The sequence below is a fragment of the Sylvia atricapilla genome, chromosome 1, assembly GCF_009819655.1.
Source record: "Sylvia atricapilla isolate bSylAtr1 chromosome 1, bSylAtr1.pri, whole genome shotgun sequence".
Taxonomy (NCBI): domain Eukaryota; kingdom Metazoa; phylum Chordata; class Aves; order Passeriformes; family Sylviidae; genus Sylvia; species Sylvia atricapilla.
Window position 1 is genome coordinate 127,864,809 of NC_089140.1, and position 134,778 is coordinate 127,999,586.

The 134,778-nt window shown below is 38.7% G+C and overlaps 4 protein-coding genes across 7 annotated transcripts; 2 read left to right on the top strand and 2 right to left on the bottom strand.

The window, feature by feature from the left end:
- Positions 1 to 1,162: 1,162 nt before the first annotated feature.
- NECAB1 (N-terminal EF-hand calcium binding protein 1) lies at positions 1,163 to 34,407 on the top strand (the record flags this gene model as incomplete). Its single annotated transcript, XM_066316005.1, is given in 14 exon segments — positions 1,163 to 1,202; positions 1,205 to 1,313; positions 9,236 to 9,261; positions 11,575 to 11,601; positions 11,604 to 11,674; positions 22,500 to 22,548; positions 22,551 to 22,586; positions 22,589 to 22,634; positions 24,385 to 24,497; positions 25,278 to 25,355; positions 29,439 to 29,491; positions 30,958 to 31,073; positions 33,091 to 33,168; positions 34,181 to 34,407. Coding segments are annotated over 14 exon segments (951 nt in total), but the record flags the coding sequence as incomplete, so codon positions are not given.
- A 3,876-nt stretch (positions 34,408 to 38,283) lies between these two features.
- Positions 38,284 to 48,573, bottom strand: C1H8orf88 (chromosome 1 C8orf88 homolog). The gene is made up of 6 exons (XM_066335777.1): positions 48,560 to 48,573; positions 46,353 to 46,444; positions 45,490 to 45,566; positions 43,772 to 43,856; positions 40,223 to 40,329; positions 38,284 to 38,547 (listed from the first exon to the last, which is right to left on the bottom strand). The coding sequence occupies exons 2-6, from the start codon at positions 46,438 to 46,440 to the stop codon at positions 38,509 to 38,511; spliced, it is 396 nt and encodes a 131-aa protein (XP_066191874.1). The 5' UTR covers positions 46,441 to 46,444; positions 48,560 to 48,573; the 3' UTR covers positions 38,284 to 38,508.
- A 12,087-nt stretch (positions 48,574 to 60,660) lies between these two features.
- PIP4P2 (phosphatidylinositol-4,5-bisphosphate 4-phosphatase 2) lies at positions 60,661 to 98,139 on the bottom strand. Of its 2 annotated transcripts, none has more exons than XM_066333225.1 (7): positions 98,037 to 98,139; positions 78,371 to 78,519; positions 76,926 to 77,032; positions 75,077 to 75,200; positions 69,403 to 69,455; positions 63,399 to 63,489; positions 60,661 to 62,255 (listed from the first exon to the last, which is right to left on the bottom strand). In XM_066333225.1, exons 1-7 carry the CDS (start codon positions 98,059 to 98,061, stop codon positions 62,112 to 62,114), a joined length of 693 nt encoding a protein of 230 aa, XP_066189322.1. In that variant the 5' UTR covers positions 98,062 to 98,139; the 3' UTR covers positions 60,661 to 62,111. The 2 variants fall into 2 exon arrangements, with proteins under 2 accessions (XP_066189322.1, XP_066189314.1); XM_066333217.1 differs by lacking the exon at positions 98,037 to 98,139 and adding an exon at positions 84,264 to 84,501.
- Positions 98,140 to 103,687: 5,548 nt separating this feature from the next.
- Positions 103,688 to 112,198, top strand: OTUD6B (OTU deubiquitinase 6B). 3 transcript variants are annotated; one of them, XM_066333237.1, is made up of 7 exons: positions 103,688 to 103,807; positions 106,247 to 106,434; positions 107,480 to 107,575; positions 108,945 to 109,257; positions 110,780 to 110,841; positions 111,426 to 111,532; positions 112,017 to 112,198. In XM_066333237.1, exons 1-7 carry the CDS (start codon positions 103,717 to 103,719, stop codon positions 112,099 to 112,101), a joined length of 942 nt encoding a protein of 313 aa, XP_066189334.1. In that variant the 5' UTR covers positions 103,688 to 103,716; the 3' UTR covers positions 112,102 to 112,198. The 3 variants fall into 3 exon arrangements, with proteins under 3 accessions (XP_066189334.1, XP_066189342.1, XP_066189350.1); XM_066333245.1 differs by having other exon boundaries at positions 106,247 to 106,401; XM_066333253.1 differs by having other exon boundaries at positions 103,691 to 103,770.
- The last annotated feature ends 22,580 nt before the right edge of the window (positions 112,199 to 134,778 follow it).

A 134,778-nucleotide genomic window follows, 5' to 3' on the forward strand; every position in this document is an offset into this window, starting at 1 on the left:
GATGTGGCCTTGGGGTGATAGCCAGGGACCACAAGCTCAGGCAATTTGAATTCCTTCTCTGCTATGCTGCAGCAATTTTTCAATGAAATATTCAAAGCATGGAAAATTTACACTGGCTTAACACTTTTGAGGGAACTAAATTAAGCAGGTGATAAACTCCATTATTACACAGGCCGAAATGTCAGTCTTGTTGAAGTGAGATTTAGATTATTAACTTTTTAAAAGATCCAATCCAAGCTTGCAACATGCTTGTCACAAAGCAGATAGGCCATGGAAGACTGCTGAAATGAGTAATTACCATTTCCAATGTGATAGCAGGGCAAATAAGAGAGGGTTTAACTTCCCAGTAATTCAGGTTGTGTTTGCCTGACTGACTAGGATCTCTGCACCATTTATTTGAATCAGTCAGGTGTTCTCTTCTTACAAAGTAAAAGAAGAGTCAATTAGTGCATAATCAGCATGGAAAACAGATGAGTAAGAATTAGTTACTGCCACATAAAGTTTCCAAGACATAGGTTGAATAGGCATTTATTATAACAGGGTGAATTTAAATGTACAATTTTGCTAGGCCCTAAAGTAAAGGTTATTCATTCAGGACAGATAATTGCTTTTACTGAAAATTTGCATTAGCTAAGGGTATTTCCTCTGTATGTAACTTGGACATATATTTGCAGTTTATGAATGTACTTACATGTGTACTATTTTTTCTTTCTATTTAAAATTACCTTACCTTTTATAACATTTGAAATAATAAATAAATACCACTAAAGACACAGTGTACAAATTGATTGCCTAATTTTTTTAACTTCCTTTTCCTTTGGATACAGCCAGAAACAAGTTCATAAGACAATCAATTAGGTAGTATCCATGTAAAGTGAAGTAGTAGTGTATCCATGCAAAAAGGAATTTATTTTCCATCTTTTAGTACTGCTGTGATATTTTACCTTTCTTGAAGGTAAGCTTTGATTAGGCCATACAATGAGCATTCCTGACATGTCGTTAGTACAAGGCTACAGCTTTAGGGGGGGTAGCAGTTAACCATGCTTCTCTACGTGCTGTTTCCAGTATTGTCATTACTTCAGAGTGCAGCTGAAAGCCAATTAGGCATTTGACTGCCACTAAGAGTCACTTCTATTTGTGCTTTCCAGGATCTCATTAAATCTTTGGGCAATCACACACCATTAAGTGGTATAAAGAAGCAGTTATAGAGGGTCCACACTCAGATGCCCTCACTCTGCCAGTGGGAGGAAAGGCTTTGCATTGATGCAGAAGGGATCAGGTCTATCATCATCTGGTTACAACCACATCTCCAGGTTCTTGTTTCTTAGCATGCTTTTCCTTCTACTGCATTGTTTCTTCTATTTAAAGGCTCTTAAAAAAACCCAACCAAACAAGTATAGGCAGGAAATCAAGAGCAGTGACTTAAGCTTCAATATAGAGTTGGTCCAGTGATTCTCCTCCCCTTTTTCACAATGGGTGAAGTGTTTTGCAGGTAACCCCAATAAAAAACACTCTAAGCATCTGGGCACATCTTAGGTTCTTTTTAAGTTATCAGGAGGCCAAGGTAAATCCCCACAGTTTCTTGAGTAGAAGCCAGATCCCCAGAGTGTGAGACCAACATGAGTGCATGTCTGTGAGCAGGGAAGGGGCAAGAGGAAGAGCTTATCTTCGTGTCCTGATTTGACATGACATCTATGTTATACATCCATAATGTCAGTTTGGACTGCTCAGTGCTTGTCCAACACTTTTTGAAATCTATTTGAAACCTTTTAGGAGGTTGTGAGGGTGAAGGAAACCCAGTGTGGTTTCTCACCCTCTCTTCTCCCCCAGTCTGAGCTCCAAGCTGCACAGTGCTCAGTGAGGCTCTGCAGGGCTGATGGCAGCAATGGGAAGGGTGTTGGAACAAATGCAAGTGCTGCAAAGACACCAGAAGACTTTGTGCTGACAAGGAGGGTGTGGAGGACATGGTCTGCAGGTTGTAGCAATTTTGGAAGTGAAGTAATTTTGGAGCAGCTAAGTGTACTGTTCAGAGTATTTGGTAAATCGTCTCCTACTTAATTTTAATGTCAACTCTGTCAGTTTCAGCAGAGCAGGAATCCTTGACATTAACGGTTTAGCAAGTAAGTCTTCACAAAAGTCACTGCAAATGTAACTGTTTTTACTCTCATCCTTTACCCTTCCCTCTCCCCACTCAAGACTTCCACAGAAATTGTTTTAGCATAATGGAATTCCCTGGGAAAAGGTGTCAGAGGATAATATTTGGCAAAGTTACAAACTGGGAGATACACAGAAGGTCTGAAGGGATTTAGTCTTCAGCAGTGCCAGAGAGATAGTGCAATAAATGCTTTGCTGATTACTGACTCACAGGAGCTGGGGAATCAGACTTATTTTTCTCTCTTGCTCATTGGTAAAATGAAGTCCTTAGTCAGGACCCTGGTTACAAGGTAGGAGGGAAGCTAGAACTGTTGAGGGCCTGGGGCACAGGCAACCTCCCAAAGGTAGGGAGGTCCCATTAACCCTCTGTGTGTGGCATAAGTTAAACTGTGCACAAGCCAGAGATGAGTTTAGTGAGGATCTGAGAGCCTTGGCCACCTGCAGCACTGAGCTTATGCTGGGCATTTGGGGAGTGTGTCATACTGCAGGCACAGCAGATGTAGGGATGGGATGTGGCACTATGGAGACACATCTACACTGGCATGCCTGTGTGTCAGCAGATGTCTAAGGCTCCCTCGTGGGCAGAGAGGTCACTGGCACCTAAGACATGGTACTGCTCATATGGGCTTCAGCTCAGTTGCTCAGGCATTAGGTATTTAAGATGCTCACACCTGAAAATCAGCCCAGGTGGAAAAGATAACATAAGAGGAGTAGTTGGGACACAGGTGGTGGGAGAAATGCTAGAGGATTTGAAGCAACACTAGATGCCTGTGTTATATCAAATTACTTCTGAGTCTCCTCTCAGCTGGTCTATTATACCCTCTCAACTCCATTAAATACACTGTGACTCCTTTGCCTGGCAGGAGAGGTTGGACAGCCAGTGCACATATGCACATCTACATTTAGGACTTAACCCCAAAATGAATAAACTTCCCCCTACCTCCCTAGGTCTTCATTAGCAGAGGCCTAGTTCCTCCCTTGGGTCAAGAGAAATGCTGAGATCATCTGCCCTAGCAGCAAACTCCAAAAGGTGACAATTGGATGTTGAGGATGGAAGAGGCTGTTAGCAATTCTTGCAGCTGTGGGAACCCATGAGCCTGGAGCTCAGTACTGTGCACTGAAGCTAAAATTAAATTCATTTTATATGGACCAGAAGGCTTCCTTCAAGGGTCTGCTTATAAACTACTAATGACAAGTCCTCAGTAGTTTAAGGGTATCTTTAAGTGTATAGTATCTTTGCCTCTCCTTTTGTTTTAGTTGGAAGGCATATTTCAGTCTCATGCTATTGCTGATCTTTTACAGTTCAATATAAGAGCACAGAAAGAAATAATTAGCTTCTAAGTAAAACATGGTAAATAAAAAAAATGTTAGGAACAATATGACATGCAGACAGGATCTTTAATTAGCTGAACTGCAGGTGAATAATTTTTTTAAGGACTTTTGAATGCAAGAGGAAAGAGGAAAATAATATATTGGGTTTGATCATATTTTAAAAGCTGGTTCTTTTAGATTAAATTAGAATTTCAGGCACATGGCGAAGCTGGCACCAGAAAGGTGTGTTTGCTAATATTTAGGACATGTGATTACATCTACTGGCTTTAACACAGATTTCTCAAGACCATAGCTATAGAAATCAGTTTGGAAATGTAACACAGAGACAAAGGCAAGATACCAGTCAGAGTGAGCTGATTTACATTTTAGGTTTCACAACTGATCAAAGCAAGTTCGCCAAGAATGATTTACAAAATTCTGATGTCAGCAGATCTACTGGTCAGACAAGACAAGCTGCAAATAGAATTTTGCTTGGAAATTTTCCATATGAGTGGTTATTTTTAATGGGAAATTCAGCTTTCTGCAGAAACAAATGGCAATCCCTCTCAGCAAAAAATCAAACAGTAATGACTATTTTCAGTTGCCTTTAACTAAATGGAGCTGACTTAAAGTGCTTCATCTCAGTTCTGCAGTAGATAACATTGGATTCCCTGCAGTAAGCTTGTTCCTTAATGGTAGGTGTAGTTTGGAGGCCTGGTCCCTTCCATAACCTGGCTTTCCCAGAGAACCACAAGAGTTTTAATACCACTGAAAAATCACCAAGAGAAGTTTAACAATTCCATCAGATAGCTCTGAAGATTCTTAGACGAGTCCCCCCAGGCCACAGAGATTGTAGGGATCCACGTGAAGGAGCAGATCCCAAAATTTCGGGGTCTACTGAGAGTCAAACATTCTCACAGCCATGGTCCTCCAGCCCAGGGCGGTGAGACCCCCTTGGTCCATCATCTGTGTTGAAGACAGAGGAAAAGAATGCATTAAACACCTCTGCCTTGTCCATGTCCCTGTTTGTGAGGTGTCCATCCTCATCCTGTAACAGGTGTACTTCTATGCTGCTTTTTTGCCATAATATATTTAAAATAACTTTTTATTTTCTCACACATATTGGACAGCTTCAACTCCTGTTGATCTTGGCTATATGAATTTTCAACTGGCAAGATGCATCTCTGTATTCTTCCAGGTCACCTGACCTTGCTTACACCGGCACACACCTCCTTTTCAAGAGAAGATGCCATGTTCCGCAAAGCTGACCTTCCTGCCTAAGCTTTCTGACATTTTGGAATTGCCTGCTCCTGTTGCTTTCCACGGAGTGTAAGAAACCAAAGTCAACATTTTATTATGCCTAAGCATAACTAATTTTATTTCAGGGTTTGGCGTATTTTTTAAAAAATCATTTTGTGACAAAATCAGAAATTGCAACATTATCCCCTCCTAATGGGGTTGAAAACTCTGAAATTTGCTCTCTGTGGCAAAAGATGGCACCATGATGCTTCATCTCATTTCCTCATTTAGGTGTGTGTCATTCAGAACTCTGCAAAAAAAATCAAAGCTCTGGCAACCCTTGTTACATGCTCCACACATTTTGGCATAGAGCACAAGTTTTAATAGCATTATTAAGACTCTTTTAGCAGCCCAAACGTTGTTATAGCTGGGATGATTAAGGTGACTTGTCAGCGACTGTAGTCAATCGCATGCCTGTGAATCATTGCTGAATGCAAAGGACTAGAGGGTTGTTTTTTCGGATGAGTTCATTCTTAGTCAGGAAAAAAAACCCTTTATTCTCTCCTCCAGTCATGCCACAAGCAAAGCAGTAAGTGATGATTCTGAACTTATCACTTAGCTGGAGCTAGGCAAAGTAGACAATTATTTAGTGAAGCAAAATGTGAGATAGCAAAAGAGCTGTGACCCCGCTGCCCATGTCGAGCCCAGCGAGCCAAGCTGGCTGCTGCCTTGGGAGCCCAGGGGTGCACAGTCCAGATGGATCTGGGGTTGAAGAGCAGCAGTGTCCTCGGGGCACCAGGAAAGTTTATCTCTCCAGAACAGAAGTTTTGTCCCATTTCTGCCTTCTCTCTCCCCCTCTCCATTTTCTGTAACCAGAGGCCTGAACATCTTGCAGCACTGCATCCTACTGGATAGCAGTTTTGCCTCCATTGGTAAAAAACTTTGAACAAACCTGAACAAAAGATGTTGCTCTTGCAAAGGACCTGTGAGGCAGAAAATCCTTAAAATGGAAGTGAGCACTTAAGATTCAATCCCTTTGCAACACACTCTCACTAGTATTAGAGCAGTTACTTCATTTTGCTGACTGAAGTGAGATGGTACACAGGTTTTCTTGTTGTAAGACCTTACAGCTTTTTGGCTGAGATTGTCTATTCTTGGATGTCTATTTATCTACCCTGCAGAGTTTAAGTAGCGCTCTAGTTCTTTTTACTCACAAATTATATACTTCTACATAACAATAGGCAATACTAGCTTCAAACTTTCATCCCCTAAAACCAAATTTAGCAAAAAGACAACAAATGGACTGAAAAGATAGTTAGTCTGAAATAACCAGTTAGCTTTGAAATATAGATAGACAGTTTTGAAAATAAGTCCTTCTGATATGTGAGAATGAAGAGAGAGCTGCAGAAAAAAGTGTTATCCTTCTACCAAGCTGTAATTCCTGCAATGATTTTCCTAGATTAAGTGTAGTTCAATTAAAGTCTTTTATACAGTATTGGATCTTTCAATAACAGTAATCTGGCTTTATATTTCAGACTCCATGCTCTATTGAGATATTGCCTCTTCTTGTGGTCCCGCGGAAATATGAGTAAATTCTTCTGCTGGTTCCTCTGCCTAGCAGCGTGCCTTTTGTAACCATAGAACCTCGTTGTGTCAGGTTCAATGGATGGATCCATGGAACCACAGCAGTGGATGAGTGGTGGAAATAGCTTTAACCTTCTCCTCCTCCCCTGGCTACTCCCAGCACAGAGCCAAGTGTAGTGGGCAGGACAAGAGCACAGCTGCTTTGTAATTCTACATTTGGACCACTTGTGCAGAGGTACTGTGAATACGCACTTTTGCCAAGTTTGTGCAAAGTGAATTTGCTAGTTTTTCTGTCACTGACCAATAGACATGATCAGGACTGCTCAGTGTAATAGTCCTTTAAAAACAACTCGTGTTTTTTAGCTAAAGAATATTTTAGACAGAGACAGGAAGAAGGACTGCATCTAGTAGTCAGAAAGCAAATTGGGAATTTTCATTCTGACAGATGTGAATGCATTTGGCCTCTCCCTGTGCTTTGGTTGCTTATCATGAGTGAGTCCATCCAGCAAATATTGTTAATAACCTGTTCAGTATTGCCAGATTATAGGTCTAAGCAGAAGCATCCTTGAAATGAGGAACAGGTGCTTGCTGTAAATCTAGTACTGAGTTACAGAACAACCTCTGGTGTGCACTCTTGCACCATTAACACTTGCCAAACTTCTTTAATTATTTCTGTAGCACCTTGCAGGGAGCTCAAAATTGTTTGTATGCAGCAAAGGAATTCCTAGGTTTGTTCACAACTGTTTCTGAAGCAGCACGTCATTATTTCCTAGAGAATGAAATAATCACTGACACAAAATTATAGCTTCCCTGCCTAGAACAGCATCCCCTTCAAACAGGATGCCAAGAACAATGAAGCCTCCAAGGGTATTTATAACAGAAGAAGTTCTGAGTAAGCTAGACAGAAATCCATGTTCTTTTTGTCTTTGCATTTTTTTGCGGGCTGCACAAAATATTTTGGATAATATTTTCTGGTTATTCAGGTGTCCAATTCCAAGTGAAAATTAATTCAGCACCTGAATACTTTTCCATTTTCACTGGTAGTCCATTTGCAGCTATGCCACTCCTGTCAGCAGTACAGACAACCTCTTGAAAACAAGGATGCTGAAAGCCTCTTAGCCACCCCCTATGTCACTAGCATGGTGCTGAGGATGTTGAAAAGAAGACGGACTAGAATGGATTTAAATATAAAATTTTAACAGACAGCATGAATTTGACTGGTTAACAATGTGAAAGGCTGTTTTAAACGTGATTATCAAGCTGTGCATTAAGAAATGCAGAAGTGTCTTTTGCATTAACTGATATGGGCAGGGAAAATGAAAGGGAAAGGAAATGAAGGGAAAGATGGAAAAAGAGCAGGATTATAACAGCAATCTCCTGTCATTTAACCACATCAATCCTGTCAAGGCTCTTTGACTCAGGCAATTTCCCAGCTTTCAGGGTTTCGGTTTGCATTTAAGAGGTGAACATCTGGGCTGTACAAATTGACCTCTGAATTGCAGAAGTGCTCTCCAGACACATTTGATCATAGATACTGTAGTCATCTGTGGTAAACAGCCTTAAGGAGTTGAAGACACTTTTCCCCACACATAGTTCGTTTACCTAAAAGTTGAATTTCAGAGCTCCAGCACCTGTTCTTATAGACTGAATTCCTTTATACCTGCCACCGAGGTCATTGGAGAAATCAGGTGCAAGTCTCATTTGCAGCCATCTAACTTGGCCTGAATCACCTTCAATTAACGAATGTTGTATGAAAATCTCATTTGCATTATCAATTAAAAGTGTTCTGAAGTTTTTATAGCCCTGAATATGCAAGTTTGTGATAATCCAGGATCCTGCAATTTCTATCAGTTTCTCTCCCTTGCAAAATAAAAGCCAGATGTATGGAAGTTAACAGTGGAGAAAGTGATTTTAAGATAGTACTGTGTCATCATTTTATTAAAAAGTCAATGAAAAAATTCCATTAAAAAGATAAGTGAGAAAATACTAAGTGCAATCAGCCATTCAATATTCACCCCTCAGAATGATTCAAAGGGGACATTCATGCTTTTAAGTTTCTTTAATAATCTATTTCTTTTCCTCCTTGGAAGAAAGGCAATATGCTAACTTCCAGTAATGAGCTGTAGGTCAAATGTTTTTTTCTTTTAACTATTAAGGCCTTGCTTATGAGAGAAAATATCACTTTAAAGTTGATCAAGATGAAATCTGCTTCAAGCAAACAGGTTTGAATTTCATAGAATATTTCCCTGCATTTATGCATTTATATAATGTTGGCATGGGAATATAGCAGTACGTGTATACTTTTCACATCACTAATTTTGCCAGTTAGTAGTGGTAAAATGGTCTTGCATGGCCAGGAAGCCTTAGGAGTTATGTGTCCTCACAGGCTGTGACTGGTTTTATCCTCCTTCTGTACTGTCTCTCCCATAGAACACTACTGCACAGCAAGAATTGCAGACAGGAGAAAGTTATTGGTTTTTTTCTTCTTTAGCATGGAAGGCCAACTCTCTGAGCCTTGCTGTCCAGCATGACATCCACAGAAGAAGAGTACAGGCAGAAAGGTGGAGAAAAAAAACCCCCAAACCTAATATTTCTGATGTTTAGATGGATTCCTGCCAGAACTGGGGCCAAATGTGTAAGGCCTGAGGAGAAGTGACTGCATCATGATGTACAGAGGCTGAACTTTAGAGTGAGTCTGCAGTGAGTAGGAAATGCCCGTGGGAACATGCTCAGGAACAGAGGCTGCACCTGCAGCCAGCTTCAGAAAGGCTGCAGCCTTCTGGCCTAAGGCAGCAGAAGAGCAAGAGCAGGCACTTGAATCTCCTGCTGCAGCCCAAGCATGGCTTCATCTCCCAGTCAGGCTAATATTTGAGTTGCACTGTTTACCAACACAACAAAAAAACCCCATTACTAACCTCACTAACCTTTTATATTCTTATCTTTCCAGCAATCTTGACACAGAAGAGCTCTGTGGTAAGTTCTTTTTTGGGAAAGAACATAATCTATGCCTGCAGCAGTCCTGTGCAAACAAACATGCCATGTGATTTTTCTTTCTGTTTAATCTTTGTAGCTCAAACAGAAAATAATTTCCACTCAGAGAACTCCTGGGAAAATGCAGATGTCTTATAATCTTTTCAGACTCTGTCCTCCCCCATGTGCAGAATTTACTTCTAAAGTACCTTTCCCTAATCCGTATTTCACATTCTCTGAGATTCAAGACCTGTTCTGAAATGAAGATAGATAGATAGATAGATAGATAGATAGATAGATAGATAGATAGATGATAAATGACTTGTATTTTATTTCCTTTAGTGTGAGATAATTTTTCTAGTTAGTTTATCATTTTAACGCCTGTCTATACCCCACTAAAGGAAAATTCTTTACTTTCCTCCTACTTGAGCCAGGGAGAAGAGTAAGTTTGACAAGTTCTATGATCCTTTGTCACAATAAAGCTCCTGCAAGGCCTCGATTTTGGCCCAATTACTCATTTCTGTACCTCATTCTGAGCTGTGAGTCATTTTCCCAACACCCTGTTTGCTCTCCAGCTTATCTTACAGCACCTGATTTAGGAGTGCTTCTTGCAACAGAAAACAATTTACAAATGCTTTCTCAGGTCCTCCCAAAAAATGTCAGAAAAAAAAATCCTACTTGTCAACACCAGCCAATTTCTGAGGGGAGATGGCAGCCTGAAAAGTTTTCCAATGGTCAATAATGTTAAACACCTTTAAAAGGTGAATAAATAAAAGTTGAATACCAGCTCATTTACTCACTCACAGGGTGACATGGCCAAGAATCCACTAAAAGACACCCCATCCTGTGGCTTATAAATACTTGACAAGAGGCTCATCTGAAGTGAACTGGGCTGTGACAACCGGTTGAGCATCTGGCCAAAACTGTGTAAACCTGGCTGAAGAAGAGAGGTGGTTTTGTTCCACAGGGGATTTACTGCATGGATGTTGCACTGGAGGCCTACAGGCTACAGGGGTGTCAGTCCAGCACTGACTCTGTCTACTGTCAGTTTTAATTAGGTACAGGCTGCTTCAAATGCCTTTCAAGTCTTTCAAATGTTGCCACTAGGATTTTTCTCATCCACGATTCTGGTACTGAGTTTATTCAACACATCTTTAACCTTGTGATTATACAGCCCTGTGTTGTATCAGTTCGCCTCAGAAATGAAGCTAAAAAACATCCAGGGTACTAATTCATAATGTGTTTCTATCCTAAATAATTTCATTCAACCTCTCAGCAATACCAGGTCATGTCACAGTGTTCCTGGTAACTTATATTTTCGTGATTCCACCGAGAAGCTCATGCTGACCTCTTAAAAGCCCCCAAAGGTTGTTATTTATTATTTCAAAAAGCTCCTACCTAATCTTGCTCGTCCTATCTACCATTTAGATGCTGATTTTTGTGCTCTTACAGGTGATCTCAAGTCTAAATGCTTTGTCTAACACAGTCTCTAATCTTTAATGTCATTTCAATTATTTATTTTCCAGACTTTTTCCTTCCTGAGCTTATTTCTATTGTATTTCACCACATCAACTAAATAGGAACTCTGGTCATGATTTCCCAGGTTAGCTTCCTCTTTTTGTTGTAATCCCTCTGATTTTACATCAGCTCTTTCTGCTAAAAAGCCCTTTGCTTTGAGAAGCTACACAAGGATATCCTGCAATCTATTATTTCCATGATTTTTATTAAAATGAATTTTGCGTGCATCGTATTTGTTGAAAATATCACAGCACCTGGGACTAGAAGCTTATCTGGCCAACTCATGGTGTCTTCATTTCTCAGAGAAACTATTGCTCTCAACCAGCCCTGCCTCACAACAGCCTCCACTTGGTATTATCTGCTCTAAGGGAATTATTCATATTTGTATCAATATAATCAAATTCACCACATACATATGAAAGCTCAATTTCTTGCTAGTAGCTACAAATTACTAGATGGAACACCAGTTTACAAAAAAATATGTAGATATTTTGAAAAGAAGTTTCTTTCAGCTGTCAAATTGATATTTAAATTCTCTGTAAATTTGGCAACTCATTTATTGAAAGAAAATGTTTTGAAATTCTGATTTAGGTATTTCAAGTATGCCAGGAATGTTTTTGCAGAGAAAAAATACAAAATTTAAAAATAAAATTATTGTTTTATTTTAGTTCCTTTCTATTTGTATTTAGATATTTAATAATGCCATAATAGAATTCAGACTTGATAAAGCTGATATTCAATGCAATACTGTTTTTTCAGGCCATTTGTAGGTGACATGGGATTTTTGTCTTCTTTCAGATTGTTTTTCAAAGCATTTAGGAGAATATGAAATTTTCTATCTGTCTTGGAAGACTTAAGACTTATAACCATACTGAAGGCAATGGACAAAACAAAGAAAGTAAGTAAAATTGTGAAATTTTCTTTACATTGTATATTTTGTTTGTTTGGAGTATTTCTGGTTGTGTTCTTGTCTGAATTTACTAATTCATATTTAAGTTCTTCCAAATATATGTGTTTGTAGGGAAATCCAATATTTAAAGGCTTGTCTAAATGTTTGTATACGAAATCTTTAAAGTCCTCTCTGCAAACTATTACGGTTTGGATATAGCCAAAATTCTCTTTGTGAATGGTCTGAAGAACGTTCTTTGCATTTTTGTACAAAGAGGATTCTATGTCCCCTGCCAAAGTAAGTACCAGCACCAACATTTGGAAATAGATCAGATTTGAAAAAATAACATGGTGGTTTGAGAGAAAGCTCCTGGCCAAGAAGAAAATTTGATTTCCATTTGAGGCATTTTGAACAAAAGCAGTGGTGACAGAGCCTGTCAAGAGGAGGTGTTAGGGCTGTTGCCCACCAGCACAGCACAACCAGGAGACCTTTGGAGAGAGAAGAGGTTTCTCAGGGGAAGAAATCAATTTCTCCACCTGGACATCTCACCTGGAACATGGCCATGCTGCTGGACATGCCAGGCAGCAGATCCACCTGGCACTCAGTTCACCATGGTTGTACCTGCTCCTGTGTTCACACCACATCCCAGCTGTGTGTCTGACCAAAAGGGCCAATACATTGGGTGATTCACTCCTCTTCCCTGGCTGAACAGTTAAATATCCTGTGCAAGGTGGAACAGCTCCTAAGGTGAGGGAGGCACAAACCAGGGAAGTGAACCCAGATCCTCCAAACCCAGCACAGGTCCACACCACACTAGTCATGAAAACCAGAATTCCAGCCAAAATTAATCAGTGAGATCCCGTGGGGTCAAAAAACCCTGAGGGTTTTTTTCAGTCAATCAGTGGAAAGATCAATGTGGAGAAAGTTGTGCTTCTTTAGCGAACCTGTTATCTTTGGTATTTGGGGGTTTGCAGGAGTAAAGTACTCATACATTTTACATAACCTGACAAAATAAAACCCCAAAAGTATAGCTAATTTATTTAGAGCTTGAGCCAGGAAGCTGAATATCTCTTCATTCATGCTGTGCATCTTCCACTCCTAATGAAGTGAATGGGTGCTGACTCACTGTCTTGTTGAACTGGATGTTAAAAAGCAAGATATTGGTTCATTTGAGCTATGCATGATTTTAAAAAAAACAGCCTGTGTATAAAATACTGCTGCTGAAGGGCAGGACACCATTTCATAACAACTGGAAGTAAATAAAAGACAGCATTAAAGAGTTACTTCAAAAGTTAATTACAAGGAGGAGTCCCAGCAGAGTAATGAGATTATAAAATATGTGTACTGTTCTGACTAGAAATATGGACAAGAAAATCTGCAATATTACTAAGTGTTTCATTTGTCTACTTGAAGAACCCATCTAAATAAACCCAAACCACAATTTTTTTGAATTTTATTTTCTTAACTGAAGATTCAAGCCTAAAGGGTTTTCTGTCTTTCAGGAATGCTTCAGCTGATTATTTGTTAGAGATGGCAGAAATAGACAAGGCTAACACTGGAAAAGCACTTTTAATTCCATTTAGTAGAAACAGCGTGTAAACACAGTCAAACAAAAAAGATGTTGTCAAATATTTTAAAACAGAGGTTTTTGCCAAGTATAAGCTCAGCCATTACAGCTTTGTATGCAAATTAAATTTCCCATTCCAAATTTGGATTGTTTTCAACGGGAACTCAGTTCTAAGGAAACAGATAAGTAATTTGACCTCATCACCTGATAAATCATTGGAGTGCAAATATTAAAATTTCTATCTTAAATAGTTCAAGTTTTACTTAAATCCATGGTCTAAACTTTGGAGTACAGCTATCTAAAATCAGAGCTGTAGGTGCAGCAAAAGTTAGTCAGTACATGGAGGTAATAAACGATGTTCATCACCAGTGGCACACAAGATGTGAGGCAGCTCATAGCTCCAGCTGACTCCCTGCTCATGCAAACAGGTGCTCAGGAGTCGTTGGTCTGGTTTTAAATGGCCCTCGTCATTCATCCCAGGGAATGGGATGGGTTTCCTCTCCTAGTGCAGCATAAAACTTTGTCACCATTTTGCCACTGCAGCCGCTGAATCCCTTGAAGAGTCGCTTAGTAGTAGCAGCATTTATTACTCTTCTAAGTGATGCTCTAGCTGGAAAATTCATATATGGAAAAGAAGTCTGGAATTGAAGACCTACACTGTGAGATCCAGCAGCACATGGGGTGTCTACAGTGGCTGACTCAGATCCCTCCTGCCAAACCAAACTAAACAGCATCTGGGAAGACAGGGAGTCCTTGGGAGTGCAGGAAACATTCATGCTCCATTGCTTGATGGCAAGGGGGCAAGCTAAAGCTGCAGAGAAATAGATTTCTCCAAGAACATATTTCAGCAGGGAAAACACTGAGTTGCATTTGCAAGCAATATAGTTCAATACAAATCTCATCGAACCAGAAGTTGGTAGGGAAGCTACAGTCTTTCTGCTCTGTTACTGTTTTCTGTGTTTTATCCTTACAGCAGGAAGGAAAAACACCTGAGGAGTTTTAGAGGGATTTGTGGCATTTGATATTTAATAATTTCTCTCCTTAGGATGGAGACACTGCATGAGTTGCTTATACTGGAGTGGTGAGGACAGGTTAATCTTTGGCATCCCTTGGTTTTCTTGCTCCTGCCAAGTTGGTATTTTTCAGAACAAAGTGCTATCTGGATACTCTGTTTATTGCATTTCTCCTTCATCCTATATACGGGAAGTTTTAAAAATTAGACATTCAGCAAAACTTTACAAATGCATTCTTTCGGCCTTTTTTCTGACATCTTTTAGAAAGCATATTTAGTTAAAACACTTAATCTTTTTTATTACCCACATGAACATAACACTTTTAGCAAGCCACATTTTTATTACATTCTCTAGCTTGCAGTCACGAATAAATAAGAAACATTTTTCAACCTACAGCTCTGAAAATGAAATGTCACTGACTAATGATGAAGATAGGTAAAACAGACTGTTTGATTAAGGTACTCGACATCTCAGTTCTATTGACTCGTGAATATTGAAAATCAGAAACTTACAGATTAAATAACATGTCTTCCCTAAGTTATCAAGCTGTAAGACTGTTTCTGTTTGTCAGCTATTTGGTGAGAACAAGTTTTGCTTTATCATTTTGGTTTCTGATATTGCTATAGTTTATTGCAAATGCAACCTTCTGCTGGTGATGAGCTATTTTGTACTCAATAACCCAGCAAAAGCTCATTTAATCACCAAAAATCTTATTTCCTTATGAAATTAAATTGACAATATAAAAGTATTCAGGGATTTAAACAGTTATCTAAAGATATTTTAGAAGATCTGGGATATTCAAGGATGTCCAAGATGTCTCCACAGGCCTGACAAATAGCACACAGGACCTCTAGGGGACCCAGGGGCAGGATGAGACCTCCTCCTGGGGCAGCAACTGGAAACCAGGTGGGTCTCTGAAGAACTCCAGTTTAGGAACTTTAGCAGCTCTGAGGTCTTTGAAAGTTCTTTTTTCCCCAGAGGAACTGTCTCTCAAAGGAAGAGCAGATGATGCTTACCCTGATCTGACAGTGTCTTTTATCAGTCATTGCACCCGTTTGAAGTTAACATTTTTTGTTATCTGAAGAGCACCCCCCTCTCTGCCTGACTCTTGCCTCCAATTTCAGTGTTGGTAGAAGTCTAACCACAGCAGGCTGGTGGCCAGGATGGGACACGTTCCCTGCTCCATGATTTCAGTGCCTTTCAGCTTGAGCCTCACCTACCAGTCTGTTGTGGAACTGACAATTGTCTTGACATAGGATATCAGCTCTTAACTTACTGGAGCAACAGCTGGAATTGAGACTGTTTGCCCTGTCACAAAGGCAAAGTGGTAAGGACTGGGAATCACTGGGACTGAAAGAATGTGGCAGAGCTGCTTCCTGAGGAGAGCAACAAAGGTGACCACGCAGTTGTTTCTTTTCCTTGCAAGTGCAGGATCTGTTTAGCACTCATGCCCAGTCAGGCTGTGACCTTCCTCAAAAGGGACTGAAGACCATCACAGCTGTTGTAAATGTGATCCAGTCTCCAGCAACAAAACACTTCATATCTGAGCTTCTACTTTGATTATATTGATTATACTTCTTAGAGAATGTATTTTAATTTCAAAAAGAAATACTGCTATAGATTCTATTAAAAAAACCCACTGAACCTGTTTTTTGCAGTTAACACTGCTAATAAAGGTGAAATTTTGATTCAGTGAGTAGGAGTGTAGCTTGATCTGATATAACTTTCTATCTCAAGTGCAGATCCAATGACTACAATGCAGTAGCAATTTCCTGCATAGACTTGGGCAGGACTTTTGAACAGCCAATGAAAAACATTTATTTTTTCCACAGATTCAAGCAAAAGGTACTTTGGCTACAGCAGTTAATGCACACTTTTTCAAAGTGATGACCTCTGAGTGCACACTACAATAAATACTGAGGTACAGTTCTTCTTCTGGAGACAAAAGCACAGCAGGTTGTCATGGAAAGGAATTGGCAGAAAGCACAGCAAAAGAGGGCTGGGGCACTACAATTTTTTGTCTTTTCAGACTCTGTAAGAGTCTGATTCTTTACTTTGGAAGGACTTTCTTCCTTCCTTTGCAAGTCTTTTATGAAAGACACCTAACAACCTATGTGTGATAGCAAAGGACAAGACTAGATGAACTAGCAAAATGCATCTGAGAAGTAGTTAGCAAAACTGGTTTATTTAAGACTGGTTCTCATGCAGCATTTATATATGCAAAACTTAAGCATTAATTTTAAGATGAAAACAATACAGTTCTTCAGGATGAAAACAAGACAATTCTTCAGTGGAGCTACAAAGTTCTCAAATTGCCTTCCAAGTATTTTTTGGGGGAAAAAAATCCTAACTTCTTTTTACATGTTGCTTGCAAAAACATAGAAGGAGGGTGTGGGGTGTGCAAGAGCAAGATGCTGGATCAACACAGCAAGTCTAATCATCTGCTTCTATGAAATCATTAATTTTTCTACTTTGCTAAAAAAAACCACAGCTAAGCAAGGTCAGTGCCGCCTTATTATTACTTGAAAATTTCTTGAATAGTCTAAAAATAGGAGCCAGTAAAGTAAAAGAGAAGATAATAGGAACTGAGAGAGTAACAGGGCTTGAAATTTAGGTACTGATGGTGTATTTATGGTAATTATGTAAATCACTGCAATCTTGAGAGTTGATAGCCATTATAAACAGAATACCTAGAATTTTTAAACTTGCATATTTGACTAATAGTAACAGTAGCATTTATATAAACTTTATCTCAAAACAAATTATCTGGGAAGAACATTAGATAAGCATTTGTTGACAGTGGTGTTCCACAACTAACCTTCTGTTTGAGCAAAAATGAAGTTTTAAATTGCTTTTTTGTTTTCACAAAAACTGTGTTAAATTGGCTGGCACTCATTTTTCCATGAGGTTAGAATATATTAATATTTTTCACAGAATCTAGTCTTGTTCTCTTTGAAATCACACTTTTTGCAAATGCACATTTTACAGAATTAATGCAATGAATAGCTGCTGCACAAGAATAACAGGTACTGCTCAGTTTATCCTGAGTATTAATTTTCATGCACTGACTTGGAAAACAGTTCATTTGTTCTTTTAGATTTACCACTCTTTTTTTTTTTATGGCAACCAAAATCATAGAATCATTAAGGTTTAGAATCATTCCAGTTGGAAAAAGTTCTTAAATTCATCAAGTCCAACCATTAAACTCCTGGCACTGGCAAATCCACCACAAAACCATGTTCCCAAGTTGCACGTCTATACAGCTTTTAAGTACCTCCAAGGATAACGACTCCACCACTTGCCTGAGAAGCCTGTTCCAGTCAGTAACTGAACTGACTGTCTCTCAGCTGAAGAGAAGAATGCTGGTGATAATGGTTAATATATCACCAGTTCCACCCTGCTGAAAGGCAAAGAGGACCCTATGAATAAATGCTGTTTTTACCTGGGTACATTATTAAATTATGTTTTGGAAATTTTATTTTTGTTTATTTTTGAGATTGTGACTGTTAGTGCAAGCCAAATCAAACTAAGATGAATTCAAAAAGTTGCAAGCAATTAATTCTGAGGAGTCATTCAAGGATATTCCAGAGGTTCATGCCTTTCCTCTTCTAGCTCCTTATCAGAGTAATGAAAACTCTTGGGAACTTCTTTGATCTTTTTTTGTAGAAGTTTTGTACCTATTGGGTCAGAAAGCCACAATGCTCAAATTTTTGCCAGTAGCAGAGAAGATGTGTTTAGTCAGAAATGAAGATAAAATGAAAACTCCCTTAATTTAATATTCATGCCTCTAAATAGAAACTACTTCACAGCAGGAAAATAAACATTTAACTAGTCATTCTTCTCTTGATACCTATCAAAACCACCAGTGGCTTTGATGTTTCCTGTGTATTGTTGCAAACTTCTCCCCTGGGTAATGGCTTTACACATTTCCCTGCTACCTGCTAATATCAAACACAGCCAAAACAGTTTTTTGGCTCTAAGCTATGTGGTACACCTAATAGTACTTAAATAGAAGATTTCATCCATGCATGGATTTTGTGCATACTATTATTGCAACAGGAGTGTATTACCCCTTCAGTAATCCCAGTACAGGAGAGTGATAGACTGCTCTGAGAGATGCTGTTACAAATGCCTGATGATATTCTCCCTAAGCAGCCATGGCTGCCTATTTTATCTCTTTGCTCTTAAGTCAGCACTGTAGATGGTTAGTAGAAATTGTCACTGTTCCAATTCCCTAGGTAGAATTTAAACACATAATTTATGCTAAATATTATACTTGGATAAACTTGTAAAACTTGTGCCATATTCAAAGTTGAATCAAATAATTTGGCACATCTTGACTTTGATCACTTTTACAGTGAGGATGCTATAAAGGGTACATGTGTGTGACATCAATACATTGTGCACCTCTCAACATGGTTTCTGGTGAAATAACGATTTTATTCTGATGGTGTTTTGATTTCTTCTTACTGTCTGAAGAATTAGATCTTAAAGATTTCTTTTTAGTGAAGTTATTCTGAATAATTTTATATCCTCAATTTGAAGTCATAACCCAGGGCATTGTCCCTCTAATTTGGGATTTAATTTGGGAATTTGGGCAGGAGACATTCTATGGTAAAGGGAAATTTAAATAGATTATTCCTTACTGAGTTCTACTCAATGGTAACTGCTTTTCAGTTGACTAGAGGGTATTTTCTATAAAGATAAGCATAAATACTTTTGTGAAATTATTTTTAATGTGACAGATAGATATGAAACACAGTAATATCTCAGTAAGAAGTGTCCCACTTATTCTCCATCTCAAGGAGCTTCTCTTCTGATAAATGGAGCAGCATGGTCAAGTGACCCAGCCGAGAGGGCTGAGGCTGGCACCAGAGGCTGAGAGGATCAAGAGTCGCTGAACTTTGGTAACCCTGAGATGAGGACTGCACCAGGAGATTCCTAAACCCTGCCTCCTCTGCTTTTATAAAAGGAGAACCTTCTGCACTTTTTCAGATAGCCTTTAGACACTTTTAAAGACCATGGTGACCTTTTCCACAGCAAAATCACTAATTATGTGCATTTTCAATTGCATTAAAGGAAATGCAAATCTTTGCTGCTCACAAAGGTCACAGTTGCCTCTTGATGAGGAAAATGTGGAAGATTACCCTCATTCATTCACACTCAGTAAAACTAACAAGCAGAACAATATGTTAACACAGACTCATTTCATCTGGATTGCCCAAACTGTGGTGCAATGTAATGTGTATGTTAATGAACAGTCACTTACAGCTAATGAAATTCAAGCAATGGGCCATTTTTCTAGTTTATGTACAGACACCATCCTTGGGTCCCATTACTGACTGGTGGCACGATGCACTGGCACTATAAATGCTGGGCATGCCAGTTAAGCTGGTGCTACCATAATATAAATTTAACAAATCGATACAAAAATGTTGTACCACTGTGCCTTTAGTAAAATACAGAATAAGCCACTCTTTGAAGGAAATAGAGTGGTGAAATGATACCAAAGCATGACTATTAATTTCTCAGTGCTGAGAGCTGGGCTTGAGGTTTAAATCAAATTGTAATGGACAATCTTTTTCCCTCCATGACTTAAATTACAATAATTTAGATCATTTATATATGCTGAATACCTTCTTCTATGACCTTTGAAGAACTTTAGAAAGATAAGTAGAAGTTATTTTTCACTGGGCAGGAGTTGGAGCTGCCCAGCTTTTGTAGAGCTCAGAATTTCTTGACTCAGCAATTCTTTCAAAAAAATAGTGAATACTTTGTAATTATTTGCTCAACAACATGCATTAAGAGAGTTAAGTAATTCCACATAGAATAGTTGTAATCACTAATAATTAGGTAAAATATGCATAAGAAAAGAGTCTTCGATAATTCTAGACTGCCATAGATTATATTGGCATCCTGCTTGCCTTTCCCATCTTTACAAAAATAACTCTGTAAATCTGATAAGGTAACTCTAATACATATCTAAAGATCACAAGGACCTTTTCCATAGGGAAGCCTCTAAATATAGAAATTGTGGGATAGGAATATAAAGGAAAAAAAGAGTAAAGCCCAGTGCAATGCAAAAAACTTGCCGCAGTTCTGATGAAAAATATCTTATTAACTTTCAGATGCAAGAAAGCTTTTCTAGGTAATTTTTTTCTGAAGGAGTTAGAAAGCAGTAGTCTCAGAGAGCAGCAAGTATTACACAGCTAATGTTTATGTGATAAAATAATCTATCTGTGAGAGCCCACTTGAACAGTTTGCAAAATGAAAAAATACTGATGTACATTTATGTTGTAATTCAGCATTCCTGTATCAGATTTACCATGAGTGTCAACAGGAAGCAATATGAAGATATCTGCAACATTTATGTGGTGGATGCCCAGAATTTTAAAACACAGTTCAAAAACTTACAAGAAATGGTCAGTTCTGGGCTGATTTTTTCACTTATTTCCAAGAGCAATGGCAAAAGCTGAAAAAAAAAAAAAAAGAAAATATACCCTAGATTTCTACTAAAGGGTTTTAATTATCTGTCCATGCTGCACAGATGATGTTCTTCTGACATGCCAGAGAATCAAAATTTTTGGACATTAAATGATCTGTCAGGTTCACTGAAGTTTTAAATCAATGCAATGGAGACAGTTTAGAAGAAGAATAAAATAACAGCTTTCCTATTGCACAAAAAGATTAATTAATCATAAAAGGTTGCCATAAACATAACTTATAGACTGGTGTGAGTCCCTCAGGTAGACAGACAATCTCTCATCAGGCTCTATTTTAAAATTGTATAAATGAAAAATTATTTGTTGGAAAGTGACTCACAGCTGATTAATCTAAAGCCAAAAGAAGTAAATGTAGAAGACCAGGAAGCTCCTGGGTACATAAGTAACTTCTGATGATTCATGGGGGGTTTAATGCCACCTCTGAGATTTCTGTGGCAGAAGTTTTCCAACAAGAACTACCTTAATAACATATATGATGAAAAGATTGCACTCATTTGAGAGCAGAAGGCTTTTAAAGTTATTATCTGACAATCTTTCATTTTACATTCAAATTTCTAAACATCTTGTATTTGTGTTCTGATTGAAAACACATATATGAAAAAATTCTAAGAGAAGTCTAAAAATCAGAAAGGCATTTCAGCTATAATTCACCTTGGAAAGAGTATGGAATGCCTTAAAAATACCCATATGCATTGCCAAAAATACTCAAATGGGTTCTCAGATAGTGTGGGAGGCAATGCCATTGAAGTGTCAGGTCTTCTTTAAGGCTTGGAGGTAGGGGACCATCATCTGTCTTCAGATGTGCTGACCAAAGAAATCTCTTGTTGAAGGCACCTCATATTTTATGAAACTGTTTTAGATGGAATTGTGCCCAAAGCTTTTCAAGATCAGCTGAGTGGGGAGCCAACAAATTCATTCAGAACTTAAGAGATGTAAAACTATTTTCCATCTCTGTTTCTGATGTGACCTCAACACAGTAAGCAGAGGCTCTAGGGGTCTATTCTATCCTCTCAGTTACATTTATTAATGAGAAAAAAAGAAAGAGGGTGTTTATTGTAAAGGTGACCCCCCTCACAATGCATTACTTACATATTACTGCAGAACTGCCAAAACACAGAACCACATAATGGACATGGTTGGAAGGAAGCACAGTGGGTTTTTGTAGATCTGAGCTTGCCAAAAATGTCAAATTTGACCGCAGCCATGGAAATATGATTTATTGGGCCAGGGAGACAACAGGCATAAAATTGACTTCTGAAATTATCTACACAAAAAAAGCATCCTAAACATGTGCTCTGTTCAGAGATTATTCCCACAATCTGAGAGAGGCCAGTGGGATTGAGAAACATCTCTTCACAAGAGTGGATCTGAATTGAAACTTTAAATTCAGTTCTGCAGCTGTCAATCTTATTCTGGCTTTTCCACACTTCATAAGTAATGTGGCACTGCCGTCAGCTTGAGTCAATGATGCAAAGAAAAGGGTCGTTTTGAGTAGAAACTGTGTTGTGCCACTGTGTACTTGGGCCTCCTTTTGAGTGGGAGCTGTGTCTACACCTGGAAATTCAGAGGTCTTTTTATCCATCCATAAAGGTTGGATAAAATTATTTTATCTATTTTGTTTATATGTATAAACATGGAAACATCCAACCTGCTCCCTTTCTGAATGAAGTCTGAACCTTCCCATGTTTATTTCTAACTTAGTAAGCAAAGTCGGACCTTTCTGGTTTGGTTTTTCTTCATGTGATTCTTAGGACTATCGGGAAGATTCCACTTTGGAGCAGTTTGTGACTGGCTTTCTTTTGAAGAGACACTGAGCCAGCTGCAATCCCTCCAGAGCTGTGGGAGTGTGCCATGGAAATCACAGAGGAGCAGAGCCGGCAGGAGAGGTGAGCAAACCCCTCTGCATCTGTGCAGAGAAGGGGCTGAGGAGCCAGGTCACCATGAACCTCCACCACCTCTTCACATTTCACCTGGAAACCTCATCGAGGGAGTAACAGGAGAAATAAGGATACTCTTTTTATTCCCTATAGGAACCCACTAATTGTAGTGTTGCAGAAATTGAATTCATATCATCTGATACAATTTAACACGTGGCCAGAGTGTTTTGAGCCCCGTATAAATGCATCAAACCTCTGAGGGTCCTGCCCATACAGATGGGCTTAAAATAATTAGTGAGACTGCTCTTCAGGTGTGTTTTGTGAAAGTAAAAGGTATAATAAATGAAAAATAACAAAACGTTACATTAACAAAAAAGAAAGCCGAGCACAGGCCTCCGAGGCCCCTGACACTCTGCTGAGATGCCCTAAAAATCCCTTGAGTTCCTTTGTGCTCTTATCTACCTAACACTGAGGATGGTTCCGCTGGCAAACTGCCAATAGAAAGAGGTACAAACTTTGACAAACAGCGACAACGTCCAACATGTGCTTCTTTTTTGGCACTGAGCCAATAATTGTCAGGACAGCAAAGAGGTTTCTGAGTCCTTTACATTATAAGAAATGCAAGGAGTGAGTCGTAAACATTTCCCTGTATGGAAACACCTGCTGCGGGTGTGGGGTGCATGCCAACACTGGTCCTGTGCTCGGCCGTCTGTCAGACAATCATTTTGGTACATGCCAGGTTGTGCTGACTTCTTTTTAAACCCCTCGACAGTTTAATATCAAAGGTAGAAGCCAAATCACAGCAATATAAAGAGCTCTGAAATCACTAAGATGACTGACTGTTTTGGGGGTTTTTTTTCAGCTTTATGAATTTTTTTCATGCACAATGATCTCCACGTTATAAGAAGAAATAGCCAGGCTACAGCTTGTCACAGCTTCTTCCTAAAATATATGGCCATATTTTTTGTTAATATCTAGCTCTAAACTCTCAGTCACCTCGGGAACCTTTAGCCATCCAAAGGTTTAGCTGAATTTAGTACAATGATCTCCGTGATGAGGGTTCGTAGAATCAAGGATCAAAATATTTTTGAAAAGTTACTTGGCTATATGGAATTTTTTCCTCAGTATGCTATTGTTAAGGACAATAATAGGGAAAGCAAAATACAAACTTGTATTTTGTGGAGACAAAAAAGATCTTAAGACCTTTCTGTTGGAGATGTCATTTTCTTTTTCTGTGAGAAATGTTTTCTTCTTGATTGTTTTGCTGTTGGGTTTGAGATCCCTGAAGCACAGGAGTCATACTCTGTGGTTTTGTGCCAGCATCTTGACTATAGGAATCCAGCAGGTTTTGAAAGTCAGAAGGTGCACTGAGCATGCACAGTGTCTGTGAATCTCTATTCACGCCAGTAACTCTGCAGTGATGCTACAAAATTCCTGTGAAGGAAGAAACTGTGAATGATTACTTAGATCAGGTCAGAACCACATCATGGACAGATACTGGCCTTGAGATTTGTCTTCCTCAAAGATGTAGGTTTACGCCAGTTTACCCCCTCCCCGCCCTTCTTTTTTTAACTTCTCTAATGACCTAATCAAAATTAATGAGTTATAGCAAAAATCCAGAAAATAATTCAGTGCTCTCAATAGGTTATTTCTTTTTATTTAATTCAAAAGGGGACATAGAAGCACATTTTTTGAGAACAGAGAGATAAGGGCTATGCCACATATTTTTCCTTAAAAAGTCTCCTGTGTTTCTGTGCAGGAAAAATCCAACAAAACAAGAAGTGCTCTCAGTTCAGTGGCCAGGAAAACACTTAGCTCAAAGGCTTCAGAGGAACATCAGCCTGTCATCAAATAACCCTTATTCTAGCAGAGGTATGGTATTGCACATTTTAAAGATATTTAAAACACACGCATGCACACATACACAGAAAAATATATACATATCTGCCTCTCAAGAATTTAATTTAGGCTAACTCAGATACTTTACTGACAGAACACAATCTATAGAAGGTATTAACTGGAAACTTAGGAAACTGAGGAAAATTAGTACACATCCATAGATCTGAAATTATAAAAGCTAAAAACTTAATTGTAGGTTAAATTGTGGGTTTTGGATTGATTCAACATTTTTTAGATAATCTTTATTGCCTGCAGATTATGAATGAAAAAAGGTGAAGGCTGTAACAACCAAGTGCTGTGCTGTGACTCACATCTCAGCTGAGGGAAATAAATAATAAACAGAAAGGGGAAACACCAACCTGAAAGAAAATAATATTTCATTTAAAATAATACAAAGAATAATCTGCAGCAGCATTTCTACTTTGGAAAATGATAGAGTACTCTGGTAAATGGGATTCTTTGGAAGCAGTGCCATTAAGCATGAGGCTGCAGTGACAATATCTCTGTGCTCAGTAGCATGTCCCAGAATCAAGGCATGAAGAAAATCATTCATAGAGTCAAACCATGCTTTACCAGCTGAAATAATGATTCCCTTCAGTTTCTCCTAAATGAATATTGAACTAGTTGCAGCACAACCTTTCAGAAGACAAATAAATTGCAGGGTAACATTTTTTTTAATAAAAAACAGGAATACACTATATATCATCAACTTAGTAACATTTTATAAAGGTTTATCATTTATCTTTTCCAAAGGTTGGACTGAGGAAGACAGCCAATGGGTGATCCAGATAAACAGACTCCAGAAGCTAATTGATAGACTAGAAAAGAAGGTGTGTGGGCTTTTTCACCTATTTCTTCTTTCATTTTCATAAAACAATCCTCAAAACGCAAATGTTTTCAATGCTCCAGCTGCAACATTACCTAAGAGAGCTAACAATCATTAAATTCCTCCATTTTTCTTCCACCTTCCTCTTTCCTTTTCATGACATTGTTTTTCCATGCTTACCTTTCCCCCTCTCATCACCATAGATTCCACTTTCAATAAAGATGTGAAAAACTGCATTATTCTGTGACTGGAAGATGTTAATGTATTTAGTTTTACTTGTTTGGGGGAACATGCTACAACCTTTTCCTTTTAGGATCTGATATTTTCCTCTTCCTCTTCAAAATTTTCCATGAAAGCTTGACAGAAAGTTTTGTCAAGAAAGTTTTTCCTATCAGAGAATACTCATTTACAGGGATTAAACCGCTTTTCTTGTTAGTACATTTCAAACAAAATCTGATGCAAATCCCTCTTGGGAGCCAGCTGCAGCAGCCACCAGAGCCCCAAAACCACCTCTGGTTCCCATACCAAAGCAGAGCCCTCCAAGAGTCTGACAAATGACCCATCTGATCCAACAATGCCTGTAAAATCCTGGGCCACATCAGCCAGTACAGAAACTGTTTATTCTTCTTGATTATTATTCAGACTTGATTGCTACCCTGGTGTTCAAAAGCAGTCTTATAATCTGTGTGTGATGACTTCTGTTTTTTTGGGGGAAGAGCAGCAGAGGAAAAAGTAAGGTTGTAAATTCCTGAGTTGTTTTCTGCATTAAATTTCCCTAATGAAGGACAGACAGACAATTTCAGATAGGCACTAGGGGAGTGGCTGAATTCAGTGGATTTTGAGAGTCAGGGTGTTTTTCCTCCTTGTCCACTGGAGGTGAGGTTTTGGGTTGAAGTGTTCTCAGACTCAGGAGTAGTTCCAGTCCCAGAGCAGCTGATGCTGTTCCTCTCCACAGGTCAGTGCTCACCAGCAGTCAGACTGTGCCTGTACTCCAAAGACATTGGCATGGGTCTCTTCACCAGCACCCACAAACAGGCAGCACTTACATGGACATGAAACAGCCTGATCTTGTTCTTTCTTTCTAGCCTATAGGGATATTCTTCCATGAATTTTGTCATCTAGTATTTGTGGTTAGACCCCTACCCCTCACCCAGGCCCTGGCTCAGACCTTGGGTATGGCACAAGAATGTCTCCTGTTACTCAGCCACTAGTCCAACTTGAGTTCACTAACAAGTTACATGCACAGAAAATAGTTAAGTAAGGGATTAAAAAAAAAGCCCAAATCAGTAAATGGTGGTGACTTGGCACAGGGCTCAGCAAGAGAAGTATATTCAACTTTCTCTGCCGTTCCTCCCTCCCAAATGAAAAACTGCCCCTAATTACTTTTCCCCTTTGGTTCCAGTTTGGTATTTCTGTTATCTCAGATTCATTACTGATTAGCTGCATATGGCCACCCCCAGTACTGCTGGCCTTGCTCCAAAAGGAGCCCAGTATTCCCTTGGGTCATCCTTGCAGTCTGACAGTCTCTCGCATCACTTCTCCTTAACCAGCTGTGAAATTCAGCCATTCCTTGTGGCACTGCCCATGACTTCTGTCAGCTTCTCACTCTGCTCCTTGCCATGCTCCACAGCTCCTCCTGGACTGTTCAGTCCAGTAAGCTCAGCCAAGGAATACCCGCAAGCCTCTATCCAACTGCTTCGCCCCAGAGGTCATTTCTACATGGGAAAGGCAATTACACAGCAGTTGCCACATTAATGACATTTTTGTAGCAACTTGATCTTTTTTTGAATAGATACAAATTGGATTTTGAAATGTCAAAGTCCACCATGAAAGGTAAGTCTGGCTTTACTCCCTGCTCTGCTTTGGAAACAGCAGCTCACTGCCCTACCACAGTTGCCACCTGACATGGACTGATGCCAGAAGAAAACATTTAAAAGAATGTTACTTAAAAAAAGGAAATAAACCTAGCATCCAGCAATAATGCAATGCAAATGTTACAGAAAGCAGCCAAACATTTTGTGGTAAATAAACTTACAACAAAGATGTTTTAAAATTATCAAATTTCCTACAGACAAATGGCAGAGAATCTCAGTCCAAAAAGGAGCTTGGTGCCAAAGGGAAACAGTGGCAGGGCATAGACGTCGCATAATTACCTCTTTGTCAACATAAAACTTGATTAATAAAGCATAGCAATTACATAAGTCTAATTTTTCCAGTAGACAACTTATCTATATCTACATTTGCCTAATTTTGCATTTGCTTGACTTTGTATCTCACATTAAATATCAGCTGCCTTTCAGCAGCTACTAAAAGCCCCCTTTCTTTGGACTTTGCCCGGAAACAGATTAGAAAGGATTGCACAATTGTGCTAAAAGGTCATTTCAGAAGCCACCACATCTCAGCAGAGCTGAGGTAGGATTGCAAAGGCATTTTAAAGCCCTGGCTCTGAGGCTGAAGCCTTTTTTATTTCCTTTTTTGTTTGTGTGGTACTGGGCTGGCAGGACCTCTGTTCTGCACAATGAGCTACTTCCATCAGGCTCAGGGCACCCAGTGCAGGAGCCCTCTTCCCACAGGGATGGGAAGTGTGCCAGTGCTCACACAGGCAGCTGTGCACTCCTACCCCATCTGTGCAGCCACGCTCTGCCTGATGACATAACATCACTGAAGAACTACCAGAGACTATTTTTAACTCCTAGATGGGGCTGGCACATTATGAGTCAGTGTTCCTCCTGGAAAGCTACCTGCTGAAGGGTTGATTTAGTGCCAAGTCTTCTGCTGTGTTCTGTCAAAGGGGAATTTGACCGTGAATAAGTCCTGAAATTTGTCTATTTTCACTTAAGTTCTACATTTATATATAATGACAAAGAAAACAATTATTATCTTGCTACATTTAGACAAGCTTTGTAGTACTTCCTTGAGTCATTCCTTTCGGCACTGTTTCCATATGTTTCCCGAGAAAAAAATGGCAGTGAAAGTGAACTTTCCCTTCAGAAATACACATTTTTCCCTCATTTTTTTATTTGAAGTGTCTGCACTGACAATAAAGCTGACTGTCTTTCTTTTTACACACATTTCATGACTTTAACTACACAGCAGTTTCTGAATGCTTCAGAATACTGCCTTGCTCTGCCACCTGCTGCTGGTGGAGATCCTCTGTTCATTTGAATTCTACCTGCACATCTCTTGTTGGCTTTTCAGTGAGTACAGCACCTGTGCTGGCAGAACAGCTGCTCTCACCCACACTGAGAGTGGAAAGAAATTTTTCTCTTTGTTGCATAAGAACTGTGTTCAGTGAGAAGCAGAGTGTGTTTTTGCTCCAGCTGCTTATTGCAAATTGATCTGCCTTTTTTTTTTTTTTTTTTTTTTTTTTTTTTTTTTTTTAATCAGGCATATGGACATTTTTCAGAATATCATAATGGCTCTGGGTTAGGTGGCACTGCATGTACCTGGCAAGTAAAGAATAATTTTGTGTGTGCTACTGGTTAGTGTTTGTGTGAATCACTGATTCCTGAAGCACCCATCCAGTTTGTGTACCAGGTATACTCACAGACATCTCTTTGCTGCTGCCCAGCCCAACCTCACAGCAAGGGCAGCAGTTCAGGAACCTGACTTGGACCATCATGCACATCTCTTTTACTGCTAGACAACAGCCCCTTGCAACCAACCACAGATCCCCTGTGGGGAAGCTTCTTCTGTGTAAAGTTTTATGATTGCACAATAGTAGCAGATAGTTAATTTTGAATTACAATTCTTGCTCATCTCCACAGTCCATGTGACAAGTGAAGAGGATGTCTGTCTCAGTTAAGTCCAACATACATTTGAGACCAAGCAGATTTATTAAAATGAAAAATCACCTGCCAAGCACTATAAATAAAACCTTACAAAACAGCGTGGGATGGACTTAACCACTGAGGCATGCAAGATCCTGTAAACACTTGTGTTTGCCTTAGAACTAATAAAGAAGGGATTTAACTTCTTGAGGTAGAACAGAATGTGTTGGAATAGTTTGTTAAAAATGTAAGAGTGGAATACAGCTGTTGTATTGACTCTTCTTACAATTTCTCTTTTCTTTTGAATTGCCTCAAACTACCTAAAACTTGAGCCACTTGAAGTGGAAGTTTTGGAAGAAAATTCAAGGTCTGTAAGTACTTTCCAAGATAATGATTCTGACATCTTCTTTTAAACACCAGGCATTGAGACCACACCAGGTCTCCTTTGGTAAAAAATAATCAAAAAAAATCTTTATCCTCATTTTTTCCAGTGATAAGAATTCATTTTAGTTAGCAGAATACACCGTGCAAAAAGTAACAGAACAAAACTTGGAATATAGGGGGTAAATTTTTATATTAATTTTTGCTATGTTTTCAAAAGATAGAACGAGCCAAAACCTTTACACACATAACAAGAAAAATGTGTCATTAATAAGATTTATCAAATTTGGCAGCAATGTTTATGGAGTGGTAGCTTCTCTGCTCCAAATGCTGCATGCAGTTTTTAACCGTTGTTGTACAGCCTCTCTTCCTCCCAAAACTGCCACAGGAAATCTTATGAGGAAAACCAAAAGAGTATCTTGTGCTTATCACAACCTACAAATCCAAAATTGGGACCAGAAAGAAACTTACTGTAAAACAAGTTTATGTCCCAAGATATATGTCCCATGATATACTAGCATGTCTAAATTCATGAACCTAACATTCATTCATTTGAACCTAACAAAATGCAAATCAAATACACATGAAAAAATAATTTAATCAGAGGAATTGCATTAGATTTTTTTTAGATGAGATTATGCAGTATTGCTACACAGACTGTTTATAACAGTATTCATAATGATATAACAGTATTCATAATCAAGGCAGAAACAAGTCAAAAAACTGTACAAGAAATTAAGTTGTACTCATTAAGAAGCCCATAGTGTTGCTTAAATATTCCATTAGTAAAGTTGACAAGCTTCAATAGATTATTCAATAAATAAAATACTTGAAAGAGCTAAATGATATTAATTGAGAATAAATAGGTCTTCTGCACTGCTGACTGTTTCCATAGTCCTGTTTATAAAGACTGTTTGTTTTCCTGCAGATTTATGCAAGGAAAACCCCTTCTCTATTGGTCACTTAACCCAGGTTATCTTAGGCATCTCACTCAGGTGAGGGTCAGGGCTCTAAAAGGTAAAAAACTATGAAAGCACTGTAACAAAAGTAACAATGCATCCAGTGCAGATTGTGCAGATGTGCTCTTATCCCAAACCTCACACCTGCTGGCATATAGATTCATCCAAGGAAATACATTGACACTATTACTGAACATCTCAAAGATCAACCTTTGCTTTGCCCTCTTCTGAAAACACACTCTGCACCAGAGTTAGCACAACTGTCTGAAGTGGGCACTCATGCCTAGACATAAAAGCCTTGATGCTTGAGCATTTCTACTTTTCTCCCCTCCAGATCACTAAAACAGAGACTGCAAACTTCAAGGGAACTTTTGTGAGTTTTCTTTTATGACTATGGTTTGTATTGTTTCATGTATTATTTCAAGACTTTTCTGAGTTTAAAGTACAAGGAATTCAGAGGAAGATGTGGCAGCAATATTGAAATGGTTTTGTATCAGCACATAATGATCATTCAGCATCAAATGTCTGTGATAGAAGAAAAAGTGGAGGAATTCTGTCTTGCCCTGAAGCAGTACCTGGAATCTGCTTCTGCTAAAGTGGCTGCTTGCAGTAAGTACAGTGTTATTGTCCTTGAGCTGAAGGAAGAAATGTAGCCTTTTTTCTTTAATAACTCAGATTATTTATGAAGAGACAACCTATGACACCTTTCTTGTTGGGTTATGTGTGTGGGTAAGACAGAGATTTTCAAAGACACCTACAACTAAAATGAGATGTCAGACTGTGAAGATTTTAGGTACTATCACAAAATGAAAGTACATCCCAAAGATGCTAAACAATCTTTTCAGGCTTGTTAGCCCTGCAGGTCATCAATTCATGACTTCTGCAAGCTCCTAGGCTGACATTCTTTATTGGAAAACTCATTTGCCTTCCTTCATTTGTGCTCACCTAGCACAGGAGCAGCTTATCAATTTGTTTGCCAGTCCTCTGCTTGGTAGCTTTCAGAATCTTCCTTTTAGGCTGTCATTGTAAAATTTTAATAATTTCATCATATTTCATAATAAAGAAATGGAAAAAATTAAAAGCAAAATTTTCAATGAAACTGTGTTTCTGCTTTGCTCCTTTTAGAATTAATAAAACATTAGAGCTGGGTTAATAATAAATTTTTTAGTGCTTACCACTGTACTTAATTTCTGAATTTAACATAGTGAAGAGATCTACCATCACACAGATACGTACCACAGACCATTATGAAAAAGATATTTTTGTAATGTGCACACAATACAGAATCTTCCTATGTATTCAAGGGCTTGAAAGACTGCCTATCACATCCCTCATTTATGAATCTTGTTGCTATGAGATTATCACATTTAGGATTGTGTCAGTAGTGTTCACATAGACCAGAAAAATTAAGCTGGAAGAAGAGTGATCTTTCTGCAGTGGTTCACTTTTTAAGGCATACTGATGAGGCAAATAAAATTCTCTTGTTGGCCAAGAGATGGAAAAAACCCTCAATGAGAAGTCCTCCTGGCCTGCTCTCAGAAATGAACATCCAGCAAAACCCTGTAGTGACTGCAGGCTTGCCAGGGAAGAGAGATTACATGACTTCAGAATGCAAGTTAAAAAATGGTGGCAGAAAGCTCCTTTCTTTCCCAAGTTTACAGGCATTTGGTGAGTCTCTAATGCCACCTAAAGGATGGATTTTGCTGTAGCTATAATTGACAGTGACTTGTTTTTCCAACAGCTTTTGATATTTATGCCATTTTACCATACACTTTCACATTCAGCAGGAGAAAACCAATAAATCATAAAACATTGCTGACTACATTATGAAGCATAATCTGAGACCAGTCTTCAAGCACATCATTAGTGAGATTAGCAATCTCACACTTGGACACAAGGAACGATCTGTGTATATACTTTCTGTGCTCTTTATCTAAACACTAATTTTAGTACCCAAGGGTGTAATTACCCTACTCATTATAGAGCTTTTATGCTCAGGATAATAAGCAGGATGATTTTGTGTAGAAGATCAACAGATATTCTGTGGGCCATTTTTCACTCTTGAGAAACTGGTATTTGAAAAACTTAAGAACAAGTAACTAGTAGGCAAAATATTATTTTAAAAGCATATCTGCAGCAGATATCAGCCTATCTGGCTTTATACTCCATTATTCATATACTTGATTTACTCCCTTTGCTTTCAAAGCACCTAAATTCTATGGCACTTCATTCACAACGCATCTCTCATACAAAAGGAAAACTTCTACTTATTAGATTATCTTCCCTGAACAGCTGTTTGATTGATTTTCTGTTTAGCATTTGTTTAGATAAATTACACTATTGGAGCAATATGAAAAATGAGTTTCATAAAAATATTAATTTATAAATATATAAGGGGTTTTATTTTTGAAAGCTCATATAATTTGTAGTATAGGATCACTATGATCATTCATTTGTTAAGTTTATTAATTGGGTTGGTTTTGGGTTGGCTTTCTTTTTTTGTTTCATGGGTTTTGTTTTTTTTTTTAATCGCTGCACTTTTTCCTACTCATAAGCAGTTAGGAATAAAATGTATATGTCCAAAAGCTTTGTTTCATTTGATTAAATTAGTTCTACTGTGAAATTTTTAGTATTTCCATACAGAAGCTCCCAAGTAATTTCCACTTCATTGTTTATGAGTTCTGGGAAAACAGTAATGCCTGGAATAGGTAAGTATCAGGACTTTGGTGGCTTTCTTTTTTGGTTTTTTTTTTGGTAATACATAAAGTTTTGAAGGTTAGAAATCAATTGTGTAGAAAGACTGGGTACAAATTACTTTAAATGCTACTAACTGATCTTTTGCTAAATATACCATAATTAATACTTCAGAACAATACTTTCATTGCTAAAGACTTGAATATACTGAAACACAAATAAAAATGCCAGAAAGAAAATGGTGATTATTCAAAAAAGAAAAGATCTGAAAGTGAGTACATAAAGATACCGCATTGGATGGATGTTAGTTCATCAGAGACAGAAAACCAGGAAGACAGCAATATCACCAGTTCCACAGTAAAGAACAAACAAAAAGACAATTATTGAAACAGATGTGCCAGCCCACTGCACACTTCAGCATGCAAGTACTTATGGGGAGCTCTCCCAAAACTTCCCAAAATCCACATCACAGGAGCCCACCCGACAGGCATTCAGAGTGTCTCTTTTAGGCTCAAAACAGAAATTATTAAACATTCTACCAGCTGAATTCTAACCTCCAGCAGCCAGATGACTCAGGAATCAAGTAGAGACAAAAGGATTGTCCTTATCTATATTTAGTTAAAACACTCAAATAAACCAACTCTATGATCCTAAATCTGTAGAGATAACCTGTTGTTAGGGAGATGGAGAAGTCTCTTGCAGCTTTGTGGCTTTCCTTTCAAACCCAGTTTTACTGAGTTTCCTACCACAAAGACTCAAGAACACTGGTAACACATGTCAACCCTGGACTGGGTCACAACCAAGAGATGAGCATCAGACTGACAGTGAGCTGCACAGAAGAAAACCTGTGTTTAATATAACATGCAGGCACTTCTGAGCATATCTGGTCTCCTCTCCCACTATCACTGCAAGTTTTGAAGCACAGAATCTCTGCACAGCATTAATTGTGAGATTTCTAATGCTCATTTTTAAAAAATTAAGCCTGTTTAAAAACCTGTTATATTTTTATTTTTTACAATTATTTAGCCACCTTAAAATGAATTACAGCAAGGTGTTCCAAAGAAGTAATGTGAATTTCTTGGTTACTTTTTTTTTTTTTCTATTGGTGTGTTCCATATGCAAGACCATTTCATAATATCATTATTATTTAGATCTTCTTTGGTAAAGTATAGAGGAGAAAAAAACTCCAAATATTTTTATTTTAACCACATAAATATAAAATGCATCAGCAAGGAGAAGACTCACATGGCTTTATTTTAGATAGTGTGAAGTTACAGTAACATACACTATTTAAGAAAATATCTAGAATAAACAATACTATGTATCAATGGTAAAATAGACCTAATTTAAGCTTTTCAAGGAAAAAAAATGCTTTCTGATTAAGACTTCAATTTATTCCTACTTACATTACCTGAAGGGAGCCTTAATTACTAATAATTGAAATTTACTAACACACTTGTACATGCTTCATGCTATGTTAAAAAAAAGCAAGGTGTTAAAGATTCCAAAGTACTATTTTTAATACAAACTAGTGAACATGTAACATCTTTCTCCTAGAAATAAGAGTTAAAAGACACAGCGCAGGTGCAGGATGAAGCAAAGAAAGCATCAATCCCATATTTACAGAGAGGAGAGTAATTTATTTTTTTATTTTAGGGAACACAAATCTATTACAATGAAGCTCTAATTTTCTATGTGTCTGATTACAGACTAAATTTAATATAATGAAACTCCACTTAGTAGAAAAATAAATGTAGTCCTGTACCCAGGGTTTGTCCTTAAAAGAAACCAGCCAAGACCTCTTCAGACTCCATGCATGAGCTTGATGTGCACACAAAATTATATGCCAGGGATTCCTGCAGAATCAGGAGACTGAAGTTAATGAACTTTATCTCTGTAAATCTTATATCTTAGTGGGATATTGCTGGATTTAAGACAAACTTGATTGTAGGGAACAGTGAAGACTTTTCCCAAAATTCTTTGTGTGCAAGAGACTGCACATGATCCAGCAGTGTTCCAGTGTAGTTTACTCACAGGTGAAGTGCAATTAACATAAATAAAATGTAAACATAATTTTTAAGTGCTAAATATGGAAGTGTCTGAAATTGGATTCCAAGTACTAATTAAAGCATTTACTCTGCCTGCTAAGAAGGATTTCAGTCTGCAGCACTCTGTCCTGGCAGACAGTTACCATAGAAACAGCATTTCTCACTGTGCACTCCTTGCTGGGGTTGGGAGGGGGAGGCAACGGGAATTAATGAATTCACAGTTCTTTGTACCATTTTATACATTACCTGTAATTTAGAAATCTGCACAATGCTTTGAACTCTGTTTCATGGAAGAGCCTCCCACAATGATCTATACAAATCATATTTCTGTTTGAAAGACAGAACATGATCTTCAAGTCAAAAATGATGGCTGCAATCCCACCAGTACACTTTACAAGAGTTTTAGACACCATGAAGAGATATCACGGTAAAATCAGAAGGAAAAACCCTAAACCTGTCTGCAATTAGAACACAGATAGCCTCTATTCTAAAAACAAATTTACCCTAGCTGAGAAACTTCCAAACTTCTTTTAAACATCTGGGTAGCTAAGAACTGAATCAACTGCAAATTGTAATCTGAATCTGATTCATTCAAAGTTTACAACTCATAAATCTTTACCAACTACCTAAAATTAGTAAGGATGCATTTATGCGGCCAAGAATGATTCAGGAAGACAAGTGTTCAGTAGTGTTTGATCCAGTACTATCCTAAAGAAAATTATTTAACCATCTGTTAAGAGGAACCACAAGCAATTATAACCATTCATTCAACTTCAGCCAATCTACCAGGATGGCGTGAATCACTCAGTTCACATTCAGTGAATGTCTCATTTTTATAGAAGATCTGGACTTGAGGACTCTAGAGAACCTTTGGGCAAAGAAAACAAGCTAAGGGGAAACCACTGAACACTTGTAACACTATAACCCATGAAATAAATAGTTAAATTGGCATTTTTGAAGGCTGCAATGCATTAATCCAATGATGTTTCAGAGATTAATAGGCTCATAGTCTGAATTCAGGTCGGTCTCTTGAATATTTTCTCATAAATTTTTATTCATGAATAATATTTTTCATTAAAATAGCAATAATGGAAGCATTTATGGATACACACATAAGAAATAAGGTCTGCTAATGAATTTGTGTAGTGTGAAACATACATAGCCTAGAACACACCTCTACTAAGGGCACTTGGCATCTTAGATACAATCTCAGTACCTTTCCTTCCTTCCCATCTCTCTCCATAAATCTTGTGGCTCCTCTCTGTATAAGGTTCCATTTCAAAAGGCCAAAGGCTAGAGATTGTGGAGAAGAAACACTAATTGGTTTCTCCCCAGCACTGCCTATAACCTGGTGGTTACAGAACTTTTTATGAGAATGACATTTTACAAATCCATCAGTTCTCTTACTTTTGAGGACAAAAAGCTATTAATTCCTAGAGTTGTGTAAAAACCCCATCAGATTTGAATAATGTCACCAGGAAAGCAAGTCATTAAAGCTAACACAACCACCCAGGGAACATAGCGCTTGTCTTGAAAACTGACACACGCAGCAGCACAGGACTGAGGATTTATTTGGTTTGCTCTCCGGGATCTGGGAACTTAATTATATGGAGCTGCACCTACGACATGTTAATGCTTCTTTGGATGTTACCAAAAGGAGATATAGTTCTTGTGATAAAGCTACCTTCCAACCACTTACACTCAGCTCTCCCAGTATTCTGAGTAGCCCTTCTCACCTGTATTAGCTGCATATATAAACAAAAGTTTCATTATATGTGTTATAGGTATTTTATTTAGAATTTTTACCAGAGGTGAAAAAAGAAATGCAATTTATGCTAACAAATAAATAAACTCTGCTCTCTTTCAGCATCATGGTGGGTCCTCAATAACAACTAGAAGCTGTGGTTCCAAGTAATGTTAATATAGTATTGTCTTTCATTACACTAACATTCATATTGCAGTGTAGAGGTGAATTTATGATGTGGTAATGTTTGTTATTATGAATGGGATCTTTTCCACTTTATCAATTCTAAAATCTGGAAAACTGTGCATTTATACCCTTTTCTTCTTGTGACTAGTTCAGTGAAACGATGCATTTTAAAATCTGAAATAAGACAACTATGATAAACTATTTATTTCTGTGACAGTCCAAACTGTCACAGAAAAGTATGTCTTGAACGTATGACTAAATATTCATGAAAAGTTTTATTACTGCATTAATAAACAACCATTATTTAATGCTGCTTTGGCCTCCTTTTACAAAAGAAAGAAGTATGAACCTGAACACACATTTTTACATGTCTGCAGAGGAGCTGTAAGTCATTAATGAATGGCAATTGCAGTAATGACATAGGGACAACTTTTTGTGTTAACACAAAACTCCCCCAGGATATTTTCCACCCACAAGAGACAAGGCAGCACTCTCTTCTCTTGACAGACTCTTAGCCATTACTCTCACAAGAGAAAACTTCTCTGCCCATCTGCCATCACTACAGATCCCCAGACTAAACACTGCACAACCTCCGTGTCCTGACCACTCAGAAAATATTTTCCTTGGATCTCTGGCAGTTCACTGCAAATCATTAGAGAAACTGCAGTTACAGCATTAATAGCCATAAACCTTGAGCTTGTTTGCAGGTTGGTTCTAGCAGGGGGCAGGACTACTGTATACCCTTGACCAACGAGCAGCACCTTCTCCATGGGGAGATTACCCTCTTCAAGCAGTGTGCAGCTTTGGTAGGGATGCACATGGAACACTGAGGAGGAAGTGGACACCCACTGAGCCAGCCAGGTCAGCTCAATCAACCTGGTCATCAGTGGGGTGACAGATGTTGCAGCCAGACTGCCCTCACATCCAGGGGTCTGGGGCCCTGGTTGATTGAATATGGGCCAGCAGTGCCATGGCAGGCATCTGAGATTTGACACAGTCAGTATATATTGTTCCATTTTTATTTCTGAGGAAGAGAGTTGGGAGCAAGCAAAATATCCCAGTCAAGTATTTATTTAGAATTTATGGTCAGGCAAAATATATGGCTACATAACACAAACAATTCAATGACAAAATTCTGCCACACCAATATGTAAAATTATTTATTTTCACTTTAATCACATTACCATTTCAGGCATTACAAATTAAAGGTTTTTCTCTTAAAGCATTCAGGCAATTACAGGAAGAAACAGGCATTTTCACACGTTTCACAGGGTCGTACTTCCATCTGCAGGCACCCAAGTACCTTCAAAAACCTGGAAGACCTACATCAAATGTAGCTCCCTCATGGATGGGCTTCAGATCTTCCAAACAACATGTCACTTCTTGCAGATGTCAATGAAAGGTTTGTTCTTTACCTGTAAGACAAACCAACCCTCAAATTACTTCAGTTATAACAGATTACTTCAAGTTTTCATTGCAGTCTGCTTATAACTCTTTTCTACCCCATAAACATTCCACAATTTGGATTTTTTTTTTAATTATGACAAACAGTTCTATTTTCATTAATCATAGAGACTTCATCTAAAATTTTCCTATTGTGTGCCAACACAGCAAAATCTGTTCAAATGCTGAGCTATGTATTGGTAGCCCTGGTCTCCATATCTCAAAAAAACCCCAGTGTCCTTTGGGACAAATGCAGTTCACAGTCCACCAATTGTAAAAACCGACTCTTGCTAGTACATGCAATTCTAGGAAGTTTTCTTCATTTGAAAATACAACTTTTACTCATAAATGGGCACATACTTCAGCAGCAGCCTCAAAACTTCAGAACTAGGAAAGTCTTAAGATAGGCATGAATTGTCTGAATACTCAGTTCAGCAGCAAACTGTTGAAAAGCACCTTCTCCAAAATACAAGCTCATTGACACTGTAGGATTGTCTGTTTGTCATTAGATATTTATTTGCAGGCCACCTTCTGCCACTTTTAAGCACCATTCATTTAATTTACACATGCATCTCGTCAATCCCTCTGGTTTCTATGCAGAAAAACAGATGACATGATCAGTCAACAGGCTGGAATTTTGGCTGAACTAGGTGATCTCACTGATTTCTGGAGGGATCCTCCTTTTTCCCAGGAATGTAAACATCTGAAAGCATGCAGATTATCAAAATTTGCCACTCTCCCAAACACAGGTGGTGAGAGAGGGGGGAAAGTTAGGAAATTAAAGAGCTGAGACTTCCAAATCTAAAAGCAGGTTTTCAAACAAATAAAGCTTTCATCTTGAGGGTAAATAGAAATACATAGAAAGTAAGATCAGGGAAAGCTGATTATGGTCATATATTAGTTAATTTTTTTTCAAAGGACAAAAATTTCAAAAGCTTAAAAATGCCTCCAAATGTGGACAACACAGTAATCATGTGGACATACTTTTCCATAATAGGAATCCTATTTCTAGCAGAACTACATCCTAATGGTCTCAAAATGAACCTAGCATGTAGCCTAATTTGATATGATGTTTACAGAGAAGATTTTCCCACAGTTGGGGTCTGGAATGTGATCCAGTACATGTTTTCTCCTCACCTATGAAGTATTTGATGATTAATTCATCACAAACATTAAGGTAGTACACATGGATATCCTTCACATTCATCACTCATTTCTAATAATTTCTCCCCAAAACCAAAGACCAAAGATTAAGATAATACAAAATGCATTGAGGTCATTAATGGTTTTGTAGTGGACACTGGTGCACGAACAACTCTAACACTAGATTAAGACTTTTACCAAGCTGGAAATTTATCAAGATTATTCTCTTTTATTTTGAAAATGTGGAAACATATCTGATCTTCTTTTCCTGAAAACAAATTAGAAACCCTTTCCCTTTATGTGGTACTAGCAAGGGTAAGATGTCAAATACCAACCAACCAGAGATGTTACATACAAAAGTTGTGCTGAACTGCACAGTCTGTCCTTGGAAGGTTTTACCAATTCAGCAGCCCAGTTTGAAGCAGAATTTTTCCTTTCAAATGGCTTATCAAAACCTCCATGGATGATTTTATAACTTCACTTACTACAAAAAAATGCACTTACTGGCTTTTCAAGTACAATTGGGTGATCAGGAAGAAACTCTGGTTTCTTCTGAGAGAGAGAAACATTCGAAAGCTTCAGAAGGAAATCTCTGCTGTATTGGATCCTTTCTGTGAATATGCAAAATCACTAAGTTCAACATTCTTGTTTAAGGGATTAAGATTGGGAATTTGAAAAAATTATTGGGTTACTTAAAGAATGGTAGAAATGCTACACATGGAATATAAAAATCAGTTTTAAAACAGAAGTAATTTAGGTATTATTTTGCACCAGGAAAATCTGAAGTAAATTACAGAGCATTGCACTTTAACTGTATCCAACTGACACAGTAAATCAACACAAAAGAAGAAAAAAGGTGAATTCAACCTTACACCAGACAGACCCACTGTATCTTGTTCTAATTAGCAGAAAAAACATAAACTGGTCTTGAAACCTAAAAGAAAATCTGTTTATAACTCACTCCAAAGTGGCACCAATTTCTAAGGGATAACAAAAACAGGGTGTCTCTTTTCTTAGAGCTAATAAGTTAAATGCCTTTCAACACCTAAAAGTGATTACCAGATCTGCTGCACGTAAAATGGCAAACAGATTAATAGTAGGGAAATACTTTTGAGGGGTTATGCTGAATCAACAAGAGTTAGAGCCTTTGCTCAGAACATGTAGGCTTCTCATTTGAGGCTATAGCACTATCTCTACTATGGCACAGCTTTGGATACAGTATGTCTAGCAATGTCTGTATTTAAGATGATATTTTCAAACAACAGCAGAAACAAGAGGAAAGGAATTAGGCAAAGGAACAAACTTCATCTCTGACCCTTGATGAAAAAGAAGTTTATTCCTTTAGGAATGATGGGCTTCCTGCAAGATTGTTACACTGTCACCTGATGAACAACAGGTTTTGTTTCTCAGATTGTAGGATGTTGAAAAGAGAGAAGCTGGTATCAAATATGACACAAATTTTTTCCTGCCTTTGAACACAAATGATGCAGTAACTGGTGAATCGAAGGGAGGGTGTATGGGCAACTTGGAAAAAAAAAACAGTTTAAAGAATATAAGCATACTTGAAAACTTATGGCTTCGTTTCCTCCCCTTGATTAAAAACCTATGAAGATGATGACTTTGTAAGGCCTTTGACACAGTCCCTACCACATCCTTCTCTCTAAATTGGAAAGATGTGGATTAGATCGGGGGACTGTTCACTGGATGAGGAACTGGTTGGACAGTTGCATCTGATCTCATGTTGGAAAAAGTCCAGAGGAGAGCCCCTAAGTTGATCACAGGGTTGGAACATCTCTCCTGTGAAGAGAGGCTTAAATAGTTGGGGATGTTCAGCATGGAGAAGAGAAGGCTCTTTGGGACACTCTGGGGCAGCCTTCCTGTACATAATGGGGGTCTCCAAGAAGGCCAGAGAGGGACTTTTCAGAGGCATGGCCTTAAGCGGAGGGACAGTAAGTTTAGGTTAGATATGAGAAAAAAATTCTTTACTGTGAGGATGGTGAGGCACTGTAAAAGGCTGCACAGAGAAGTTATGGATGTCCCATCTCTGGGAGCGTTCAACATCATATCGGGTGGGGCTTTGAGTAACATGGTCTACTGGCAGTTGTCCCTGCCCATGGCAGGGGGTTAGAACTTGACGATCTTTTAGTCCCCTAATACCCAAACCATCTTATGATCCAAAGAGTAGTGGTCATGTCTGGATGTAGATCAGTGAGTGATGACTAGGGTCCCTTAGGGTTTCATATTTGGACCAGCACAGCTGAGTATCTTCATCAGTGATAAACAGTGGGATCAACTGCATCCTCAGCAAATATGCAGGTAACACCAAGCTCAGTGGTGCAGTTGACACACCTGAAGGACAGGATACCATCAGAGAGACCTGGAAAAGCTGAAGAAGTGGGCCCATGGGAACCCCATCCTGCACTTAAGAGCTGCTGAGACAGATAATTGAAAGCACAGTACCACTGAAGAGATATCAAATGGAAATTACAGTCTGGAACTTAAAGTAGAGCTGAACATAAACAGAGTTCTAGAAGGAATTTTACTGTGCAAGGAAAAAAGAAGAAAACAAAAGACTTATTTTTAAGCAGAAGCTGAATAGTAGGATCTCTAAAGTTGTGTAACTCGGAAGGAAAATATTACAACAATCAGCAAACAAACAGAAGCCCTTTGAAAACAAGTGTGAGAAAAAGTTTGACAGTGTGGAGAATTGTAGAGTAGACTCAGGGAGGCATGACAGAGCAATTAACCACTGAAAACAGTCCAAAATACAAGAGACCAGGATCTGATGAGAAGCTGTTTAAGATCTTGTAGAACAAAACAATCTCTACCCACCACAAGCAGAATCAATGAGAAAGGATGAGAAAGACAACACCAAACAGACAGGACTTGATAAGTCTGTCATCTAACTAGATCCAAGAACCAGAACTATCTTCTGTTTATCAAGATCAAAAATAGAAGAAATGAACCTGAGCTTGAAAGGAAATACATGGAAGACTTACTTTCAAGTCAGTAACACACAACAGAACAGAACTCAGCTCAAGAACCTGAGACATGGTAACCTCAGACTGACAAAAATACAAAAGCTTCATTAAAACTTAAATGAATTCTTTCAGTTTTTGAGTGCTAAGAGCAAAATAACAAACCACATCTTCAGAGATGGCTTAAGGATTGGAGATTACAGATGGGTGCCTGATTACAGGCAGACGCAGACAAAAGAAACAAACTGTCTCAATAAACTGGTGACCTAACCTGGGTCACTGATGCAGTTTCTGTGACATGTTTAAGAATGAAGAATTAGGTAGGAAGCAGGGCAGAGAAGTACCATGAGAATGCATTTGAAATCTGATATTATCCCTTAAAAAAAAAAAAGGAGTAAAATTTTAACTTGGTTGAACTCCCAGTTCTCTATGAGTACAGTGGCAGGCAGTAGAGAGGGAAAAGCATAAGGAGCAAACCTTAAGGACAATACTGATAAAAAACCAAATCATCCAGGATTAATCATAAAAAAAGTTAATTCATATCTAGTCACCCAAATATTATTATTTCAGAACCACTGCAGTAAGGAAGGTTCCTGGAAGTTCCTTCCAGGACAAGGAAGCCAAAATGCGGAGTTCTTAACTTGATTACATTCAATAGACTGGATGCCACAACTAAGCCCTGCAACAGGCTAAAGGATGCAACTCAAATCTGTACTTCTACACACACAAGCAATCAACCCAGGATTTTGAGTGAAGGATTGTTTTTATGTTTGGAGTCTATTTTTTCAGCAGGTTGATTGTGGGTGTTTTGTTTGTTTGGTTTGGTTTGGTTGGGCTTTTTAAAGACAGTTATATGCAAGCAACTCTACCAGTGGAAGTTTTCCACCTCAGTTATGGTCAGATTTACACCTTCTTTAGAATGTTATGCGAAAAGCAGAAAAGGTTCATATTGCTCTCAAAATCATCAATGCACTGGCTGATCAGAAAAAATTAAAAGTGCAGCCCACATCACTTCATCACTTGTCCTCCATCCAGAAAATACAATCCTGATACAGCTCCCCAAGCAGTATTTTACCTTTTTTTGCTCCTGATTCATGTTGTTTTGGCTGACAGAGCATCACAGTTTGAGTTAAGATCTTCACTTCAGTCATTTCAGATGACTAAAATAGGAAGGAAGTTATAAAGCTTATCTCCTTTAGTCATATTAAAAGAAGGATACATGTTTCTTAGTTAAAAGTAACAGTTGTAGCACAGTTTAATTTGCACCTGTAGAATGTTACTGTTGATTACAAATAGTAAGGAAATAGTTCAATAAAACAATACAGATGACCATACTGGAGAGACCTTTTTTACACAGAATGTTACAGTGCCACTGCTAGTTTTTCAAAAGAACACATTTATCCTCTCCTTTTCTATTATCTCACCTGGAACACAGCCACAAGCTGCTACATTTGGGAATAATATAAACAGGAAGGACTTTCATTAAGACCCAAGGACGGACTTGGATTCTCTCACTTAGCAAAAAGGTTTGCTTCATAAGCATCAAGACCCAATATCCAGAGTATAATGCCACAGTTTCTTCCAGCTGCCAAAACCTTGAAGAAAGTGGTTTGGAAAGTTGGAAAAAAGTTTATCCTCAAGAGCTTGTCTTAGCTCTGAAAAGGCTCTACAGGCTTGAGGAACCTTAACATCACTTTGAGTCATACGGGAAGCGGGCAAGAACTGAAAACTGCTCATCAAGCAGGGGTTGATAGGGCACTATTCAGATGGTACTTGGGGTACCATGAAACAGTTCATGGTCAAAAGTATTAACAACTCTTTTCCATACACTATGTTAAAGAAGAAGTTTAAAAAAATATTAAAAGTACATCTATACTTATATCAAACAAATGCAATATGCAGCTACAGGTAGCTAAACACTGATGAAACTGAATATTACCACATTGATGACCAAAGGCTTATTTAAAAGGGAGTAGTTTGTTCTCCTCAGTAATTACTGCTCAAAGGACAAGTGTGTTAATTTCTCTATGGCAGATCAAAGATAGGCTCCCAGTACTTTGACATTTTTTTTTAGTTAAAGGCAGCTTACAGAAGCTTAATACAATAAAGAAAGACTACAAGACTACTAAATAATAAAATAATAAAAATTAATAAAATAATAAAGTAAAAATTAAGGAACAGGCATTTGTTCTAATAAAAAAAAATCCCATCTATCAACGCTCTGAAATAGCATTCAAATCAGAATCAACCCAAAGTCAAATTCAGGCTCTGAAACATGAAGCATTCCAATTGGAAAACTTCAAACTTCATTTTCCAGCAAACAGCTACAACCAATTTCAAGTCTGAAAAACATATCCATATCATATCCACAGGCAAGCACTTCTAGCAATAAAGCATAAAGTTTCATGATATTTGCTGTCTCAAATGAATTTGTGCATGTGCTAAAAACAAAAAAAATTCTCATTTTATTATTTACACAGAATAAGTGAAGACAGAACACATGCGCTCTAAGTTTTAAGGAGCTGACTTAAATTCAGTGAAAACTAAAGAAATGCCGCACAGATTTTCGTAAGAATCTTAAATTCCTAAGCTGCATTTTCCAGCTATTAGTGCATGCAAATATCAGGGAAAGGCATTGCTGAAACTCAAAATTCTTTTCAACAGTTCTGACACTGCTGGTTTAAAGCACTCAGAGTCAAGGACACTCCTAGCTGGAAATAGTTTTCATTTGCTTACATAACAGATCAGCTGACCTCCAATTTATAAATAATTATATATTTCCTCAACACTCACCCAGTTAACCTTACTCTGCAAACATACTTCAGTGCTGCTGGGTAATTCAGTCCGAATGTTTAATGCAATGGGTGATGCTGGAGAGCATAAAACATTAAGAAAAAATTATTTCAGTAGACTTCACAGTATTATTTTGTGATACTTGCCCCAAGAACACTCCTTGCTGCACACAGATTACATGGGCGATTATTCACAACTTAGAAGCTCTACATCACCACAGGACCTCTTTCCAGTTTCTTCCATAAATTTTATACAAAGTAAAAATTTATGATGTTGCTTATTTTCAGTCCACACCAGCGCAGCTGATGATTTTCTGACCACCAAAAATTTCTAACTTAATAATAACTGTAATATTGCAATATCTAGGCTTTAATCCATAGAGGTTTAAAATTTAAATCGAAATATTTACACCTGACATAAATACTGCATGTTTTTATTCTTAAAGTTTTTTGGGTTTTTTTTGTTTTGAATTTGTATGAAAGCTAGATAAGAAGAACACAGTGCAGAGTACTGTATTTGCAATAAAATAATCTGTTAAATTATGTGTATTTAATGTTTTCAATAGCAGGAGTCAGCTACCCCAAGAAACCCAAATCTAACAGAGAAGCCTGATCCAGCTTTCTGAAGCTACAATTCAGATGCCAAGCTAGAGCAGTACCAAAGAGCTCTGCATAATCTTAATACAGTTTTAATTCAGATTTTATCACAGAGATTATGTCCTAAGATCAACACACAGCAAAATATTTACTCACTGTAGTTTAACAAAATAATTTAAAGACAAAACACCTTACACATCCTTGTTACTTCCCTAAACATAACCCAAACTTTGATAAAGTGAAGTGCACCTTAGCCGTGCCACTCACCTTGTTTAGAAGACAGTTGATGCACAGGTCGTGCTGGCTGAAGGGATTTACCAATAAACTTTTTTGCTTCTGTAACATTTTGAAACATCGCACTTCAAAAAAGCAGCTGAAATCATTAGCATTCAGTTTCACACATGGGTGTTAAGCAAGAAGAGCAATCTACCTACTCCTTGTTAGTTGCATTTGACAAGGCAATATAATATCTGGGTAGGAAAAAGCAGAAAGGTCTGATGCATAAATTTTTTTAGGCGATTGAACATGCTGGATAAAAATTGCATGAAGACAGAATCAGACACTTCTCTCATTTTTCCTTCCAATTGAGCCACCCTAGCTTCCTCTCAAGATTCTTTCCTTCTGTGTCTATGTAAACATTTGGAGAAAGGAGATGGAGACACGACGGAAATAAGGAAGCCGTTATCATTTTAGTTCAATGGGTTTTTAATTAATTAGTATCAGTATACCCCTTATCAATCTGCTGTGTGCACAGGAGTGCCTTACATATCTATATAAACTTACAGGACTGGTTTTTAATAGCTACTTCAATTAAATTAATACAGTTTTTTATCTTACCACTTAGCTACTACAGAAGCATCAAAAACTGCTAAAGTGGTGCTGGGCTGAAAAACCTCACACTTTAAGTAAGCAATTAGTTGGAAAATGGTCATTTGTAGCATCTGTATCTTAATGTATCTCCTCATCACCATCTCTTTTGTCAACTGGGACATTTTATAATTTGAAGGCATTTCAGTGTTTTTTAGAGAAAAAGGATACCAGAAAGAACAACTGTCACAATAAAAATGATACTGATTTTTTTTTTCTCTAAGGAAGTTTACAAGACAAGGGAATAACTGTTATAGCAAAAAAAAAAAAAAAAAAAATCTAGAAATAATCATGACTGTAAGAGTTACAATTACATTATCCATTTCGAGCATGAAACAGGAAAAGAGAAGTTAGGCTATTACACCCAGTATCATACCCAACTTTAGCTGGTCTTTGTGCTATAGGAAGAAAACTAAAAATCATCTAGAATTTATTATATTATAATTTTTTGAACACTTCTAATATAATCAAATAATTTTCCAAAATATAAAGTTTGAGCCCACCCAGGTCTAGAAACCAACTGTTTGATGGTTACTGCCTGAATAAGAACAACTTAACTAAAGCTAGGAAAAAGAATTCTGGTTTGGTTTTCTAATTTTCCTAGCCTCTCATCTTAAAAAAGAAGACTTCAAAACTGTAGTCGAAAGCAGCAATGAAAATTCCTGCAGCTCAATTAACTAAGACTACAGATATGGAGGACATATTTCATTTTACCCAGATTAGGAATGCTTGTATAAATCACATTTATCTTAGATAGTGAACTTCCACAAAAAGCAATGCAGTAATAATACACATTTGCATCAGAATAGCGGGGAAAAAAAAAAAGAAAAAAAAACCAGCAAAAAACTTGCCCGGATGACAAATTATATGCACACATTTAAAAACCGTAAAACCTTAAGAGGCTGGCTAGCTTCTAGACTGCAGCACAGCTCTATTTTTTGTAGTGTTCTGACAATAAAGACAAGCTGTGTGGTGACAGCAAAGCAACACCTTTTGCTGCTCTTCCCTCACCCTCCCTCAGGAAGACTCTAGGAAAGATCTCAACAAGTTATCTAGCACAACCTCCTCAATTAATAGGGTGTTCTTTCTGTTCTTATATAACCTCCTCGATTAACAGGGTGTTCTTTCTGACCAGTGTCAAAGAAAGTGGAGAAAGATTCCTTTTAATAGCTGAAAAATAAACTGCTTCCATGAGAGACTACTGCAGTAGGGGCAGCATCCCAAGAATTCCCTCTTCCAAGGCTTCTCTGGGGTCATTCCCATGGGAATGCCCAGCCGAAGGGAAGCCTTCTGGCACCAGCAAACAGGCCTAGAAGCAGTTCTCCAGAACCTAGGAAATTTTTTTTAGTATCTTAACAAGGTGGACATTAACAGCAGCCATCTTCCAAGAGCCCATCTCGCGTGTTTGGAAGGCTCTTTCCTAAATGCATGAAGGGGATTTGACGCTATTTTCGTGAAAGATCCCCACGAGTAACCAGAAACCTACCGTCCAAGAAATGGCACCGCACTGCCATTTAACCCCACAGCCCCCAAGAAACAAAACCTCCCTCCGCCGCTCCCCGCCCAGCCGCCGTGCCCTCCTCCGGGCCGGGGGACGCCCAGCCCACCTCCAGCCGCCGGCAGCGCCGCGATGCCGCTGGCCGTGGGTCCGGCCGAGCCCCTCGGTCCCTCAGCGCGGCCGGGCGGGGCGGCTTCGCGCGGGGCCGGCCGCGTGCCGGGCGGGGCCGTTCAACGTCGGGCCGCGGGCCGGGCTCGGCCGGGGCTCCGCGGGGCTGCGCCGGCGCTGCCCGCCTCTGGCCGGCGCTGCCCGCCTTTGCCCGCCTCTGGCCGCCGCTTCCCGCCTCTGCCCGCCGCTGTCCGCCTTTGCCCGCCGCTGTCCGCAGCTTCCCGCCTCTGGCCGCCTCTGTCCGCCTCTGCCCGCCGCTGTCCGCCTTTGCCCGCCGCTGCCCGCCGCTTCCCGCCTCTGCCCGCCGCTGCCCGCCGCTGCCCGCCGCTGCCCGCCGCTGCCCGCCGCTGCCCGCCGCTGCCCGCACCCCCTTGGCATTCAGGGGAGCGGAGCACACCTGAGAGCTGCCCTACGAGGCCCTGCCAAGGAGCAGGAGAGGCGAGATGGGGTGCTGCTGCCCAGCTCCCTCTGGGGTTAGACCTGAGGAGACAGATGAACGTGGTGTCCTCCTCTGTGCCACAAAGGGAGTCAGGTTCTGTCAGGGCCTTACAGGGGAAACTGGGAGAAAAAAGTGACTTGAACACAACTAGGAGGCCTCTATACCTAACCTCATCCAGGAAAAGGGCAATTGGAGGCCTTGGAAAGCCGTCAGTGAATACTGCCCTCACCGATCTGCCCCTTGGCACCGGGCAGCGGGACCAGAGGACGGCCTCTGGCTTCTCAGTTACGGAAGTGACGGCATCCTGTATGGTTAGGAAATTCTGATTTTTCTCTCTTTTTTTTTTTTTTCTCTCACAACATGTAGTTGACAGTAACAATGAACTCACCCTGCTAACTCCCAGAGGAGCACACTAAAATTCCCTAATATTAGTTTGCTGGACTTCACCTGACTTAAGTATCTAATATTAATTAAAAGTCCTTAAGTTTTCACAGATTTTTTTTTAACACATATATTTCAATATCACCTACTAAGAACTCCAGAAGTTCAGAATAGGAAGGTAACACCAAGTACATAATCACATAAATAACAAGTAATTAATTATTAATATCCAATGTTAAGATTTATAGTCCTGGCTAGTTTGTAAAGACTGTTTTATTGTTTCCATCAAGCATATTGGCTCTGCTTTGCTGTAGTCTCTGAATTTTATTAGGCATTATTTATTTATTAGGTATTCGGAGATGAATACTGTCCCTGAAACAGTGGCTATTAGGTACAGATGTCATGCTCCCGTAATCTTCTCTCTTAACACATCATCTTCCAGTTGGTTTCCTGAACTGTTCACGCATGATGTGCTATCAGCCCTCTCTTTGCAGACACTGATGTAGCACATCTGCATCCTCACTAACCCATTTGCTGCTGTTTAAGGTCTGATTTAAAGTAATTTCTCCCAAGTGAATTAGTTTATACTCAGACATGTCCTGTTTCTTCTGACCCACCATCCATTCCCACAAGATTGTCATGTAAAACAGTTGTTCTCCTATTCTTATCAACCATTCCCTTAGCTACATAACAACTAATAATAAATTATTAATATGTAAGTGCCCATAAATATTAAATGTCTCTGGCTGTTACTCCACAACTGTTAGTGATGGGAAAGTCAATGGGGCAACTAAAGGAAAGGTATGGTTTTTCATGGGGCTGTTGTGCTTTTCGAACAAAGCACGTCAGGTGCTGCAAGCCAGATTTACACAGCATCTACTACCCTTCGTGGCATATTGAAATGGTATCACGTACAGACATAGAAGTACGTATTCTTGCAGTATTTTTGCATATTTAAATATGCTAAGAACGAACTAAACAGTAAAAAACCTTACACGTGTTTTTCACAGGGGCTGTAAACCGAGTTGCTGCTGGGTTGTAAGGCAAGGAGAAGGGGGAGGAACAGAAATGCAGGGAAAAAAAAAAAAAAAAAAAAAAAAAGTGCCAGGTATTTTGAAAGCTTGTTGCTTGTGGGCCTGCTGGAAAGATGGGAATATTGGACTGGTAATGGCTGTTTCGCCAGGCGCTGCCCATCCCAGCAGGAGTAGTTATCACCTCACAGGCTGCCGCCCTGAGTTGGCAATGCAGGCATAGCAGCCTAAGGAGCGCTGGACCGCAGCCACTGCACAGATCCCAGCAACCTGCTCTCCTGAGCAACTTCGCCTGTGCCTAGAGAGAATCGTGCTCCTGAGTGGGGGGAATGAGAACAGAGTGGAAAAAACATCAGCTTATCAGTTATCTCCCAGTTTGGCTGATGCTGGCAATTACGCTGCTGAAAATTTCTATTACATTTGGTTGCTTTTATGTTCTTACGTTAAATGATGGTAATCTAGTGCTCTCTCAAGTACCTGATATATGCAATAATTCTTTTGAAGGGCCAATGAGAGGTCTAGCCAAGAGACACTTATATATATAATAAGTAGTAATATTAATATATAAGTAATATTAATATATAGTATATTGCAAAATATAAATATTAAAGGTTTTTGTAGCTCTGTGAACAAAATGCTTATATGTAGGAAAAAAACCCAAATAAAACCGACTGTTTTTTCTATTTGGTGAACTAATCAAATAGAAAAATAATATACTGATTGTGCTCCTAAAGGCTACAGATTGCAGAAAGTGACACAGTCACTCTTGCTCCCTGTAGATACGGTTCAGAAAAGCAGAAAACATTTATTAAAGACAGTATCAATATTGCACGTGTAAAAACGAGCAATTGCACATCTAAATGAGCGTGTAATTGTAGTTGCACGTGATTTTAGGTTTGAAATGGATAGCACTTAACAGCAAAGTAATGGCTTTGTGCTGAAATGAAAGGACTCTTGGGCCAGCCTGAGGGCAGACTTGTAGTTGCAAGTTTAAAAAGCCATTTTCAGTGTTATTTGATACTCGGTTGTGCAGCCAAATTTAATTAGTCTATTTGCATATGCAATTGTGATTTATTTAGCAGTACTTTTTGGGGAGACTTTTTTTTTTTCTTAAAGCCACTTTCAGAGCAAAAAAACCAAAACCAAAACCAACCAAACCAACCCTCCCCTCAACCATTATTTCCAACGCTGTATGCTTTATGAAGTCAGTCCAAATTACAATCACCAAGAGACAAGAATGTGCATGTAAATATATGTGAAAAGCTGCAGAATGAACTTTACAAGTAATAATAGTTGTTAGAGCAGTATGTATTTATTGATGTCGAGACGCGTGGGGAATAATTTTACTAAAGACACGCATACTCTCCCAGGAACTTGCCCTCTTTCTTATTTTTTGAGGCCTTACATATGCATGACATTTTACAGACTTTTTTTATACATATTCATTTTCTGATTTTGCTTATCTTTGCTTGGTATTGTAGTTAGTCTATGCTCTTTTGAGCATGCTCAGTCCTTAGTGGTGGTGGTCTCCGAGCCGTGGTAGTGGTCTTTTTGATTAACCTCTTCACCTTTATCTCTCCCATGTGTGCTTTGGCCTTCTTGGCACATTTTTAAGGGAACATATTATCTTAGAGTCTGTGTTCTTTTTTTTATCTGCACTCTTAGCCCTGTTATTCTGTTATTTAGGCTAGTTCTTCTAGTTCATCTTCTGAGAATGCCAAAGGTTTCTTATACTTGTGGTGTTTAAATATGTGCAAAAGGGTAACAGATACAGTGTTTTTTGCTATATGGTATTTGCTATATGCCATTTTATATATTCTAAAATACTACTTGGAATACATTTTAACATACAGTATATGCTGTTTAATCTACTATAACGGATCAGTTGGGATTTCTCAAACCTGTGCCTCAATATGCATGCACACACAAAATGCTATGGTTGCACTTTTGTGCAACCAAACTAATGACTTGTCCTGTAGGGGCAGCCCAGAGAAAGAACATAAAAAGTCTTTTGCCCCCTGAGTGTTCCTGAAATCGAGCTACTTAATATATTGAGGCTCATCTTTGAATAGAGTTGATAATTCAGAGTATTAATAACGAGTATTAATCTTGTTCATTTTGACTACAGAAATAGTTGAATTAAAAGTAAAAGCTATTCCTGTATTTAGTGCTTACTTGCACCTATGAGTAACTACATGGATGTTTATGACCAGCACATAGTACTATATAAAATAATATATGAAATGTATTTTCTTCACATACAAAATCTCACAAGTCTGTCAACTGTCACAGTTCTCAAATTAAGATTCTGTATTTTCCTTCAAAAATAATTTTCTGGTAAGATTAATTGCAACAGATTCTCAATGTTTTTCTTTGAGTTTCTGATTCCTTTAAATGTGGAGAAAAAAAATCTAACAACATGGGTCAAAAGCAGTGTGTGAGTACCAAACAATCCCTAAATGACAGATAAAATTATTTTATAAATTTAAATTTATAAATTATAATTCCCTGTGAGGAATGACTGAGGGAGCTGGGGTTGTTTAGCCTGAAGAAAAGGAGATTGAGAGGTGACCTTATCACTCTCTACAACCTCCTGAAAGGTGGCTGTCAGGTGGAGGTTGGTCTCTTTCTCCAGGAAGCACTGACAGAATGAGAGGACACAGTCCTAAGCTGCACCAAGGGAAATACAGGTGGGATATTAGGAAAAAGTTTTTCACTGAAACAGTAATGAAGTACTGAAATGGTCTGCCCAGGGAGCTGGTGGAGTCACCACCCCTGGATGTGTTTAAAAAAGGACTGGATGTGGCACACAGTGCCATGGTTTAACTGAGGTGTTGGGGCATTGGTTGGACTTGATGATCTTGATGGTCTCTTCCAACCTAGTGATTCTGTGATTTCAGAAGAGGCCAAGGACAAACCTTAGTCTTGTCCTAAAACAGAGTTTGGAACATATACCCACTCTCTGCACAGAGATAATCTGGCTGCTGTGTGTGCTGTTGAAGACAGTGAAAATGTAGGAAAGAATAAAATTTTGTGCTTCACCTCACTGTGTGGAACTGTGATCTCTTGCCATGTGAACCTGCATGAGAGAACCAACATAGTGGATAGAAGCAATCTGAGAAATAGCAGTTATGAAGAGTGCAGAACTAAGTTCAGCAAGTTTTGTCTGTCTGCTTAGCATCTGCTTTTCCTCTGCCAGAAATAGCAGTTTCATAGAGTCAGAGAAGTAACTCCTGCCTGTGCAGGGACTCCTTGTGATAGAAACTAATTGCCAGAAGCAAGAGAGTTCTGGCAAGAGAACACTTGCACTGGAGTGCACTAAGGGAAAACGAGTGCATTGTGTGCCTTGGCTTGGCATTGCCTACTGCAGATCATCCTGCTAAAAGAAGCCAGAAACTGCACAGTTTATGCTCCAATGCACCCATCATTTACTTACTCTCAGCTATCCAAGCTTGCCACTTCATTGTGGCAGTGGAGCCATCACATTTTGGCTTTTTGGTCTCTTGGAACAGCAGGTTGTTCTGGCAAAGAAGGCGCTTTTTTCTTGCCCGAATGCTCTTGATCATTTATTGTGTGTCTCTTAAACATAAAAGCAGAGAAAAAGCAAAGGTCACCAAAAAACAAATGAAAAGAAGGAACAGCATCAAGTCACAAACAAAAGAATTGTTGCTGTCTTTAACCAAACATAGAAATAATTAGAAAAACCCAAGCACACAAACAAAAACACACACAAAAAAGCAAAAATAGTACCTAAAAATTCTATTTTGGAATGGAAGACCTATAACTACCCCAGGAATAAAAATTAATTTGATTTTCTGAATATAGAGTTTCTTTTTTACATATAAGAGCTGAAAAAATGTAATTCACTGCTTGTAAAATGAGCAGTTGCAGTCTTTGATATTTGTGAGAATAAGCACATATCATGGCCCCCTAACCAACAGAAACTAAAGGATTTTTAATTTCATCTTATTAAAAATATAAAAGAAACATAAAAAAAATCAGATCGAGTTCTAATTTTTGTGTAGGAAATAATGTTTGGTCTATGAGCATAAGCTTGCAGAGACATTTGGCCCCATAAGTCAGTGTATCTTTGTTTTAATTAAGTCTTACTTTCTAGGGCTTTAGAAGTATTACATTAATAACATACCTTGGTCAGAACAAATTTATACCAGTACATCATATCTATCTATTTTTTATTATTCTACCAAAGCTTATACTGGAAGTTTTTAAAAAATATATTTTTGTGGAGCTTTAATCTGGATTTAGTGTTTATCGTATGAGTGTAGTGAAAGAAATGTGCAAAAAATTTGTCACTTTATATAAACTGTATAAATGAAAAGATATTTTCCCTCCAAGTTTGTAAATATAAAAAACTATTTATAAACAAGTTAAAAATTTAAACACTTTTCATGCTTTTAACTGTCACTGCCAATCAAACCCAGCATTTATGAAAAAACTGTACTTTTCTGGAGTAATCTTTTTAATAACATTTTATTTGCCGTTCAATCAACAAATTTAACCCATTTTGAGATTTATTTAGTTTTTAATCCGAACATTTTAATTAAGCATAAAAGCACTTAGGAAGTTGAGATTTTGAGGGAGTCTTCTCAGCCATTTTTTAAAGAATGGCAGAGATTCCATAAATAATAACGGAATAGGAAACTTAGGGTTCAGTCAGCTCACATAAAAAATATCTCATTAAATCAACTCATGGAAGGCTTCAAGGCAAGATTAGGATCTGCTGTTACTTGAAAATTCCATTCAAGTTTTCCATCTCAGCCAGCCTGTGTGCTCACAAGTGTGAGACCAAAAGCAGTTAATCCTAGTAGGGAAGTAAATTAAATTTCACAAATACAAACATTGAACTGTAACATTTATCATTTGCTTCTTTCTCCATCTACTCTAAAAACAAACAAGTGAATAAATACATATTTTTTTCAATCCAATTGCATTGATTTTTTTAAACAAAATTGAAACAGAAGGTCTGCATAGTGGTTTTGTTCTGTATTCATGACATTAGCTTAAAACCACTACATGTAACAGGTTTTGTTTTCTGCTTTCTACTTGAAAACAAAGATGAAGAAAGAAAAATGGTTTATTCTCACTAATATTACTTTGGTAAGCTGGAAAAAAGCATTCTTGTTCAGCTTTCTGCTACAGATTTAATACCAGATCTATATAGTATCTCATTACTATGCCATTTCTACCTTTATAAAATATAGTATGTTTGTACATCAGGAGTCCTATTATCAATAATAGCTGCAACATTATGTTTTTCAAATTTGGAAAGAAAAGCACATTTTTGTGTCTTCTTTTCACTGATAACAGAAAAGGTGTTATTTGTTGCAAGCCTCCCAGTCCATGGAGACCATTCCCTCTGGTACTGGTGACAGGACATTTTAAACAAAACTGGATGTAGATTAGAAATGTGCATTAGAATGATTTTTCAGGAAACCTACAACCTCTGTCATGATCAGCAATATGCAAATGAGGCTACTTTAGTGTTTTTCTATTCCGAATAAAACTTGCGAATTTGGGGTCAATTTGGTTGTCCTGTTAGCACTGTATAGGACAGTTGCTTACAATGAGGAGTGTCCCATCAGCCTTTCTAGGGATCGTAAATACAGCTGACTGCAAACCAGCTTAGAAAAAGATTAATGTGTAACAATTATGAGAAATTTCTCTGTATGTGTGCATCTGGAGGAGAGACAGATCTTGGAGGAAAATCTGAGCCATTTGGTGGCAGGCTCTGATTTGCTTTTTGGAGTTGTTTTTTTTTAACTGTGCATGCATTTTTAACCTTTCCTCTTAGCTCTGTTAGCTCCCTAGTGTCCAGTTTAGACAATCTAAATATAGCATTAAATACAGCAGCTTTGTAAGTGACATTTACTCATTTATCATTTAAAAACCTACAAAAAAATAAGATTGCCCTTGTAGTTCTTGTTTCAGCCATCACAGGGCAGGGGTAGCTGGAATTTTATAGAGCTATGTGGTTTTATTTAAGCATAAACAGTTTCCCCCCATTCTCATTCCTGGCAAAACAGTACTATTTGAACTGAAACTACACAAAAACACACACGGCTTTTGGGATGGAAAATTTTGATCTAAAATATCAATATTTGACATTATAAGCATCAAAGCAAAATAAGAGACAATTAAAGCTCAGAGAATGGAAACATTAGGCAAGTTAAATACTCTTTTAAAGTACACTTTCTAGTTCATTATCCTGTCCATCAAAATAATAGTGTGCATTTATGTTAAAAGAAATGTACTGTTTTCTTACTCCTAAATAAGAAAGGTACACAAACTATAAATTAGCACTATAGACTTTCTGAACCCTTTTCCACACTGATTAGAGTGAGCTGAGTAATTTTTGATGGAGGTAAAAAACCTCAGAACCAGAGAATGCCAGTTTGCCAGACTCAGATTTCTCAAGGGAAACTCCTTGGGTGACTGCATTTTCAATGAAATACAGCCAGAAAACTCTTGTGAAAACCTGCATGCTGTCTGCTGGTTCAGCTGATGGCTGTTTGGGGTTCCTTGTCATACAGCCTGCTCAGGGCATAGGGCTCCAAGCTTGCAGAGCTTCTTGGGAGAAGTGTTACACCTTTCAAATTACTGTTGAAAAAAATTCTGTACTAAAGATTCATGTCTTCAAGGTACTCGATGTTTTATCTCTCTAATAAAGTTAGAAATTATGTTCAGTATGTTGTTAAAGCATTCCCTTAAGAGGCAAGAATTTGGTAAACTTCCTAAGTTTAATTTGAAAAACTGACAGATACAACACACTGTCATCAGCTACAGGTATCAGCTACAGATATAAAACTTAAAAATATGTGAAGAAAAATATCATAATCCCATTTACAAAATTAAAGAAGACCAAATCTACTCCAGTAACACTACACAGACAAATAATATAAAAATAAAATTCTCTACTTATTTCCTATCTAAGCAACTTTGCTATTTTTTAACAAATTGAAAACATGACAAGAAAGATATTACACATGAGTAAGAGACTTCAATAATGGACAATAAAAATTTAAAGATTATTTTTGAAATACTAAAAATTGACTCCTTCTGTGATGGTAATACGCTACATGCCTCTTGTTCCCTTCTCCAATTGTTTGGGGTGGTTTTAGACATTAGGCAAATCTAAGTAAGCTGGAACTATAACCATGTCATTACAAACTTATATAAATTCATGCAAAAGAGCTCCTATTAAATTTACTTTGAAATAAATTCTGCTCCTCCATTACATGACATGCTGTTATTGGATAAAATGCTAATATGCAACTGTCTTATGACCCTATGCATTTCATCCAGCTTTATCTTTTAGCCACTGCTTATAAGTGTTCCCTGACCCACTTGATAATCATTTTACTAAGTCATTGCAATGACATGCAGCTTAATTTCCAATCCATACTCATATTTTGTTCACAAGATTTAGCTGTGAACACTTCTTTCAAACTGTTAAAAAAGAACCACAAAATCCACTCTACAGGTCCAGATCCAAAGTGTGTTATGGCCATGTCCTTTTTTTGTTGGGTTATTTTTTTCCCCTCAAATCAGCCAACATGAACACCTACAAATGAATATTAAAGCAGAGGAAGTGATCCAGGGAAACCTCCCTGGTAGACTCCCTCAGATTCCACTGAAGTGTAACATGACAAGTTGCTAGTTAATCAAGCTAACAAGTAACTTTATTGTTCTAAAATAAAAACCCTTTTGTGGTTAAAGCTGCAAGAAACTGAGCCTAGATATTCTTTTCTTGTTGGCTCAAATATCCATAACAAAAATCTTGCAAATACCTTAAATCGGATTAAGTTCCTCTCTCCCCTTCCCTTCATGACCTCCATCCAGCCTTTTACTCTTTCACCTTCGTGCAGTGTGCTGCAGGTTGACAGTACCAATAAAATCATGGAAAGAAATCTGAATTAAGGAGGCACTTTCCAAGTTATTTTCCAGCAGGGTACTATCCTGCAGCAATGTGTGTACAGTGAAGTTGCTCATACTCCTCCAGTACAACTCTGCTGCTAAGTCCTGGGATAGGGATAATTGGAAGGCTGAGGAATGGGGACAAGTTAATCAGGCTACTGAGACAAATATGGTTTGTAACTCCCCTGTAAAGAGACAAACTTTTCATATGAAGGGGGTTTTAATACAATCAGAGTCCAGCTTTCAAATACTACGTTATTCAAAATATTAGGGTTGGAAGTATTTTCATTTTGAGTAATTTAGTTATACTCATTTCTCCAACACTGATCTATTACTTCACAGCAGATTTTTTGAAAGGGAATGTTCAGTCCCTGGCACTGTTAATCCAAATCACACAGGAAATTAAGTAGGAAAACACAGTAAATTAATATAATGCACTCAACTTGCTCTCAATTTCTAACAGCTGGAATTATAGGAGATAAACAGCATATTAACCTGAGAAAAGTATTAAGTATTTCCAAAAAGCTGGTATGCGTGGCTTGCCACATCTTCCCAGTTTGATAATCACTGTATTTGAATAATTTTACTGATGTGTTTTCTCAAGCTTGCTTAGAAAAACATTTCCAAGATATTTTAAGAGTGCATACCTCATTCAGTGTGGAATTTTTGCTGTTGGAAAAGGCAGTGAGATCGATCTAACAAGACAAATCATCTTGCTGCTACTCACCTACTTATTATTCAAGTCCTTAAAGCTAGTTACAAAGATTTTCTAGCACTTCATTTGAAGCTGCTGCCCTGGCATCCCCTCTGTTTATGAAGGCATACACTGAGAGACAACATCCATTTCTCAGCAATAACTACTAGTGGCTCCACAGCTGCTCCAGCATCTTCTCCAAATATTTCATGCTGAATTTCTTACCAGGCTGATTTGAAAGCTTAGCATCTTTCAACATGCTACTTGTGACAAAGATCTCCTGATAACCTAGTTTTCAGAATCACTACCCACTTTGCCTCATAAGACAACATATCAACATGTATGGTGGGTATAATAAACAAAATCAGTAAAAGACTTATTCAGCAGTACGTTTATAATTAAATACTTAAAACACAGTTTAAGATCTCAAGTGTTTCCTAGTCAATATTATGTCCTTTCATACACAGTTTGTATAAAAGCTCTGGCAGAAAGGAGTGGAAGGAGAGCAGGGAAGTAAAACTTCAAAGTACAGAAGTCCTTAATCATGAATTTGAGTAAGTCCTTCCCCCATGTAACACAAAAATAATACTTTGACTATTGAAAACCAACAAAAACAATGAGTGACTATATAACCTGAAAGTTGTTCTAGCGGTCTGTATGCACAGGACAGGATTTTTTTTAATTTTATTTTTAAGTTCAGAGAAGCTTATTGGATTGATCTGTAGCTCAGCACAGAACATCATGACTGTCTACAAACAAGCCCGTTTCACAAATGGCCACATCCATTTGAGTCCTATCAGATTCTACCATTAGATTTCTCAGCTGGTGAAAATATCACAATTCTTTTTGCTCTGCAGGGGTTGAAATGTAATGACATATTTCACAGAAATAACTACCATGTTTTACTTTGCAAAAGGAAGTAGCAGCAAATATTGTGCTAATACCCTGATCCAGACAAAACGAAGTTACTTTGTCCATGTACCATCCCATCTGCTGAAAAAGGCAGAGAAGAAAAAAGAGAAGCACAAGACAGGAAGTAAAGTACAGCGTAATGCAGGGAAGGGAAGTACAAATCCCTTTGATTCATTAAAATAACATTATACCCAACCTCCTCCCACTGCCACCCTCACTGAAGTTGCAAAATCAGTGGATGATTTTCTGTACAGCTCCAGCCTACTTTATTTCACAAGGTGGAACAAGGGCAGTATTTTGAAACACAAAGTACCAGGAAAGAGTATTCACAGGTCCAAATGCAAGTGAATACAGCAAATCCCAGCAGTTAAGGGATGCAAAAAGCACTAGGAAAAGAAAGGAGTATACTAGTCTATTAGTAAACCATTGACTCAAGAAAATAGAATCCCAACAGTGGTTTCATCCCTTGTTTACTTCCTCATTCTTCCTAAGATCAAGATAATTGCAACTTATTATTGCTCTCTTATATTCCTGAGGCTGCCATTTGGCAAAAATGCAAAGCTCACCTTTGGTGTGCTTTGTGGTGCCTGTATCATACTAGGAAATTCATCCACTTATGCATTTTTATTTACATATAAATAAAAAATACATTTAAGTTTGAATAATAATCTTTATTTCTTTATTAGTTTATTTGTAAAAGGTACATTGTAATCCTGAGCTACTGCTTTTATACATTTAGCATCATACAAAGACAGATCATTTACAGTTCGATCATTTACATTTATTGTGCTCCAAAATCCTTATCCGAATATCATTTTGACTTAGCAGGAACATAGATAATTTAAATTACATGTATCCCTGAAACATCCATATTAATTTACCCATCTGACCCCATTATCTAAATTTCTACAGTTGTCTAAATCACTCAGGACATTCCTTCTGAATTTAGCAAAAACTTGTTTAAAATTATAAAGATGGGCAGTGCAAGAACTGGTCCCTCAATCCTTTGTGAATACATCATTAGAAAAAACTTTCTGTTTCCGTATTCTCTTGGCAAGTCAGTGCTAAATTGACTAGATGTACTTTGATGGAATGGTCCAAGTAACAGTTTACTCATTTCCTTATTACAGCAGTTAATGAGAATTTACAGTGTCTCCCTTTGCAGTGACCAGTGTCATAACTCTCCCAAGCAGGGAAAATCTGATGTGATCAGAGGAACATACGAGGCAATCCATCACCGTCTTATTGCCATCTATGTGACACTGAAGTATGACAAACCAACCCATGAAATGCTTCCCTTAGACCCTGTCAAGGAACTTGTATGAATAACCAGAGTTAAGTTCCATAATCCGAGCATGGCTTTTAGGATTTGCCAGGTAAAAAAAACCCAAAACAAAACAAAACCCAAACAAACCAAAACCTCAGTCCCAGAATCCTTGAGGAGAAAGCATTTATCCTAACTGAAAGCCAATCCTGGATAAATGGAAATTTAATTGGACTACCAAAATAGCATCTCTCTACCTGAAAAACCTCCAAGCATACAGTGTTTACAAATGTGTCTCTAGCAACAGTGTCAGTCTTTTAAACACTCACAACTTTCATTTCCTGAATAAGGTCACTATGATCTTAGGCAAACAATGCAGTAAAGCAGTTCAAGCAAAATGCTTATTGCTTAGGTTTTAAAGCAAGCCACTTGAATATAATTTTAGTTAAAATGTTAAGTACAAATGTGAAGCTACTGTAGAAACACTTATAAACACTCTTGCTTTTGAATTCTTACTGATCATCTAGAAAAATGGCAGACGGATTTTAACATAACAAAGGAAATGTAAAACTTAATACTGTCTGTTGAAATAAAATTCAACACCTATAAAGACAGAGTTATGAACATGTAAACACAGCTTTAGTATTCAGAGCTAGGGAATCTAGCAGCAAAACAAACTATTTGCATATTATGTAGTGCAATGAACATTTGTTCTTAGAGACCCCCAGTCTTTAAACTACTTTGAACAGAATGGAATCCTTACAGGAAAGGTTTTAAAAGTGTCCAAGATGTAAGATCCAGAACTACTAGATGTTCATCTCTAACCTAACAAATTATCTACGCAAAACTGTGCTCTGGATAGCTGACTTTGATGGCTCCCCAGTAGCAGGCTCGGATGAGGCAGATTAAACCTAAGAGATAAGCAACAGCCCAAGAAACATATGTTGCGTGAAATTGCCGGGCGAAGTCTTGTGTACCAACCTAAAAAGAGAAAAAACCAGTAGTGTCAAATGTACAGCACTCTCTGTTCTTCAGGAAGAGAAAGTTATATTAAGGAGAAGCATTTCAGCACCTTTCCAACTCTGGGAAGGGAAAATCTGGTATCTTATTAGCTTAATTTTACATAACCATAGGATAATTGCACTTGAAAGGGAGATCAGGAGACCTCTAGTGCCAACTCCTCAATCAAAGTAGGGTCAACCCCAAGGTCAGACCAAGTTGTTCATGGTTTAAACCCAGCTAAGTCCCAAATGCCTCCAAGGATGGAGGCTACACAAGCCTGGAAAAATGGGAAAATGTTTTTACATAATTTTCCAATTCAGTAAGGTCAAAAAGAAGGAAAAGAAATTTGTCTCTCACTGTTTTTATTTCTGGCTTTGTTTCTATTAGGGAACCTGGAAAATCCTTCATAACTCATTTATGATCACACAATTATTCAAGTTAAAAGGCAAGTTAGAAGCATAATGAGAATTATATGTATGAATTCACTGGAGGTATTTCCTCTCATGAACTTTTCTGGGATTCCCAGGTAGAAAGTTTGCTCTAGTAACCCATACAAGATACTGGGTAAGCCAGATAGCTTTCCAAGTAACAGGGTAACAACAGAGTGAGCCTCTTCATCTGTAAATAACTTATGAACTGGTTTTACTCTTTACAGCTTGTACAAATTACAAAGACACATACTTATTTCTAGTGCATGGAATCCTATTCACCTCTGTTGCAGAGGAACTTATATTTCTGGCTATACAGCAACATGTATTTCTGGAAACCTGGAAGTCTTGAGAGCACTAGCAAGATCAAGATGTTCCAATATTTCTACAGTGAAGTGAACCATTTTTTATAAACCCGAAGTTTTTAGAGATGAAGAGTCAAATTTAACATCAGAAAAAAGATTATCAAAGTGCCAGAATACCTTTCATTAAAAAAAAAAAAAAAAATCTGGCTTATTCAGATGATTAAGTCCACAGTTTTAATAGAGATGACTAAATCCACACCAATTAGGAAGTTTTACTCAAATGCTGGGAAAAGAAGAGCTGGTCAACTAAGAGAACTACCTTTAACAGATACAACCCTGCAAATTTAGCTGCACACACAGTTGGAAATTTATTGGGGGACATCACTCACAGTTAATCCAATACCAATGAAGATGCATATCATTCCGATTGTGATATATGCACAGCAGCGCCTCCGTGGCAGCGCACTTCCCACAGATGAACTGTTAGGAAATAAATGGTATTGTAAATTAAAAACAAACAGAAAGCCCAAACTCAACCAACTAAATAACAACTACCACAGAAACCATACCCACCATCAACAGTAACTGGTCAGTCTCAATGTGGGGATGGAAAGAGAATGGCAATACACATACACCATCTTAAGTTTATAGAGTTGTAAGCGAAGTCTACAGTTATACTACAAAGTACAGAACAGAACCCACATTTTTATTTAAAAGGGAACTATTGGTGATTACCTAAAAATCTAGGTGCTTACAAGAAAGGGTATGGTGCCACACCCACAGCATGAGTGTGTTTACCTTCTGTACCCACAGCGCACCCCAGTAACTGTCTTGGATAGCCTTTGGATGGCAAAACTCAAGTTTGCTTTTCAGCTTCCATGCTGGTTGCAAGACACCCTTCAGACAGTACATCAGCATATGGCTTCAGTACTTCACTGCATCTAAGTAAACGAAAATAACTTCTACCACCCCTACATGTCATTAATAACAACCTTCACTATCCATTTCTTGGATACTCAATACAGTTCAGTGACTAAACTGCTCTGAAGATAAACACAAATCATTTTAGTCACAGACATGTAATTTTTTTCCATGTTCAACATCTCCAAATACTGATGGAGATACTTTAGGCCATTAAGTCAACCTCAAGAACATGACAAGTTCTTCTTACCTTGCAATTTCTTTCAGAGTTCTACCAAAATTTCTATGAGCTTCACAAATCACTTCTGACAACCAAGGTAAATAAATTCCCTGGAAGTTCTGTCACTCATCATCTAGACTACTAACTCCAGGACAGACAGTTCTGTCTCTACCTGCTGTGTCAAGCTATTACTTACGGTGCTTCACTCAAACAGAATATCAAATGCAAATAAAACGGTACATTATTGACCACAGGTTAAAAAATTATTGTAGAAGCTCAGCAAATACCTTTAGCAAATATATCCTGAGCCACACATTTGCAATCACATACAGCTTACTAATGAGGAAAATAGTTACATTATTTAAGTCCACTGAAACACAGTTAAAAGGACTAAAGAGGCAGAAGTGCTTTTATAAAACATGTATTATCTATCTTAGAGGTGTTTTGAAGCATCCTGAAGCATGCTATCATTAGTTAAGTATTTCATCCCATTCTGGGAGATCAAGACACCTTTGGAAATAGCGTGATGCTTTTCCTCATCTCATGATAGTTAACTTATTCAAGATAAATGCATAACAGAAAAAAAGCACTGCTAAACAACTGAAGTAGTACATGCATCATATGACTGACCAAATTTCTGGCTCCAGTTAATTAACCACATAGCAAGGGCTCATATGCTTAACATGTGACTAAAAATTTTTAAGTATTTGCCTTAGAAAGCCTTCAAATAGATTGCTTTAAGCAGCTTTACTTCAACATTATTTCTTTACAAGGAATTTCTGAAATGCTCCAAGAGGGAAAAAAAAAAAAAAAAAAACCACCACCAGAGTCCTCAAGTTAACACACAGAGCTTCATCTTTCAAGGCAAGAGTTGAATAAAGTGACTACTCATGAGCTGTTTTCAGAACAGCTGGAAAAGTCTCCAAACAGTATTGCTCATTAGCTTCCATGGGGAAATGACCTCCTTAGCAAAATCTCATGATACATAGTGAAATGGGACACTGGAGGGTGCCTGGGGTAGGATTAGGGTAAGAATTCCCTGTTGGGCAAATAATGGTATCTTACCGTCCCACACACAGCTCCACATGCTCCCTGAAAAGCCACTCTACAGCCATTCTAGAAAACGGATATGTTGTCCAATTCCAAGTTACATGAGTTAAAAATAATAAAACCAGACAATAGTTTTATAAAAGGGAAAAAGGGAAGAGACTGAGTTTGCCAAACTGACCTTAGGTTCCCTCCTTTGCAGGATTTTGTTGCTATGTACTCGAAGTTAATTCTATTACAGAGCTGGATACCATAAGATAAGCTGGTAAAAATGTCACATTCAATACACCTAAAACATACATGATATTTACTGTGCTGGGTATTGCACACGAAGTTTATTCTGGGAAAGAAACTTTCACTTTCAGAACTGACTTACAGTCTTGTTTTTGTAATCATAACATTGCAGGTGCTGTGTGTATTCTCCATCCATATTTCTCATGTGTCTTCTCCTATCCAGCACAAAAGGCTGGGGGAAAAACCACCAACTCAAACACCACAGGATGGAAATGTAAAGAATGTCTCAATTTAGCTGCCTCTTTCCACAGGAAGCAATGATTAATTCAATATATTAAAGTTTATACAGTCACATAACAGACCTAGGAGTCCCAACAAATCATAATTTTTCACCTCCCAACAGTGATACCGGCCACTGGCCTCCCCTAGATAGTGAGGCCTCCCTCTACCCACCCCAAACTACATCTAAAACCCTGACACTAACTTAGAATATAGGAAGTTGAAACTCTATCCCAAAAATCTACCAACTGTGACAACTTTGACAAGCACATCTGGCAATATTAAAAATGGGATCGAAAGATTTTTTTGTATCACAGAAGCAACCAATTAGTTCCATTGTGGGAATATGAGGGAAGAACTCTCTTACAGAGCTATCTAGAAAGCAGCAGTTCCTTCTTTCTGAGATGCTGCTGAGGAAGCAAAGGCACCTGCCAGAACTCTGGGCAGCAGCAGAAGATATAAAAAATGCCAAATCCAGTATTGCATCAGGGAGTAATTAGAAGAGGGGGAAACTGCCACATGGGACAAAGGCTATAAAGGAAGTAGCACAGGAAGGAATTCTGAGTCTCTTGTGCTCCAAATAATAGGAATTATGACCAGGATTTCAAACACACTTTTAAGAGGAAAATTAAAATGCCAGTATTCTGAAGGTGAATAGCACTGCTGAAATTAGCCTCCACAGTAGTGATGGGGTTCCAACATTTCTCTTCTTTCCTAGAAGTCCTTTATGGGGCAAAGGTGTTTTAAATTCATTAGGGTTCATAGTTTTGGCAGACCTTAAAAAGTAAGAGATACGTTCTACAGGAAAAAAGTAGATTTGACACTCTGAAATCATAACCTGTACCATTCAATTTTCTTTCTAGTAACTGAATTAATGAACTGAATTTTCCAGATGATTTAATATACATCTTGAGAAAGAGACCAGCAAGCAAAAAAACAGTTCCTGCTTCCTCATCATTAAACCAGAAAAATACCAGAAGCATTCCCTGAATCTCTCACTCTTAGAAAACAAGTGGATCAACATCTGGTATTTAAAAATACAGAACACTAAATCAGCAAAAAAAAAAAAAAGAAATCATTTTCCCTCATTCCCAGGTGTCACTATGAAATAAAACCATATCATGACAATTTCCTTATTAGCTACATTTATTTTCCCAATGCAAGTAAGTGCCTGTGTCAGGCAGAGCCACTACATATCGGTAACGTGTTCTGCAAACACTTTACCTATACTGACATGACAGATTTATAGTCCACTTCTAAAGAGACTTGGTCATTTACCAAATAAGATTTTATTCTCTACAGCATAATTAATTTCCTACATTTCCCAAGTTTTTTTGCAAGACAAAACAAGTGCGTCACAAAATAGTTGTACCATAATGGTAGCACATAGATGGGATTAAAACCAGGCAAGATCCTATTTCTCCCTACATTCAGATATGAGAGGCTCCTTTGTTTAGGTCCTATGAGGTATGATGGCTTTATTTCTCCCTGAACACTGTTTTATTATTAACTTGTTTGTGTAATAACTTCTGATCTCCCCTGCAGTTTTAGAAAGTATTCTTAATATAAAGATCTAGTATCCATCAACCAAATAAAGGTCACAAACAAACAACTTGCAGATTCACTGCACTATCAAAACATTTTAAACAAAATTATAAATCTGTAAGTGTCAGCGGATGTCTCCTTGAAAAAGTTACTGTTGCAGTGATTCAAGGCGCCCTTTGCCTTAGTCTACACTATTCTTTTTTCAGTGACAATCATCAACTGAATCAACAGAAGGAATGAACAGTTCTACTTCTAACTACTCAGCTACTAATGAAAGAAGTTTTGCATTAATAAGATGAAACCCTACATTCCCTTCTAACTATTTGGCTACGATGATCTCTGAACAAAGACCTGATAGAAAGCAGGTCACCACAGTTATTTATTCCATCATCATGACTCAAAGCTCTGTCTCACCTGTGCTGTGCCCTAAATCCATGTATCAGAAATGCTTATGCTGCTGGAAGTGCAGAACTCCCAACCATCGCATCTCAAATGCAGGAAAGCACCAAACAACTCCTTCAAAGCTAAATTACAATATTGCACAGTTTGCATCCTCATCCCAAGGACAGCCATGCCCACTTGTAAAAATTTGTTTTGCATTCTGCAATACAGTTGCCATGCAAGCTGTAATTATCACAAATTGCACTGCAGAGAGGCTCCCGCTTTCCTACATGCAGATAGCATGCTTTGCACTTTATGGAGGAAAACACTAGGAAAAATCTTGAGTTCAGCTGGAATTAAAAACAGAAGCAACATTAATCAATAGAAGTCAGACAAAAAGATCACATGCTGTGACTTTTGACTGTTGCTTGGAGTGCGATTTATTTTGCTCCTATTATTGTTAGGGTTGGGTCTTTTGTTCATTTGGGTTTTACTTTAAACTTAAACAACAAACAACACTGACCTAAGGAGAGTCAAGAGAAAAACCAAGGTCGGCTAACAAGGGTGACTTAAAATGTAAAACATAATTGCAATTAGTTTTAAAACAAACCAAACAGCAAAACTCCAAGGCCTCTTCAAGGAGTGAACAGACTTAATGTGGCAGTACAAACAGCCCTGCAAAGCAGCATCTCATCCAGACTGAGTTTATCCAACCTAAGCAAATTAGAACACATCCACAGCTCCACACCGGGTCAGCTACACCCCTGAGGTTAAACACATCATTAGGCTGACTTCTCTATCAAATACTCTGATAAAAAGACTTCAACCAGTGTTGAAGGCCAGGCCATGCCCACACCTACAGTACACTTATCCTAAGCTTTCTCCTTCCTAATGGACCTGCTTGTTTTCCTACAACATACAACACAGCTGAGGTTCTCCATTCCCAGGGGAAAACACATTTGTCCCTTTAACTGGAAGTCACACTTGCCTGTCAAAGGAAGACAAATATTTAAATAAATCAGCAGGACATGAAGGTCTCTGAAATAATATTTATGCCTTATTTCACACCCTGTGGCTGAGATCCTATGCAAAATTTAAGTATGTTACTAGTGCAACAATTCAAATTAAGAATTCCTGAGCTCAGATAAGAAAGGTGAAACAAATACTCAGAAAGAAAGGCCCTCAAAAACCCAACCCAAAACAAAAAGCTTATAGCTCTTGTATTCTAATTTTTCTTCTTCTTGAAGTAATAACAAATGAATAGACAAGTGATTCCACAGTAATTAATAAACATTAAACAAGCTAATGCATTAAGATGCTTAACACAAGTTAGTTGTTGAGTTTATAGTGTCAGTAAACCCTCTTTCAAAATAAGACAATATTATTTCCTTTCCTCCCTTCACAATAAAGCAATTCAAGTTCTACCTTTAAAGATGGCATCTGATGACTACTGTATGAGGAGGTAAAATTTCAAGGACATAAAATGTTTATTTCAGCACCCCTTCCTGTCTATTGCTGGCAGCTTATTTCTGCCTCTATCAATTCAATCAGAGCATTTTCACAAACGCAGGTGGATTTGTCAAAGCTACTGATTCCTGCATAATGAATGGAGGATTCACGTGCACGCAATATCTGCTTTAGCCTTGAAGTTCAGATGAGCACAGCAAAATAATCAGCACAGCCGACACATTTTACCCCGAAGACTCACAGAAGAAACACTGGCTACTTCACAGTAATTTACATAACCTTCCTTTCAGAGAACTTACATTTTTTTGCAGTGTGGGCATTTTGCTAGTGTGTTAAACCTCAGTTCCATCCACTGTAAAAAGAAAAAAAGGAAAAAGGTTGAAAAGCGGACCTGAGAAAATGGTTGTTGTACTTAATGTTAAACATCACTATGAAAACATTTTGCTTCTCAGACTTTCTTTGACTTGTTTCTTGTTTTCTTCTATAAATGGGATGCCCTTTTGTCAGTGGCAACATCAGATTGGGATTTCCATGTGAACATTTCCCATGACTCGCCTTAGTATTACAAAATTCACTTGACGTCATGTGGTTGCATCCACAGGCGTAGCATGGGCAATATTATAATATTAATAGCTTTTCTTCTCTTACTTAAAGACTATGCATATACCCTGAATCAAAATAAGTGTGTTTTCTTTGGCACAATTACAGACAGAATTATTTTCCAATTTTTCCCAACCCTTGCATTACTTATGAAAACTAAGTTATGGGCACACAAAGATGTGTTAAAGAATATTTTAGAAAGTAGATACCAGGTTTTACATCAGTGAGATAGAGAACACTACTGGCTACTTTACAAGACTGTTAAAAAGACGGTATGTAAAATTGTACGTGGTAGAATCATCACCTTCCATGCTCAGACCAAAACCTAGGTAGGAAACAGCCTTAGTGAAACCAATGCCCAGAACTAACTCAACCAGGGGTTACACAGTGATACACTCACTTAAAAACAGCAAGTTCTGTTAAATTTCCTTCTGTGATAACAGTATTAAACCAGCATCTTTAAACATCTTTGCCTTGACCAAGGGAAAAGCTCTTTTTCCTCCCCCTGTAAGCAGTTATTTTGTAACTGCAGCTTTCTTCCCTTTCCTTTCTCAAGTGGAGGTTAGTTGGAAGCTTTCTCGGTGATGCAAAAGCCACACTGCAAGTTAAAAGCAGAGGAAGAAGCCACAAAGCAGATCCCCAGTGTCTCCAATAGGCCCTGCCTTATCTCTGTGAGAAATCTGAAGCTGTCCTACTCGAGTGAACAGTGTTATAACTGCTACAACCATGAATCAAAATCAGAGCCCATCCTTGTATGGAAAACACCACTAACCTACAGCAAGCACCATTTAAATGCTGAGAAGAATTTTATGCATAATGAGCAAAGAAAGATGTGTCTTCTCATAGCTTTTCAGTATGAAGAGATTTTGCTGTGAGCAAGGTTTTGAACTGTGGTATTTATTGAGCATTTTCCTCCCTCTTGAACATCTCCCTCGGTTTTATTTTTATTGGGGATAAATCTCCACTAAAAACAAAATCATCTTTTATTTTCTTGTTCTGAAGTATCCATTTGCACATTTACAGAACAACTATGTAACTGGTATTATTTGTTTACAAAACTAGACCAAACTGATTCAGCAGAGTTCTGTTTTATTCCTTAATAAAACTACTATAATACTCCCTACCCAAGCAAAGCTTTTGAAGAGCATTAATTCTACTTCCACATACCCGCCAGAGGAGCAAGTTCATTATTTTTCTGCATCCTTTTCAAAAACCTACTCAAATTCCCTTAATTCTACACAGTGAAACTGGCATAAGATGCAACTGTCAGTACTATGGATGGAGAGAGGCCCTGCCAGAGCAGTTATTGCAGCTTTTGAAACTGCAATTCCAGAAATCAAAGGAAGTCTAATTCCAGGATCTACATTTTACCTAACTGTAATGCAACTTCACTTCTATACACCAATTTCGATTCTATATCACAGTGTAGGCAACTCCGTTTCCCTAGTTACTCATTAATGATCTTTCCAGGGTTGAAGATTTCTAATTATTAGCCCAAATTATTAATGGCTACAAGCTCAAACACATTTGGGCTGCAAATATTGATGGAAAAGGTGTCAGCAATAATCTGTTTTCATTGAGAATTACCTGAAAATAACAGAAGCAGTAACTGTTATAATGCCTTTTACGTGGACCAGAAGTATGTGCAGAAAAAGAGCAAAATTGTGAAAGACTTTTGAATTGCAAGAACTCAAATCATATTACCACAGTGGGGAAAGGTTATGTCCATGTGCATTCTAAATCATTCTTAAGCTGTTATTTTTTACCCATATTCCAGAGTGCTTAAAAGTACTTAATATTGAATCATGTTGTTAAGTTCAAAATTTAGCTCTTTGCTGAGAATACAATTATTTTTCTAATTGGAGCAATACAATATACAGCCCAAATCCCTGGTTAGATGTACTGAGACATGGATGAAGATACAACAAATCCAGAGCTCATCAAAATTTCAACTGTGGACAAAACCCGACATCCATCAAAGGAATTACTAGAAGAATAGACAAACATTTTCTTTCTAAAGAAAATAGTTCTCAACGCACTCAACACAGGACAGTGGAAAAAAAAGCAAGCCCAAAACAAAACAAGACACATCCACAGTCCTACATACAGGTGCTCCTGCAAAAGAAGTTTCCCCTCCATTCCTCTCTGGTCCTTTGGGAAAACAAAATACTCTCACAAACTAAAACATATCTAAGTTTTCAGAGAAGTTTAATGGGTTTTCTATTCAATTATTCGAATAGCAGAAGCAATTTTCATATTTGATTAGTTTTAAAAAAACAAAATTGACAAAGCGCAGTGCTTAGCCTATGGCCTGTGGCTTCCATAGCTTGCTCCTGGCTTCTTGTCCCTGAGGCACCTCTGAAAAAGGACAGGAGCAGGAAGATGGCAGAGAGGGAGAGGACACATGGACAGCCCTCCCTGGTCCCCTATTTCCAAAGGCAGCTCAGCCTCTGAGAGCCACAGACCATTGCAGGCAGAGGTCCCTCAGAGAGGAGTAGCAGGGAATCACTTACAGCTGGCAGAAACAGTAACTTCACAGCCCAAGTGCAAAAGCTCTCAAAACAGCCCAAACCAGATCAAACTGATATGCAGCAACACAGTTAAACTCTCATCCTGCTCTCCTTTTCTATTGTAAAGTCCAAACCTGCCAGAAACAGTAGAAACCTTAACTCAGAAAGAACTTCTATCAGGTTACCAAGGGAAAAAAAAAATCTGATTAACAACATGTGAAGTTATTGATAGTTTGGCTACAATTTCAGTTCAGTACTAAGCCATTCTTCCAGGTAAAACAGAAAAACTTTAAGGCACTCCATAGCAAGGAGCATGCTTTTCATCATCTGTGAAAAACATCTCCCCATGAGCAGAGACAAGCAAAACACAGGCCTCATAGCCATGTTTTCAAATGGGAAAAGAAAAATCTTAGAAAGGTGGTGAACAAGCTGATATGCTTAAAAGAACATAGAACATGACAATTTGACTTTTTTATCCCAGGGATTCTAGCTCTGCTAGCACTACATATATTCTTCACAACATGGTGATATCAAAGGGCAGAAATACTAACTCAGAAACTGAGCTTCCAGGCTGGCTAAAACACTTTTTTGTTGCTTCTCTGCTCATTCTCAAATCCAAGCAATTACCTGACTTTTCTTGACTAAAAATTTTATTTCCAGACTCTCAGACAATTACAGAAAAAAGTGGAAGCAAAAGACTGGTGAGAAAGCTGTGTAACACGAGGAAGAAAAAGGGTTTGTTTCTTCATAACTCAGCACAAAAAATTAGCAAGCTTCCAATTTCTAATGGTTCAGAGAGTTTCTTTTTGACATATCAAGAAGAGACAAATTGGTCTTATCCTGGCAGACCAGACTGCAAAGTTCAAAATGTTGCAGTTCCCTAAAGCAAACAGAAGATATGAAGTCACATGCAAAAATCCCAAACTAGAAAACTTAGCCTTGTAAGGCATAATCTAGAAGTTATAGGCAAAACCCGACGTTATGGATTTGGTTTTTTCCCCTTATGTTCACTTGAAGTATCTCATAGTGTACAAAACTACAAAGTTAATCTGGACTGTACTTACATAAAGTAAATACGAGATCAAGACAAGTAAAACTCTCATGCCTGTGGAAGTCCCTAAAGAGAGGCTAAAAAGAAAAGGCAAACAGAAAACCCACTTCAGCTATCTTCAGTTTCAGACTACTGCTCTGCAGCAAGGGTTCTAGGAAATGATGTATTTTTTGACATATAAGCAGAATTAGTAAACAGAATATTTCTCGAGCATCTCTGTAATTGCTTTCCAGTTAGCACATTACTTGTAAATTCTTCTTCATATTCCTACTTCTCTTGGAGGAGGAAAAAAAAAAAAAAAAAGCTTCAGGGCCATCTTCTCCTCCCTGCACTCATCACCTACTGTAATAGTTAAGACATTACAGCACACCTGTCCTGGATTCAGCTGGGAGTATTAATTTTCTTCTTAATAGTTGGTATAGTGCTCTCTTCTGGATTCAGTAACAATGCTGGTAACAAGCTAAGGTTTTAGTTGCTGCTAAGCAGTGTTTACCCTAAGTAAAGGACTTTTCAGTTTCCCATGCTCTGCCACCAAAGAGGTGCACAAGAAGCTAAGAGAGCACTGCCAAACACAACTGAGCTGAGCTGGCCAAAGGGATATTCCATAGCACAGAACATCATGTTTGGTACACAAACTGGGAGGAGTTGGCTGGGAGATGCTGATCATTGCTGGGGCACTGGCTGGGTCAGCAGGTGGTGAGCAATTGTATTGAGCACCACTTATTTCTCTTGGGTTTAGTCCTCTCTTTTCATTACTATTATTATTATTGTTGTTATCATCATTAGCAGTATCTTTTTTCTGTTTCAATCATTGAATTGTTTTTATCCCAACCCACAAGTTTTAGCTTTTTCCCAGCTCTCCTACCCCCCGGGGCAAGGGGGCTGGGTGGTGTTTGCAGTGAGCAAGCAGCTGTGTGGTACTTTAGTTGCTGGCTGGAGTTAAGCCATGAAAGCACCTCACTGATCCATAAACCTGAAATAAAGACTTAAAAACACAAGACTATTCCATTAGAAAGCCTATCACAAGCCAACCCTTCTCCTTCTGCTGGTACAAGCCAACATGGTGGGGCACCCCCTCAGCTTCGTTTTCGCTTGCACAAGCACTTGAGTATTTTCTGATCTTTATGTATCTTATAATCCTTTGTTTCAGGAATATGCCACCTCTAGGAAGTGACTGTTTTCACTTCCTAGAACTCACAAACCTGAAAGAGATTCAATCACTGCTGGATGATGAGGCCAAAGTTAGCTTACTTGTGTAGTGCAACCAAAATTCAAGTGTGGCAGCACCTTGTCCACTTAGAAGACAAATAGCATTCAACAGCAAAAGAGCATTTGTGCATCCTTCCACTTCAAAAATGGGATCAACTGTCACTCTCACATATTGTTCACATGTTGTTCTCCAACAACCTACAGATATGCCAGTGACAAGTGCCATACTCACAGCTTACAAGGGCTCATACAGTAATGACAGGCCTGCTCTCTTGGCCACTGCAGAACACAGCCACCACTGCAAGCCTAAACAGAACCTGGAAGACCAGCTTGCTCCTCCAGCACTGTCCACTCCCACATCACAACACAGTAAGACAGACTTTGGGCTTTATCTATCCATATACAGACAGACTGTTAAAAGTTTTCTTGAAACACACACAAAGATAACCAAATACAGACCATACAGCCATACTAACGAGTACAGAAGTTTTAGTTCCTCAATGATGCCAGAGAGTGAGGCAATACACTCTTAAAACTGCTTACAACAAACAGCTTGAAGAATAGCATTGTGAGGCGAGAAGGAGAACCTGATGCTTTACTTACAAGGAATGTATTTCCACAGTGCCCACACACCACTCTAGTTCCATCTGGTTGAACTGGCAAGGCAGGTTGAGCTGGCTGCTCTTCTGGAATCAGCATTACTGGACCAAGAGTAATGATGCGTCTACTGCGGTAAGAACATTAGATACACATGTAATTTAGCTAGTAAAAGACAAGAACGATGCGTTCAAACAATTACCTCAGTCACTACCAAATATTTTTACACTTTTAAACTATAAGCTACTTGTTAAACAGTTGATGCCCCTCATTTTGATCACTTTCCAAAGTGTTTTCAATTTTAAAAATATTCTCTTTCCCTGTAAGATTAGCCATACAAGTCTAAACCTTATAGAGATCAAAGACTTACCAGCACATGACAGACAGGCTCCTCAGAAAAATAAAAACTTAATACCCAGGCTGGGCAAGCCTGAGAACTGAAATGTACATACCCATGTGAAACATGCAGAAAGAGTACGGATCTTCCATAATCTAGTTCTCCTTCCCACACTACTAACAACCATGTCAATATAAGCAGCATATCCATACTTGCAAAGTAAAAATTCCATATAAATTGAGTAAAATAAAAAGGAAAACCACCCTAGATTGACTAAATGAAATCAATTTACTTTAAGAAAGTATTCACTTTCATGTTCAATGTGTTTCCAGTTTAATTACACAATCAGTCCAAAATGACAGTACCCAAATTAACCAACTCAGACAAAGGACAAGACTTCTTAGAATGAAAAAAGTGAAAGGAAAAATTAAAGCAATATTTAATTTGTACTGCATCTCTTCCATCTACAACCAAAATTGTATTCTGGATGGCTTTCCTTCAATCTGGAGTCTTCCATTTAGGGCATACTCCCAACTCTCTCCTTCAAAGTACAGTACATCAATTTTGCTCAGTTTCCAGCAAGACAAATACATAGACTGTCTTAGGGAAACTGCTTAGATGTATGCTGTTGAGGTTATTTTAATAAAATTAAGGAACTTCTGATTTAATTTAGTTACCAACCATGTGATATATTATAACTGAACTACCCCATGAACATTTTAGCACTCTGAGAAAATGTTTGGAATGTTTTGAAGTCCTACCCAACAGAGCATTAGTAAAAAAAAAAAGAGTAATTCCCACAAGTCTCAAACTATGTTTCAAAACCAGAACAGCCAATAGACTGGTGACTAGGGCACTTGGTGGGGTAGAAGCCCCCTTCACATATCTGCAGACCCAGCCTTCCTCTCCATTTCTCCTTTTAGAGCTGCACCACTTTCAATCAAACTCCTCCTACCTCAGTGGAATCTTTAACACCTTAAGCCCAACACTAAGAACAATCACTATGGCAATCACAATTGCTTCTTTTATAACAAATGTGTACATTAAAGTTGAGAGCTGAGAGAATGAAAACTCAGCGTAACTGAGAAGGAGACTGAAGCCAAGCTACTACTCCATCTCCCATTTCACTCTGAATCCCTATTCTGAACTTATACAAGTGAGTTTTCTCTGTAGTTACAATAACTAAGTCTCCAAGAAATTATGAACATTAAGTCCCAGAAACAAGAAGTGGATTTTCTTCTATTGTTCTATACATTATTTTTGACTTAAAAAGTAGTTATATAAGGGGACATACACATTTGAGACTAAAAGAAAAAGAAGAATCTTTTTTCCTCTTTAATCTTAAAAAATATATTCAAAATGGACACTAGTACTACCTGTGTCTGCAGCAATTCAGTAATGCTCTGTAAGTGTCCATGTAAAGAGACTGAGGCCTGACCCTTTTTTAATACTCAACACAAAGATGACAGATGCTTTAAAGAAAATGATCTCAAGGCACTGAGAGTATTTTATTCTTACCAGTTTGGTCTTGGACAGCCTATTTTCCGAGATGTATCCTTACAGATAAGGAGACAGTTACATTGACATCTAACATACTTCTTCCCTGAAGGAGGGTTTTTGATTGGCTAAACAAATAAAATAAAAAAAAATACAACCACCAGAGAATACACATCAGAAGTCACATCAATTCACTTTTTTCCACATAACAGGATGACAAAGCAGAACAACTTCAGTGAAAAGTTCCTGCTAACAGAAAAATACACTTCCTCTTACAGTGGAAACTTCAGAGTCAACACAAAATTAGAAATTTTTTCTTAAGAAGTGAAAATTTCCTTATTAGAACAAATTCTGCAAACTCATGAGAAAAACATTTGTATTTCAGCAATGACAATTTAAGGCTTCAGTTCACTTATTCTTTTTTTTTTTTAAAGTGAGCTTAAATAGTGATTAAAAAAAAAAGGAAAAAAAAAACACACAACAAAAAACAACCAACCAAAACCAGTCAAAACATCAAACAACCCTTCTTGCCTGGTACAACGGCTTTATTCAACAGTGAAAGGATCACAGTCTGTTTCTTGGTCACTAAGAGAATATGAAAGCATCACCAAACTGTAATCTTATTTTAAACTGCACTGAAATTATCTTTCTCCAACCTAGGAGTCAAGTTTCACTGTCCCTTTCATGCAGCAAATCAAAGGGTGCACAATACTTTGTTTGGCTTGAAACATGTATCAGACAGGAAGGTGAGTATCAGTGACAGGTTCCCTACCCTCTCTTTTAAGTGGAAAAAAAATTTCCTGCAGTTTTCAGGCTCGCTGTTTTCAGGATGTAATTTAAAGACATTTTCATGTAACAAAAATACAATAAATGCAGATAATAAATCTAATCCATTGTTTTTCATACAAATGCTTGCAAGTAGCTGTCGAGCACTGCAGCATCACGTCCCAAAACTAAAACTGGCAGGAGGAAAAAAATAAAAGCAGGAGGCCAAATAATAAAGACTTGAATTAAGAGGAGAAGAAACAAATAAGTCTGTGATGGCTGGAAAAAAACCTAAGACTTAAACATTTCAAAGTTGTTTTATTGTGGTCTGTTACAGCTAACCAAGTGACTGAATAGTATTTCAGGAGAAAGGCATTACTTTGTTTCTCCCACTCTTAGAATAACTCAATTGTACATTGCTCTTCATCCCATCAAAACCAATTTTATCCTTCTTTACAGAAGAGTAATTACTTAAATGACATCTTTGCTTTTTGTCCTCCTCAGAAGGAGACATCCTGCAAAGCCAGCTCGACCTCACGAAGATTTATTCTAACTGCTTATGACTATCCTCGTGCCAGCACGCCTGGAGCTTGCACGCCAGCCATACCGGCAGGAAGAGACCCACCCTGTCCAGGTGAGGACATGACTTCTACCCCCACAACGCCCCCCACAAAAAGAAAAGTGCTAAAAATCCGTTTTACTGTAGCTTCATTGCAGACTGTGCATTTAACCACATGTTGGTGTAGCTTGCCATCCAAATTGATGAGTGACTGGCACACACGGCAGTTGATCACAGGAACACCGCTGGCACCTGGACTTGCAATGGCAGTGTACGGAGGGGGAAGCTCTGCTGCAAGAGACAAGGAAATCTCCGCTGAAAAAAACACAGGGTCCTAAAATGCTTCCAGCAAGTACAGTTTCTAGCAGTCACAGGCTCAAAAAAGAAAAAAAAAAGAAAACTCAAACAAAAACAAACCCCAACCTCAAAGTCAGCGTTTAAAATAAGCATAGAAAAAAACTAAGTTTGCTTTCCCCTTCTCCACAACTTCTGTGTACACAAACACCATCCATAGTTGTAGGTAAAGCAAACCAGCAACACAAACACACAGTAAATCACCCCAGAAAGCTGGATCCAGCAAACTCATACATGTAACTATTTCAAACCAGCTTATTGCAGTCCTTAGAAAATGCATGGAGCTAACACACTGAAAACCTACTACAGATTAGTAGAGACTGGCTCTTGAAGAAAAATACCTCAGAAAATAAGACACAGGTAGGAAGAGTCATAAACAGCATTCACAAATATCTAAAAAGACTGAAATACAGTAACTATTTATCATCTATTAGAAGATACTACAGGTGAAAAACCCAAGAAAGCCCTGTTAAGAAAACAGGTCTTGGATAGGAAGTGGCACAACATGCTTCTGTTTTGAGTACAATAGCAAATTTATGCTGTCTTGAAGAAAATCCCTGAAGTCTCAGAGCTTCTGCTTTTAAAGGGTCCAGGTATTTTCCTTGTCCAGGAGCCAAAGCACCAATGGACAAGAAGGTCTTCAGTCACTTTGGAGAGGCTAACACAAGGAAGGCTTTAATGGCCTCAGGCCTCCAGGGAAGAGACTTCAGACTCCAGCTTTGTCAGTCTGGAGCCCACAGCAAAACAGGGAGGAAACACTGAAGATTCTCTGAGGCTTGAGAATCCATGCAATGAAAATAATTCAACACAGCAATTTCTCACAAGCTTATCACCACAATTCTTTGGCATATAATAGCACTGACTTTTTTTTTTCATCAAAAAGTTCAGGGCTTTTCAGGTAAGCAAATACAGAACAGGCATATTCAGTAGTTCATATTTAGCTTTTTTAAATACAAATAGCTTGAAATGCTCTGCAGCCTTGGGCTTCAGTAAGTTTTTCAAAAATTACATATAAGCAGCTAACAAAATCTTCAGAGAAGCAATGAGAGATCAGCCTACTTCCCATTTACCAACAGCAGTGAACAGAGCAGTATCTGCTGGAGGGTGGTGAGGGAAATCACAGGCTGCTATCAAAGCTGACAAGCCCGAGTATTACATTTAAGCCTGTAAGAAACCACTCATCACTCCTTCACTCTGTCTTGAAGTGAATGTCATAAGCTGGAGGGATATAAGGAACCCTGTCTGCCCTTCAGATTCAAAAGTCATCCCACATCTTTGAAGTGCATTCTGAACAGCCATGCTGCTATCTCTCTTTGCTATATGACCCAGACCTGCGCTGGATTTTACCTCACAGAGACAGCAGGAAAAAGACAGATACCTTGAGAGTCTCAGAATCACATCAAATATACTTGAATTATTTCAGGTGAGAAACAAAATTAACTTGTATGCAGCAATACAATTCTGAATTCATGACACTAACTGATGCTCTATTTCTTGAGGAAGTAAACTTTACACCTTCAGCTCTGATACACTGGTTACAGAAAATAACATCCTTAAGAAATATCAGGTAACAGTACTGTTATTTCTTCTGTTTCTGTAGAAATACATTCTGGAAAAAATGCAGCAAAAATATTAAATATCAGTATTTTGCCATACTGTGATACCCTATTTTAAGTAAGGCTGCCACATGCAGGACATGAGACATTACAAGACATTAAAAAACAAACACACACAAGACAAAACCCCAACCCACACACTTTGGCAAGTAGAAACAAGCTCAAGCCTACCAGAGCACTCCAGAAATCAGGTTAGAGATTTAGATGATGCCACAGTGGCAAAGTCAAGGCTGCTGCAAGGGGGTTTTGGCAGTCAGCAGGCTGCTTAACTGCTCCTACAGTGAGCAGCTGACACTTTCTGGCTAGGGGAACAGGCAGCCAGAAAACAAAAGGCATGTTCCAAAGACTAAATACCAAACTCTCTGTCAAGACACCCCTACAGTTCACTCCCAGCTTTAAGGCTGCTTTTCTAAAAAGCAACAATTGTTTTACAAAAGTTCTTGACTTTGTCCTCTCCATTTAAAGTGTGACAGCTCAATTCTATGAGCTGGAAATAGGGTGGCTGTACTAAGGCAAGCAGTATCTTTAAGGGTACCAGAAAGTGAAGAGACACACAGCCACCAACATTACAGCTTTCCCTGATCCTGGAATACTTCAAACATTTACAACCATACCTTCTAGATATTTCTAATTTTCTATACCCCATTTAAAAGTAGTAACTCTTACGAGTTTGAAAGCTGGTTAACCGAGGTGCGTGAGCCCCTACACACAGCGCCAGCCACTTCTCCAGCCTCATTCTAGAGCTGCTTGGCTTCCAGGTAAGTAGCCTAGCTGTTCCTGTCCTGCTGGCTCAGCAAATATCAGATAGCAAGCGAATAATGGCTGCTTTTCAGAGCCGTGCTGCAGCAAATAACATTTGCTATGGAGCAGAAAGCATGAGGTATCTTGGCACTGCAACCTTCATGCTCAAAGAAAACATGCATTTTGAAGAGCTCCAAAAACCAAACCCAGCAGAAGCCACCAAAATTAAATGTAAAGAAAAGTATATTGGGGAAGGGTAAAGAGGTGGGGGGATGGTGAAAAGGAAGATAGAGTCATTGTTTCAGAGTTAGCTGCTTATTACCCCTTAATAAAAAGGCTTCAAAGCATATTAGCATATTTGGGTATGACTTTTTTTTTTTTTTTTTGGACAGCTTGAATTTCAGGCTAACCGTAATACCTAGACCCAGTTTACAAAGGTCTGTCAGTCTGTTATGCTGGATGTGACTGGGTAGTAGGCAAGCTTCACATAAACACTAGGAGACATGTAATGAGATACTGAATTCCCTGCTGCTGACACACCAGCTACATTATCAATTTTTCTTAAAAAAAAAGAAAAACCCCAAACAAAATATCAAACAAGGAACCAACTCCCCACTCCCCCAAAACAATAACTAGTTCAGTAAGATGAACAAAGTGCCCTACCATGCAGTACATCTGACTCCCTCCACACCCCTATGGAACAGCAATGCAATGAAAGATATCCCATTTGCAACCTGAGAAATTCCTTTTGGAGCTCATGCACTTTCCTCCCTTGGTAGTTGAAGGGTGGAAACCATAGAGAACCCACTTGCAGCCTACCTGGGTCAAACAAAAATGAGTTTTATTTTATTTTTAAAAATTCACTCTTTATCATTATCTCAATGGTTATTTATCACAACCTGGGAGGGGGTGGGTAAGGGAAAAAGCGATTGATGCCAAAGATAGGTTGTTAAGAACTAAAAACTAAGATGGGTTGTTAAGAACTGTTCAGGAAAAAGCCCAAGAAACCTAAAAGAAACAAACAAAAAAGCACTGACTAACTATCCTAATACAGGGAACAGAACTGGTAGTTTCACCCTTTGTCAGTGTTGAGAAAAGTCTCTTAAAATACCGTGGCCTGCATACACACTGAAAATATTTTTCCTTGCTTTCTTCCATCATTAAGAACAAACACAAAGCCATTACCAGGATTCACCCATCCACCAGTTCACACAGGGAAGGGCCAGCTGGGTCTCAGCTGCAGTTCAACAAGAGCATAGAAGGCTACCTTCAAACCATGGTATCTCTGATTTAAAGTTCAGGACAACATATTGGGCACAGTAGATAATTACAGGGATAAACCTATGAATGTACACTCAGGTGGTAGTTTTGACACAAAGGCCTTTTTCCTCCTTCCTCTGCCACTCCACACTATTCAGGTGATGTTATTCAAGGAAGCTCTGCAGAAGGAGTTTGCCTTGGAAGAAAACCAAATTTTTCCACAGGAATGCTTCTTCTCGAAGTCTAGCTTTGTGCTAGGGAGAGAGATAAAGACTGCCAGTCAGCTAGAAAGGTGGTTTAGCTTGCAGAGATCCTTTCACTAAGGAAAGCCAACAGAGCAAGGGAAGTAGAGCTACTGGGCCTATGCCACAGCTCTGTAAAATTCTGTTCCGCAGCTATCTTCTGAGAGTTTTGCAGAGCAAAAGTTCTGAAATTCTACTTAGTATGTTTGCTCATGGACTGATCAAACGAGATATATTTCACATTCAAGAAAGCTCTGTGTTGGTTCTTCCTTATTTTTGGGGGGGAAGCCACTTATCTCAAGAATGACATCCCACCACAGGTGCCCAACCAGTTATCTCAAGTTACAGATGCCCACTGAGGGCACAGGAGGACATGACCAGCAACTAAAATGAGGATTTTAGGATCCAGGTCACGAGTTTTACCCTGCGGTCAAACAAGAGTCACTAATCTAATGCATTTTCGTTACTTTTTAAATTTATAAATACTAAAACAAACAAACAAACGACCAAAAACCAGACTGAAATGTATGCAACAATAATGGTTACAGGATAAAGATCACTAAGAATAAAAACATGAAACACAGAACGTAAACTAAGGTGTACATATATGGATTTTTTTTGACTTATGGGACAATGTCAGTATTAAAAAATTGATGGCAAGTAAACCCCAAATAAAAAGCCAAAGCCTCCAACCTCTGCTGTTTCTTAAGCAGATATTCCTTTGTCCAGTTCACATCAAAGTAAACAGCCAACGCCAGCTACAGCCCTAACTGAAATACATTTTCACATCAAGACAAGAGGACTAGCTTTCCACGAGCTCAAATATCACTCAAAACACAGATGCTCACTCATTCTAGTTACATGCATGCCATGAATCTACACAGTTAATAGAAATTGTTAAGAAAGGACCAACACACTGGACCTACTGAGATAAGAACTGTAATCTTACATTTTAAAGGGTACTGCTAAGCAAAGCTACTCTAATCTTATTCAGTCTTCATTCCTTCAGCTTTCTCCACACCTCAGTTTCTGAGGTTTAACTGAAAAAAAAAAAAAAAAAACAAAACCCTAAAGGAAAAAAAAAAAACCACTAATGTACTTTGAGAAGGTCCTGATTTATATTTTCTAAGCAATTTTTTCCACCTACTAACTAAATAGTCAGTATTGATCAACACGATGATTTTTCCTAAGTCTGTGGAGGAAGGATAATAGGATATAATTATGCCAGGACTACAGATTTGTAACCGCAGTATCGGACTTCCTTTTAAAATAAAGCCAAAACCAGCTACGGCCTTGAAACGCGTTTGCAAGGACACCCTGGCGGTTTCGGGCTCCAGCTACCACACTGCACCCAGTCCCCTCGGTATCCAGGGCGACTGCCAGGCCAGGCGCGGAGCACACCTGGGCACCGCGGGCTGTCACTGCCACGGCCAGCGGCCACTGCGCCCTGCGCGCCGGGCCCCGCCGAGCCGCTCCCAGCTCCGGATCCCCCACTCAATCCCGCTCCTAATTCATGGGGGAACCCAAGTCCAACAATTACCACGCAAGCTGCGGCATGCGAGCGAGTTATAATGAGCAGACCGGTTCGGGCTTGTTCTGCCCCTGCAAACAATTATTTTCATTTCTTTTATTTTTTTCCTGCTGAGGCCGGAGTGCGGCGGGGAGCGCGGCCTGTGCCGGGCACGGAGCGGCGTTACCTGTTGTTCCCGGCCCGGGCGGGGAGCCCCGCACCGCCGCCGCCGCGCTGAGGCGCCGCGTCCCCCGCCAGCCACAGCCGCAGCGACAGGGCCACCCCCCGCCCGCCGCCCCGCTGCCACCTTACCTCGGGGACTGCTGTCCGGCAGATAGGGCGGCGCGGTCGGGGTGACCTTGCCGGAGCCGGGCGCGGAGAGCAGCGGGGAGCGCTCGTCCACCCCCTCGGCGGCCATGGCTGCGGCGCGGAGGGCCCTGCCCGCTGCCGGGCGCGGGGCGGGGAGGCGGCCGGGCCGGCGGCGCCGGGGAAGGGGAAGGAGCGCAGAGGAAGGGGCTGGGAATGAATGAGAGCGGGGCGGGGAGGAGGGACGGCGGGGCGGGCGCTGGGCCGGCCCCCGGCGCCGGGAGTGAGCGGGGCAGGCCGGGGGCGGTGTCTGGGAGAGGAACGTAACAACCTTCTGCTGTAAATAAAAATTTCCCGTAAAAGACCGCGTTTGTGGCGTTGTGTGGGTTTTTGTTTGTTTGCTTGTTTGTTTTGTTAAGGCTTTTTAAGCTCTGTGTTTGGATATTGACATCAGTACCAGGGAAGTGCTGTGGTCGGTTTAGCTGGAAGCAGTCGCTTTTTCCAGGACTCTGGGGATGCGGACGGACTGAGGCGGCACTCTCCGAGGTGATAGCGGTGGGAACCTTCAAGGGCTCTCTAAACGTGAGGAGATAAATCTACGTGTTATCAGATCTGCTGCTCAACGGGGAGGTCCGTCCCCTGGTGCCACTGAGCTGTCAGGACGGAAGGACTAAATTTCCTTCTGCCTCTCGGGCACCATCTGGAAGTCTCTGGCAAAGAGGGAAAATAGCTTCCCCTGATTAATTTTTCAGACCATACTGAGATAAAACTGATGTTTGTCGCCCTTGTGTAGTGTGCTGCTGTCCGTCGGTCAGATCGCCAGGCTGCAGTAATAGCAGACGATAAGCGCTTTGTACACAAGTGGACGCGGCTGCCAGGCGGCACCGAGGCGATTAACCAGAGCCAAGGCGCTCCCTGAAAACGACTTGCATGGAAGGCAGATGTTTTTGTAAGAGCTGGGTAAAGGTGAGATCATGGCCTGAGAGTTCACAAGCTGGTCACATTCCTTCTCTAATAATACAATTTATAAAATAAAACAGGATTTCTTGCATCGTGTAGAAAATTTATTGCGGGAGCTTTTTTTTCATATTCCAGTCTAGAGAATCAAACTGTTCTATGGAAACAGGTTAATGTATTTGAGAGTCTATGAGAAATAATCAAAACATTAAATGAGGGCTGATGTGGTTTGTTTTTCAAAGATTTTGATGATTATTACTTTAATAACTGTATTATGGAATTAATCAACTACTCATTCGGTGCAAAATTGTGTTTTTGAGTGTTATTATCCTGTAGAAATAAACTCTGGATATGAGTGAGCTCTGATACAAGGGATAACATTCTACAAGGCAGCCAGTTGCATTATGACAGCCATCTTCACCACGTATGAAATGCGGTAATGCTATGGCAAACTGCTTTTCTATCAGAAAATGTGGTAACTAACCTGCAAGATGCCTTTTAAGTATCAATTATATTGAGCTTTTGGTGATCAGTCAGCTTCAAAATAACTCTTAAGCTCAAATCAATACTTAACAGCTTTTTATTTTTGTGAGGATTTCTAAGGCTCAAGGTTTTGTGCCCCAAACTCCTTGATAAGGTACCATTAAGCCAACCTTGGCAGGTCAAATGTAGGTCGTAAATATTACCAGTAAGGTTTTATCTTTAGCACATGAATTTGGTATCACGTGCCCAGTGTTCAACAAGAACAGAGCTGTAAGCTTTCTTTTGGAGTCCTGTTGCAGGAACTGGCAGCTGCAACCAGATTTCTTTACTATTTTTCTTGTATGGGAAAAGACAGAAGATTTCATACACTCTTGAAGCTGCCAATTATGCTGCACTGAGTTCCACCAATGCCTGGTCCATCCTGCAGCAATTACAGCGAATTGTGGGACCATCTTCTCCTCTGAACTGCTCCTCTGACTTGTAAACTTCAAATTCCCTCCCAGGGACCTGCAGGGAAAGCTATGTCACAAATCAGTCTGACTGCTCAAGCCTCCACATACAGCTGAAAACTATTTTTATTAAGCATCCCAGCATGCTGACCTTATTCTTGCAAATATGACTGTCATCTAAATAAGAACCCTTGGTTCTTATTTAAGGGATAAGAAAAAATAAGAATTCCTATAGCTCCTTGACTTGACTTTTCACAGTTCTTTAACCTCTAGTCACCTGAGGTGCTATAGTAGACGTTAGGTAGCAGCTCAGTCATCTGCCTCTGCTGTTCAGTATTTCATGTCCATGTGTTTAAAGGTAGTCAAAGGTCTACAGGACTTTCCAACCCAAACATTGCAGTCTGATGTGTAGATCTGCTGCCATTGTCCATGGGAAGCTAGATGGTAACTAAATGTGTACCAGGAAACTAGGGGATTCACAAGCCTTCCTTGCATGCTAGTCAGGCTCTAAAGTAAAAATTCAAGCATCATATAATGCCAGGCTGCAGACAGCTTAGGAAGTGAGAACTTGCTGCTTTCTTCCTGCTCTTCTTCCTGTGGACACAACTGCCTTATAATACATGTTTAATTAAACTGCTGTGCAGTTTTCCTTCTGTGAAAACCCTGCCTTCTCTGGTGGGTGGGATGCTCTGCTCTGAGCAGCCCTGCTTGTGCCTGAGCTAACCAAAAGACACATCATGACCTGAGTTCAGTGTCATGGCACAAGCACAGGTGCTTTTCTGCACTAGTTGGCCCTGATCTTCGACTGGCAAGTCACAGCACACCCTGTGCATGCCTCAGCCTTCACTGCAGTACTTGGCTGTGCTGCCAAGGCATCTCGTGGGTTCCCAGCAGTGAAGGCTGAGTGACACAGACTAGGAATCCAAGCACGTGCCTCCATGGGAAATGCCTCCTGCTGAAAACATGCCACTATGCAGCTTTGAAAATGACACACGCAAATGAACCAACTATACTTCTGAGACCAGCCCTAGAGGAGGTTTCTCAAGGTGTCTTCACCTGTGTCACAGAACAGAATCACACGTGTACCTCTCTGTCCTGCCCTAGTCCTGTTGTTTCATATAAACTTCTGTGCCAAATAAATGAGGGCTGAGCAAGGCAGCACATTGGTTACTGACAAGGCTTACATTAAGCAGAGAGATAAAGTGAAAAGAGTACAACATATTTTCTTCCTCTATTATTATTAATGTCCCATGCTTAGAGAGACCTTTTGAGATGCTTGTTAATGCTGAAGTTTAATTTTTCTTCATTCTAAAATTATCATTGTCATTAATTTTTTTTTATTTTCCCTAGATAAAAGAATCTTAACTTTTGCATGAGACCAACCAGTGAAAATGTTGAAACTCTTTGTCAAGTGCAAAAGTATTTGTGTATCAATATTAAAACAACTACAACCCTTGGTTAATCTTGCCTCTTTAACAGGTAGTAAGTGTAAAAAATACCTGAGCGAGTCTGTTTGTATTGTGCAGACTTTTTCAGGTACCATTGTAATTTTCTGTGTTAAATTTTAGAACAAGTAACCTCCAATAATAATTTTTTCTCTGTCTGTTATTTTTAGTTTAATATTAATACTTAGAGTCTGCAAGCCTAAACCTACTGTGATAGAAACTGTTCAAAGAAACAGAGAAATACACTGATGGCTTAAAAGACAAAAAAACTAAAAAATAAAAATTCAGACATAATACAGGTTATGTAAATTCCCCTAAGTTGCCACTCACAGTGTAAGAATTGGAGTATGGTCAAGGGACTGTTTGCTAAACCAAGTTTCTTACTCATGGCAAGTATATGGAATAAAAATAGCAAAAAAAGAGCTTATTATTGCATTTTCCCAGATTCACTACATTGTGAAAGGCACAGTAAGCTAACACAAGACCTGGCTTATTTTATAAAACTGTAATACAGAGAGGTGCAGCATATACAATGCACACAAAATTATTTTAAGATTGTCATTTGCAAAGCTATCCTGTGCTGTAAAATCAAGTCTGTGACAAGATAAAATTTCATTCTATGGCTTGTCTGAGAAATGTAATTACATTACTGTGTATAGCACGAAATGCAGGATATAATAATCCCTGTACCAGGATACCAGTTATAAAAATAAGTCACTATAGATTTGAATATCTGGTTTCAGGTAAGGTAATGCAACGTAAACTAATATAACAACTATGATACAGCATCCAGAATAGTATTTCAGAGCATATTTTGAAAGATAGGCAAGGCTTTTGAAAATACTTCTCAGTTCTGTCCTCTGTACCATGCCACAACAACATGCAAGCTTCAAGCTCCAGATAGGATCAGGACTTTTAGGACTTGGCATTGATATGCACAACCATGTGATAATCTCTGGAATAGTTAGTATGCTGAAATGTTTAACTTTTTTTTTTTTTTTTTTTTTTTTTTTTTTTTTAATGTATGTCTGTAATTTATTCACATGCAAATGTATACAAGCAGCGTGAAAACAGGAATGTGATACAATTCCATATATATTTTTCCTTGGGAAAGGGCTTTTTTTTTCTCTGCAGAAATTAGACAGTAGATCTGCAGAGCACAGGAATTAAATACAAACCTGTTATCTGCAGAAGAATTTTACCTTTACTGCCATCAACACTGCTCATCCCATTACAGTTGTGTAATGTCACCCTCCCACTGGCAAAACACAGACAAGGAACATTATGTTACTCAGCAATGACTTAGGAGGCTGACAGCACCTAATGGTGCAGAAAGTGGTCGTTCTTCCAACCCACTCCTTCCCACCTGCAGGGCTACAGGCAGGGGAGCAGCACACCAGAGCTGTGGGAAAGGTCATGCTGGCTGCACTGACAGCCTCTCTTGTCGACACCCTCTGTTCCCAAAAGCATTTGGCCAGTGACTAGCCAAGTCTATTTTTAGTAACTTTTTATGCTATATATTCTATTCCTGTCACTCCAGACTACTCATGCAAATGTATGGAGGGCTGCTGCTGCTACAAAGCTGCAATTTCCTAGACTGCATTAATTTTACTACAGTAGATTATGACAGACAGAAATTATAATGGTAAAGAAGTCTTCATTTACACAAAGGGAGGCATCTTCTGTTATTAGTAACTAGAATTGCAGTTCTTGTAAAGCTTATTCATGTTGTCATCCTTTCCTGATTGCACATCTGTCATTTCTTTTACAGTATTGGTGCTATTTCCAGTTAACTTTATTTTTAGAATAATGGAGAAATTTTCAGCCTTAATTAAGAAGTTCACACTGGAAAAACATAATCCTTATTGGCAGGAAAATTGTTCATGGGTTTTAAATTCCTTTACATTCCAGCTCCATCTCTATGTGTTACCATGACCATTGAACAATTTCTTGGTTGTCTTGAAGACACCAGCTGCTTTCAAAAAAAATTTTTAATATATTAATCTCCTCTTAATCACATTATATATACTCAAGATTCTTTCTTTTGTTATTTGTCAGAGGTTGCTACCCAATAGGTTCTATATTATTATTGAATAGCTCTATCTAAATATGTAGATCCCTTTCTTCTGTAAAATCATTCTATTTGTTTACTAATGTCAGTCAAATGGTATTTGAATAAACTTTTAATTCCTTTAATTTTTTTACATTATTTTCTATTAGGGAATGGATTAATATTGTAGAGATAATTAGATAGTTTTAAATGTTAGAAAATTCTAAATCTTGGCATCATACACAATTTTAATTTGATCTCTGATTTTTAGTTCTGAGGGGCAGTTTTAGAGGAATGAGGAAAATATTGTCCTGAACTTTTCATTTGAGTTTTTTTTTTTTTTTTTTTGGTTTCCAGTGGAGTTGCTTTTTAGCCAGAAACACCTCTTTGGTCATGAAACCAAGCAATATCAGGGTCAGTCCATCCCTGGATAAGATACATTGAAGAAAAACAAGTAAAGATGTGAACTAACTTGTGGTGCTTCACTAGACAGCACTGTTTGCTTTGAGGAAGAACAGAGGTGCTGTACCCTCCTGGCACCTGGTGGACATTAGGTATAAAGAAGAAAGCTCCAAATTCAAGTCGTGGTTACAGCAGCTTTTGATCACGAGCTATCCCATGACACATATCACAAGAATAGCAGTGTCTTGGTCAAACTCCAGTTTGGATAATTAAGTGTCTGACTTGAACTCCCTCTGCCATTTCAGTCTCATTGAGCAGCCTTCTTCAATTTCAACTGGAACACAGTTTAACCAACATGTTCATTAAAGTGTAGTTCCATTTCAGGAATGGATGAAGTTATAAATATACAGTTCATGATTTTTCCAGGACAATAAGTAAGAGTAACAAGGCCTGTCACTCTAATTATTTTATGTGAGCACCAATCTCTATTTCAGATAAGTAGCATCCTTGATGTAGATTTATGACAACACTGTAAATGGTGTAAATGCAAAGACTGTTCCACACAGATATAGATGGTGTGAAGTGGCACAGTACTCCATTTTAAATGTAGCTGCATTTGTTAATATAGTACACAGTGTTTGGCAGAGGGACACAGATGGTGAGGGGCCAAGAGGGGAAGCTGTGTGAGGAGCAGCTGAGGTCCCTTGGTCTGTCCAGTCTGGAGAAGAAGAGACTGAGGGGAGACCTCACTGCAGTCTGCAACTCCCTCATGAGGGAAAGAAGAGGGGCAGGCACTGATCTCCTCTCTCTGGTGACCAGTGACAGGAACCAAGGGAACAGCATCGTCTTCTGTCATGGAAGATTTAAGTTACATATTAGGAAAACGTTCTTCACCCAGAACGTGGTTGGGCCCTGGAACAGGCTCCCCATGGAAGTGGTCATAGCACCAAGCATGACAGGGTTCAAGGAGCATTTAGACAATGCTGTCAGGCATATGGTGTGACTCTTGGTGCTATCCTGTACAACTCCAGGAGCTGTACTTCAATGATTCTTGTGGGTCTCTTCTAACTCAGCATATTCTATGATTCTGTGATTTTATTAAATGTGATCAAGAGCGACCATACTGAACTCATGATCTTTGAATCACCAGCACTTTGGAAGTAAACATTTCAGATCAGACTGGGGGAGTGAAAATCCTAATGATGGCCTGTCTCCAAGGTAAGCTTTTGTGCTGGGAGCTGCCAAGAAAGATGTTGCTGCAGAACTAATGTGCAGATGTCAGAAATCTGAATGAAATTCTTAAAGAGTGTTGAGTGCCTTGAGCTCATCTCCACTATGGCTTGGGGTTCTGCAAGGCTTCTGTGAGTTAGAAAACCTCCACGTAACCAGAAGGGAAAGAAAAGAAAAGAGTTTGAGGCAGAATGCGTTTACTCTGGATACCAAGAAATTAAACAATTTGCATGTTTGCATCTAAGTATTGGCTATACCTGCAGAATCTCTTCAATGGATGCTTTTCATAACAAAATAATTTAGTTTTACAGATATGGAGTCTTACTGTGTGCCTCTCAACATGGAATGCAAGGGTGGCAACAGCTAGTCTAATCACAGCCACCAATAAAGAAGAATTTGTAATTAACCACAAAACATTGTAGCTATGAGAAACCAGACAAATTAGAGGCCTGGAGGGTCTTCAGCTGCTGGAAAGCTCAATTTTCTCCTATAAGAATAGAAGTAACAACTAATTTTTTTTTATTTTTTTTTGCCTGTATTTTGCCTTTATCTAGATCTTATCAGTACATAGATTGTAAAGGGAAAAGCAGAAACAAATATTATTCTCCCATTGATGCAATAGATGTGGGAATCATACCAATAGTTATTGTGAGCTTCATCAGGAGAGTATTACAGCTTTTTCATACAAAACCCAATATCCTTCTGGGAAAGGTTAAAACAGAGCCACAATTTGCTTATCCTTATCAACTGATCAATCTTAAGACTGTCAGGAGAAGATGCAGGTCCTATTGACAAGGAGAAAGACTGCAAAATAGTGTAATTTGTTGGGAAAGATGAGACAGGAAAAGCTTACAGATATGATTGCTTAGCAAGAGATTCTAAAAATATAAAGCCTGTGAGTGAAATAGAAATGAAGGTGAGCTTTGAGATGTAGGCATGGCAGGCAGGAAGACGGTGATAAGCTGAAGATGGGTTGAGCAATAGCAAACAAAGGGACACCTAGGGGCCCAAGGAGTAGCCCCGCCAAGGTATCAGGGAAAAGGTAGATAAGGAAGTAGCCTTTAGAGTTTAGAATACAGAATGATATGGTAATATAGCAGTTCTCATAGGCTGTATGCAAATTCTGTAGGATTTGTATCTCACCTGGTTGGTCACTGTAAATTAGAATATTCAACACAAAAGGAGATATAATGTATTGTAACAAGGACCTAGCTCTCCTGCCCTTGCTCTCTCTCTCTCCCTCTCTCTCTTTGGGGCACCCCTTCAGCCGAGGCTGGTGGCTGAAGGCACCCTTTTACCCATGACCCATGCAATAAAACTATGTGTTCCAAGAGCCTCACAGGTCACCAGGGAACTCTCTCCCTACCATCGGCAGATGTTCCTACAGTAATTAAGGTAGCAACTGAACAGAAAAAAAAAAAAAATAAAAAACCCAACCAACCTTTACTAGTAGTACAAACAAGTTTCAAGACCCATTGAGTTGAAAAAGGTGCAATGAAATGAGTGTATTTCATGCCACTGCAGTATCTTTATAAGCAGGTCCCCCAAGGAAGAGCAAATAAATATGGAGTCCGCACATTGTTAGCACATAATGCTTGAAATAGGATTCCGGTGATTTTTTTAACTGGGGAAAATAAATGAGACTTAGTTGCTGCACTGCAAAATCTATTTTGATTTTTTGATGTACATCAGCTTTGTAAGCCAATGACTTTTTTTTTTTTTTTTTTTTTTTTTTTTTTATCTTGCTATCAGGTTACTCACTTAAGTTATAATATTTTGTTCTCTCCTTGTGGAGCTGGAAGATCTTGTATTTTGCTCCTATTCGATGTGCATATAGCAGTTTGGAGAGATTCCACTTCCCTTATTTCCTGCAGGCAGCTGTTACAATTCCAGCTCTGCCTTCCTTCCTCAACGCCTCCCAGATGACCTGCTGTGCCATTTGAGGTCCCTAGTATACCATCTCTTATAGATCACAAAGAAAGCAAATAGTTTCTGTAAGAAATGTATCATTTCTGTGTTCTTTGATATGTCCTTGTCATTTAACAGTGATATAAATCTCTGGGCACATTACTGTAACAGATGACAGAGCAGGAATTAACACAATTCTCCAACATATTTTTGGGGAATATGTATTGGAAATGGAAGAGTTGTGAGTACAAAGGCACTGGTTTAGGATTTCCAAGGAAATGGCAAATTCAGTTCCACCACAGATACAAGTTATAAAAGCAGGTTTCTTTTCTCCAAAAAAACCCACCACCACCAACAACAAAAAACAAACAAGCAAAATACAAAACAAAACCAAACCAAAAAAAAACCACAAAACAAAAAACCACCAATAAACCCAAATCCAAACAACAACCAAAGAAATTCACTCAGAAGGAATAAGAAAGAATAATACCATCTGTTTCTGTAAGCATCACTTGCTTGTGAGTATGGAATATTACTTTTGTGAAGGGAAATACACATCAGTTTGGAGGTTTTGTTGCTTTGGATTTGAAGAGACTGTTGGATTTTCTCCTTTTCATTTAGATGATACACTGCAAAGGTATAGAAAGGCCTGGCTGGTTGCTTATTAATAGGTCCTATCAACCTGGAGATAAAAAATCATGGAGCAGTTTGAGAGAATGATAGAATGATGGCTGAACACTTGGTTCAAAATGGTTCGAAACGTTAAAAGTAGTGCTTTTGTACCTACAGCCCTGTAGTTATAATGTACAGCTCATTCTTTCTTAATTTACCAAGGGCTGTATCCTTTACATGTTCTGCACCTTTTCAAATAATCTAATTTTCTCATTCCAAATCAATTATTGTCTTACTTACTTACCATCTCAGCCCTCTCTACAATTCAGTTGTAAATCTCTCCATATGAGGAAAGTCTGATGTCAAACTCAGCTACTTAATTAGCTCTTTGTTTGTAAATGCTGGAGTTGGTGTGATAGTTTTCTTTGGAGGGAATACAGCAATGTCTCTGCATGTCAATCCAAATATTTGTGAGGCCCACTCACTTTGGGATTGCACTGCAGAATTTTGGAGTTTGTCCATCTGTTTCGTTAATCCCTTTTAACCATTTCATTGGCCTGGTACTCATATTTACAACTCCAAGTCCTTACCTTGGTTTCCCTCTTGCTTTGTCCTCCTCTCTGGTTTCTAACTCAGCTTACCCCAATTTTCTTTTGCAGCCTTGCTTCTTGCTGGATATGTCTCCTAACTCCACCTATCTATGATAGGGGTCAATGATTCTTTGCCTCCCTCTCTGACCACTCCTAATCCAATTGTTCATCCCCAAATTTTTGAATTCATAGGATCATAGAATAGTTTGGGTTGGAAAGGATCTTTATAAGTCATATAGTCCAACCCTCTGCCATGAGTAGGGACATGGTTCACAGATTGCTCAGAGCCTTTTCCAACCTGACCTTAAATGTTTCCAGGGATGGGCCATCTATCACCTATCAGGGCAACTTCTTTCAGTGTTTTACTGCCTTCAAATTCTTCTCCCTTTGTCAAACATGCTTTCTCCACATTACCTCTACAATTTTCTCTATTGGGTTCAGACATTCCTTCTTCTTGTCAAAGCCATGATATCTGTCTCCAGCAATCACCTCTATAGTTCCTTTCAGAGCTCTCAGTCAGAATTTTCCCTTTCTTTTTGCTGTTCCAGAGTCACCAGACTCCTTTTCTGAATCTTCTGCTTCTTTTTTCCTTGTCCTTAGGACACTAAGGCAGATTCCTTTCTTCCCCCCACCAGGGTACCTAGCAGATGAGAGCACTAGTGGTGGGCTCCAGTACCCAACCCACCTCTTGGTTGAGCTGTGACAGTGATTGTGTGCTAGAGATGATGGAGAGATGTCTGCATGCTGAAAAATTATACAAAGGTATAACTATTTTATTGATATAAGAATTTATAGTGCACAAATCACTTAGTCATATATTTGTCTTGAAGTCTGTGTACAAGGAAAATGCAGTTTTAGCTGGAGTGCTTACTACTGACTGCTACTTTGAGAGTCTCAGAGATTGCAGTAACTGTCCCATTACTCATTTTAGAAATTTAAGGAGTACCTAGGGTTCCTCTTGTCTTTTTTTTTCATTATCATGAGATATGGGAAGATTACTTGGCCAAAAAAAAAGTCTGCTTAACATGGGACACTCACTTTCCTTGTCTTACAGCAATAAGATGAGCTATAGTTGGAAACTCCACAGTGTAGAAAATTAATAAAGAGCATAGTGAAAATAAAAGAACCCAGTGAAAAGGACAGCAGCTGCACCTGAAAATGACAGGAGTTTAACAGAGCCTGGATTATTGGCTAAGATTCTTTCCAGGACTACACCAGCAAAATGTGATGACATCCAGTGCTAGCCCTGTGAAACCTGACCAATTGTATCTGCTGAATGCATCAAGGATCTGTACTTACATACTGGAAATCCCAAATGTCCAATTTAAAATATTTTTTCCTCCTGAAAAGCAGTGTGAAGAGCTGCAGATGGGCTTTTACTTTTTGCTTATTGTTTCTGAGCATCTAGAATGCATTCAAGTCATGTCTTGTCAAACAAAGATCACATCTCAGTCATACAGCCAAAAAAACTGCTTAAAAATCCAGACCTGTGGGTTTTCATGAAATCTCACCATTCTAGCTTGCTAAAATTTAAGAAAGCAAAACACTGCAAAGCTCACAATACATCTGCTGAGGTGAAAATGTGCCAGCACTAACAGACACATTTCTCTAAAGCAATCTTCACTGAAACCAAGGACATCTCCAGGTAAGAGCCACAGTTTCTCTGTATCTCAGCATTAGTAAGACAGCTGTGAGTGAGCGACCCTGAATCTATTTGAATTAACAGAAACTTAAGATTTTTTTACAACTTCTGATTTTACAAATACGAAAGATAAATACATTGGTCTTTGTAAGATCAAAAATATTAAATCCAGAAGTAAGCCCCACTATTTTGTTTAACTGAGTCATTACTCATTACAGATTCTGTTAAATGATTTTATATACATTAGGTCCTGACTCTTGCCAGATTTATGTTGAAAAATTACTAGAAAAGTTTCAGAGATGAGGGATGTCAGCTGCAGATGTCCTGCTGCAAAAATCTGACAGCATTGTTTCCAGCAAGCATAAACAAACAATAGGAAAAACTCAGCTAGTTCATTTATTGATAAGTAAACTTTCAGAAAGTCTGTAGTACATAGACCATGCTTGGAGATTTGAGGAGCCTAACAGCACTTGCCATATGGAGCTTTATGTTCTGTAGAGTCTTCATTGCACGGTCATGTATACTTCATTAATGTAGACTAATTGCAAACCTTACTGCCAGCCAATTTTAGGGCATAAAGAAAATGAGAGCTTAACTACTCTTGCTTCAGTATCTGGGCTCAGGTGACCCAGATTCACTCATTATATAGCATGTAAATCAGAAAACTCTCAACAAAACCTCGAGGAAACAACAAAGCCATTTCAACAGTTTCATGTATAGCTGTAACCAGCCTATAATTCACTTTAATGCTCTGCAAGAAACATCTTGTAGATAATAGAGGGAAATGAGATACACACTGATGTAAAAGCAGTAAGATGCTTGACCAATGTTTTATATCATTTAGCTGAGTAAGATTTGAGTAGTTTTTACTGCTGCCATAAAAACTGTCTGCCAAACAGCTTATTGGCTTTGCAATCGAAGAGATAAAATCAAGATTTTTGGAGAGTAACAGAAGTAGCAGGGCTCCCACCCCAGCTTACTTATGAATGAACGACCTTCCTGAAGTTCAGATGTTAGTAAATACTGCGACACCACTGGCAGAATGATACTAGCAAGAATGTCAAAGTGCAGTACTTTAAATAGCCATGCATGCTTTCCTCCCCAGAAAACAAATATGAACATATGAATATAACGGCAGCTGGTTAATTCACTGTCCAAATCAGGTCATATCACAGGTATGAAGTTATTGACTTCAGTTACTAACTTGACAATATTCAGTCACATTGCAAAAGTACTACTTAATTCTGAAAGTTTCAATTTTGTCAGTGTATAAGACAGACTGTGCTTAGTACAGAGCATCTTACAGCTATCACTGATTTCAATGAGAGGCTCAAATTCCTACAGAACGGATTAATGAAGTCATAAATTTTAATACCAGAAAGGGCCATTATGGTCATCCCCTCAGACTGCTTTGAATTCTTAAAGTCAGTAAATATTGCTTGCATAAAGTCCGTAACTTAGATCCGAGCTACCATATATCCATAGGAAGGATTACAGTCTTGATTTAAAGACCTGTGTGACAGCAAACCTATCACATCCTAGATAAAGTGCTTCACAGTTGGTTACCTCAGATTTCAGTTCTCCTTGGGTTTTTTTCCCTTTCAACTTCTAACCATTATATTTCATTATGACCTTATCTGTTAAACCACCCTTTCTAATCAGGAACTAGGTATGCTGAGCTTAAATGCAGGAAGGCTCAAGCTAGGTGATGTAAGCCTATCAGAGAGGAAAACCAGAACTTGTGGAGGGGAAAATGCTGATGAGCTGGCAGATCAAGAGGCTGCTGAGGAACCAGAGATCCTAGCAGGCAGGAACAGGGAGGGCCCCTGGAGCAGGGGCAGGCAGGGACAGGGGGAGAAAGTGACATGCTGCCCTGGCAGTCCCACAGAGATGTCTCGACTGCAGGTCCTCGTGATGGCAGTTTCCTCAAATTCAGATTTTTTTTTCCTTTCCTAAGAGGATTTCTGATCAGCCAGCAGCCTTTGGTCTCCACCCTTTAGGCTATACTCACACTTGGCGATACCAGAAAGTGTCATTTTCTCAGGTCTCAGCAAATGCCTCCTCCTGATGTTTGGCTGATCCTCTCCAGCTCAGCTGCTGCTTCCCTTTGATGGGCTCAAAGCAGTCGTCTCCATAACTTGTCACGTGATTTTTTTCCCCAAGAAGTAATTTGATATCAGTTAGTTTATAATGCTGGGTCCTCTGCTTTCAGTACTTTCAAGGCCTGTGCTGTTATCCCACATTAAACTCCAGTTCCTAACAGCCGTCTTGGCACAAAGCCCCAGTTCCCAGGACAGGCTCTCACCACAGGCTGATAACAAGCGCCGCAGGGCAGAACTGGGGCATTGAGCCTGTGGCCTGCTGCTAACGATGGAACTGCTCCTCTTAACAGCTTTCACTTATTCCAGGTTTCACGGCAGCAGAGGAAAGTCATCATTAGCTGGCTGTGCAGCCTCCTCAGCATTTATTGTACTGCTGTTCTCAGTCATGTACTTCCTCATACTTAAGTGTGCACTAAAATCTCTGCTCCTGTGTAAATTTGAGTTCAGTTATGTTAAGTGTTGTTCAAATGAGACTAGCTTTAATGAAGCTAGTCAGCACTGTCCGTTTGGTGACTTGAAGTATTTATTTGGTTGTTGGTATTTATTCTATATTCTTTTGGGTTACTCCTGAAGACATGGCAGAAGCCTGGACTGAAAACAGTGGTCACTGCAGAGACTTCACTGTATAGCCTTTCACTGTATACCCTTTGACTGGGGATATTTCTGCTGGAGAGAAGGAACTTTAGCTACTTTTTTTTTTTTTTTTTTTTTTTTCTGAAAGATTTAAGGCTGTCTCCTAACACAGGAGAGCTCAGCCTGCTTGAACGACAGAGTGTGTCATGTGTCTGAATGTCTAATTATAGTGACTTGTCTGGTAAAAAGAGGATTTTTTTCTTTTTTTTTCTTTTTTTTTTTTTTTTTTTTTTTTTTTACTTAGATGTGATTTCGAACACAATTCTGGGGAAAAAAACCCCAAACCAAACCAAACCCAAAACCAACAACAACAACAAAAAAAACAAAACAAACAAAACAAAACAAAAACAAACAAACAAACAAAACCCAAACCCACACCAAACAGAAATGTGGAAGGTTATATATTAAGGAAACTCTCCCATCTGACCATTCTGATGGCAATCTGGGAGTCCCACTTGCACCACTCCAGATTTTAATGTTGGGACAGAAGCCCCTTTGCAGCAAGTAGATCTAGTGACTTGAGAGGTTTGACTCCCTGCACACCCCACACTCAGACCTAAGTTCCCTCACGAGCTTGACCCCAGGTTTCCCATAGCAAGTCCCAGATGTACTGTTCCTTTTAAGTAAATTAATTGTGATGCAGCAGCTTACAGGGCTGGGTACCTCTGGGGAATGGGGAAGGATCCCCAACAAAAAGATCACTGCTGTTAAACAGCAAAACTTTAAACAGCAAAATAAGGACATAGTAGGAAAGTATATGGCCTTCTCATTTTGGTGCTAACTTATATTTTCTAGAGAATACCTTAATTAAAACTTCATCTCCAGGCTATATATTATATACCTGTATTTCAGATGATATGTGCTGATACCCCTGAGCATACTTTTTTCTGCTCTTACATGCTCTTTTTGCATCTACAAACAGTATACTGTGTCAACAGTACAGATTGAAGGCAAACAAAGGTTGACTTCATGTATTGGGATGCTGAAAAAGCCATCTGCTGAATTATTTACAATAAAAAAGCCATCTTTAAGTGATATTTGCAAAAGTATAGTCAAGGGGCCTGGCACCACTGGGTGAGGGGTCACTGCATGTTGGTTAATTGCCCACAAATACTCGGGGTCTTCATTTAACCTGGTTTATAGACAATGTAAGAGTATTATATGCAGACACATCTGCTATAAAATGCCTTTGTTTAAGTATTGGTCTGCCTGGTTTTGGGTACTTTTCCCAGCTTCCAGAGGAATAGGATACTGTCTCACAGAGGGTGGCATGTCTGCCTTGGTTGTAATGCACATGGGCTGTGCTGAAACCAACAGTTCCCCATCCGTAGTGGTCTTACCCCAGAATCCTGATAATACTGCTTTCAATATTTCTAGTATCTTCTGTTCACAGTAATCACACTCAGTGCCATTATTAAATCCATTCCTTCTGGTGACACATGCAATTCTGCATCGAAGGCCTGTAGAAGGTGTCTCCCTGACCAGCACAATGAGGAATCTTCTACTTATTCAAATCTTCCCTTACACGCTTTTATTTCCTATCATTGCTAATACAGGTTTACTTAAATTTTTCCCTGCCCAGTGGTTCCATGTATGAATACTTTGTCTGTTATTGAACCTCTTGGGGCAAAGTTTAAGAGGGATAATGTGGCTCCTGTATCTACCAGAAATTCAACAATGACACCCACTCCCCACAAACTATATGTCCCTGTTGACCTGGGTGTTCTCCACAAATTGTGTATTCCTAATTGTATGGCTCCCTCAAATTCAGTAGAATTGTTGACCTCTAGTCATCGTGACAATCTATCCTTGCACAATTACTCACCCACTTGGTTGGAAAGGCCATTCTCTTTGCCTAGGTCCTAAATTTCCACAATAGTAAGACTCCATTTCTGCTTTCTGGTTTAGATCCACTAATTATATTTGGTCTTCCTCTCTTTTATTTTCTCCCCTAGAGATTTCCTGTTAAGGCAACAGCCATCAGATTTTCCACTTTCTCCAATTTCCCTTTTCTCCTCTACTTCCTCTGCCCTCTGTTTTCTTTCTCACCCACCACACATAAATACTGCAACACGTGAATTTTTTGTAGTTTTACTCCCTGCCACCCTGCCATTTGCTCCTTAAAATACTTTTGGCTGTCTGGTGCTGCCTGACCTACAAAAACAGTAACTGCAAGTGTACCACTAAAGTTTTGTGAAGTCATTCCCCTTTATTTTACCAAAACCTGTTGGAGGCAACCCCAAAAATCTCTAGGATTGTTGTCCATTGTCTATATTCCATTATTTTAGTCCAGTTAGCCTTTCATTCCCCATCATAATATTGCTTCAACCAGGTTTTGAACTACTGTCCGACATGCAGGGCTGTCCTCCGTGGTATTATCATTCCAACTGGGGTCATTTACTGGCCAGGGATTCCTGTTTCCTTCTGCTTGCTGTGTCAGTTCTGCTTCGCTATTAATTATTTTTCCCCTTTCACCTGGCCAGAACAGTTCTTTCAAAAGCACCTGCATGTCTCCCAGCTTGAGTCATGTCCAGTACATATATTACAGCTGAGCATATTTCTTGCCATCTTCCATCAGCCTTGGCATCTCACTTCCCTGTAATCACTCGGACTCCATGGGTAAACACTTGGAGTAGCCCCACAGGAGGAAAGTTAGATGGTGTTGAAGGAGTATTTAAAGGACAGGTCGGTGCTGAGGCAGAAAGAGCGCCGGGATTCCTGCTGTGGAGATTAATCCCTGAGATCCGGCAGGGCGGTGCCGATGCAGGCAGAACGCCAGGGTTCCTGCTTTGCGGCTCAGCCCCTGCCACCGCCGGTGTGACGGTCGGTTCGGCTTCCCTCTGCTGACTTCTCATCCGTGCACAGCTGTTCCAAACATCACACTAATCCATGTGATCTGGGAATCCATTTTCCAGACGTTGCCGCAGGAAACTTAATTTGTGTAGATCAAAAAGTGCCTTGTGACGGCCATTGTTCTGGCGGGCTACCACTACAGGTTACAGCCGCCCAGCGCTCCTGGCGATGTTTCTGCCCTCTCTGCGAATGACAGCAGAGTCCCAGGCGCGCTGTTAACCTTTAAGTGATGTAATCGTGGTGCAGCTGGGTGCCTCTGGGGAAGCACCCTCCCAAAAAAAGATCACCGGAGTTTTATTTTCTCACGGTCTGTGCACCCGCACTTCACACTGCTCTTGGTCCATGGGGAGTTTTGGTCTGGGGTCCCCTCGCTGTTCATCAGGTCCCGCAGAGCCTTGCGGGGACCTGCCACTCCCTGGCTGGTGTTGCCGGTCCCCAAAGAGACCGCTGCCCATTCACAGCTCGTTGCCTGCGTCCCCAGCCAGGGCACACCGACATATCTGCAAGGGGTGTTTTTCAAACAGTTTAAACCGGTATTCTATTTTTAAATATACAGTATATTATATGGATACATGTGTGGACAAATATATGCCATAGACAAACTGATACAGAGCACATATATGTTAGTCAAACCAAATCCAACATGGATTTGTCCCTATTCTGGATTAGCAGAATATTTGCAAGGCCATACTAGTACTTTCCAGTGTTATACCGTTTTCCTAGCTAAAAGCCAATTTCTCTGTCCTCCTTCTCTTTTCCCAGCTGATCTGTGATGTTTAATTCTAACAAGATATGATTAGCAGGTGGAAGTAAAAGAAAATTACACTTTCAGATATGGACATATGAATCTTAAAATCATTTATGTTTCAACATTTTAATTCTAAATTCTAAAGGAGATCTAATAAAATAAGTAGTTCTATACAGCATGAGAATTTGATATATCATGTTATGATTCTGTTTTAGACTTGTGTCCTTTCTTTACACTTGACACTGTACCTCATAGAATGTCAGAATTGTCTAGGTTGGGAAATATGTGTATGACGTCCAACTGTTAACCCAGCACTGCCAAGTCCATCACCAAATCATACCACTGAGAAACCTATTTACTGTTTTTTAAATATCTCTAGGGAAGTATTCTTGTAGACACTCTGTTCATAAAAATGCAAAATGAGTAACAGCAATGACCTTAAGAGTTAAGGACAAACGCAGTTCCATTATTTGCTCAGTTTGAGTAATTTTAAGCGCCATTAAAATATTAACTTTTACAGGCTGTATTTTGCTCGTATCAACTGAATGTTCCATAGTGTTTGTGCCTGTATGCAACAGAAAAGCATCTCACTGTGCAACAATTTGTAGTTCTCAGTTTGAGATGCTGATTAGATCCCAAACACAAAGTCCGGCTTTTTACTGTAACAAAAATGTTTCACTTTCTGAGGAGCAATTTCACAGTGGTGAGGAGACATAAGGAGCATAACTTAGAAAATCGTGAGCCTTTCCAGCGTTTTTGAGCCTCATGAGAAAGACTGGCACACGCAGCACACTGTGTATTTTGCACGGAAATTAACAGGTGTGTTTTTTTTTTCCCCTTAATGTGATAAATTGCGTAAAAACCCTACCCGATTCCTTTCACCTCCCTGTTTAACAGGATCTACCTCTAGCTGAGTTAAACGTACGGCTTTTTCCTAGTGCAGACTTGTCCACAGGAGTCCTTTACAGGGACGCTGCGGCAGGAGCGAGAACCCCGCAGATACCAGCGGGCAGAAGCGCTCACAGCCCCTGAACAAACCGAGCGCTCGCTTTCCGTGCCACGAGCCGAGCGCAGGGCCGCGGGGCCAGGCACGGCTCCGGGCGGCCCCGGCCCCTCACGCCGCGGCCCCGGCCCCTCACTCCAGGGCCCCGGGCGGCCCCGGCCCCTCACACCGCGGCCCCGGCCCCTCAGGCCGCGGCTCCGGGAGGCCCCAGCCCCGGGCGGCTCCGGGCGGCCCCGGCCCCTCAGGCCGCGGCGGAGGCGGCGCCGGGCGGGGCGGCGCTGGCGGAAGCGCGGCGAGCTCCCGCCTCCCGCCGGGGTCGGGGGTCAGCCGCGCCCGCCGGCTCCGGGCGCCCATGGAGGGCTCGGGGGACGAGGAGCCGGGGCCCGAGGGGCCGCTGCAGCAGCTGGTGAAGAGGCAGCGCAAGGAGAAGCGGGAGCTCCAGGGTGAGGGGCGCCATGGCCGGCGCAGGGCGGGCGGGGAGAAGGCTGGGGAGCGGCGGCGGGGACACGTGGGGCCGCCTGGGCTCGGCGTTCCCTCCCCGCCTTCCCTCATGGGAAGCCCTGCTCGGCAGCTCGAGGAGCTCGGAGGGGCGGCGGCGGCTGTGCAGAAGGAGGAGCAGCGCTGGCAGTGCCCTGGCAGGGGGACGAGGACGGCGGTAGCGAGGTGCCGTGTGCCGGCAGCGGTGCCGGGCGGGCGGCCTGCGGAGCCCGCATTGCCCCGGCCTTGGGGGCCCGGCGGTGCGCGGGAGCTCTGACTTAATGCTGGGCCACTGGCGTGATGTTCGCGTTTTGGTGCTTTGGTGTTAAGTTGAAGAAGGTATCTAAGGCGTTTTACATAGGAAAACCTGCACAGGGGTTCTTCCTTCCCAGCCTGTTGCGTTTCTTCATTCCAGGTGCAGTTGACCTGAACCGAATTTTCATGTCCTGTCTGGCCATAATAAAGTAATAGGCTATCTGTGTGGTCTAAGAGTTGTTCAGTCTGAGCTTGTAACACCTTAAGTCATTTGACCTACCCTCTTACAATATATGAATATAATTAAGGAGGCCTGATAGATGGATTCTGTGCAGTTTCGTAGTTACTATAACATTTTTGTTAAGCTTTTCTCATTGCTGGTATATTGGTGCGGCTGTTTCCCTTGTTTGGTGTTTGTGGTTGTTTTTTTTTTTGGTTTTTTTTTTTTTTTTTTTTTTGTTTTTTTTTTTTTTTTTTTAGTAATGAAGTAGGCTCGTCTGCAACCTTTTATCAGAGGGTTAAAGAAGAAAGGAGTCAGGTTGCATACTGTCACTAAATCTGTAGGAACTTACTGTTTTGAGATACCTCCCTCAGATTTGGGTGAAATTGAGGACGGGTAGGAATCAAGCATTGTCATAGGCAGCTGGGGTATGTGGCACATTGATTGGGAGTGGCTGAGGAAGTGAGGGTTTTTGCACCTAGAGAAGGTGATACTGGCAATTCTTCGCCATCAGATGGTGGGAGGGGTATACACGAGGCAGGGCCCCGTTCTTCCCAGTTGGGAGAGGCAGGTGGCTTATAGTGGTATGTGTGTTGATAACTGTTTACCAGAGAGCAAAACTGTTTTTAAGAATCAACACAAGGTGCATCTCAACCTCTGAAAATCCAGCACCTTCTCTGGTCTCTGGTTGATGCTTCTTGTCTCCTCCCCTCCCCCCTTTCCATGCTCTATGCTCTCTGCTGTGTATTTGTGTGTGCCTTTTATGTTCTGGATTCCCTTCTGCTCTATTATGTTAATTTTAATGAATAAAGCTGCTTTTCTGTCATACTCAGCATCTGTGAGGCTGAATGCTTAACATAAATCTTTCAGCGTGAGCATTCTTCCTGCCTCCCTTTGAAAAGTTTCATTATCATTGCCATCATCTTCAGCTCAATTGTGTCAGTCAAGGGTGAAGGACAGGAAAATGTACAGGTGATGAATAGCAAGCAGGGTGTTAAATAATTGCTGCTGTAACTCTAAAACAGTGAATACAGAAGCAACAGAGGTAGCAGGAGTGTTATGGAGAAAAAGAGAATCTGGGGGATATGGAGGAATCTGGTTGTAGTTTCCACTGTGTAATGGATGGATGGAGCCAGACTCATCAAAGTATAGATAATGGACTAGAGACATGGGCAGAAGGGCACCAAGAAAACCTTAATGAGAAGAATAAGGGGAAATATTTTCATAGCAAGAATCATTAAATATTGGGAAAAAAATTTCCCAAAAGGTTACAGAATGTCTGTCCCTGGAGACTGCACAGTCACCTGAATAAATTTCAGGTGCATCTGAATTAACATCATCTGATGTAGCATTGAGTTCAGCCCCACTTTGAGCAGGAGGTAGAACTAGGTAATACCATTTCTAACCAAACTATTCTGTGATTTTAGAAATGAAGCATTGACTTGCAGCCTAGAAATACTTAGGGACTTTAATCAAATTAATTTTTTTTTTTTGTTTTCGAATACCCATTTTGCTTTTAGAAACCATCTTAAGGATGGGTAAGCTCAGTTTTTAATTTTAATATGCTGCTTGTGTGATTAAAAAATTGCACATCTTTCCTGTGAGATTTGATATTTTGATGCCCACATAATCTTTTTGAAGGCAACAGGCCGAAGTCTGCTGCATTGATGAAGTTCATGTGTATTTTTATTAGTAACCTGGCATAAGTTTTTCTCTTCTTCAGAGAAAGAAAGAAAAGACAAGACAGTTTGCATATTTTAAGAAAAAAATATAGCCATTTGGAAAATGTGAGGATTAGAATTAGCAGTCTCACAGCTAAACTATTATACTGATTTGTTGATGTTTGTAAATTAGTTTTTCTGTGTGACTTGCAGTCATTTTCTGCAATGACCATATTAAGAAATAATGTTTTATTATGCTTCTCTGACAGCAAAAATTCAAGGCATGAAAAATGCTGTTCCCAAGAATGATAAGAAGAGACGAAAACAGCTGGCAGATGAGGTTGCTAAACTGGAGGCAGAACTTGAACAGAAGCACAAGGAGGAATTAAAGCAGCTGAAGGAAGCTTCACCTGAACAGAATAAGGTAGGTGCCCTAACTTCAACTGAATTTGTACAGGTACAATTTGTGTTAGGGTTTTTTTAACTGTTAAAAACTTTTTTCTGATGAAATAAGACTTCAAAGTAGTTTTCCTTTTCTTCACAATAATAGTAACTCTTTTCAACTTAGGAAAGCTCTAGCTGTTACAGTAAATAGGCAGTGCTAGGAGGGGCATGTAACAGAGGGGGATTTTTTTTGTTGAGCACTGTTGAGAGAGTGGTTTGATTGCTTAAAGAATCACTGTAAAAGATAGTTCAAAAGCAGGTTTAATATAGATTTGCAAAAGCATGACAAAATTCGATGGCAAGATTTACTTTGTTAGTGATTCCATGAATAAGGCATACAAGGAAAATCATTTCACAAATGCTAAGCTGTAACAGAAATTAAGTGCAGAGTAGGGGGAAAGGTGTACCACCACAAGTAGTATTTGGTGTTGCCTTTAAGGCTATGTGAGTTACTCAGTTATGTTAGAGACTTATTTTTTTGAGTTACTGTTATATTTCCACTGGTTATCTTATGTAGACTACTGAAGTATTGATGACCTTCAGCAGGTGTTTGACTCATCCAGTGTGTTTTGTCTTGCAATTTTGTCAGCAGTGTGACTGATTGTTTTGAATATCTTATACAGTTACTGAGTTAGGTTTGTCATTTTTCTTGAGAAGTTTCAACTCTATCATTTTCAACTGCTGGTTATGCTTTGATATAGAGGATGGACCCTTCTGCTTTAATTTTCACAGAACTTGCTAATGGCTGTTTGGATACCTCAGTGGCTGGCAACCTTTTCCTTTCAACCAGTAAGCAGTGTTCACACTGCAGTGTGTTAGAGAACATAGAGCTTAAATTTCAGATGTGCATAACTCTCTTGGGGCTGCAGAAAAGTAACGAAATGCAAGATGGCAGCTTGGGATATGAAATGTTTTGATAGCTTCTGTGCTATACATGGATCTTTGTGGTTAAACTTCATAAAAATACACTGGAAGAGAACTTAAAACTGCTTCAGCATATGCATATCTTAGTTATTGTTTATACTAATAAGAACATTTAACTTTTTTTTTCTTTTTAGACAGATTCCATAGCTGATGGGGTTGCAAATATAGAGCTTGAAGGAGTAGAGCAGCAGATTCAGCATCATCGAATATCAAAGGCACAGAAGAGGCGGGTATGAATTCACATTAAACATTTTGCAAATAACTGATTGGCATTATGTTCAACTAAACTGAACTGTAATAGCCAAAGGTAAAAAAAATTTCAGGGGGGCATTACCTGGGTAATTCTGTATTGATGCTGTACCTACTTGGTGCCTTGAATATCTGGTAAACTGCTGCCTAGAGATCTTAAGTTGTACTTTTCTACCCTCAGCCATGAGCCGGGAATCAGAATAGGTCAGAAAATGGGAGCCATAAAAAAAGAAAATATATAAAGCAAATTATTTTTGGAAGACTTCCACTAAAAATATTATTAAAGAAGTAAAGTAATTGAATTAAAATGCTATGTGGAAATTATGCAACTAGTAGTACTTTACACATTTAATGAAAGAGCATCAATACTGAAGAAATTCTTCTAAAACATTGAGTTGTTAAGAAACACTACCTAGTATCCTGTCTGTTAGGCTTAGACATCAGATGTTATGATGGATTAACACTCTTGTTGTACCTGCATGAATATTAGGTCAGGGCCAGGGGAACACTGCTTCATTGCATATTTCATCCCGTGTTACATGATCACTACAAACATTTTAAAATAAGATGTTCATAACTCAGGGCACCATGTCTAGGCAAACGAGGCACTCTGGTCTAGTTTTTCTATATATTGCCTAAACTGTTCTGGTCTTGATTTGTGGTGAATTTTAAGTATGAAAATGGAAAGATCATTCTTAGTACTGCATCCTTTTTTACTTGCTTATTTACTTTGGTTCTTGCTCCCTTTTTAAGATCATCATGAACTTACAAAGCATTCTATGAAAGTAATTTTTTTTTATTATTGCATCCCTGCTAATATTCTCTACATGCATTATTAATCATCCTTTAGGTTAGGACCAGTCTTTTCTGATGTAGAGTGCCTGTCCCGAGGGAGTTCCAGTTTCATGTCATGAGCTCCATTATGCAGTCATATACTTAACTGGTAGATCTCACGCTTCTTATGAAAGAGAGGTATTTTCTGATGTTTAATTAGAATTCACATACTTGAGTGTTGAAATAGTTGATCCTGAAGAAAGAACTATGATTACAACACTCAGCTAAAGGCTATTGAAGTGTTATTTTGCATGTTGATGTAATTAAGATTTCTCATGTCATATAATTTTGGGTGTGGTTCTGGAGGCAGCTATGATATATTGGTCAGGTAGCATTTGCTGAAGTTTGGGTTTAGGAGGTCTCTAATTGGTAGTACTGATTCAGACAAGTATTTTATAGGTAAGAATGTACTGAGAAAACATTGGAAGCATTAGAAACAAGCACTAAGCCAAGAACCATACAGGCACATTCTGAATTTTAACATTTGATGTACTTTTTGTGTGTTTTTCATCTAAGGAGAAAAAAGCTGCTTTGGAGAAAGAAAGAGAAGAAAGAATAGCTGAAGCTGAGATACAAAATTTAACAGGTGCTAGACATCTTGAAAGTCAGAAACTTGCCTCCCTATTGGCAGCAAGGCACTTAGAGATTAAACAAATCCCTTCAGATGGCCATTGCATGTACAGAGCTATTGAGGATCAGCTCAAGGATCACCAAAATTCCTGGACTGTTACAACTCTGAGGAGCCAAACAGCAAAGTATATGCAAAGTCACTTTGATGACTTCATGCCTTTTCTTACAAACCCTAATACTGGAGATATGTATAGCAGAGGTAAGACTTGTAACATATGAGAATTAAAAAACTAATATAGCTGTTTTGATCAATCTCAGTTACAGCTGAATTGGGACTTTGGTGGTGTTTGTAACTTTGTTACTTTATTGTGTTCCATGGAACACAAAATTACGAGCTATGAAACTTGGTGGTATACCTGGATCTCTAATTAATATATTGTTTAAATTAATCTAGGAGATCTTATTCCCCAATAAAAAAAAAAAAAAACAAACAAATAGAACTTGCTGGTTACTAGATGATGTGAACTCATTCTGGGATATGATTTGTTATTATAAACAGCTTATCTGCCAGTTTGGGGTGATTTTCTTGTCAAGTTTTAAGGTGGTGTTTTCAATGTACACAGGAAAGCTGTTAGAAGTGGGTGTGAAATTCAAGCAAATCTACTTTGTAATAGCTTAAATAGATGCATTTTCTTACGCTACCTTGTTTTTTCACTGCGAAGTATTTTGGAACCATTTTTAATAAACAGACTAAAAATATTAAGAGCTTTAGTGTGGAGCAATGGTGTAGGCTGAGTAAAAATGAAGTTTATGTACCTCCTATTTGAGCAATACATGATTTATTCATTATACCTGGAACACCACAAAAATGACTGCGTAAATTTCCTTAACTTAATGCTGCATTTGTTTAATAGGCATTGCTATGGATTTCATGTAGTCACTGGGTGCTGTCTTTCCCATGTTGACAGAGTTTATTGTCACAGGTTAAATGTGTCCCAGGAGAATACTGAATAAAATTCTGCACAGCAACAGGGAATTGTGCTTTTCTGTTATAGAGGAAATGAATGAAAAGTCATTCTGAGCAGTCTTCAGAAACTCTGAAGACTCTTCTTTCCCAAAATCTGTTAGTAAGGTTAAAAAGCTTGAGGGTTTGTAATTTACAAAATTAAGCTTGGTTTCTGTAGAACACGGTCTGAAAGGATTTTCTTTAGCTATTTACAAAGGAACTATTGAGAATAAATACTTCAGAGGTTAAAAACAAGGCAGCTAATCTGGAAATTTAAAGAAACCCTAGCCAACTGTTTAATTATGTGCAGCTGCAAGATTTTTAAAACATACCTGACACCTCGCTAGTGTAAGAACTAGATATACTTGTCACTGTCACATTGTTTTCTAAAGTTTCTAAACATCCTCTGAAACTTAACAGGATGTTTAGTTCCAGGAAGAAAACTGTTTTAGGAAAAAAATTGTATGCAATTTGATGTTTGTTGTTACCTGTTGTTCTCTGAATTAACAATTTAAAGTACAATTGACTGTACTTCCTTTTATACTCTGTTTTATCTCTGTCTTGTCTGAAATTTTCTTTTTAAAACAGAATGAGTTTGGGGTTTTTTTTTGACGACTCTTTTTCTCTGCTTTTTTTTAGTGAACATCCATATTTTCCTTTATAATATGTTTGTACTTTTCTGGCTCCAGTTCTTTATTGCACAGTCATTGTTTTTCCTCAGTTGCTTGTTCTCAAACAAGACAAGTAATAAAAGTTGTCTTTTCTTTCTCTGCAGAGGAATTTGAGAAATACTGTGATGATATAGCAAATACAGCTTCATGGGGTGGTCAGCTGGAAGTAAGTATTGTATTGATAGTTTTTATTTTTCAAATTCTAAATTGGGTGAATATACCTTTTAAAAAAGGCTTTAGAAAGAATACCTCAAGGCAGAAGGGAGCATAGTCATAAATAACTTATTAAGAGCTTTCTCTTGTGGTTATAGGTTGTTTTCCCAAAATAGTATCTTTTCTGATGGTATTTGACAATGTGGTAATTGGAATTAATTTGGTATAAATATCATAAGAAAGACTGACACTATGAGCGGGGGAGTATTGTTTGGTTGTTGTCATGTAAACAGAACTTGAGCATCAAAACCCACAAATTTATTTTAGTTTGTCTTATTTTTTATGAAAGAACAGTTAGCAGATTAATGAAACTAGCCCAATGTTGTATCCTCTAAACAATGATTAGCTTAAGGCAATCTGTTTTCAATTGAAGTTTTAAAAGTTAAAATAATTTTGCTTATTTTAATAAAGTTTATTTTCTGAAAATATTTCTAATGTTATGCTTACTGTCTGCTAAAATCAAATTAAGTGCCTCATCTTCCTATCTCCTGCCTACATTGTCTTTAATCCTGTTACTAAATTGTTTTTGCCTTAAAGCTAAGGGCTTTGTCACACATTTTACAAACACCTATTGAAGTAGTGCAAATGGATTCTCCTCCCATTATTGTTGGTGAAGAATATTCAGGCAAACCAATAACACTTGTGTAAGTATGTAGTTTTATCACTTAAATTTAGCACACTTCTGTAATAGAGGGCTCAGCTTTGATTCTTACCTGCTCTTTTACTTCCTGTTATACATCTGATGTTGAAACACTGCTTGAGTAATGGTTATGCAGGTCAGAAATTGTTTGAGATTGACACACTTACTTTGGAGAAATTGTAATTAGGCAGTGTCTGATGTGTATCAGTCATTGATTTAGAGAATGCTGCAGTCATTTTACCTGTTAAATAGTTATAAAATAATAATGACATTGATACAAGATGGAGGAAACTTTTTTCCTTCTTCAGAGTATTTGTCAAACTGTGCCTGGAAGTCACCAGAATTAAAATTTGTCTTTATTAATATTCTTCTGTGTAATGATCCTATATATTTTTGTTGCTAAAACTTGGCTTTATTTAATTTCTTTGGTGTGACGTATACTTTTCTGTTAAACTGAACACTATGTCTCTAACTTTTTTTTTTTTCAGGTATATGAGACATGCTTATGGATTGGGAGAACATTACAATTCTGTCAAAGTTCTAACAGACACTGCTACAGAAAACAGCAGCTAGCATACAGAAGTTGTACATTCACATGGATAACAGTTGCATCGTGATGTGTCGGGCTCCAGGAAATTCCCAGTAAGACTGGAAAGCAAATGGAATGGATTATAAAATTAAAAAAAAAAAAAAAAAAGAAAAGAAAAAAAGGTTTGACTGTAAATCAGAAATAGGTCTTGATTTAAAACAAAACCAAACCAAAACCACACAACAGTATTTTGAACTTGTTGGTATTAATTATGTTTAGAAGATCTTCTGTAAAATGGTGGAGATCAGGTTTTTTTCAATAGATCTTCCTCCCAATGCTGCAGGGAAAGTATCAAGTAATAAACATTTATTTTGGTTAATCGGCATTCCTGCTGAAGATTTAAGGTTACCTAAAGGTCCCTGTTCCCTGTACAGAAATTCTGTACAGATTTTCACAATAATGGAAGAGTTCAGGCATTTGAAATAACTGATTGTATTTTGGTTGTGAAATATCCTCTGCAGTGTTTCTGTCGTCCTAGCAGGATCTAATTTTAACAGTGTAGTATTGATTCCCTTCTTTATCTAGGCAGAGAAGAACTGGAGGTAAATCCAGCAGCAGAATATCTTGCTTGGCTGAAGGAATTGCACAATCTTTTTAAAGACTTTAATGTAAGATTTTTACCAAGGTTCAATGTAGGGTTTTTTTTTTTGCAGTTGATAGTAGGAGTTTAACTGTTGTGCAGGAAGAGCATTGTTATTTATGACTGTACAGTGTACTGTCAGTGCAAGTTAACTGCACTGTTCATTTTTCATGGTCTTTCAGCTGTGCGTTTTGGTGAGTCAGAAATCTTACAGAGCACCTCAACATCCTCACTTCAGTGGGCTAGTGAAACTCATCTGAACTCATAATTTCTGGATCTGCTAATCTAAGCACTTTGTCATCTAAAGTGTGATGTTTTATAATGCTTAAAACAGCTGGTTGCACACAGCTGTCGAAATAATCACCTTGGGTTTTGTCAGTAACTGAAGGTGATCTCGAAAAGAATTTAGTTTGTTTTAATTACTTCTTATGGTGCACAGAGACTTGAAAGGTTTTAATATGGCTTGACTTTTTACATTAGAAATGTAGATTGTTGTCTGTAAATGTGACCTCAAAATTAGGAGCATACTGAAACCAAAGTTTTAATGCAAATGTTTTTTAACGAGAGAAGTGATTTTTAAAAATTTTTTTTAAAGCCTTAGTTAATAAAAGAATTGTCTGTATTTTACTGCTGCTGAGTTGGTTTGGAGAAAAGTGGTTCATGAAAAGATTAAACACTTCTGGCCTGGTTTGAGGATTATGACCTAACAGTATGTATCTTGTAGTCTGTCAATAAAGCTAGCCTGCAGCCTTACATTCCTGGAACTTAGAAAAATCTCTTACTTAAGAGGGAGATAAGTGATCACTTTATGGGTCAGATTGTGTCTGATTTAAAGCACTTTGAGGGAGAGGGGGTAAAAAAGACATCCGATAATTACAGCAGGAGTTTTTGGACAAGCCGTTCTTTACGCTGATGCTGGCTGGAAAACAAAATATTAACCAGATTGGGAGTTTTTACATTCTTATTTATCTGTTATAGTAGAACAAATATAGCTGGTTTATATACTAAACCAGCTGGCTGACTGTAAAATTTAGTTTACTACCTTGGTTGTATAAAATATTGCTTTTAATGTTAAACAAAAAATAGGATACAGCAGCATGGAAAGAAATGTTTCTATTCATAATACCGTTACAAATGTCACTAAGAATAATAAGTACTCTTTTCTGCATTGCTTAGAATTGATGTGATATAAAATGCACCTGCTGCATTTTATAGATATGCAGATCTTTTGTTCATTTGGGTTTCAAGCTTTGTTTGATTAACTGAGAAAGAAAAGATGCCAGAATTGAGGAACACCTGTACCAAGAGTTTGTCATGTTGAAGATGTTTACAGTTCATATAAAGTTAAATTATTTAATATAGTGAGTGAAAGATCCTTGCTCATGCTGTATGGGACTTGCCAAAAAGTAATAAACTGGTTTATTTGTGGCAAATGTTGTTTGGATCAGTTTTATTTTGTATTCAAATAATTCACTTATTTCCTAGTATGAATAAGCTTATCTGTTTAAGTTTTAGGATCCTACTGTAATGTGAATTCTAAAACAACTGATTGTATTCAGGCAGACAAAGCCTCACTCCATATGAAATTGTTTCTGAACAAAATTTATCCTTGGCATTCTAGCAGTTAAACTTGGGCTCTTCTAAAATACTGTATTTGAAAATACTGTTGAACTTCCCCATGCATTAAAAGGATGAAGTGAAACTGAGAAGGGGATCCTCTCACAATTAAGCTTTTAACTACTTTGTCAGATTACATTTTTTCTGCAGAATAACACTATTTACTTTGAGTGTGTATTTCAGTAGCTTTCCTTTTATCTGTAATTCAGTTTCTTCAGCTGCTGTTTCTTTTAAGGACTGTTGGGTATTTTTTTCCTAGATGATTTGAGATTAATTGCCGGTAGGAATGTACACATCACCAGGAGGGAAGCTGTCTAGGGGGTCTGCAATAAATTGTGTGCAATATTCTGAACAGCTGTCTCCTAGTGCTTGTCCTTGTCCCCTTCACTTACTCTGCACCAGCCTCTGCTCTGTCCCATTGCATGGGCTTCAGGCAGCCCCAGAAAAGGGGGTGGGAGCTGGGTGGCAGCAAGAGAGACCGCAGACCTGTCATAATTTATTTAAACAGCAAATTATTTTTTTAAAAGAAAGAAATTATATAAAATGCAATGGAGCAGTGATGTCCTTTATGCATGTTTGTACAATTCTCAAAACTTACTGTGTTTACATCTATTAAAATATTGTGCCGAAGCTAAAATGGAACTTTTTTATACTGAGGGTGGCAGAGCACTGGAACAGGGTGCCCAGAGAGGTCATGTTGTCTCCCTGTCTGGAGACATTCAAAACCCACCTGGTTCCTGTGTAACCTGCTCTGGGTGACCCTGTGTGGTGCTTTAGCATGGATTGTGATTGACAGGTTGGCTGCTGAATGGGAGTATTTCTACGCCTCTGGAAACACAGTCTTAAATCATGAGTTCCAGGGCCTGTTCCTTTACCTTTTCTGGTCATCAAGACGGTGTGACATCACCTCGTGAGTCGGGGTTCAGGCTGGGTCCCCGGGGCCAGGCTTGCCGGGCCTCGGGGGGTCCTGCCTGTGAGACAGTGGGTGAGGCTGCTTGTGTCCCCTCTGTCCCCTCCCAGCTCCTCTGATGGGGAGAGGAGGACTGCAGACCAGCAGTCTGGCCCTGCGCCAGCACCACGGTGGCCGTGCTCTGGGTCTTGGTTGCTGGAGAGACTTTTAAGAACTTTTCTCCGGAGCTCCAGGGAGCTGATCCAAGTTTGAGTCGCTTTAGATCTCACCAGGGGTGGAGGAGGTTTCGTCCATCAGCGTCCCTGAGCCTGCACTCTCTCTCTCTTCCCCCCTCCTCCCCCCACCATCACCTGTGGCCTTGAAGCTCTGAGAGTCCGCTGGAGAGAAAAAAAACTCTGGGCAAAGACTTTAACCTTTTTCCCTCCTCTGTGGAAAACATTTAAAATGTAGAGAGACAGCATTGAGACAAAGTCAGTGAAAGAACTGAGAAAGACTATTGGAAGATGGGATGGAGGAAATGGACATTTCAGACCGGACTTCTCTAGATGTGAATTATGGGGAAATGGACTGGTTTTGTAACATCCTAATGCTGCTTGGGGGAATGCAAGTTCTAGCCAAAGGGTTGTGTGTACTGATATACATGGGTTTTAATTAAAAATTTTGATTAGAATATGTCCCTGGCTCCTGGGAAAGAACAAGGAGGTCTCTATTTCTTTTGAGAGAGAAGTAAATTTAGAGATGGAAGAGAATCCCTTTTTTGTACTAGAAAAGCATTCTTAAAATGATACCCCAAACATGTGGAAGCCCATAAACAGCGTGGAAACTGTTATATGGGTGAGACTGCACAGAATCTGCAGAAATTCTAGGCGGTTGCAGATCTGTGAAAGCCATCAGACCTTTTTCTTGTGGGATGTCTCCATAATCCTAGAGAGGCTCCTCTCCCAAGGTGATGTAGGATCGTGTTTAAATGGTGGCAACTGATTGAAAATCATAGTTTTCTCTCTGTGGTGAGTGGGAAAATGAACACTTTGGGGGGGGGTGGTGTGTTTGAATGTCTCAGAATGTCTCATTTTTTTCCTCTTTCTTTAGTGTATATTAATAAAATCTATCTGTTTTTACTTTTAAGTTGTGCCTGTTGTGCCTTTTTCTCCCAAAGTCCTATCTCCCAGTTGATAAATGAAATTTGACGAATGTGAAACCATAACACCCTGCCTTGGCAGGGTGGTGTGACTGGGTGATCTCCAGAAGTCCCTTCTGTGTCACCCTAGTGATTCTGTGATTCTGTAAAACACAGTGAAGAGGGAATTTATTTCACAACCACTTGCTTTGACTCAAAATTGTCAGTAGGAGCACTTTTTGCCTCCTCTCCATGCTCTGTTCTTCTCCCCTTTTTAACAGGCAATTCAACAGGGGCTGTGATAGGCTTCAGGAAAAAAAAACAGTGCTGAAATTTTGGGTGTATGCAGAGCACATCCCCTCTGCTCCTGCTGTGACTCAAGGAGTAAGATGTGCTGGCAGCAGTGTGACTAGGTACATCTGCTGCTTGTGGATGGTGGCTGAGTTATGCTTGAGTGTAACATTGTTATGAATGACAACAGAATTACTGGAGCTAAATGCAGAGGTGGCAGTAGAGTGACAGGTGACAGTAGAGTCGTGGGGGTGGGAGGGGCACTCCCTCTGGCAGTTTGGGCTGTGGATTTTGCCCAGTTCTTCCCTCAGCAGCACTGGTTGCCTTGCACCTTATGGATTCGTGGTGTGACAGTGAAGGCAGGTGGGTCCCTTTCATTAGCAGTGTACACAAGTGGAGGCATTTTCAGGCCAATCCTGCTCTGTGTGGCAGGATTTCAGGCCAATCCAATCTCTGCACAGGTGTGCTGTGTTAGTGCCATCTGCAGGGGTGCAGCTCCTTTCTGCCAAAGGAATGAATGTCCAATGACAAATTTCCCAGAGATGGCCAGAAAGCTTTGGTGAGTGTGGACATCAGAATGTCCCACCTGCATCATCTGGGTAATTTGGGCTGTCATCTGTCTTAGGCCTTGGAATTGTTGCAAGTACAAATTTCTATTTTTAGTCCTTGAAACACAGACTGCCTCCCTCTGTCTCCCAGCGGATCTCCTGGGATGTATTTATGAATGACAAGCAGCCTGTGTTTCTTACTTAATCTGTAAAAAGTTAAGCAGATTTAAAAATAGGATCTGAATTACAGAAGGTATTTTCTGTACTTTTCTTGGCTCCAGTGAGAATGCTAACCCACCAATTCCTTTGTTTTGAACAACTAATAAAAGCAACAGATGGGTTATGATTGATCACTGGAGGCAGATGATAGTTGTACTTTTGAATGCAACTAAAATCCTTAGCAATTGCCTCAATTTGTTAGAAACATTTCTATCATAAAAAGATATTTGTGCACAAAAATATTTGGTAAAATTCAGAATAAACTTATGCAGTCTCTGTGTTAAAGATTAAATAAATACATCAAGGTGTTGAAAAGCTTTATACTTTTTAGAAAAAGAAAAAATTTAGTGCATAAAAATTTAGAAAAATAGGAGTGCATAAACTTATATAGTAAGCAGATTTAAAAATATTCCTAGGAGCCATATTTTCTGCAAAGGCTCCCTGAACTTCATCAGTTTTGCAAATACTTTGTCATGATATATGAAGGAGTTGGACACATTGAGAATCTGACAGTGCTCTGTCCAGAAATGAAAATCTTCCAGATGTGAGTAATGCTGTTTTAATTTTTATTACTTTTTATTTTTTCTTTTCCTTTGAAGGATAGGGTTATGAAAACGTTTGAGCAAGATCTCTTGTTTGAAATTGCTACGTAAATCATGAAGACGCACTTTGGCAATTACATCTGGGAAGGTGTAAGAAAGCTAAGGATGTGGACATTTTAAACAAATAATTCTTCCACATCTATATATCTATATATATCTCATCTAAAATCAAAATATGAGTAAAACCTCAATAGTATAAAGACAAAATAGTTCATCATTGAATCCTAATAACGTTCCATTAAATGGGGAAACAGTGAGGGACACCTAATGAAGACACATTTTTCTTTTAGCTGTTTGCAGAATGTAGGAGCACAAAAATACCCAGAAACAGAATGGGGAAAGTAGTTGTGAACTGGGGATGCCTTCATGAAATGCACAAAATTATCCAGTGCTGAGGAATATTTCAGGTGCTGGTGGCTGGCTGTGCTGCATGTTGTGCCCTGGCTGGGGAGAAATGACTGGAGCTCCAGACAAACAGCTGTGAGTGTCCCTTTACACTTCAGCACTTCTCCACTGTTGTACCATATTAATCAGCACCCTCCAATATTCACAGTTAGGTGAGCTTCCTGAGAGTGTTCTCTAGGTTCACTGGCAGCTACATTGGATCTTCTTCAGTCATTAGTGGAACCACAGATTATGTCAATGGATTTTAAAAACTTTATTTTTGATCTCTGGTATATTTATCAGTATTAGACATACAGTGCTTAATGTTGCTGATTCCATTGCAGTGCTTACTGTCTCCTTGATCTGCTGCTTGCGTGTAGTATCCAGCCACTTTTGAACATTTTATTGTGACTTTTGCAAACAACCGAAGAATTAGAGTCGAGTTGGGAGATCTTTTGAGAAAAACTACAGGAGGTAAGGGGCTGGAGAATGCAATACAAGAATGCCTTAAATCCAAGTTGAAAAACTGTTGTTCAGTAAAAAACAATGAAGAGACCATTAAGGAAAATGATTCTGCTGACCTTCCAAACCTTTACATTTTAGATTGTATGCTTTAGTTGTGACAATCAAGTAAAAATTTTATTTTAAACAGAGAAGAAGCTGGATATCACACCTCTGATAAAATCTGCAAAACCTGAGTACATGCTGTCACTTCTAAAAGAACCTTAACTTTCCCCATCTTAACAAATGATATTCCCCCTCTTGTGGATGGACACATTACGAAAACAATAAGGGTCCTTTTTCTAGTTAGACCATTTGGGAATTCTCTTATTTTTCATGAAACTTTTTTGATGCTGTCATAATTATCCACATAATCACCATGTCCTGCTTGTGCCTGGCTGAGAGCCTTCTGTCTACTATTGCCACAGATATCACTGGAAATACAAATAAATTGTGAAATAACTTGTATGCACACAAGCCTTCAGAAAGGACAGGCTGGGAAGGTGAGGAGGAGAAGGTCAGCTTAGTGCTAGTCTGTGGAACAGGTGATGAGTGTGTTCATAGGCCATGAATCAGGATCAGAGGGGTGGCCTAAGTGGGCTTATAGGAGGTCCCTGTTACACACCAACAAACATATTTCATATTTTTATTAAGTTTACTAATAGTGTGGATGTTTTGCACAGTTTGAGCTCCCTGGCCAACTCCAGAGCCTTGATCAACAAATAAGGCAAAGCAGACTGAATTTGAAAATTTTTTGCCTTGTAAATTCATTTGATTATGAAATCTTAGTAAATCCTGTGTCTCATATTCTGTATCTTTTCTCTGCAAGACTTCATTACGCATTTGAAGAATACTCAAGTGTCCTGGGTTGACTGTGATGTCTCTGTATCTCCAGTCATCTGTTCTGTGTGTGCTGTAGGTTGTGTTCTGTACTTTTAAGAGTGAGCAGGGAAGAAGACACGCGCAGTTTGTTTTTGAAAAGTGTTCACTCCTCCACATTCCCTTTTTGGTTTTTTTCCCTTTCTTCTTCCTTGGGACAGTGTGTTTGCAGGATACTCAGACAGTGACCAGGGAGAAGTGGTTTTTTTTTTCCTTTTAGTTAGTTTAGCTAGCTGAGGCAAAGAAGCTTCCTGGACAGTTTTTTTTTTTCCCTTTTTCTTGGGACTGTTTAAGTCTGCTCTGGACTGAAAACTCAGAGGATTTGGATCCAGAATCCATGGCCCACCAGGGCCTGGACCTTGGCATTTTCCAGCACCAGAAAGACTGAGATTGATAAAAGACCGAGAAAGAGCCAAGCTAACTTCTGGTGAGAACTTCCTCAGGTTTGCCATCTCTCTTTGCAGCAGCGAGAGGTTTTGTTGTTTAAATTTTTTTTCATTCCTCATGCTCCTGGGCATTTTGTTTGTTAAATAAATAGTTCTTTCCACTTTTCTCTGAGGAGATTCTTTTTTCCTGGACTGGCTGGGGGTGGGGCCATTTGGGTTTGCTCCTCAGGGGAACCCCATTCAGAGGCTTCCTCCCAAATTTGACCTAAACCAGGACATCAAAACAGGTTATTTGTACAGCATAAGAAAGCAAGTCTCAGTAGAGGATTTCTGTTAGCCTCACATCACACAATGTATGGTACATATCACAATGTTGTGTGTGCCATCAAAATTTGTCTGATGCCCAAAGAAAGATATTATCTTCACAGAGTGGCCTTTCCAAAACTCATTAAAAGTGTTATGTGAGTTTTGAAATAGTCTTTATAAATTTCAAATACATTGGTATACAACAGTATGCAGTGGAGAAAATTAAATGAAATGGAAATGAAATTGCAAGAGGTTTTCTCTATAAGCTAAATGCTTAACTCTAATCAGCCTAATCAGAATCACAGAATTCAGAGTCACAGGTGTTGTGGTTTGAAAACAAACCGAGAGGCTACAAGTCAGAAACACTATTTAATAAGAAGAAAGAAAAAAAACCAAAAAAAACCCAATAATACAAAAAAATGACCACTGACAGAGTCAGAATACAACCTGATCAGGGTGATGGAAGCAGTCCAGAGGAGGTGGTCTTCCTGAAGCACTGATCTTGTAGAATGGGCTAGTAGCTCTGGTCCTCTGAGAATCCAGTGGGTGAAGGCTGCTTGTACCCTCCCAAATCTCAGCTTATATCCAGGAGGGAATGCTTGGCTCCTCCCCCTGGGCGGAGCATCTCACAATGGGATGATGAGTCATACAGGGGCTCCTTGATGGCCCATTAAAGAGAGTCATGCAGCAAGGCATTGATGGGCTATTAACTGAAGATGATGATAGAATACATCCTATACTATGATCCGGGACACAGGCCATGAAGAGAATGAACTGGTAAAGGTATAAAAGGTATAAAAAAAGCTTACTTTTTATTTATTAAGGCACCGTGTGTGTTAATTATATATTGTTCAGAGTAAACTCTCTGTAAATTTTAATTGAAGAGCCTTAAAAATTATAGAAGAACATTCACTTCTAATTTTGCACATAGTACATATCTCAAACATTTCCTTTTGAAGTATTGAAGTGAGGGAATAGAAAATCCATAACTATACTGAGTAACTCAAATTATATTTAAAATTTTGAAACTAAGATTCTGCATGTTGCTCACATGCACAAGGACATACCAAAAATATGTAAATATCAAATGTATGTTCCACATATTTGGTACTTTCTTCAGTTCATTTTATAAAGTAATGCAATAGTTAAACAAATTTGTGATGTTGGGGCTGAATGTATCACTGGCACACCATGCACATGACATCCTGTTCATCCAGTTAATGGCTTCAAGGATAGCTGAACCAAGTATTACTGGCACAAAGTGCACATGACATTCTCTTAATTCAATTAATGGCTTCAAGGATAGTTTAACCAAGTATTTGAAGAACTATGCACTAAGTTTAAAGATATGTATTGAATAACTTTATATCTTAAATTTGGTCACCTGCTTTATAATAGCATAAATCAAAAAGCAGGGTGGTGGATGTGCGGTGGGAATATGAGTCTCAAAGCTGGGAAAAATACTTGAGGAGGTTATTAGTGGCCTCAAAGACATGTTTTAAAACTGAGCAAGTACCTTCCAACAGCTGGTTTACAAAATATCAAAATTTGATCACATTTTTCTAAATGCCATTTAAAACAAATGAGTAAATATGAAGCATGATTTTCATGGAATATTTTAGTTTTAAAGGGGTCTCTGATGGTCCTCCAGACTGACATCCATCTCATAGCAGCACTAGTTTCAGATAGAGCAAATTATTCCGTCTTTTGTTTTATGAGCATCATCTTGTATGTGGAAAAGGAAGAGAAGTCAACTGAGAAGTCCATAGACACAGTCAGAAGAGAAATGCATGTTCTGTGTTTTTGCTTCAGGTTGCAGGTCCCTTGTTTCTGTGGCCATGCCAGTCCAAGGAGCCACCTCAGAAATTTTTTATCTGAAAGTTTCCCCAGTTTGAGCTGAGTTTTCAAGTTTCTTCAGGCTCAGTCTCCTAGGACATACCAAGGGAGATGTTTGCTTGGGGTTTTCTGATCCCTTTGACTAGTAGAGCCAGCTGACAGACTAGAACAGCTTTAAAAGTATTTCTGCCTGTTCAGCCTATTTATAATACTGGTATGTGGTTTTCAGCAGAATTAACATACCTGATGCTTATTCCTTTAGACAAGGCTTTCATTCCATGAAAACTCTGCCTTTCTCGTAAGAGTAATCATGTTTAGTGCTTTTTGGATCAATCATTTCATTGGAAAATAGCTGAAGATTTACAGAGTCTGTAATCTCCTTCTGCTGGGAACTGTTTGAGTTACTGAAAAATTTGATATCAGTTGCTTCTTGAGACTGCTGGAGCTGTGTACCCAGGTGGTTGTGAGCACATTCCTTGGCGAAGAAATCTGCTCACCATCTTTGGGCAGATGGGGAGGAACTCACCCTTCATTTTCTGCTTGAATATCAGTTTGTCATTTTTTGTTTGCAATTTTCTGTTTCATTTTCAGACCTCCCTCCAGTTTAGCAGCAGCTGCACATCTCACTAAAGCAGTTTCTATTTCTTGCACCTCTTTAATGAAGGGTGTTACAAGACTGGACTGGACATTACTAATGAACTTTGTCACACAGCATTAGCTATCCCTCTCAGCAGATGCCTTGAACTTTTATAATTCTCCCTGAGCCTTTCTACATGATGGAACACCAGTCCCAATGATCATGGAGTGTTTCTGACACATTTTGTTGTGGCATCAAATACTTTGCCAGTTGGATGTAGACTACACAAGTTATTACACAGAAATTGCTCATTTCATAGTCCTTTCACTTCTTTCAAAAAGTCTTCTCCATCTCAGAGTAGGTAATAATTTCTTTGCATGTGCAACTCTTGCTGTGACTGCCAGTAAGTGCTCCACCCATACAATGAATTTTTTTAAAATCTGGATGTCATCCATGAGTATCTGATGGCAGGCCAGGGAGTTAATATCAAATAGTTTGCAGCAGAAACTCTCTGTTATAACTCATAGAATACGTAATGAAAAGAGTGACTTGGAATGTCCTAAATTCCTTGGCCATTTGTCTCAGCCATCCAGTCCTCAAGACACATTTGCATCTTATTTACTTTCTGAAGTGCTGATAGCCCTAATTTTTCCCAAGATCCTCCTAAAGCTACAGAGTTTTGGGAGTAAAAGATTTGTGTGTTGGATAATGAACTTTCAACCCCATATGAAATGATGTCATGCAGTTAAGAACTGCTCTTGAAAGAGGCTGAGGTGGATATGCCTCATTCCAAATGTGGGTGACTTAAAGGGTCACATTATGGAAAAATAAATGGAGCTTCATACTCATAATTACTTTAGCTGACATGTTTAGCTGAGCAGCAATAAAACATACATCATCTTAATATATACTGTTAATCTTCCCAATGACTTATACCATGCAAGCTGAAATCACCTCACCCAGTTAGAATGAAGTCAGTGAAAAGCAGCTACAAATAATTAGCTAGACAAAGTGGCAAGTAGGTTTTTCACTGCTTCATATATGCTATTATAAATTATTTGAATACTAAAAGACAACATGAAATTCCTTTCTTTTAACCATAATTGGTCCTGCTGTGGATATGTTCAAACAAAAAAATATATTTCAGTTGTTTTATAATAGTAAATAAACATGGGTTTATTTCATTTGGAGAACTATATTAAAATGTGCAGTTTTAGGCTAAGATCTCCAGCCTTGACATTCTTCTGATAAATCATGGATGCAAAGCAACAAACAAGAGAACTTTGCTGTTTGAGGGGTGTGTCTGAATACACTTCTGTCTGTTCTGCTTAGGAGAGAACATTTCTGTTTAGATGTGTTTCTTGCAGTCTTTTCTAATCTGAGAGAAATCAGCCTGGTGATGACAGGAACTGGGAATCTTTGTACTAAAAGAAAATTGTGTATTCATTTATCTTTTCTCCTTTTCTATTTAAGATAATTATTCTTTAGATAAAACACACAGAATCTATATTTATTTGGATATTTTCAAGCACTTTAGCATAAAAGGGGATAGTTATATTTTATTGTCTAAAAATATCTTTCTTTTCAATTTGGACCTCAGGGCAGTTTTTGTAGCATCATTGTGCAATACAGGTTTGTAAGTTTCATATACTTTTTAAAGTACTTCATAATGAAAATCAGATTAGCAATTTCATTAAAAAAAAAAAGTATTTCAAACCTAAGATTTAGAGGAAAATAAAATTCTCATGTTTTTTACTCTTTTGTCATTGTTGGTTGTCATTTCGTAACAACTTGGTTATACCTTAGTCCAAGATTTCAGACAGAACACTGACATACAGAACTTAAGTGACTGCATAACCATGGCTCTTTAGTCATGGTTATGCAGTCACTTAAGTTCTGTATGTCAGTGAATACAGGAAAACACAAATTTCTTCAAAGCAATATCCTGATTTAATAAGCTGTTTCTGTTTACTCTAGCTTTTGTTTATGACCAAGTTGTAAAGGATATGTTCCTATGCAAGCCTAATTTTATGAGGTGGTGTGAATTAAGTATCTATGCTGTCAGTGGAACACAGGTGCAGCTTTGCGCTTGTTATACAGGCCACTGATTCACTGTGGTAGATAAGGCCATACAGGTTAAATATTTTGTCTGCAATATGATGAATTGTACAACAGAAAGAGAATTGCATTACACAAAGATGTGGGATGAGAAATTGAGATGGAATTGCAAATCTCTAGGAAGGCTTTGGATGCACAGTACTGAGAAACAGGAAACCCTGAACTTGTTCAGCATGAGCATAAATATCAATGGAAGTAAATTTATTTTAAGTGGCCAAAGTATTTGGATTCTAAAACTTATTTTTTTTGGTTCTGGGTGATCTTAGATAAGAGGATTTACAGTGCTATTCGTTGAAGGACTGAATATTTGTTGGGTTTCTTATACACCTGCTTAACTTTATTCTGGTTTATAATTTATAGTTTTATAAAGCATTTTAAAGACATCAAATATGAATGAATTTTGGATCCCAGTGTAAGCAATGGAAAAGAAGATTGAGGATGGTCAACACTTCAGAGCCCCAAATTTCTTAAAAGCCATTTCAACATGGAGCTACTCCCAGCTAACGGTAACATTTGGATTTCACAACATTTTAAATAACTTTCCAGATGGATGTTACTTATGTTCCCATTTCCAGAGACACGGCTGACATTGTGAAAAAAGAGTGAGAAGCTTGAGGATCTGTTTACAGCATCTGTATAGAGCTTACCTTGTTCTTACTGGCAAGTCATCCATTTCATGGAGCTTGAGAGTCATGGAATTGTCATGGTTGGAAGGGAACTCCTGAGATCATTGAGCATATCTCCCTGCTCAGGCAATTTAAATCTCTTGGCATGTGTCCTGGTTTCAGCCCAGAGCAGTGGGAGGCAGAACGGCCAAGACCGTAATTTGTTACTTGATACCAACTTATGTCATTGCCAGGGGTGGGGAAAAGGATTCTCTCTTGTTTCTAAGATGAAGGACGTTTTTTTCCAGTGGGAAAAAACATGGTGTGGTGGGGAAGAGCCAGATGGCATTTGTGGTTTTTTGTGTAAATTGTTTCTTTATCTTATACCTTTTGTTATTAATATTCTTTCTGTTACTGTTCGTTTTCTTATCTCATTGCTGTTTCCAGTAAATTGTTCTTATCTTAACCCATGATTTTCAGCTTTTATGCCTCCAATTCCTAGCTCCATCCATGGAGTAGAAAGGGAGAAGTGAAGGAGGGAAGGGTGAGCAATCAAGTAGTGTTTGGTTTGGGAGAGTTGTGGTGGGGGCACTGAAGTGGGGAGTACCATTCCTAAACCACAACAGTATGTTAGCTATATATAGGAATCACGTTTGGTTCCTGAAGATGTTATACTGAATCTTGCATAGAGGGTAACATTAACAGTGTCTTGAATTCTGAAATGAGACATTACTAATCTGCTGGATTCATCACAAAGTGGGACTTTTCCAGGGAAAGCAGGGAGAATTCTGCTGCAGCCCACGGCCAGGCTCTCTGCTGGACCCTGCTTGGTGTGCATGGCTCTAGGAAATGACCTTTATCTTTCATGTGCTGTTCTCATCTTAAAGTTTCTGAAGCAAGCGGAGGGCCGTGTGTCCAGCTCAGGAGGGCAACATTTGTACAGAATGGAAATGAGTGTTTAAGAGTGTAGCATGAGGATTTTTTGGGGTTTATGGGGATGGAAAAAGTTCTGGGATAGTACTGAAGGGCTTAGTATGCAGAAAAAGGCAGAACTGATGTAACCTTATCCATACTGACTATTGGCTCTGGTTTTTAAAGTGAAACCTCCTCCAAATTTTGCTCAGTTTCAGGCCAAAGATGCAGGGAGTAAGCGAAAAATCAAGCAGTATGAACACTGAAGGGTCTGATGAACAAGTTCATTTTCTGGCCCTCAGTTACTTATCAGCATGGGTGTTTTCCATGGAGTTCAATCCTAGTTGGAATATTATTTATACTGCAGTATAAACAATAAATACATAATAAATTTATTTCTTCTTTCTAAATTTAAACTAATCGAAGTTATTTGATTTTAGAAAACTTAAGTTTTCTTCAGCTGTCATTACTGACATTACTGTCAACTCCTTGCTCAGGGTTGCATATGACATGACAGATAACAATGGCCTTATCCTAAAGATCTCTACATTTAAATACTAATGTTGAAGAAAAAAATCTGAGTGTAAGTTGTGCTCTTGGAAGCATCTGAGCCTTTGAAGCCATTTAGAAAGAACCAACACTGTACAGAACGTCTGGCAGAAAAAAAATTCAGCAGTACTTGGGGTATGGATTGGTGGAAAGTATTTTTGAAACGCTTGTTTTACACTGGTGTTTCTTCTGAAAAACACCTCTTATTTTCAGAAGAAAAGGAAAGTAAGCTGAAATGTACACCTGATGGTATAGAGAAAATGCTGTGCTCCTTCCCAGCGTAGTCATGGATTGGATCCTGTTGCTGTGCCATTGAGCAGGCAGGGAATGCACTCACTAGATCAGTCCGATTGCTCTCTTTGGTATTGTTTACAATAATTGTTAATTAGTTTCCTAGGATAGTACCTCATTTGCGGTCAAAATAAAATGCACACCAGATGGAGAGAAAATGAATTCCAAAGCAATAATCTATTCATATTCGTAATTATTCCTTGTAACTCTAATGGTGGTGGTTTTGGCTGTTTAAACTCCAGCAACAGATAGATCAAGCAGATGACATTGCTTAAACATTATTCAGGGTTTTATTGGGTAAACCATAAACAATTGATATATGATTGCTTTTTGACTGGCTTCTTTCATGTATTTTAATTTGATATTGCAATTAACATTTTTTCATTTAGAGACTCTGAGTTCAAATTTTAAAGTTGCAGAAAATGTTTGGATGTGCTTAAAGTGTTAGTTCTAATCAGTTTCAGCATTTTTGCTGTAAGTCCTGTCTTTCTTTGGTTTTGAAACTGGCTTTCAAAATGTGATGTATGGATGTCTTGATTTAGAAAAAAAACCCCATTCTTAAAAATGAAGATAAAATAGTAGGTTTGAAATGTTTGTGGAGTTTTGTGTTGTTTTTTTTTCTGGAATATCTTGAAACTTAGAGTCTCTTAGACCTCATGAAAAAGACTCGGAAAGAATATTTTATCTTTGGAAATGCTATATTTATATTTTACATATAATGTTTTTTATTCTTGTGGGTTATTTCATTTGGAATCAAGATTATTGTTACTTTCTTTTAGGCTAAGAATCTGATCATTCATGTCATTTCTCTCTCCCCTAAAATTAGAGGGTTTTGTTATTTCTCACCCTTTTGAAAGAATCATGTTACAAAGACAAGACTGATACAGGAAACATATTCCTAAGTATGTGATTAGTAATTTCAGTGGGCATCTCAATGTGCTTGAATTTAAGGACATGCTTAGTAAGCTTCTTCAACTGATCCAAATTCACTTACTTTGAAATAATTCTAGTATGTCTACTACTTCTATAGTAGATAACTTTAAGGATAAGTAAGTCAAAGTTCCATAGAGGAGTGGATTTTTTTTCCCTATGTGGATACTGGTTTTGTGCTTAGAATAAAGGACTGCTGGAATGTAAACATTCCTGGAGACTTTTGTCTCTGTGATGGAGCCTATGGGGACTTTGGGCTTGATCTTTTCACTTTGAGCAATGAAACTGGCTGAAAGATTAACTTTTATACCACTGTACAAACAGTGAGGGGTATCTTGGCTATGCTCTAAATATGCTGTCAACCTCCTGAATCTGAACATTTCAGTAAGATAGTGTTTAAAGAACACTTAATTCTATTTTGGTTCTTATGTAGAATAAAAATATAAAAATTAAATACTAAATTTATATCCCTATCCCAGTAAGATGACATTAAGAAGGCTGTAGCAGATGCCCAAATATATGGAGGTGACAAAACTGACAAAACCAGAGCTGGTCAGGGGACTTTATTTGTGCTTTGCCTTTAAAGGTCTTTAGAAATCAACATTTTATGTGCAATCAGATTGTACTTCCAAATACAAGAAGATCAGACTATTTTCATATCTGTCTAGTATAAGATAAAACATTAAACATGATACAAAAGCCAATTCTTTAAAATAAATAAAGGTATACCATGAAGGTTTTATTTTTTACATTCAACTAATTTATGTAATGCATATGATGCTGTTCGATTTGGTATAGGATAAATCTAAATCCATCTATGACAAGGAGAAAAGCATATTACTGAAGTTTATACAATGCGGTCACAGAGCAAATATTCACATGGGCACTGGCACAATGTCTTGGCTGTGTAGGAAGACATCCACACAAACAGGTTAAACATTTAGAAACTTTGGGAAAATAAATGCATATAGATAATTCTGTAGAATGTTAAAAATTATCTGTAATTTGGGTACAAAAATTATTCTGTTCAGGTTTTATTGTTATATTACATGTTCTAGTTTACAATGAAATATTTGCTCTGTTTTCTTTTTCAAAAGTAGTTTCATTACAGCATGAAATTTCACAGTGTTTCCTGTTTTGTATTATATGGACATTGGTTTAAGTTGGTTTGACTTTTTAAATAACACAATTTAGAAATACATGTACAAATTAATAAGGCAATATCAAAATGGTAGATATTAATTATACTGGCAGATAAAATAAGTCTTTGGTGGCAGACAGGGGCCTCATTTATCAGCCACTGGGTTCTAGCATGGCCTAAGGTAGCAGAAAGTCAAAGAAGGGTTGGAAAAGGGAATCATGGTGCAGCAAAGTGGGTGCTGTCTCTAACAGCTGCCCAGACCTTTGGGCTCCATGTAGATTCTCATTACTTCCTTGTAGTTCTTTCTGGTTTGTGTAGAGGACAGTCAGGTGACATGTCACTGCTTATCTTCTCATGAGCTGCTGAGTAACATTACCTTCTTCCATTTATGGATGGACAGAGAGTCTTTGAAACACAAGAGAGAATCATGCACAGAGCTCTGCCCATGGAGACCAAAATGATAGTTGTACCTGACAAATTTATGTCAGTACAGACAGGTGAAATTAGTCTTGTTTCTCATTCAAAATGCATAAGTAAGCATTCCAGATTTCTCTGAGGCCTGGAAAGGCCTGAAAAGTTTCTCTGAGTTAATAAAAGTTTTTCCGTAAGTTTTCTGTAGAAATTGTCCCAAGATGTGTTTCAAAGCAAGGTTGCTTTTTTGTTTTGTTTTGGTTTTTTTGTTTGTTTGTTTGTTTTTGTTTTTTAAAATTACTGTATCTTAGAAGAAGTTTCCCCTCTCTCCAGTGAAATCCTATTACAATTTCAGCTGTGGCAAAATTAACATGAAGTAATCATGGTTTGAAACAACAAGTCTGTGCTATACATGCCTTATTTTATACACTGTTCTCCCAACGCCTAACTTACAAATATTACACATTTCTGAATGAATGATTCATTTGAGGGAAGTAATTCTAAAATGGGAAAGTGTGAAACTGATCAGTGATTAAGAAACACCCAGCAAATAATTGCATCAGCGCATTTGAGCACAGGGGGACAGGTTTTAACAGGGTGGAAGGGAAATGCCTGTATGGAATATGGGAGTGAGAACAAAGAAATTTTGCATAAGTGGAGGAAAATTATTTGTAAACCAGGGTATGAGGAGACAAAGGCAACACAAGAGCTAGAAGTCTAATTTTTAGAAGTAGTGATGGAAAAGGAAATATGAGGGGGAAATTAAAAAAATGGTTTTGTCAAGATCAGGAACAAAACAAAAGCAATTGCTAAGCACCTGACTCAGCAAACTATCCAGCCATATGCTCAAGTGCATTTTTACTTAACAAAGCACTCCACAGTCAATTAAGCAATCACTGGGGTCAGGAGGAATCTTTCCATAACAGCTATGAGAATTTAATCTCTTAGATTTTATTTATTTTTAATTTAGTAACATGTAGCTTTTGTCTTCCCATTGTTTATGGGATTAAACAAAATGAGGCTGAAATAACAATAAAGATTTTTATTGTTTCTAAGTAAAATTTTAAATGGATATATAATGAAAAGCACTGTCTTCCTGTTTACTTTCTAGAAAGTATTTGAAAAAGTTGATTGACGGGTTTCTGTTTTGGAAATATGTCTTAAAAATACAGGGCTTGAAGTATGTAGAAGAGAAAATTGGCATTAAGCCACCTCAGTTGTATGTACTCCTTCTCCATGACAAGGAAGAGTGGTAACTTTATAAGGTTTGGAGCTATCTAGGGCAAATATTGATTATTTGGGAAAACGTGAAGTTCTGCAACAGTTGTTCAGTAGCAGTGGTACATTTCTCTTGCCCTGCATCCCTGCTCCCTTAGACCACAGAATGGTCTATGCCATCTTTATCACCTGTCCTCCATCCTCTACTTGGTGCCATGTTCGTATTCCTAGGAAAACCAAGACATATTATGTTATGGGATGTAGATAATTGCCTTAGAGAGCCAGGAAAGGGATCATGTTCGAAACCTTGAGATGTTGACTTAGACTACCTAATCTACTATTATCTATTGTTAAATTGTCTAATCTAAGTAACAGCTGATAATTAAGAAAGCACAAAACTACTGCCTTTTCTTCATCAATGAGGTAATTAGCAATCACACCAGAAGAGAACAAGAATATATCCTAATTAGCATGTGAGGCAGAGCTATAAAGACAGAATGCATTGTTCAAGGTCACTTAGAGGAGATTTTTTTGCTGTAAATATAGATCAGTAACAACCAGGACAAATTGTCCAAATCACAGAGTTCAGGACATGCAAGCATATTTGTACATGGAATTACTTTTAAAAATAGTCAATTGTATAAAATAGTACACAGTTGCATAAAATGGACAAGTAGCAGCATTTCTTTGGTTTTTCTTCTCAATGCTGTTATTTTATGCAAATTAAAATCGACTGTGGCTGGGGGTTTGGGGACTCGAGCTGTGCAATGGGCATTTTGAATAAAATATATGGACGCATCTAGATGGTATATATAAATTAGCATTCTTTTTTTTTTTTAGTACATTTTAATGGATTCTCAAGCACCTGGCATGTGAGTCATGGTGTTCTCAGCTATCCAGCACCAGTGTACCAGTGGATTGTTTTTCTTTCTACACTTTGGAAGAAATTGCTGAAGGAGTAGCAACATTCCTGATTTCAGGGCACTTGGCAAGTATACCGGGAGATTTAGTTTGATTTGTATACTTTTGAAATTTGGGATTATTGTATTTTTATAACCTATGGATGCATGTAGGGGGAAGTTTAAAATACATTCTTTCAAACTGAAGTATTTAGTGTGTGTCTATTCACTAAGTCCCAGGCAAGGATGAGAATTTTTACTGAAGTAAACAAGATAGTTCAGTGCAGATTTTTCTGAGGTTACTGTCTTGTAGTAGTGAAATAGTTTAGAAAATTAATGTTCTTATGTGTCTATATATGTTTTATGCTTATTTCTGGAACTAGTAAAAGCTGATGTTATAATTTGGACAATTATTAGTAGAGATCTTTTTGTCTACTGTTTAATTTGGCAGCAGTGGATTTCCTGTCTGCTCACTGATGATTATTAAGTCAGTTTGGCAAACAACAACTTCGGGGAGAAAAATCATTAAAATCTCTTTGGTCTCAAGTTTGAAGAGTAACCTCTTGTTTTACTTGGTATCCACTAAGCATTCTTCATGTGAAAGTTTCTATTAAGTGTTCAGACTACAAGGCAGTGGTCTCATAAAGTATCTTTTCAGATATTTTAAATGATGATGAAATAAGATAAGACTGTGTGGATATGTAAATGCTTTTAGATTATTTTTTTCCAAGAACTATTTTAGCTTTCCCACAGACTGCATGGAATTTGCTCAGCTGTGATCCTGAAATTCTGTCAGTTTGCCCTTCTGAGGGCAGAAATATATTAGTTACTTAAATACTAAATTTTAATTATTACACTTCATAGGCTTTCCTTTTTGAATGGCTGTACTTTCTGTCATGCGTTGTAAAATCTGTTGCCACTGTGATTTATATTATGACAGCCTACAGATCTGGATTAATATGCTGCTTTATAAATACACTGTTAAGTTAGTTTCCTCAGTGAGGTAATTAAGTATCTGCTTCAGCTGGATGAAATGAAGTTAATGAGTGAAGTATACGGACACTCTAAAATTGCAGGTTTTTCTGATTAACACTTTCATTTACTGATGTGTCACTCTAAAATACTTAACAACACTACAGTTTGTTGTAAGAAAGGGTAGAAATGAGGCTCTTAGAGGTTTTTGCACAGGGAGAGAAGAGTGTGGTATTTTATCACAGGATGTAAAAGATGGGAATTCATCTGTCGAAGGGTCTGGAGGCAAGGCATTTCTGATTGCAAATCAGAACAAAAAACTTACTATTGAAGAAAGGTTATGTATTTTGTAATCTGTAATTTAGTATTTATTCCACTGCCATTAGATGATGTAACCCTCAGTAGAGAGGAATGGGATTAAGCACAAGAACAGTTTGTCCCTCCTTAGCAAGGTCCTGAGCAACTTGATCTGGCTTTGAAGTTATCCATTCTTTTAGGAAGTGTTTGGATAAGATGGCCTTCAGGTGTCCCTCCCCTCTTAAATTACTCTATAGTTCTAAGGATATCTGGAGATAAAGTCCTTCAGGAATGCTTGTTTCTTGATACTAGTTCCCAAACTGGTCTTTCATGAGACAATCCATAATGAGTGAGCACCTAAATGTTCTGTGCTTGATGACATTATGTTCATTCAGGGAAATGGTAATTTGACCAGTGGCGTGTCTTGAACATAGTTACATTTTAGACCTATCTGCTGTTTGTCTAACTCACAAGACTGTTGCGCCTTAATTGCAGGCAAAACAGAACCCTGTCATGGGAGGTGTTAAGGAAACTCCTGTCTGACCATCCAGGAGTTACTCAGTCACAGTCCCACCACCTGAGCTGGGGCCAAGAGCCCTCCACGGAAGGAGGCCCCGGTGACCCGATGAGTGCCCTGCATGATTCCACACTCACAAACTCCAATCAGGTTTTCTGACTGGCTCAACCCATGTTTCCCGTATCTTAGACCTCTGGATCCTTAAAATAATTTGATCATGGTGCAACAACAGAATATCAGCTTGTGCCAAGAAGTGGAGCTTGAATAAACGACTCCGTGGGGCTTTTATAACCGTACTTTAGGTGTGCAATAGTCTGGATTCTTCCTGTTGGTTCATTCGCTCCTGCTGTGTGTCAGCTCACCTGGCTGGTGCTACAGGTCCCCTGCCCTTTGCTGCTCATGGCCTCTTGCCACGGGCTTATGCACCCCAAGCTCAATTTGCACCTGGCAGTGCAGCTGCACCCTGAGCTGCCTGCTCTGACTGTATTCTTCAACAGGAGCTCGGGTTTGGCTCTCCCAGCTGCATCTGTGCCTCAGTGTCCCACAGCCTCTGGTGGGCCAGGCCTCAGACATGAGAGTGGATATTCTTCAAGATGTGCTTAAATGCTCAGTGCACACTGCTTTGAAATGAAAGGATGCCCCGAGGGAGCAGAGACTTTGCATCTCATTCTCTGGAGGTCAAGGCTAGAACTGAAACCAGTGAAGATCTGCCTCTGTGGTGTGGTTACTCCATTCCACAGGCTGCTGAGCACCCACCAGTCAATAAGTTATGCAAGAGAAGGGGTCACTTGAGTTTGAATTTTTTGGTTTCCTAAGTTGAAAAGTTCTCCTTTATTTGGCTTATAGGCTGGTTTGTGCAGTCAGTAATCAGGAAATCTGGTTTACTCTGTCTGTTGTAACATTTGGTTAAGTGAAATAATATGAAGAAACCAATGCCTGTGATTGAAATATTTTTTTCAACATGCATTTTTGATGTTGAAACCTTAAATAGCATTTCTCTTGCACAGACAAATCTCTGTCAAGGGTAAGGGGTTACCACAAAACATTT

What these genes read in the sequence shown, in the direction of transcription:
- C1H8orf88 (XM_066335777.1), bottom strand. Translation starts at nt 46,440, where the DNA reads ATGTTTCAAAATGTTACAGAAGCAAAAAAGTTTATTGGTAAATCCCTT. An exon ending in TGAATCAGGAGCAAAAAAAG is followed by an intron (nt 40,330 to 43,771) that starts GTAAAATACTGC and finishes GCATATTCACAG; the next exon opens with AAAGGATCCAATACAGCAGA. An exon ending in CAATTGTACTTGAAAAGCCA is followed by an intron (nt 38,548 to 40,222) that starts GTAAGTGCATTT and finishes TTTGTCTTACAG; the next exon opens with GTAAAGAACAAACCTTTCAT.
- OTUD6B (XM_066333237.1), top strand. Translation starts at nt 103,717, where the DNA reads ATGGAGGGCTCGGGGGACGAGGAGCCGGGGCCCGAGGGGCCGCTGCAG. An exon ending in GGAGAAGCGGGAGCTCCAGG is followed by an intron (nt 103,808 to 106,246) that starts GTGAGGGGCGCC and finishes CTTCTCTGACAG; the next exon opens with CAAAAATTCAAGGCATGAAA. An exon ending in CAAAGGCACAGAAGAGGCGG is followed by an intron (nt 107,576 to 108,944) that starts GTATGAATTCAC and finishes TTTTCATCTAAG; the next exon opens with GAGAAAAAAGCTGCTTTGGA.
- PIP4P2 (XM_066333217.1), bottom strand. Translation starts at nt 84,369, where the DNA reads ATGGCCGCCGAGGGGGTGGACGAGCGCTCCCCGCTGCTCTCCGCGCCC. An exon ending in GGCTGTCCAAGACCAAACTG is followed by an intron (nt 75,201 to 76,925) that starts GTAAGAATAAAA and finishes TTCTTACCGCAG; the next exon opens with TAGACGCATCATTACTCTTG. An exon ending in TGCCCACACTGCAAAAAAAT is followed by an intron (nt 63,490 to 69,402) that starts GTAAGTTCTCTG and finishes ATTTCCTAACAG; the next exon opens with TTCATCTGTGGGAAGTGCGC.